Source organism: Porites lutea, chromosome 3, assembly GCF_958299795.1.
Source record: "Porites lutea chromosome 3, jaPorLute2.1, whole genome shotgun sequence".
Taxonomy (NCBI): Eukaryota; Metazoa; Cnidaria; class Anthozoa; order Scleractinia; family Poritidae; genus Porites; species Porites lutea.
This window is the reverse complement of record NC_133203.1, coordinates 48,341,778-48,485,956: the sequence shown is the minus strand read 5'-3', so window position 1 is coordinate 48,485,956 and position 144,179 is coordinate 48,341,778. Positions and strand designations below refer to the sequence as shown.

The following is a 144,179-nucleotide window of genomic DNA, read 5'->3' as shown; positions in this document are numbered from 1 at the left end:
TCACCAAGTGTCTTAAAAAATCTAGCGTACCAAATGCATGTCATTCTTCTTGTTCAACGGGCTGTCTTCTTCTTCTTCTTCTTCCTCTTCTGGGTATTCCTTCCCTCCGAGACTGTTCATCGCCGCATTGACGGTTTCCATTAAACCTCGACCTCGTTAAGTTCCTGCTTCTCTCTATCACATACAGAAAGAGAATTTGAAGAACACAGACTACAAGAGTAAACACAAGTATCAAGATACATGTGTCCATGATGGACTGCATTTTGTTCCAAAAAGCGCGAGTTTTGCACTGGGAACTCGTAAATTTGCAACTGGTTGCGGGGCTCGTTTGTTCCACTTATCAACCCAAGCCGGGGTCAATTTTTAATAGTTTGGTGGGGTAAGGAAAGGCTTATGAAAAAGGAAATGCTTTTCATTTTCAAATCATGAAATCATGAAAAAGAAATTCCATAGAACAACATCTTCAAGCCTCGGGGGGGCTTGTTCTTTCCCTAAATACCTGTACGAGTATGCGTCGCCAAATGAGCTCGTTAGTTTATTACTCACGATCTAGAACGGGTCTAACTTTCCTTATATTCAGCACGGTTCCTAGAACGGTGTAGTGTGCTGTAGAACGAGGTATTGAAAATTTGCCTGTTTCTAGGACGAGGTATCTTTCATCGAGGATCCAAAATTGGAGACCTGAGCAACATCTACCCACCCAGAACCCACTCGAGTTAACGCCCCCGGGCCTCAAGTCAACTCCCGATAAACCGTGTGTAGCTTTTGATCTCCTCATTTACCGGACCTTTGTAAGATTATCTTTTGAGGGATTACTTCTAGTACTACTTGGAGTATGGTAACATTTCCTCATGTTATCACGTTCACGGTTTGTATACTTGTTTATCGACCCTATGTGTTCCGATTCCAGGTCACGTGACACAGTACAGGTTTCTTTCAATTTTCACGCTATTCGAATGTACATGAACGCATAACCTCCCAAACGACAAAGGAAATAGTTACTCTAAATAAACAACAGTTTCTCTCAGATTTTATCCGAAAACGAATATTTTGTACTTCAGATTGGCCATCCGCCCACACCCCGAATCCGATGATAAAGGCCGCCGAAAACACAACATTTCGAGTGGACACGTTACATTATCCTGTCTCGCTGTTTCCACCTGGCTCCTCTTTTAGGCCTAATAGCACGTCTTATTTAAGTCAATTTTGCTTGTATAAAGTTAAATATTCAAGCGCATGCTTCAATTAACTCAGAAGACTACTTAGCACAATCAGCATGGTTAATTTCAGGGGAATCTAACGACTTTCTTCGGTAAACATGGTAAAATAAATGTTCGAAGGGGGAAATATTGCCTAGAAATTTCTGAAGCTCGAGAAAGGCTAGAAATTTCTGGATTACCATTCCATTCGTCCATGATATTCGCGGAATTTTTCTTCTAATTTACTAATGGATGTTGTGTTTTTCAGATTTTATTATCAAGATATTGTGATTAATATTGTAAAAAGCCTCCTTAAAATTTCGGTATTACTATTAAGACAAAACGTGCCCTAGAATATTCCGATGAAAGTACGTCTACTCCACGTCCGCGAACTCTTTTGACCGGACCGGCAACATGGTAACTGAAAGTTTTGGATGAGACGAAGGAGCCACCTAAATATCCCGGGACGACCAAGGTTGTCCTAAGACATCCGGACAGATAAATAGTTCTCATAGGGCAGCTACATATCAACCAAACAGGCTTCTAAAGCATAGAGAAAGCTAATTGAGACACTTGTGACGTATTTGGAAACATTTTGTCGTTGTGTACCCCTGTAATTTCTCTGCTGATCTCGAAAATCGGAGCAGTTAACAAGACAGCAAGTACGACCTTGGAGGTTTTGGTTAAGACTAGGACGAAAAAGTGCTCGGTGGGACTGGTTGGACAACTTTGTCTACTAGCAGTTTTTATGAGATGAGGAGAGGAAGTAGTTCGAATGATTCAAAGCTATTGTGGATAAACTGTAAAAACATCCGTTTTCGAACGGAAACGGATACATATGTGGCCGAACGAAAACGATTCAACAACACTATCTGTTACGAGAGTTTTTCTAAAATGGAGAAAAAAAAATCCTTGTCAAATAGAGTGGATTTGAGTAGTTGAGGCTTCACGTTTTTTTTAGGAGTGGACGAATGCATAATCATAAAATGATAGATGAATTAAAGTGTCGCTTTAGAACGTTGTATGACCCAGACAGGAAAACAAACAAACGAAAGTAAAATGTTGTTCTTGAGACAGGACAGCTTGAACTAAAATCTGGTAAGTTGAAGGCACCCTGAACTTTTGCTTCCTGTACACAAATTCAAACTTTTTCAATTAAATCAGGTCAAATGTTGTTTTGAAAACCCTAAAACTCGCTACAATTTCCACTTGATGCCGTGTGACCTAAATGTGCTCGTGGGAAATAATTTCTTGTTTTATTGTAGTGTTGCAAAACTAAAGCCCTCGGAGGGTTCCGGTTAGGCAACGCATTAGTTTTAAGATTCTACTATTTGTTTTTAAGGCCATCCATGGATTCGCGCCAACGTATTTAAGAGAACTTGTGTCAATTAAAAGATCAGGAAATTATAATTTAAGATCCTCGTCGGATGCTTTGTTGCTTGCTACGCCAACTTATAGAAGTAGGGTTACATTAGGAGAGAGATCATTCCAGGTCGCAGCTCCGGCACTTTAGAATGTAATACCGCGTGAGATTCGTTCTGTTACAGATCTAGGGATTTTCAAGTGCCATCCGAAAACGCACCTCTTTAGGGAAGCTTTTTATTAATTTTTATCACGATAATTACTAGTATCTTAACATGTGTTGTATATTTTAATTTTATCACAGTATATTTTAAATAATTATTAGTTAGATACCCCGTATTAAATTATTATAGATAGAAATCATGTATTACGCGCTTGATCATTTCATGGAAAGCGCGCAATATGAGAATTAAATTATTATTATTATTATTATTATTATTATTATTATTATTATTATTATTATTATTGCAATTCAACGGTATAGTGTCAGCTAAATAAAAGGTGTCCGCCTTAACAGGTTTCCTGAGAAGAACTTTTGGCGTCGAATGTTATTTGTTACTGAAACGGAGCCGATACTCCTGTATAGCCTGCAAGAGTTAACACTTTCCCCAACGTTTTTTACCCAACGATAAAGCGGCGTCAGCGATCCCGAAATGAGCGTAATCGATTTTACTGGCAGCAGATCTAAGGAAGGAGGATTAAGGGAGCGCTGGGTGGAAAAAGGAGACCCTCATAGTCGACCTGAGCAAGACATCCAACGGTACCTCCGCTACTGATATATTCTCCATTTCATGTTGTTCAGTCTACTTTAGGATGCGCCAGTTTCCGTGATTCTTAGAGCTTAAAAACTCCGGTTTGCCTTAGGCATACTAGAAACTGCCGCTTCCGCTTAATAGAAGTGTCAAGTTGATGCGATACGATTAATTTTGTACAGTAAACACGATAGACTTCAAACACGTGCGGGGAGGGGGTTGGGTGATAAGGGGAGGAGGATGGGGGCTGTTTACTCGATTTAACCTTATTTTGCATCCGTAAACCTTTTGAGGGGTTAAGTGATAAACGCATTTGTTTGTTAAATGAAAGAGGATTGCTGAAATGTGCTGGATTTTTTTTTATTGTGACTGTTGAGAGATGTAAAACATGTTTTAGCATAATCTATTAGTTTTGTTGTTCAAGTATCTGAAATGGTCGGCGGGCCCCTGCGGGCCCCGCCGTTTTAAGGGTCAAAATGCCACTTGAAGTTTACCTACGTGCATGAATCGTGACTCCATTCCGCGGCATCTTTAGTATTATAAATATACTCGCGCGGTCACGTTCGAATCGGCTTAGAAGACTTTCACTACACGATCAGCTTAGAATACTTTCTTTCTTTCCTTTTTTATTCGTCTTAAAAACTATGATATGTTTTTGTGATATATATATGTCATCGAAGCGGCCCTTAGGGCCTCCTTTTTGAATAGTTCCTTGGCTTCTTCCTTCTGCCCTTCAGGGGCGGATCTAGGGGGAGGGTGCAGGGGGTGCGCACCCCCCCCGCCACCCCTGAGATGACCTGCGGTTTTCTAATACAACTGGTATTCTGCAAAAAAAAAAACTATGTGGTTTATTGGTGTTGAAGTAGAGCAAGAGACGAGTGCACCCCCTCCTACAAAAAATCCTGGATCCGCCCCTGCCCTTGTTTGCGAAGAGTTAAACCTGTGCGAGATTCTTCACGATTCCTAATAAATCATACAAAAAACAGCGGACAAATAAAACTGAATTCATACGGACTAAAATGAATAGAAAACCTCCGCTAACTTGCTGTTGCCCTCAACATCAACAAGTTAGCGAGGGAGGATTCCACTTTTGCCTTGCGCTCAGCTTCTTCTGGAAAACCAGAATAGGTTGCACCAAGAGCCATAATAGGACCACATTATTTTCGATGAGAAGATCAGTATCCTTCATGCACACGTCAATGTACCTGGAAAAAAATCTGAGGTGAGAAGAGTACTGAAGAGAAGCTTACGTTCAAAATCAAGCACTTTAACCACATGTAAGAACGAAGTGTTGACACGTACCGCGTTGTTTCGATCCCTAAAATTATCTCTTCGACACAGAAAACAACAGTCTCGAGAAGCCAGCAGTAAACGTCGATTGCGGCCACTTTTCCGGAGAAAGATCTCAAATGAACATCGCATGTTATATCTTTTAAAAGCGGAAAAAGACCTGTAATGCCCATATCACACTATTTCTCCCGGTATTTTTATGGCGTAACGAGAGATGTGAACAGAGCGAAGGTCAGATGCAAATGAGCCGTTTTTGATTTTTTCCCCATGATGCCCTTCGGACCGTGTCCAACACCGCCTGTGCACGTGCCGACTGCGCTACCATCTTGTTGTAAAGCTTCTCATTTCATATTATCCACAACAACATACAGTTTCCGTTTCCTTTCGACTTATCCTTTCTCTCCTTGAGAATAGTTAGTATGCCCAGGGTGATTAATAAAAACCCGAATGGTTCAGGGTGAATGAATGGTGTTGTTTTTCGATCTGTATATTTTTAAAAAATCCTATGATGTGACCATTCAAATGAAACCTGGTTGGCAGCACTTTCACATGGTGCTCTTTGTTTAAAGCATTTTTACTAAATGAAATTTGGAAATTTTGTGTAATTTTTTTGTTAGGCACTCACGTCTAAGAGTGAATTAGAAGGGGTTAACACTCGCAACAACCGCGGCGCCGGTTTACACAAGTGCTACGCGGCTTTACAAATCCCTATGCTTGTCAACTTGCGGTTATCGTGACCTACCGTGAATCTATTAAAGCTGAGCTTGCAGACTAGCATTTCCGCCGCATGTGACATTACAATCAGAGTATTAAACACAGGTCACCAAATATTAGGTGACTTAAAATTTCAAATTCAGTCGTACTGAAGCAAAATCTGAGAACGCCATTGCACGCTCAGCATGCATTAGTACATGATTACACGCTGTAAGCTGCGTGCAATGAAACTTTGAGGGTTTTTTTAGCGGGATAGTGCACTCTTTTTCAGGTCAAGATTAAGGAAGTGCTAAAGCGACAGATAAGCTTATCTAATTGGGTATGAAAACTGTAATAGAATTGAGTCCGACTTTTGACACCTCGACCAAAAGTCGGACTCGTTTCAATCACTGACAACAGGAAACTGATAGATAAAACCTTTATTTGAACGTCAAATTATTTCGCCCAGATAAGACTAATTGGAGACTCTAAATAAACTATACTATTAAAATGCTAAAAACGAAACAAAGCGAGTAGACTTGCCGACAAGTCGAGTTTTCTGAGCGACGAAGTCGGGAAAACGGCGGATGACCCAGTGGTAAAACGGACTTCCTGAAAGTCTAGAAACTGGACCTGTTTGGATGTCTCTGTTGTGAACGTGCAGCCGCGTTTGTTTGATCTAGCCGCAGTTTTTTGCATGGTAACAAGAGGCTCGCCTATGACAGAGTGTTCTGAATAAGACAAGGGAATAATTCAGGGACTCAACACCTTATTTGTTTGTTTTTAATTTTTTCTGTTTTTTTTTTCTGTCATGTAGACTCGATTTCCCCCGTTTTCTCGATTTCTGGTCTTCCCTAGCTTGACTGGTAATCGAACCTACTGGAAGTGGTGTGAGAACTTACTGTGTATGAACCCAGCCATTTTTATAGGTTGGATCTGATTTGGATATGTGTCGTATCCTTGTAGAAGAGTAGTCGTGCACCAGTTCTGGAACTCACAGGTTTATTCCGTACACTGTAAACTGCTTACTGTACACTCCTGAACAATGTAGACTCCGAGAATCCAAAAAACCTGGTAACTTATTCTGCTCTATCTTGATGGTTTTAGTTTATAAACCTAGTAAAAACTAACGAAATAAAGTTCAGACGTTTCGGCGACATCATGACGCCAATATCATTAGTTTTTGCATGTATATACTTACAAAATAATGTCCTTTTTAGTTCCGAGTTTATTTACACTTCGTCGCGCTATTTTAGCGCCTTTAAGCCCAAATATTCACATATAAATTGTCCACACTGATCTCCATACATTTCTTTAAAGAATTAGTTGAGAGAGTTTCACTTTGATAACAGATCAAAGCATTTTCTCGTTAGTGATCATTTTATTAACTCTCATAACCATTCATCTTGGCAACATATGGATATTGTTAGGAGAAAGTTGATGTTGGTCACCCTTGGGGTTAACATGTCCACGCTGTAACGCTTTAACTTTAGGCGGAATGCAAAAAACGCTCATTCGAAACTTTTCAGAAATACAAGAGGTCATGACCGATGCAAGGGGTAGCACATTCCCTCCTGGAGGAGATCTCGTTTATGAAAACAAGAAGTAATAATCCCCTCATGACGATGAATGGTCATTTACGAGTATAACTACCAGTACTGACCTCGAACGAGGTTTTCATGTTCTTATATTTGTTACAGATTAGTCACCTGTTCTCAGGTCCTTTGGAGAGCTGTCGCAGCAGCTTGCTGCATGAAAATGGCAAAGGGTTACGGGTGTTGCTTCTTACTCTTGTTGGATTAAAGGTAGGCCTTATGCTCGTCAGTCAAGGATTTGAAATGTTATGTGAATATGGCTGGCTGCCCATTCTTCAGGTGTGGGGAAAATAGGCGAAGCCGGAAAAATGTGCGGAAAGTCGTCGGCAAGGAAAGTCAGTGCGCCATGTGCCTCATAACTCCACGTACACACTCTAAAACAAGGCGAACATCCCAGGCCTACTGAATTCACGAGTTAATGAATACGGAAGGGTAGGAAATAGGTTCTGCGGTTCACGTACTTGGTACTAACCAATGAACTGCATCTGCTTTATCTTGTGACGCCGCTGGACATCAGGGATTCAATTGAGCCCCAATGGATGACTTATTTTAAACAGGTACGGATCAGACAGAAATACGCAAAGAAATCAGCCGGAATGTGAAAATTACGCGTCGTGTAAAAAGGAATCCTTTAAACTTAATTTAAAAACCAGAATGTAGATGTTCCAACCAATGATTTGCTTGCGCCCTCATTGAACAATGAGGTCAATGACATCATCCTCTGTCTCTACCAATATTTGAAAGAGGAAACAAATTATCGCCTAGCCTGAATTTCAACCGATTACTTCGAGTCGTTATTACTCCCTCGAGGAGAAAGCGACTCGAAGCAATTGGATGATATTTAGGCTAATTGTCACCTGAAGTTTTTTTTTTGTTAAAAAAACTTTGACTTTAGTGGGAACGAGTTTGTCTCAGTGGGATGGTGGAATTTACGGTTAACGGTAAACATTTTGGCTTTTTACGGTCAACAGTCACTATTTCTTCCCGTTATATTAACAGACACCTGAACAAAATCAGATGGTTTTAAAATATTAAAATTAGGTTCCATATTAGTTGAAAAACCTTTTTAAGGACGGTAGTAAAGGTCTCAGGATTTTTTTGAGTGGAAAAAGAGGCAGAAATAGGGTCCATCGAACACGTGGCTACTTTTGTATCTTTGTAATGTCTTTTGTGATCATGATTGTCTCGTTCACGTCTTATATGATTTCATTACAGGTGTTGTCTTTGGGTGATTCAGAACAGCGAGTGGCTGAATTGGTTGGAGCCACAGAAAGCTTATTATCGAGAAGAGCTACAGGTCAACGGGTCAAGAAGGTACAAGACTAGTATTGCTCTTTTCTTCTCGAAAATTGCTTTCTTCTTTAGCCCCTCTAACTTGCCTAATCGTGTAGCATTCTACACAGACGTTTTTTGGGCGTGTCAAGCAATCGATGGAAAAGGATTTTGTGACGAGTCAAAAGAGAGTTTATCAAGGCGCTTGAATCTTATGTTGGTCTTTGTCATACAATCTTTTAACTTTGTCATGCTTTCTGTTTTAGTATTTTCTCTTGTCATTTAGGGAGATTGGTAGCTGGCAGGGGGTTACCAAGGGAACAAAATAACTGCCTTGGGGGCACTTAAGTAAAGAAACCAGTTATCGTGAGGTCATCGCTAAAATCCTGTCTTGCCGCTCTTTGTAGGACGACAGTGAAGAAGCTTCCGTCAAGAGGTTCTACTTAGCTCTCATCCTGTACAAACTGATGAAAGAGAACACCATCTGGGACGTTGCTAGTTTGTTTAACGTGACACGAGGATTTGTGCAGAATCTTTTAACTTCAGCCTCATCATTTGCTTCATGCATGGTGTATTTCACTCAGGTACGTCTAACCAGTATTAGTAGGATTAATCGCCCATTACGAGAATAAACCACAAACACCGGTATTTCAGTAAACTGACTAAATAATGGCCTCGTCTTGCAAACTTGCGAAAAAAGAAATAATTCAAGTCCAGCCTCACAAATTCGGTGTCTTGAATTTCGATAGTTTGAGCCCAATTCCTCCTACTTCACCTTTCAGTAAAGGAACTAAAATGGCAACTTCGCATGCTAAATGATCCTGTATGTTTAACAAAACATTAAGGCCGATGCGAACTCTACATCTACTGGACTCTTTATGCGGAATTATCGTTTTCCAAAGATTGAGAAATGGTATATCTTTGATTTTGCAAACAGAAAGTGGTGAAAGTTTGGTTAGTGGAAAATGCGAATAGAACGTTATATTTCCAGCTCTTTAGTGGGAGACTTTGTTTTTACAGTTACCGACGGGCTGAAAATTCCACGAATGCGAGTTTTAATTGAGTTTCCTAAAGCCATAACAGGTTATCACACTGCCCCGGCGGTCAGAGGTATAGGAGATTCAAACAGCCAATCAGAACTCGAAGTAAAACACGTGATCCGTGTTAAGCGCGGGAAAACGCGGGTGACTAAGTGACGTTTGGATTTGTTTTCAGTTCTGATTGGCTGAGAAAGTGGCAGGAGATTTTAAGCTAATCACAAACTGCATTAGTATACAAAACTAAACGAAATACTCATTCACGGACAGTCCTTTTGTCCCCAAAGATACAAGAATTCATACATTCCTTATCTGTATGATTCGGACAAATCCATAATTCGAACAGCTGAGTCTCTGTCCGTTTGGTTTCCATATTAATGAGGTTCAACCGTTTTTGAAAACTGTTCTACAATGATTAATGACAACAGGAACTGTATGGTTTATGACCTTGTGATGTCACTCTACAGGAGTTGCAGGAGTTTTGGGGAGTGAATTTACTACTTGAGGCCATGGTTAAGAAGTTATCCTACACTGCTACCTTGGAGCTTGTTCCGCTTATGGAGGTTCCTGGTGTCAAGCAGGTCAATAGAGATTTATTTCTTTCGCTTCCAAATAAAGGTCCTTTCCGTGAACTGTTTTTTTCTGGGAGGGTGACGCGGGGTCGGGTAAGGGGACTAGTAAAGCCGTATAGAAATGCATCTGCTTCTTTAGGTTCAACTAACAGGGGTCGTGACGGGTCAAGTTTGTCCAACAGTGGTGAAATCTGCAATCAAGTCTCCTGAATTAGTTCTTAGTTGCCCTAACATTTGAAGCACTTGATGCTAATTTTGCTTTTTTAGTACTCTTTTTGCATAGAAGAGTACTTGTTTTCAAGTCACTTGACGTAATAACGTAATATAAAATCTGTTTTTGTTACCACCACACAATATCCAAGTCGCTCAGTTATTTCAAAGCTGTTATATTATGCATTATTACATTTCGGGTTAAAAATATATTGTTGCATTTTTCGTCAAAAACTTGTTCCATTTTGCGTTAAAACGTTGGTACGTTGTGGGTCAAAAGTTGTTACATTTCGGGTTAATGTTACGTTTTGCACCAAAAGTTGTTACATCTTGTGTTATTGTTGCATTTTACGTCAATTGTTACATTCTGTTCTTACGGCTACCTGATTGATCAGTAGTGATGATTATATTTCCTTGTTCTCCGTAGGCTCGTGCACGGCAGTTATTCAAGGCAGGCTATAAAAGCCTTAACAGTCTGGCCTGGGCCGATGTTAATTCCCTTATGGCTGATATTGAGCACCTGTCAAGACGACAAGCCAATCAGATCGTCTCAGCTGCTAAGGTAAAACCGGTTGAAGTAGATGGATCTCTTGTTGTTGTTCGTGGTGTTGTGGTGTTGAGCGTACACACCTACACACTCTTTATATATTGCTTTTCTGAAAAATTTACAAGTTTTGCACACCGCAAATAGCAATGGCTAATCTAAAGCGGGACGTGCTCACGAAGCCAATTACAAGAGAGGAAGAAGAAAAAAAAATTTAAAGAGACATGTTACAGGATTTTTTTATGTGTGTAATTTCAGGAGAATCTATATGAGGCTAAGGTTAATTTAAGTTTGCTTGATTTTTCACACAAACAAGTGTGAGCCAGTTGTCCGTTAGCCTGCGTGGCAAGCGCCGGTTAATGTTTTTTGGTTAGGTTTTATATAGCGCAAAATTTCGTCCTTCACCCTGACAAATTTAACAAAACCGGCGCCTGTTACGCAGGCCAGTTGTCCGTTTGACGACAAAACAAAAACAACAGCGAAAGGGCAGGAAGAAAATGTTAATGTGAAAATAATCTTTAAGTTACCAGATTTCAAAAGCTAGAGGTGACTGACCTCGCTAATAAGAGAAAGTTTAGAACCGGGAAATGGCAGTAAAATGGTATTTATTTTGTTTTTAGATGCTCTTAGAAGAGAAAGCGGACGCTTTGCGGGAAGAAGCAGAAGAGATGACAACTGTTCCAGAGAAACCGAACACATAGGACAAGTGATTTTCATGCCTTTAGCCGAAGAAGTGAAAAGAAAAGAAAATAGTAGTTATATGTTTATTGCAGAAAATAATAATTATAAGTATATCAGGGTTTTAGAGCACAGAATCGCCTCTGATACGAACGGCTCTACATGTGTCGAATTGCTGAAAGAAAATGAATGCTTATCAAAGTTATTGTTTACTCAATTCACATAAAATTAACGCACATAAGATAAACTATTTTTCGAATTTGACTTTGTAATATGTATGAAACTATTATATGCTCTATTTATTTTTTCATATAAGACGCGGAATTATTTTTTTGTCAGGACAGGTGAAAGCTTTCACACCAACTTAGAATGTTTAGATTGAACAAAGGGGAAATCAGAGTGGATTTTAATACATAGTTATAATTCTGAGCTTGAATTCGTAGTGACATGGAGTTACGATTGAAATGACAAACATCAGTTAACTACTTCTATGAGGGGGGAGCAAGTTTTATTGAAGAGTATATCGAGAACAACAAAACCTAAGTTCAATCTGTGTTAAAGACATAAAACGATATTTACGAACCAGATTTTAACAAATACCAAAATCACTTTGCGAATGAGAAAATTAACAATCTATAAAGAATTATTTAAAACAGGCCAAACAGGGTTTGTCAAACATTGTACAGTTGTAAATACCATGCAGTTCCACAGCTTGAACTGGGATTTACAGTCAAGTGGAGAAGTGATAATTATGTTACCTTTGTCAAACATTTATTTAATCTCTCGCCCCATGTCAGGGAATCCAAGACAGTCCTCTATTCTGGATTCCACGCCGTGGATTCTAGTGCAGGTATTGGATTCTGGATGTTTGTCAGTGGAACTGGGATTCCGAATTCCAATCGTTAGTGGGATTCGCGGATTCCTTAACCCATTCGCTCCTGGAGATTTTGTCGAAAAACGCGTTTTGAAGCTAGTCGAGTGGTTTTCTGGTCACTGTCGTGCTATAAAGAGCTAAAACTTACCACAAACCGCTTTACAGGTCGTACACTTCGCGGCCTTCTGATCCAGATGCAAAATATCAGCTTGCGAAGTTCGAGCATGCGCAGAAAGCAAAATTTCGACAGTTTTTGGGTTTAAAAGTGACACAGCAGTCTTGACTTTTACTTTTCGCTTTCTCTCCTCCCCTCTTTTTTCGCTTTTTTGTCTCATTTTTTTTTCTTGCTGGGCATTTAGTAGGCTTCATTTTGGTGGGAATACTTTTTAGGAAAGCTTTTAGGATCTTAGGATTAAGTGAAAGGAAAGGTAGGTGGGCAATGGAACAAGATTTTCATGGAGATTTTCAGGTCAATGTTATATGGTTTTTTGCCTCTTTCTCCGGTTTCCTTGACTGAATTGTGCTCATTCTGGTATGGTTTGAAAGATCTCTTCACGCTGCATAAGTTAGCTGACAAAGTTGTCCTTGACCGTTAAAACTGATGACGTCACAAAGGGTAGAAAGGACGTGGATCCGCACGGGCGGTTACGGGCGGTTCAGGGGCGAATGGGTTAAGCCGTATTCCAAATTCCAAAACCAAGGATTCCAAATTTCACAGCAAAAATTTGCTAGATTCTGGAGTCCACAAAGACAATTTTCTAGTATTCCGGAATCCACATTCCCTTACATGTGGCGAAACCTCCATTTCCCCCGCCCCCTCCCACCAAGTAAAAACAGATCATTATCCGTTTCTAGGAAACTACCCACCCACCCCTTTGCCCAAAGTGAGAAGGAAGTGCTAATTTTGGCTTAGGGGAGGGGTGGGTGGGCAGTTTCCCAGAAACGTTTAATGATCTGGGGTCTTCTGAGACTTCGGATAATTCATTTGATTTACCTCTTATAATCATATTTAACAATTAATGAATGAGGCTGAGTATGGAAATCGAGGAGGTTATTATGGCCAAGGCGGTTAACACTTTCCGAGATCTCCATAATTCTTCATATGATACGAAAGCCGAATCCAGTAATTGTTTTATTATTCATTCAAAATAATTCCTAGTTTAAAAATGTAGCTAAAACATGCTTACCTCCATCGATCCATCGATGTTAAGTTCATCTTCGATAGTGTACGTTTGGGGTTGTTCAGCTCCGCAAATATTCTCCAAATAGCAGATGTCGCTCTTCGAGTTGTCTTCTTGCTATTCTTGACATGTTTTTAGCTATTTTTTCGCTTAATTCTTACTCGTAAAACGAGTGAAATGTCCGCCATTTTTGTTTTCACAACCGAAACAACTCAACGTTGTCCCCAGGTCTTCTCGGTTAACGGTGCATTAACCTGCAAGAAAGCGGCACTTTTGACGTCATCGGTTCGTAAATCGCAAAATTCTTCCAAATTTGGTCATCAGTAGCTGGCTATGGTAAATTATGCGTGTACTTTTAGCCAATCAGAATCGGGGAAAGATTTTGAATGAATAATAATAATTGATATAAACTGCGAAGTGCTTGTTTTGTTTGAATCATGAAGTTAATGAATTTATGCTAGATGTGAATACAGATGAAAGATTTGTTTTCGTTAAGTAAACGAACAAGCTAGCAAATTTCTTTTTGTTTTTCCGAATTGACATGTGAGGACCAGAAATTTTGTAAGTTATTTCTGTGTGAGATTAAGAAACCTATAGGAGAGATATGATTAAATAACTAATTGAGCAAGAATTTAATTACTAGCTGAGCCTAAACTGTGTTTAGCATTACAGAAATAAAGGCTAAATTCCCATCAGAAATCTGAAATATCGTTATTTGATGATGTCGACTTACAAATGAATGGTACACAAGAGTGTGCAATCATGTAAATCTCTTGGAGTAACAATAGATAAAAAATGGAGTTGGAAGCCATATATTAGTAATTTGTTGAAGAAGCTAGGTCATCGCCTGTCTATGCTCAACAAAATCTTTTGTATGCTTCATAATAAGACTCGATCGTTTACAAGAGTTTAAAATAGGTATGCGAAAAGAATTCTAGGTAGTAAGATCTCATCATCCGAAGCACTCAATTCCCTACAATGGATCCCTCTGGCTGGACGACGTGTTGCTCACCGATGCTCAGCGGTTCAAAATGCTATTAAAGGGGAAATACCAGAGCACCTAGAGACTTTGAAAATAACCCTAAGAGACTTGCATGGACATAACTCAAGAAACAGTTACTTACCTAGAATTCCAAACCCGAAAAAGGAAAGGGGAAAAAGAGCAACTTACTATAGGTACATTAGTGACTGGTCAACTCTTCCGAATTTTTTAAGGAAACCTATGCCTTGCAAAATTTTTAAACGGCACCTAAAAAAAATTTCAGGCTGTATATTTTGGTTTGTTTTTCTCACATATATAGAAGATTTTATTGCGTATTTACCATTGCTAAGTTTTATCCAGAATTTACTTTTGTTAGCGTATGAAAAATAACTTTCGAAGAGCTCCTGAATGTCTCTTCATTTTGAAAATTATTAGCACAGTACCAGCTAACTTGAGTCACTTTTTAAAGCCTTCTTGAATGGCTAAAGTGATAAAAGAATCGAATACCTAGCAGTTTCTACTTTGTAACTATATTTATTGTAGAAAGATTAATCATCACAACGTATTTGTCGGTTCACTTTGTTGCTGGCAAAACTAAACTGAAGAAAATTTTGTGGGGTTAATACAAGTACTGGAAATCCAGTAGTCTGGATCCTGGCCGTGAGAAAGAAGTATCAGAAACAAATATATAAAACAGGCATAACCAGAAAGAATTCTAACTGACCAGGGGCAAACCAGCTTGTTACCCAGTTTTCCACCCAGTCAACCCAGTTAAGGGTTTGAACTAAAGTTTTCAACTTGCGTGGTTAATGGTAAGTACCGTAATAATTTTTCAAGTCACGGCCAGGGGCATAAATGTCTTTGGCTTGTACGTTTCGTTTTCCTTAATATATAGAACTCGTTCAATTTTTAGTTATCTTGACCTCATGCTTGGTCAATAACACATACATGTATATCATGACCTCAAGCTTGGTCAATAACACACTGTACATGTATATCTTGACTTAATATTTTAGCTAACAGCGCTGCTCCGTTGGTACGATGTGCTGAAGACGCAAATTGTTGAGAAGCTGTTGCACAGCTTGTGCTGAGAACAAATCAAAGAGATTGAACTTTCACTTAGTGGCTTGCATAATTTAAGACTCAAACCTGCACGTTTAAGAGCCCAGTGGTATTTTTCGAATTGGTTTTTCGGCAGAAAAACTACTTCTAATGACTCTAATTTATCCCCGGCACTATCGCGCATTCATTTCATTGACGAAGTATATATGACGGAAATATCAGTAAACGTTTTGCTTGCCCTCTCAAAAAGAGGTTGTACTAAAAAAAATTATAAACAACGTTCTTCTTCAACAAGCTTTCCATCGTCCATTCTGTGATTGCAAAATCACTTTATACACGTTCCATTGGCTTTTTATTCCACTATCACTGCAAACGCTCACGTTTTTTTGTATGAGACTCTTGTAAAATCAACCAACTGGATAAATATCTCTAGATATTGTTGCCACTTGCTCTGCTGATCCTCCAAAAGCTGTCCTCTAAAACTAAAAGGCTCCTTCTTCATCCCCGGTGCTTCTTTCCTTTTGTTCCATGCAAAAACAAGACAATTACAATGAGATAAGTTTCAGAAATAATCTTACGTCCAAACGAACGCAAGGACACGCAACATTGATTGGCCTAAAGATGCATGCATGGCGCTGTTGGGAGGTGTCTGCGGCTGTCCAAACGGGTCCGAGATTGTTCGCACCCACATTTTTGTTGTAGAGGACTTTGGGAACGGGATCCATCCTTTTAGAGTACTAGTTAGCAAATTATGCCAAAATTATTTCCTTGGAACTGAAACAGAAAATAACATTTTGCCACGTGCTTTCTGACCTATACTAAACCACGGCACTTTTGAAATTTGGTTTAATGTGTGGAAGAAATTTAAAATGGCGCTTGGTCTTTTCAAACGAAATCTTTCACCAGTTTCAAACAAAAAAAAAGACCAAACCAAACAAGAAAAACGACAACACAAACCGAACCAACATTCACCAAGTGGGTATAGGTGTATAGACTCGTTGCCGATTAGCATACAAGTAAAATTTTAAATAGCAATACAGACATGGTGTTAACTGGAAATACTCTAAAAAAATTAGCATACCAAAAACATGTCGTCATTCTTCTTGTTCAACGGGCTGCCTTCTTCCTCTGGGTATTCGTTCCCTTTCAGATTGTTCATCGCCATCTTGACGGTTTCCATTTAACTTCGAGCTGGTTAAGTTTCTACTCAATCTTTCTATCACATACAGAAAGAGAATTTGAAAAACACAGACTGCAACAGTGCACACAACTATCAAGATACAGACGTCCATGATGGAGTGCATTTTGTTGCGAAACGCGCGTGTTCTGCACTGGGAAGTGAACTTAACTCGTAAATATGCAACTGGTATCTGCATGTGATCGTTTGTTCTTCCTATCAACCCAAGCGGCCCTTTTTTTTTTATAGTTTGGGGGGTAAGGAAAAGCTTAAGAAAAAGGAAATACTTATCATTGTTAAACTACCGCCAAAATCTATGATGAAAAAAAGAATTCCGTAGAATTTTATGTCGTCAAGTCAGGGGGCTGGCTCTCTCCAAAAATATCTTTTCGTGTATGCCCGGTCTCTGCTATGCGAGTTTGTTTGGTAGCCCGGCTTTCCTTATACTTAACACGGTTTATTTCAAACACACACAACAAGCATCAAATAAGTGGGCTCTGGCACTGCTCTTGAACGAGGTATTGAAAATATCTCTAGAACGAGATATCCTTGTACAGGGTCCTAATTGGGAGACCTGCGCGACACATTCCCACCCCTAAAGTACCCAAGTGAATCCCCCCCCCCCCCCCCCTCCTTCCCGGTATAAAATTAAGGCTAGGCAACCCATAATTATATGCATGGACCTTTGAAAGGTGATCTTTTGAGGGATTAGTTCTTGTACTGTTAGAAATATGATATGATAATATTTCCTGATGTTATCACGTTTTTGGTTTGTACTACATGTTTATCGACTCCCATGACTCTACTTTGTTTGTGTTCCTATTTCAGTCCACGTGATATCACTACCGCGGATAATGGGTTTCTTTCACCTTTCACACTATTTTTGGTTGTGTACGAACGCATAATCTACAAAAAGGCAAAGAAAAAATATTGCTCAAAACAATAGTGCAGTGACGGTAAAGAAATGTACAAAAAAGCGTGATGCACGTGCACGGTTGTTGTTTTGCTAATCTATTGCTCTTTTACCCCTCGTTGTCGTCGTCGTCGTCGTATCCCTATGTGACCGGTAGACGACGTTTTATGCGCCGCAGGTTTTAACCCATTTTTTTTAAATTTCTCCAAATTAACCCGAGTATGACATCCTATGGTGGCCTGCGTAGCTGACGGGATCGTTACCGCGAGCAATGTTTTGTCCGGAGTGCTGCAAAGCTGTGCGGAGAATGGAGAGGAGACGCTTTGAAATTTTCTCACGCATTTGACGCTAACGCTTCACGCGCCAAAACCGAAACTCCCACACGCCAAAAATAAATAAATAAATAAAAAATGATAGTAATAATAATAATAATAATAATAACTCCGCTACTGATATATTCTCCATTTCATGTTGTTTAGTCTTCATCAGCATGCGCCAGTTTCCGTGATTCTTGGAAACTAAGAACTTAATAGCTGGCCTTGAATACTAAAACTTCCGCTTCAGTTTAATAGAAGTGTCGGTTAATTTTATACAGTAAACACGATAGAGACAAAAATGCAGTTCAAACGCACGGAAGGGGGGGGGGGGGGGGGAGGGGGAGATTGTGTAGACTGTTGGCTGCTGTTCAGTGGATTTGCCCCGATATTTGCATCCATGAACTTACTAAGGGTTTCAGTGGTAAGCACACCTGTTTGTTTATGGTTAATTTGGAAAATTTGACTTTGGCCACTCATGTCTAGGAGTGAATTAGAAAAGGTTAACATTTGGGAGCACCATAGGCTCGATTTCCACCGTCTCCCGGGTCCGGTCTTTGATCCTCCCCGAAGAGAGACGGCTGAACGCGTGACCCGTTGACCTTGTCTGTGACGTAATTGGAAAATTGATAATTTACGCGTCTCCGATATCACTGGAAGTGAAACCGGTCTCCAATTTTCTTATTTATTTGGCTCAAAATTACATCAAGCGTTCCCTTACCCACCCAAATGACTTTCGAAATAGTTTTTTCGGTACATTTCCTTACATTTTGAAAAAGATTCTTCGCTACATTTCTGTACAGGGCGACATGTAGTTAATTTTCTTTGATCTTCGAATATTGGTACGTCTTCGGTGGGTCCGAACTGACTGATTCTTGGAAGCGGAACAAATTAAATGGAAAAGTTTCTGATTTACCAGACAAAATTTCCAGCGTATTGAATGTTCCTCTGTCAAATATAAACATGGACGGTTACACCTGTAACGAACGCAGTTATCGAGACCTGAAGCGCCTTGAAAAGATCCTTGAAGATGCAAAATCTCTCCAACCACAATCATTCACAACAAACAATCGCACAAAACGTTGTGTTCCTTCGGACTCTAGAATTTTGCCCATGTCTCCGCGCCGTCGAAATCGCCTCGCCATGCGATGGATCAAGGAAGCAGGGAAGGAAGGACTTTCTGTTTTGATGTGATAATTTCTGCGACAATCTTTGCCAGACGAAAATCTGCAGGCGGTAACATGATTGGCTTAAACCAACAAAGGAAATCGCACACGTCCAGCCGCTCTTTCGGGGGATGAGTGTGGGCTCATTTTCCCGAACAGCGGCTGGTAATCGAGCCTAGGAGCACCACGGGCTTATCTCAAGTGCTGCATCGCTTACCCAGTATGCAGTTGCTTGTCTTTCAACTTGCTGTTATCGTGACCCACAGTGAATGTAAGCTGAGCTTATGGGAAATGAAACATTTTATGGGGATGGCCTGAATAAACCACAAACACTGCATGGTAGTTCAGTAAACTTATTAAATAATGGCTTCGTCTTGCAAACTGTGAAAAAAGAAATACTATAATAATTCAAATCCAGGCTAATAAATTCGCTGTCTTGAATCTCGATAGTTTGAGAATTAACTCGTGGTGACATGGAGTTAAGATTGAAAATGAAAAACATCAGTTAACTGCTTCTCTGAATGAGGAGAAAGTTTTATTGAAGAGTACATATCGAGAACAACAAAACCTAAGCTCAATCTGTGTTAAAGGCATAAAACGATATTTACGAACCAGATTTGAAAAAAACAATATCACATTGATAATGAGAAAATTAACAATCCATAAAGAATTATTTAAAACAGGCCAAAAAGGGTTTGTCAAAAGTTGTACAGTTGTAAATACCATACTGCAGTTCCACAACTTGGACTGGGATTTAGAGTCAAGGGGAGAGGTGATAGCTATGTTACCTTTGCAAAACATCTATTTAATCTCTCGCCCCATGTCAGGAAATGGCTGAGACAGTCCTGGATTCTGGATTCTGGATTTTGGATCCCACGCCGTGGATTCTAGTCCAGGTATTGGATTCTGGATGTTTTGTCAGTGGAACTGGGATTCCGAATTCCAATCGTTAGTTGGACCCCTGGATTTCTTGAGCCGTATTCCAAATTCCAAAGTCAAGGATTCCAAATTTCACAGCAAAAATTTGCAAGATTCAGGATTCTAAAAGGAAAAATTTCGCGGGTTCCGGAATCCGCATTCCCCTAGATGTGGCGAAACCTCCATTCCCCCGCTCCCCCGCCCACCAAGTAAAAACAGATGGTTTCTAGGGAACTGCCCACCTACCCCTTTGCCGTAAGTGAGAAGTAAGTGCTAATGTTGGCTTAGGGGAGGGGTAGGTGGGCAGTTTCCCAGGAACGTATAATGATCTGGATTCTTCTGAGAGAAATTATTTTGGTTTTCTTTCACACTTCGTATAATTTATTTGATTTGCCTCTTATAATCATATTTCTGTAACTACAAAGTGCTTCTTTTGTTTGAATGAAGTTAATGAATTTATGCTATATGTAAACACAGATGAAAGATTTGTCGTTGTTAAGTAAACGAACAAGCTAGCAAGCTTCTTTTTGTTTTTCCGAATTGACATGTTTGGACCAGAAATTTTGTAAGTAATCTCTATCTGAGATTCAGAAACCTATAGAAGAGATATGATTAAATAACTAACTGAGCAAGAATTTAATTACTAGTTGAGCCTAAACTGTGTCTAGTATTGCAGAAATAAAGACTAAATTCCCATCAGAATTGTAAAGAATGCTTTATGTGTATAATAAGCTTTAGCAACTAATTACTTTAATTAATTAAAACCGGGCACCTGTTTATATCTGAGCGCAATGAAGACAATAGTCGTAGAGTGCACTTCTATAATTTGTGTGATAAGCTTATGCCGACAAATTAGTCTAATCGTCCGAAATCTTGAGTTTGGGGCAGGATTTCTCAGTTGGACGAGCAATAATAACAGCACCGTTCTAAAAGGAAAAAATGTCGAGATATCCGCATCGGATTTTAGCGGAAAAACATAAGAGGGTACAAACGCAAAACAGCATAGAGGATAAATTTCTGAAACAGAAATTGGAGTCTTTCTCGAGAGAAAAGCTCTATATTGACAGAGAACTACGACGGATTTCCTTGGCTAGAACAAGTTTGTTGGAGAGCCTTGATAGGTTTAACACAATTCCTAAATCAACACACAAGCGCTTGAGTCTACCTTGCTTAATTGACGGACAGGGAAAAGAGGCTAATCCAAGACCGATAAGCTCATTAAGGAGACATACTATTCCTTCATTCCTGGAAGGCGTGCGCGCTGTAGCAGAGTGTAAGCAATCTCTAAAGCCACGGGGAAGAGAGGATACTTCACTTCAAAGTCGTAAAGGATCCAAGCCTACATTGAGCGCAAACGGTCAAAAAGCAAATTTCGTGCAAGGACTTACTCTTAAAAGTCAACATAACGATCATGATACTCGTGGCGCAAGTCCAAACAAAATCTCCTTTACAGGACAACCGTATGAAAACAAGTTAAATCAAGAAAAAAAGCGAATTTCACGACAGGCCAGTGAGGAAAAGGAAAAGACGAGGGACCGGCTACAACTTCCTGTATTAGCTGACAGTCCCTCTAAACCCCAGCTAATTACCCCAAAGATGGGTTCAGTAAGACAGCAACACCCGCGGGACGGGATGCTTGCTACAAATCTGAAAAGCAAGTTCCGTCAGATAGGATCCGTTGTTATGGCCACCGCTATTTTACGGGTTGCAAATGAAAAGAAAGCAAAAAAACCAAATTGAGAGAAGGCAAAAACTCGTACGGGGTTTCTGTTGAAAAATGAAAGGGGAAATTGAGACTGGATAATTGTAGGGTTTTTTAGGAATAATACGAAAGAAAAGGAAGAAGGAAAAAATCGATTTTTTACTTAGCTTTGCACCCAGTTTTTCACAAAATCAACTTCATCATATCAAGGAGATTTGTGCAGGAACGTGTCCTGTTTAATATTCATTTACAAAAGAGTGAATCAAAGCAAAATATTGGGTGTCAATATTTGCGATTCGGCTCACATCTTTCGGAGCTCGACTCTGACAGATCGACATGTGTTCGCACAAAGCTATCAGTACTTCAAAAAGATATTACCAGTAGGCCGTTCCCGTAATCCTGTGAACAAAAGAGAGTTTAAAGCTTCACGTATACGGCAAACGGTAAACGTCAGATTCAAGGTGAGAATCTCAAAATAGAAAATCACCAGTAAAAACTGTTCAAAACAATTTTTACGGATAAAAAATTGCGTGAAACTACTGACTTTTGTGTAGAAATAATGAACAGTAAACGGGAAGTAAATGAGAAACTTGATCACGTGGTACAAATTCGCGTTTAGCGCTTGACGTAACGTGAAGCTTCACCTCTCTAAAGACAGCGACGCACTACAGGCTTGGGATGACAAAATACCGTTGATTAGTAAAATTATTCTCCCAAGCCTGAACTTCTATCTTGTAATTGTGTTTGCTCACTGGAGTGGACTGCAGAAGTTTTCTAAAAATAAAGGTGGATAGCGCTATCTGACTGCAGGATAAATTAGGGTTTTCGTAATACAGCTGAACCTCTCTACAACAGTCACCTTGGCCATTGTGAGAGGTGGCCGTTGTAGAGAGGTTTAAGCAAGAGTCAATGTAAGGACTGTCCGCCAGAAAAGTGGCCGTTAGTGGAGCTAAGCTCGACTTCACTTTTCCATTGGATAGTGGTGGGTAGCGCCATCCGAACCGTTGAACAACCGAGGTCTCGCGTGTTAATTGAAAAGTTTCCTCTTCTATTAAGGTTCAAGCTTCGAACTATGGAACAAGGTTCTCAAGTTGGAGCTGAAATTTCGTAGAGTGCACTCCGCTAGGAACACCTGAAGGAACATAGGCCACAAGAATAGGTGTCTTTCTAAAAGAGGGTCAAAGAAAATGGCTGTGAAAAACAACAGCGACTAACTCTTGAGTGTCCGCTTTAGGGAGGTCTCCTTTGAAAAAGACAGAGAACTAAGATTGATAGATTATGCTTTGTGAATTTACAAGTTATGTTAATTAAAAGACCGCGTGAGGCCATGTACTTATGCTCCAAAGAAAAAACAAATGAAAAATTCAAACAATACGTAGTTTACTGTTTGGTTTTAATTTGTACAATATACACAACAATACAAAACTTGTTTAGGTGAGACTTACACCAAAATTTCCCGTGCAGATTAGCTAATGGAGAATGTGGTAAAATGGATCGATACGTACACACGGCTTGCAAACAAATCACTAAAATCTCGGCATTCCACAATCAACGACTCTGAAAACTACTATCTACAATATACATTTGTCGTATGAATATGTACAAGTATGGAATACATGCTTGCCTCGCAATTTCCTTTACATGCAAGTAATCTCTATCGGTGAAATGACTCAGCTTTCAATTACTGCAACAGAGAAAAAAAAAAGCCACTGCCTTTATAACCTCCAACTTCAAAATATTCTCAGGGGCTGTAAGGAGGGAGGAAGATCCTAGAGGGCGGATCATCCTAGCGCCATATGTTTTCTGTATTCAGTTTACATGCAAAAAGGTTTTACTTGCCCCTAACGCTAGGATCTTCCTAGCTGAGAGGTTGGAAGATCCTAGTACCATGTAAACTGCTTTCACTAGGAAGATCCTAGTATTAGGGACAAACCGCACAAAGATGGCGGCGGCTCGTTCGGTGGTTCAGTGGGTAATCTTCACTCGCTTGGTACGGAACGAAATTTCTGCATGTAAACCCAACGAAAAGTTGTTCCTCGTTCTAGGATCTATATACCGCCCTTCATGTAAACAGCTCCCAACACAAAGAAAAGCCGGGGCATTTGTTTTATTTACGCGATGCGCATGCACCAAACCACAGCATTCACTAGTGTGAGTCTTACTTCACTTTACGCCCAGTGCTCGCGCGCGGGAACACCAATTTCACTTTATGATGAGAGATCGAAGACCAAACCTTCAATACTGAGGTACCTACCGTTACAACAAGCGCCTTTTTATCCTCGTCGCTTACTGTCATGTTCATGAATGCTCTGGTTATTTCAAGTGGCGTGCTTTCGATCTCTACGCGTCTACCACAGAAGGTCTAAACACAAGCATACAAATTATATTTTTTAGGAGTTGCTTTGCTTTATGACTTGATACCCGCTACTGGGCCCTTATCGTTACAATTCGTTTTTGTGCTACCAACCTCTGAGTTTGGGGAGGTATCTTTTCGTTATGCTGTAGAGTCTTTTAAGTCTGCGAAGGAACCCTCACGGGTGACCATTCAAAGGAAAACTATTGAACACTAGTTTTCTGGGTTCTGGGGTGCTGTTTATTATGCTGTTCAACGAGGTTCTAACTTTTGAGTCTGTGAATGAAATCCTGAAGTGTACCTGTTTAAATGAAACTGAGCTGCTTTGCTGTATGTTAAAGCAGTGGGCTTTTCCGCTGTTCAAGGCAGTATTTTAGCTATGTAGTATGTACAAAAACTGATACCGAACAGAGTTTTACAATACTTTGGCATCACAGAAAAATACGGACGCTGCTGAGTGGGTAGCTGTTATACGAATTGAGCTGAAAAAAGAGAATTTTTAACGAAGAGCTGAGATTTGAGAGACAGAGTAGCAAGAACTTAACGCTCGATAAAAAGATGGTCAACTATTGAACTTTTTCCAGTAATGTTTTTCCCTTGCGATTACTTACAGTCGTGTTGAGGTCTTCTTGTAATGTGTCATGTGTGATTTCTCTGAAATCAAAGAAAACGAAAAATCATTACACATGCCAAAGAGGCAAGTTTATTTAAGCCGTCGACTCTCCTGTGAATCTTTACCAAACAGCTGAAATAGTTTTTTTCAGGGAGAGAAATTTCGACGCAGAAATTTTAAGTGTTCAAGACAAAATATACTCCCAAAAATTACGCGATGCGCGTAATTTCATTTACAGGCAGAGTAGGACTCTGGACCTTCTCTTTGCCGCTTCGCCTCCAGACACTCTCTTTTTTCCTTGGACCTGCCTCTCTCCCAGGCCCCACTCCTTGCTTTTACCTGTCGTGCATGGTATCATGGGTATCATTGCATGCATTGTTTTTCATCTTCCCATGACACCCTACTTTCTTTGTCTACTGCAGGAGAGTGGAGCCTGGGGACGACACAGTTATTTCTGTCACTTCTCGGCAGGATTAGCTCAGTCGGTAGAGCGCTTGACAGCAGAGCGGGAAGTCACGGGTTCGATTCCCGGGGCAGGACCAATACCCAGGGCCTTAAAATAACTGAGTACAGTGATGCAGCTGTTTAAGGGTTCATGTTTTAGTTTGGGTGCTGCTGCAAGACATTTCTGACCTTATTTGGCTATCGTGAATGGTACAACACACTTATTTCAAAATTCATGAGTTCTGTTTCACCTGCTTCAAGTTAGAGTATATTTCAAAGTTCTTCAAATAAAAAGATAATTATTGATATTTAGATATGAACTTAAATTCAGAAGTATACGGCCTATAAATTGTGGTTTTAGAAGTTTGAAAGGCATTTTAGTATGTTTTGAAAGCTTTACCTAGTATATAAAGTAAGTCCTGTGGACAGGTCTGAATTTTTTGGGTTAGTATCTTAATAACAGTAGTTCAGGTCTCAGGTTCATTTGTCCATGGGAATTCTGCGGAAAAATGCGTTTTGAAGCTAGTCAAGCCGTTTTCTAGTCATTGCCTAGCTATAAAGAGCCAAAACTTACCACAAAGCTATTGGCAGGTCATACATTTCACGGCTTTCTGATCCACATTCTAAATATCAGCTTGCGAAGTTCGGACATGTGCAGAAATCAAAATTTCTAGTTTTTGGGTTTAAAAGTGAGACAGCAGTCTTGACTTTTTCTTTTGGCTTTCTTTCCTCCCCTTTTCTTTCGCTTTCATTGCCTCCTTTTTTTTTTCTTTTGCTGGGCATTTAGTAGGCTTCATTTTGGTTGGGAGAAGTTTTTGGGAGAGCTTTATGATCTTAGGATTAGATGAAAGGAAAGTAAGTGGGTAGTGTAACAAGATTTTCTTGGAAAATTTTTAGGTCAATGTGACATGTCTCTTTTTTTCCTTTTTCTCCGGTCTCCTTGACTGTCTCATGCTCATTCTAGTATGGTTTGAAAGATCTCTTCACCCTACCCAAGGCAGCGGGTAAAGTTGTCCTTGGCATTAAAACTGATGACGTCACAAGCGGTAGAAGGGAGCTGGATCTGCAAGGGCAGTTACGGGCAGTTGAGGGGCAAATGGGTTTTAATAAAAGACAGTCCAAATCCAAGCCCTAAGAAGTACCTCTCTAAGGGGCTTTCTTACAGCATGTTCATCAAAGTCTGTGGTTGCCATCAGCCCATTAAAAAATTTATCAATGGAAAATATAGTCTCCTTTGCAGTCATTTTAAGTGTTGTCACGCAACCTTCCTTCCTGCGGAGCGTTGTGTGATGACCCTAAAATCACTTGCGAAGGATACTATGGCTAGCGTTACTTGAAATACAATGTACTTTTTTTCTTTTACCAGGCAAACGCTTTGGTGAACAGCCTTATTGGAGAAAGCCGAATTTCAACATTAGGTCTGCTAGTCGTAGATGAGGTAATTAACAAGGCTAGCATATAATTTACCCACAGTAATAATTATGAATCATGAAACCTGATGGAAATATATCACGGTGACCTAACCTGCACCAGTTCCTCTGAGGCTCCTTATGACAACATTCAGCAAATAAGTTTATGCTCAACTGGACTTGAGGGAACGCTACAATGCTACAACTATCACTAGTTTTAAGCTTTCTTTGACCTTCAGTGTGCAATCTTAAGTGAGTAAACAGAGTGGTTTTTCAAAGTGGCTATTGTATTGTTTTGCACAAAATGTATGCCAGAAATTCATAGCCTACTTTACAGATTTTGGGATACTTAAATGCTCTCCACATTTAAGGGCACTACATTTAAAAGGGTTTCTTTGATTTTAAACCCTCACTCTGGCCAGTAGCTTGATTTGAATTTTTTTGGCAGTGCCTAAAAGTTCAACTCCTCAGCCCCACTTGATTATTTATTTGCAATCTTCTTGCTTGACAAGCCAAAAGACTTTGTTTACAAAGGGTGTGGAGACCCTTAGTGTCTTACGCAGATAATAGCTTGTAGCGCATGACCTCCCCTGTGAGTGGCAAAAAGAACTTCTGTGTAGAAGGTTAGGAATCTGCAGCCTGCTGGCTGTAGGGACAAATAAGATAATTCTGGCTGTTGTTAATGATAACAACTAGTAGCATATCCAGTGGGTCGGCTCTGGGGGTGCACACCCTTCAAACAAAACCAGGACTCATTAGAGCAGGGATTTTTGTTTATAAGCCGTGCTTAACTACTGTTCAGCTGAAATTTTCACAATAACATTCATTTGAAAGCATGAAAATAAAACTTGCTTAGCATGCACTTTGCCTTTCAACCATCTCATAACAAGATTGTTTAAATTTGTAACTTTGAAGAAAGCGAGAAACTATTACATGTAACACACCTTCATCACCCTGAGTGCAGAAGATTGGAACCCTGCCCTCCCCCACTCCTCATCCCCATAGGAAAAATCCATCAACTGTATCTCTTTTATGAGTAATCCAATTTTTCTTGGTAAAGGATATTGGGAAAAATGTATCAACAATGCTGTTGTCCCAGGTGCAAAGAAAGTCAGTTTTACAACCTGCCATTCGGGCAAGCTGTAGCTAGCATGTACTAGCCCACAAGTCATTTCAACTAGCCCCAAAACCCTTTTTGATTAGCAGGATGGATTACAATCCTTCTGTAATTTGAATTTCCCCAAAAAACAGCACTTGCCCGTCGGGCAAGTTAAGAACAAAAATCATTAGCTTGATAGCAAAATCCACTAGCCCCGGGCTATCGGACATGACTTTCTTTGCACGCTGTGACCCATTTTTGTTTCTCTGTCAAAATTGGTTACTTAAGTTTTTTTGTGGTCTAAAATCCTTTTAACATCTCTTGTACTGCACCAATTTAGCTGCACATGTTAGGTGAAGCAGGAAGAGGAGCTACGTTAGAGATGTGTTTAGCCAAGGTCCTTTTTGCTTCTTGTAAGTACAGACTTTTCTGCGTCAAAGCAGTTTGAGTTCAGAATGTAAAAATATAAAATATGGTACAGTAGAACCTCGATTTAACGAAGGGCCATGGGCGCGGCAAAATTTGTTTGCTATATTGAGGTTTCATTATAATTATTCAGGTTCTTTTTCATACATTTTACTATTACTTGGGTAAAGAAAATTGTTCATTATACTGAGGACTTTGTTACATGGAGGTTCGTTATTTTGAGGTTCCACTGTATGTAATGTTCTAGTATATACACACTCAGTGATCTTGGTAATTCAAGCAATCTGATTGGTTAGCTATCTCGGACTGTGACGTTATATTCACCGCGCTAGGCAGTGAATATAAAGCAGAACAAAATCGCTGTCGTGAACTGGGTGTTTTGCCAAAGTTTCATAGTGAAGCCTTTTTGAAAATACACGAATATCCAAGTGCTGATGACTTTGAAGGCAAGAAAAGACTTCATGGTGTTCAAACAGCATGATTTATGGTGAAGTGGTTTACTGTAGCTATTCACCTCAGGCTCAGTTAATATTGTTCAATAATCCAATTAATTATTCAACAATATTAACTTCGCCTTCGGCGAATAATTGTTAAATCTACACAGCCATAAAAGTCTTGTTTTTATTTATTTCTTCATTTTATAGCCACTACTCAGATTATTGGTATGAGTGCAACTCTGAGTAACATTGCAGACTTGAAGGAGTTTTTAAAGGCTGAGGTGTATTCAAATGATTTCAGGCCGGTATGACATTATTTTAGTTATGACATTTTTTGAACTGTCCAAAGACTGAGGGAGCTTTCCATTTCATGGCCAGAAATAGTGGACATTTCGCGCCCGTGATTAATTGTCAGCGGAATCTCGTTTCCAAAATGGCGGACAAAAACGATCGTAGTCAGGGAAAGCGTATCCCCTGCGATTTTTTAAATAATTTGAGCTCTGTGGATCTGTTTTACGAAGAAAAACGCTGGGATGAAACTTCTTGCAAGAAATTGTTAGGTTTATACTCGGCCGAGCGGCTGATAGCAACAAAACAGTACGCGGCTGTACCTTTCGTGACATTTTCGTGACATTTTCGTGACAATTTTGTTTTAAAACCAAGCCTGGTAGGCTAATCGAGGATTTTTGAATGCCTGGAACCTAGTTTATATCCCGTGAAGCATCTCTGGAGTTGTAGCAACAACCAAAATGGCGATTCGGTGATGTTTGGAGTTGTGAAGCTTTGTCCGACCGAAATAAGTCATTCGCAACTATGGCGTCCATTACTGGACTACAGATGGAAAACTGAGGGAAATAATGCGCCTTTGGAAGTATTTTCCAGTGCAAAAATCGTCCTTTTAATGACTGTTTTGGAAACATCTTCTATCGCAAAAGTGATATCGAGTCGTGCAAATTTACTTCAGTGAAGGGTTTATCCTCTAATCGACGAGTATTTCGCATGACTTCGGCAAGATTTTAAGACAATGTATGGAGAAATGGAGCGTACAACGAGAGATAAAAGTGGCCACTTCGGGAAGTAAGTAAACCTACTTCTAATGAGCTATTTTTAACCCAGATGCGAAGGTTACACAGCGCTTAACATGTTTCGAGTCGTGCACCGAACACCCGTGAGCTCACAATCGATATATTTGAAAAAGTTTCCTTTTCTCCATACATTTTCTTATACGAATTCGCAGCCATTGTGGCCTTGGTGCGCACGCGCAACCGCCATCTTGTCCCTAATTTCTGGCAATGGTCAGAACTGACCGGCCAGGACATTCCCTTCATAATGAGAATTTTAGTTTTAATGAAAGCTATCCAGTCAGATCAGTCAAATGCTAAATAGTATGCACGAACAAAATCGTTTTTCATCAAAAACTCTTTGAAAAAGCCTCTTTCATTTTCAAAATGAGTGGTGCAGCCATGGTCTGGCCGGCCAGTTCTGACTTTTGGAAAGCGCCCTGAGTAGAAAGTACAGGAGAAACACAAGAGACTTAAGGGTGATGACTTATGACTTAAGGGTAAACATTACAGAAGAATAAAATTGTCAATAAAGACAACTTTCGTATTAATTTATTATTCTCTTCCTATAATTATTTTAAAAAAATGACCACTTGACTAAATTTCCCACTTGAGAAAATGTTCTGTTTTTGTGATTTATTCATATTAAAGACAGTTCATTAACAACAGTTAAAAGGAATGCACTGTGTTCTTAGCTAGGTACAGTATGTGAATGGGTACAATTTATCAATAGAAAGAATAAGAAAGGGGCTACTTTTTCTGTCAAAAATGGTATATAGATGGGTAAGGGGTTGGACCTTGGCGTGGAACCTGCCCCCTTAAAACTTTGATGAAAAACCTTCCTGGTAACAATTTTGGTAGTCCACAAGCATTTTAGCATTTATTTTCCTTTAGTTTACATCCTTCAATGTTTCATTAATTTTTCACCAGGAAATTATCCGGTCCAGTTGTCATGATAACACCTCTATATATTCGCAGCTTTGTTAAAGCATTTATTTGTATTTTAATGGTTGGTTTTTACCACTTTCATTCAGGTGGAGTTGAAAGAGTTTGTGAAGGTGGGGTGTGATATTTATAAAGTTCCAAAAGCTTCGGAAGATGAAGAAGATAATGGCAAACCATTTAGAAGAATTAGTAATAAACAGGTAAACAAATATGGCATTTGCAAGTAGAGAATTAATAAGAGGCTATAATAAGTTTTTATTTGTCCTGTTTTTGCTTTCAGCATGCCATGTTGAACTAAATTTTTTGCAGAAATTCAATTTTGAGGATTGGAATTTTTTGTATTCTGCAAAAACTTATTTTGCAGTTGTGTAAGAATATTTTTTTGGTCTCTGAGGATTTATTTTTGCAAATTTCATCATCATTATCATCATCCTTTGGCCTCCGGAGTGCAGTCGGGACATTCGTAGAGATCTACATAACATACATACAAACATACTTTGGTTAAGGATTAACACAGCCATAGGCTAATGCGGACAAATGTTAACTAATTATTTACAGCGAAAACAAAATAATAGATTCATAAAATACATGTGAAAGTACACGTGCACAATTCCAATCAGTGAATTTTAAGTAAAAATTCAGATGGGTACTGTAATTCTAAGAATATAATATAATTATAAAATCGTCACTTTTCTTCACTTTCATAGTGGTCTTAAATGAAAATTCATAAACATCTTTAGAAAACCTACATAATATCTGTTGAAAATGGCCCTTCTTAGTTGTTTCACTAGTTTCACTACCTACTGGATGCCAGAGGATGAGAGATGAATCTCTTTATCTGCCCGATAGCAGTGACCAGCAAACTGGATTTTTGCTTTTGATAAGACCCGGCCTTGCCTCTACTGCTTGTAAACACAAATGAAGAGCTTTTTCGGCAGGCTAATTTCTGAGACATTGCTTGTTCTACAGGGCCAAAACAAGGAGCTATTACTTCGTGATCCTGATCAGTTACTAACCCTTGTGTTGGAAGTTATTCCTCGGCATTCATGTCTGGTGTTTTGTTCTACTAAGAAGAACTGCCAAAGTGTGGCCTTACTGCTGGTAAAATTTATGCCTAGGTAAAATGGATATAATTTTGCAGCCTCAAGAGATTCTATTCAATAAAGGTCAATTCTTAAGGGATATTAGATAGGTATAAAATTGTGGAGAAAGCATTTGACAGGGCTAACTTTGTAAGCCTGAAAATATCCGTATCCAACTCTGCATATACAGGTATTTTTGTATACTCCTTTCTAATCCATTTTTGCATCCCATCCCGTCGGACGTAGAGAATTCCTCTGAAGCTGGACTTCTAATAGCCTGTTCCAGGCGTCTAAGTAGTGGAGTTGCAGCGCGAAGTCAATCAGAGAGCAGGGAAAAATAAGGAGAAGAAAAGGGGAGAGGGGGAGAGAGGAGGTTCCTTTGCTCGCAACCAGCAACTCAACCCCTTCGCTGTTTTTCCTCTCACATCTGTCCGATCTCTTTGCGTCGTCCCTAAAATCTGAACGCCTGGAACAGGCTAGACTTTAAAGAACCCCTCTCTCCACTAAATCAAAGTATTTTTTTGAAGGGCTTATAGCGTTGGGGGTGGCGGGGGGGAGGGAAAGAAAAAATATTTTTCTCGCTTCCTCTCAAATCGTCAACGAAAGTAGATTTGACACTCATTCAAAATGTCCCCCCGGAACTGATAGCGCTGGATCTCGACGATCTTAGGGAAAAATAAGGGACTGTGAAATAGTCAATGTTGTCCTTGTTTTAACCTTTTAGGGTCGCTTATTTAAACGAAGTTTAACTTAGACCGCTGTTTAAGACAATCTGTGGACCACTAGATCTGCTTGTGAATGCATGGGTTATTCAAAGTAGAAACTTGGACAGAAACGGTAAATGAACAGATGTTTCCCTATGACAGTACGCTCCTTGTATACTGTTAGGATCAGGGGCAAGCGGGGGGCATGGGAGATGAATAAAAAAAGAAAGAAAGAAGGCAAACGACATAATGAGCAAGAAAACTTGTGAAATAGTGTTGTGTTTTACTTTTTGTAGTAATAATGATAATTCCATTCTTTACCATGAGGGCGCAGTTGTTCGAAGGCCGATTAGAGCTTAACCCGGCTTTCTTTTTCTTGCGTTCAAAATCATTTTCTCGAATAATTTTAGACCTCTGTTATTTTTAGAGCTTCCAGTCATCAACTTGTAGACAAAAACAATTAAAGCTGAAATGCTTTTTAAGCTTTCAAATCTGAATTCAAATCTTGCACTAACCCTGTGTTATCTTAACCCATGCAGCTTTGAACAACTCCGCCCTGTAGGAAAAATATAGCACTAATGCTAGTGGGGTCGAGCAAATGCGTGAAACAAATACTCTTATTAAAAAATAACAGGGTTAAGAATTCCAGCTGACCGGAGGATGGCTCAGGAACTACCGTGAACAAATACAGCTAGCTGTCACGGCGGGACTAGTCTCCTAGTCAAATAATAGATAAATAATTATTTCCGACGTCATCGAACTTTGTAGCTGCATGTTTCTACATTTTCAGGGAAATGTGCCAAGTAAAAGCGAAAGAGAGACATGACCTAATGAAAGCTCTTTACAATGAAGCGAGCGGCCTTTGTCCTGTTTTAAAACAGACTATTCCATTTGGTGTAGCATACCATCACAGTGGACTGACCATGGACGAACGTAAACTCATTGAAGACGGTTACAGTCAGGGTGTGCTGTCTCTTCTCACGTGTACTTCTACGCTGGCAGCTGGGGTTAATTTACCAGCAAAGAGGTTTGATTTCGAAGTTTTGATCAAGTTTTTGTGTCGGTCCGTGGTTACAATACCCTGCTAGCAGAGTCGCTTCGATCTTTCCTAGATGAGTCGAACAGAAGATCGAAGGAGACTCTGGTCGGAGGGTATTGTTACAATCCTAAAGCTTGACCATTGGGATGAAACCTGCTAATAAAATAAATATTTCCCTGTGGTACTGATTTTTATGCTGTACAAGGTGTCGATTGTAACTTCTGTTTGGGGAGTGAAATCCTTAAGGATGACCATTCAAATGAAAGGCTTCTGTACAAGGTTGTTTTAACTTTTGAGTCTGTGGATGAAGTCTTGAAGTGTGACCACTTAAATGAAAGTTACTGAGCAGTATTTCCTGTGGTACTTCTACTATGCTGTACAAGGTCGCTGGTGGTACTAATTCTATAAATTAGAAAGCCTTAATTGTGACCATTCAATCGAAAGATATTGCACAGTACTTTTTTGTCATTCTGTTTACTCTGCTGTGCTTTTTGTTTGTAGCTTTGAACACCATAGGTGAAATCAGAAAATGCACTGGCCCAAATGAACTTCGAATGGTGCCGTTGTCACATACTGAAAAACCATAATTCTCATAACTGTTTGTTATTTTCAGGGTTATCGTCCGTGCTCCTTATGTTGGAAGTGCGTTGCTGAGTCAAAGTCAATACAAACAGATGATTGGACGAGCGGGGCGAGCTGGGATTGACACGTCAGGAGAAAGTATTCTAATCATCAAAGATGCTGACAAACCCAAGGTGAGTGAATAAATGAATGAATGAAGCTTTATTTGATCTCGGGTTTGATGAGGTTGATTAGACCTCCAGCAAAAATGCCAGAGTTGAGAGGCTTTGCCCCCTTTGTAATAGATCCGAAATTGGTGATTAATTCCACTATTTGTTGAAATGTACTCACTCATCACTTTCTCATATAAGGGCTATCTTCTTGGAGACCCCATACTCGATAAACAGTAATTTTACGAATATGTCTTGCAAGGCACTATTTTTATATATCATGTCTATGTGTGATGAAAACATAATAAATCTTAGTGCCTCTTATATTGAAAATATTCTAAATTGTTATATATCCGAACTCTAATTTAACTTTCTTACCATACGAGTAGCGTAGAAGCCGTACATAGCCAAGTACTTTTTCTTTTTATGCAATATATAGTTGTTCCTTTCTTTCTTACTTAAATTTTATTTTACTTTGTTTCATTTGTATTTATATTGATTGTTTTGCTACTGAAATCTTCATGTCGAAGATAAAGTCAATAAAGTCAATATAGTTGCTAATAAGCCGAGAAAAAAAATAGTAGAGAAAGAAAGGGAAATTCAACAACTTATTTACAGTATAAAGCCTTAAATTACGTGATATACCTATTTACAATAAAAAGCCTAATTACGTAATAGAATATGGATATTATTGAGAATTAGCTAGAACTTTGGCTGGCGGACTGCTTCTTTAAAAGCTGACAATGTACTTAGGTAAACTTAACCCGGTGTCCAGTCGGTAAACATTAGGAAGCTTTACCAGCAACGACTGCGACGGCAACAGCAACGCGAACGTAAAAAAAAAAAAACTAGTGTAGTTGGCTCGATAATAATAATAGTTGTAAATAATATTTTAAGAGGAGGCCTCCAATCACCTAAGGGTGGTTTTAAGAAGGTTCCTCTAAAATGAAGGTCGAGTAACATACAGCAAAAAACTGGGACTACAACTAAGGTTTAAAACTATAACTAAGATTAAAAATACTAACTACGGTTCAACTGATTTAATAAAAACTGTTTTAGTTTGTGTTTAATAATCGTTTTTGGCATCAAAAACTAGAACGAAGATTAAAATACTTACTTCGTTTAAAAATGGTGTGATGAAAACTGTTTGATATTAAGCAAAGCAACAACTCTACATGGTCTTTTCATTTGTTTCGCCCTATGCGTGATGAGGAAGTGAAATTCTCTGATGCGACATTTCATAGAGGACGCAGATGTACGAAAATAAAAAAAAATTTTGCTCCTCTTTCTGAACTTGTCAGGGCTCCATTTAAACTAGCTCTGCTAAATTGGATGCCCCTGGATAAATATTAAATATTGAAATATTGTATGCGTCCCTAATAACTTGATTCCAAGTGAATTCACTTGATATTTGACATACATGTATCACGCGAGTTGGATATCGCTGGATATTGCGGGCCGCGTTCTCTGTTTGCAAAGCGAACTCGGACAATATTTAGTTATCTTGACCTCATGCGTGGTCAATGACATAACGGTTTCCGTGTTTGCATAGCCTGATATAAACACGAGAGGGGTTGGGAGAATTCGAGATAGTTATGCAAACCCGAGACGAAGTCGAGGGTTTGCATAACTGTCAAGAATTCTCCCAACCCCTCGGGTGTTTATATCAGGATATGCAAACACAGGAAAAAAGTTTTCTATTGCTTTTATAAGATAACTTTCCCGAGAAAAAAAGCAAAACTCTTTGTATAACACTGATTAAAAGAGAAATTCTTACCAGTCACAAAGTCTTGTCCACGAAGTCTTGCACGCGTAATCAGTTCTTGTTTTGCAAAAAGATGCTTTCCAAAATACGGCTTTTTCTCGCTTGAAATGTCAGCTTAAGCGAAGAAAAATTGACACACCTTCTTTGTAACGATTTTCCAAGTTTCAGCCGACGAAAGAATGGGTAAATAAAGTAAACTTGTTGAGTTTTGAACTCGAAAACTTTTTCAAATTCGTGCTTGCGTGATTAGCGCGCGAAAAGCAAAACATCTTGACGCCACAACCATGTTTACATACTCTTACGCAAACACTCCTCTCGGCCAATAAGAGCGCGCGTACTATCTTAGTTATTTTATAAATACATGTATATCTCGACTAGTCACTCATGGTAAGTGACGCATATATATTGTAGCTAACATCAGCGCTGCTCCGTTGGTAAATAAAAGTGCTGAATACGCAAATCGTTGACAGGCTAATGCACAGCTCGTGCTGAGAACAAAAGAGGTCGAAATAGTTAGGCTCACTTGATTTACAACCCAAACCTGCACGTTTAAGAGCACAATGGTATTTTCGAGCTGGGCTCAAAGAAAAATCAGGGGCACCCAACGAGGATATAGTTCAAAACCCACTTAACATAGCATTGTTGAACGTATTTTAGTATTCAAACGGTAGATATAGGCATATTTTTATCCCCTAAAAACTTTTCATCTGTTCGGATTTCCTAGCTGAAAGTCTAGTGATCCGAAAATTATAGGGATAAAAACTTACCTTCTCGAAAATTTCAGCCAGGAAACTGCTCCCGAAAATTCTAGGTGGCCTTTTTTAGGGTCAAAATCCGTTAAAAATGGGTAATTATACCATTTTGTAGATGTTCGAAAATCCTAGGAGAGGCAGGCAAGCAAGAAATTTTACAACAAATGCTCCGAAAATTCTAGATCTAAAATCGTCTTCCGAACAGATATTTTCCCGAAAATTGCCGTTGGATGCCCCTGAAAAATAGACTAGTTCTACTGACGCTAATCAATCTGCGACATATCGCACAGTAATTTTTTGACGAAGTATATAGGAAATGTTAGCAAACTACTTGCTTGTCCTCTCAGAAAGGTTGTACTGAGAAAAAAAAAAGGTTAGTATAGATAATGTTCTTCTGCAAGAAGCTTTCCATTGTTCATTCGATGCTTCCAAAGTCACTTTATACACGTTCCGCTGGCTTTTATTCCACTGTTACTGTAATCGCTCGTGGTCATTTTAGGAGTCTGTAAAAGCGGCCAGCTGGATGAAAATATCTCTAGATGTTGTTGCAGCTTGGTCCGCTGCTGATCCTCCTAACGCTTCTAGAACTTAAAGGCTCCTTCGTCGTCCCCGGTGCTTTTTTCGCCTCCGTCTTTCTTTTTGTTCTGTGCAAAAACAAGACAATTACAGTGGAATAAGTTTTAGAAATAGCCTCAATATGGCCGTTCCTACTTTGTAACTATATTTATTGTATAGTTTAATCAGCAGATTATATTCGTCGGCTCACTGATGTCGCTAAAATGATGATTTTATAGGGTAACATAATAACTGGTAATCCAGCCGTACTTCTTGGTTAACAAATAAGGACAGTAACAAATAATTAAGATAAGCTTAACCGGTAAGAATTCCTTCTCATGACTGGAGGCAACCCGTTTGGCTATTTACAAGCGTGGCCAAGGATTTGAACTTGGGACTACCTAGAACAAATTCGCTTAGCGATCAGTTGCTCGAAGCATGGTTAGCGTTAACCAGCGTTTAATACCTTGACAACGTATTGGTTTTGATACTGCTTAACCAATGGTTGAAGCTAACCATGTTTTGAGCAACTCAGCCCAGGGCAGGACTTGAACTCGGGGCCTTGGATTGTAAGTTCAACGCTCTAACCGCTCGGAAACGCTACCTCCTACGCGGTCAACGTAGGCGCGGCAGGCATACTGCAAACTTTTTTATGCTTCTAAATTACTGATACGTTTTGGAAATAGTCTCAAGTCCAAGCGTACCCAACGATACCCCAAATTGTCTGGTCTAAAGATGTGGAGCTTCGTTAGGTGGTGTTTGTGGTTGTGTTAAAAGGGTCGGAAATTATTTGCGTCCCCATTTATGTTGTAGAGCTCTAGGGGAACTGGATCTGTAACAATGTCTAAGCTGAATGTAGTTAGCAAATTATGTAAAGATTTCCTAGGAACTGAAACTCTTTACATTTTTTTAAAATGACAGTTTGCCACTTGCTTTCTGACCTATAGCGTAGTAAACCACGGCATTTCTGAAGTTTGGTTATGTGGAAGAAATGTAAAATGGTGCTTACTCTTCACTTAAAAACAAACTGTTTAACCATTTTCAAACAAAACAAAGCAAAGCGAACCAAGCAAACAATGGTATCAACAACAACAACAACAACAACAACAATAAAACAGCCAACATTCACCAAGTATCTTAAAAAATCTAGCGTACCAAATGCATGTCATTCTTCTTGTTCAACGGGCTGTCTTCTTCTTCTTCTTCTTCTGGGTATTCCTTCCCTCCGAGACTGTTCATCGCCGCCTTGACGATTTCCATTAAACCTCGACCTCGTTAAGTTCCTGCTTCTCTCTATCACATACAGAAAGAGAATTTGAAGAACACAGACTACAAGAGTAAACACAAGTATCAAGATACATGTGTCCATGATGGACTGCATTTTGTTCCAAAAAGCGCGAGTTTTGCACTGGGAACTCGTAAATTTGCAACTGGTTGCGGGGCTCGTTTGTTCGACTTATCAACCCAAGCCGGGGTCAATTTTTAATAGTTTGGTGGGGTAAGGAAAGGCTTATGAAAAAGGAAATGCTTTTCATTTTCAAATCATGAAATCATGAAAAAGAAATTCCATTGAATAACATCTTCAAGCCTCGGGGGGCTAGTTCTTTCCCTAAATACCTGTACGAGTATGCGTCGCCGAATGAGCTCGTTAGTTTATTACTCACGATCTAGAACGGGTCTAACTTTCCTTATATTCAGCACGGTTCCTAGAACGGTGTAGTGTGCTGTAGAACGAGGTATTGAAAATTTGCCTGTTTCTAGGACGAGGTATCTTTCATCGAGGATCCAAAATTGGAGACCTGAGCAACATCTACCCACCCAGAACCTACTCGAGTTAACGCCCCCGGGCCTCAAGTCAACTCCCGATAAACCGTGTGTAGCTTTTGATCTCCTCATTTGACGGACCTTTGTAAGATTATCTTTTGAGGGATTACTTCTAGTACTACTTGGAGTATGGTAACATTTCCTCATGTTATCACGTTCACGGTTTGTATACTTGTTTATCGACCCTATGTGTTCCGATTCCAGGTCACGTGACACAGTACAGGTTTCTTTCAATTTTCACGCTATTCGAATGTGCATGAACGCATAACCTCCCAAACGACAAACGAAATAGTTACTCTAAATAAACAACAGTTTCTCTCAGATTTTATCCGAAAACGAATATTTTGTACTTCAGATTGGCCATCCGCCCACACCCCGAATCCGATAATAAAGGCCGCCGAAAACACAACATTTCGAGTGGACACGTTACATTATCCTGTCTCGCTGTTTCCACCTGGCTCCTCTTTTAGGCCTAATAGCACGTCTTATTTAAGTCAATTTTGCTTGTATAAAGTTAAATGTTCAAGCGCATGCTTCAATTAACTCAGAAGACTACTTAGCACAATCAGCATGGTTAATTTCAGGGGAATCTAACGACTTTCCGGACAGATAAATAGTTCTCATAGGGCAGCTACATATTAACCAAACAGGCTTCTAAAGCATAGAGAAAGTTAATTGAGACACTTGTGACGTATTTGGAAACATTTTGTCGTTGTGTACCCCTGTAATTTCTCTGCTGATCTCGAAAATCGGAGCAGTTAACAAGACAGCAAGTACGACCTTGGAGGTTTTGGTTAAGACTAGGACGAAAAAGTGCTCGGTGGGACTGGTTGGACAACTTTGTCTACTAGCAGTTTTTATGAGATGAGGAGAGGAAGTAGCTAGAATGATTCAAAGCTATTGGGGATAAACTGTAAAAACAACCGTTTTCGAACGGAAACGGATACATATGTGGCCGAACGAAAACGATTCAACAACACTAACTGTTACGAGAGTTTTTCTGAAATGGAGAAAAAAAAATCCTTGTCAAATAGAGTGGATTTGAGTAGTTGAGGCCTCACGTTTTTTTAGGAGTGGACGAATGCATAATCATAAAATGATAGATGAATTAAAGTGTCGCTTTAGAACGTTGTATGACCCAGACAGGAAAACAAACAAACGAAAGTAAAATGTTGTTCTTGAGACAGGACAGCTTGAACTAAAATCTGGTAAGTTGAAGGCACCCTGAACTTTTGCTTCCTGTACACAAATTCAAACTTTTTCAATTAAATCAGGTCAAATGTTGTTTTGAAAACCCTAAAACTCGCTACAATTTCCACTTGATGCCGTGTGACCTAAATGTGCTCGTGGGAAATAATTTCTTGTTTTATTGTAGTGTTGCAAAACTGAAGCCCTCGGAGGGTTCCGGTTAGGCAACGCATTAGTTTTAAGATTCTACTATTTGTTTTTAAGGCCATCCATGGATTCGCGCCAACGTATTTAAGAGAACTTGTGTCAATTAAAACATCAGGCAGATCAGGAAATTATAATTTAAGATCCTCGTCGGATGCTTTGTTGCTTGCTACGCCAACTTACAGAAGTAGGGTTACATTAGGAGAGAGATCATTCCAGGTCGCAGCTCCGACACTTTAGAATGTAATACCGCGTGAGATTCGTTCTGTTACAGATCTAGGGATTTTCAAGTGCCATCCGAAAACGCACCTCTTTAGGGAAGCTTTTTATTAATTTTTATCACGATAATTACTAGTATCTTAACATATGTTGTATATTTTAATTTTATCACAGTATATTTTAAATAATTATTAGTTAGATACCCTGTATTAAATTATTATAGATAGAAATCATGTATTACGCGCTTGATCATTTCATGGAAAGCGCGCAATATGAGAATTAAATTATTATTATTATTATTATTATTGCAATTCAACGGTATAGTGTCAGCTAAATAAAGGGTGTCCGCCTTAACAGGTTTCCTGAGAAGAACTTTTGGCGTCGAAAGTTATTTGTTACTGAAACGAAGCCGATACTCCTGTATAGCCTGCAAGAGTTAACACTTTCCGCAACGTTTTTTACCCAACGATAAAGCGACGCCAGCGATCCCGAAATGAGCGTAATCGATTTTACTCTCAGCAGATCTAAGGAAGGAGGAATAAGGGAGCGCTGGGTGGTAAAAGGAGACCCTCCAGGCCTGGAGACCCTCATAGTCGACCTGAGCAAGACAGCCAACGGTACCTCCGCTACTGATATATTCTCCATTTCATGTTGTTCAGTCTACTTTAAGATGCGCCAGTTTCCGTGATTCTTAGAACTTAAAAACTCGGGTTTGCCTTGGGCATACTAGAAACTGCCGCTTCCGCTTAATAGAAGTGTCAAGTCGATGCGATACGATTAATGTTGTACAGTAAATACGATAGAGTTCAAACGCGTGCGGGGGGTGGATGGGTGATAAGGGGGGGGGGGGGGGGGAGGATGAGGGCTGTTCACTCGATTTAACCTTATTTTGCATCCGTAAACCTTTTAAGGGTTAAGTGATAAACACACTTGTTTGTTAATGGAAAGAGGATTGCTGAAATGTGTCGGTTTTTTTTGTGACTGTTGAGAGATGTAAAACATGTTTCTTTAGCTTCTAAACTGCAAGTCTAGGTGTAGACTCTGCCAGGCTCTCAGATAGTAATAAAACAAGCCAAGCGATCTGGGAAGGGGGAGATGGCGGGAAAAAAAGGAGACCCTCTCTCTCCCCCAGCTCCCGCGCGTTTTTCTTATCCCTTTTTACTGCACGTGCCGACTGCACTACCATCTTGTTGTAAAGCTTCTCATTTCATATTATCCACAACAACATACAGTTTCCGTTTCCTTTCGACTTATCCTTTCGTTCCCTGAGAATAGTTAGTATGCCCAGGGTGATTAAATAAAACCCGAATGGTTCAGGGTGAATGAATGGTGTTGTTTTTTGATATATATATTTTTATATGAAATATCACTTCATCAGCTATCTATGCCTATAGTATGAATCAGTTTAATATGAAATCTTGTAAAGATGGCTCCTACCTTTGAGACTGTAAAAAATCCTATGATGTGACCATTCAAATGAAACCTGTTGGGCAGCACTTTCACATGGTGCTCTTTGTTTTAACCATTTTTACTAAATGAAATTTGGAAATGTTTTGTAATTTTTTTTAGCCACTCACGTCTAAGAGTGAATTAGAAAAGGTTAACACTCGGAACAACCGCGGCGCCGGTTTACACAAGTGCTACGCGGCTTTGCAAATCCCTATGCTTGTCAACTTGCGGTTATCGGGACCCTCAGTGAATGTAAGCTGAGCTTGCAGACTAGCATTTCCGCCGCAATCAGAGTATTAAACACAGGTCACCAAACATTAGGTGACTTAAAATTACAAATTCAGTCGTACTGAAGCAAAATTTGAGAACACCGTTGCAAGCTCAGCATGCATTACTACATGATTACACGCTATAAGCTGCGTGCAATGAAACTTGAGGGTGTTTTTAGCGGAAAGAAAGTTCTAAAGCGACAGATAAGCTAATCTAACGGAGTATGAAAACTGTAATAGAAAAGCGCCCATTATGTTTCAGTCGCGTCCGACTTTTGACACCTCGACCAAAGGTCGGACTCGTTTCAATCACTGACAACAGGAAACTGATAGATAGATAGGTAGATAGATAAAACCTTTATTTGAACGTAAAATTATTTCGCCCAGATAAGGCGAATTGGGGACACTAAATAAACTATACTATTGAAATGCTAAAAACGAAACAAAGCGAGCAGACTTGCCCACAAGTCGAGTTTTCTGAGCGACGAAGTCGGGAAAACGGCCGATGACCCAGTGGTAAAACGGACTTCCTGAAAGTCTAGAAACTGAACCTGTTTGGATCTCTCTCTTGTGAACGTGCAGCCGCGTTTGTTTGATCTAGTCGCAGTTTTTTGCATGGTAGCAAGAGGCTCGCCTATGCCTTCGCCTTCCTCGTCAAAGGAAGTGTTCTAGAAGACAAGGGAATTATTCAGGGACTCAACACCTTATTTGTTTGTTTTTAATTTTTTCTGTTTTTTTTTTTCTGTTTTTTTTTCTGTCATGCAGACTCGATTTCCTCCGTTTTCTCGATTTCTCGTCTTCCCTTGACTGGTAATCGAGCCTACTGAAAGTGGTGCGAGAACTTACTGTGTATGAACCCAGCTATTTTTATAGGTTGGATCTGATTTGGATATGTGTCGTATCCTTGTAGAAGAGTAGTCATGCACCAGTTTTGAAACTCACAGGTTTATTCCGTACACTGTAAACTGCTTACTGTACACTCCTGAACACTGTAGACTCCGAGAATCCAAAAAACCTGGTAACTTATTCTGCTCTATCTTGATGGTTTTAGTTTATAAACCTAGTAAAAACTAACGAAATAAAGTTCAGACGTTTCAGCGACACCATGACGCCAATATCATTAGTTTTTGCATGTATATACTTACAAAATAATGTCCTTCCGAGTTTATTTACACTTCGTCGCGCTATTTAACCGCCTTTAAGCCCCAGTATTCACATATAAATTCTCCATACTGATCTCCATACATTTCTTAAAAGAATTAGTTGAGAGAGTTTGATAACAGATCAAAGCATTTTCTCTTTAGTGATCATTTTATTAACTCTCATAACCATTCATCTTTGCAACATATGGATATTGTTAGGAGAAAATTGATGTTGGTCACCCTTGAGACTTAAAGGGTTAACATGTCCACGCTGTAACGCTTTAACTTTGGGCGGAATGCAAAAAACGCTCATTCAAAACTTTTCAAAAATAAAAGAGGTCATCGATGCAAGGGCTAGCACATTCCCTCCTGAGGAGATCTTGTTTATGAAAACAAGAAGTAAGAATCCTCTCATGATGATGAATGGTTATTTACGAGTATAACTACCAATACTGACCTCGAACGAGGTTTTCATATTGTTATATTTGTTACAGATTAGTCACCTGTTCTCAGGTCCTTTGGAGAGCTGTCGCAGCAGCTTGCTGCATGAAAATGGCAAAGGGTTACGGGTGTTGCTTCTTACTCTTGTTGGATTAAAGGTAGGCCTAATGCTCGTCAGTCAAGGATTTGAAATGTTATGTGAATATGGCTGGCTGCCCATTCTTCAGGTGTGGGGAAAATAGGCGAAGCCGGAAAAATGTGCGGAAAGTCGTCGGCAAGGAAAGTCAGTGCGCCATGTGCCTCATAACTCCACGTACACACTAAAACAAGGCGAACATCCCAGGCCTACTGAATTCACGAGTTAATGAATACGGAAGGGTAGGAAATAGGTTCTGCGGTTCACGTATTTCTAGTTTTAATTAATTAAACGTTTAAACCTTTGAAAGGGACCACCAAAAGAAACTGTAATAGAACAGGTGATCAATTACCGGAACTGAGAGCTTAAGAGCTGTAGTAATTGAAATTTCTCACTTTGTATATATTTCCTTTCTCACTACCCTAAGCCTTGATATCTGTGTTGATAAAAATATTAGCTTTCCGTCTTTCGTTTCTTAAACAGCTTTGCTCAACTGTTGATGAACTTAAGCAGTTCATGCAGAACACTCTGCTGTTTGTACAGTCACCTGCGCAGTCAGTTGACATAGATAAAGAGCTTAAAACATCACTTGAGTCACTACAACAACTCGGACATGTCATAGTAACTAACACAGCACAGAGCAGGAATATAGAAGTCACCCATCTGGGACAGGCCACATTTAAAGGTGCGTTTCTTAGCGGCAAATACTTGCGGACGTGTCGTAGTACAGAATAATATAAGCGCTGGGGTTATACAACTTCGTAAGTGGTATGGGGTGGGGCTTATATCCGGGGGTTTTATAACCGGACTAAAAAAGCGTTTCAAAACAAGCTATAAGGTAGTGCTGATCAAAATACCTTTTAAATTAAGTCATTTTTTTAAGGTCGTAAAAAATTGAATTCACGTTGTTTTAAGCAGCTATATCACGATCTTTCGGTTTTACATCAAAATCCTAATAACATATTGGAAAGCCTGAAATAACTCTATTACTGAACCTCAACTTTAAGTGTGTGTCTTTTGCCATCAATAACCAGGATGGAAATGGATTGCAAACCGTGGAACAATTTGGGCCAGCTTTTGCAAGTTAAACCATTCTGTTGTAAAAAAATGACCAAAAAGCGATCGTGCCATTTTTTCTTTCGATAAAATGAATTGGTATCTTTTTTTTGGAGTTCCTAATTATAGAAGAGATGACTGAGTTATAATTTTAGCTCCGTTTTCACCAAAAAATGTGGAACTCGCCTTGACATGGGTACTTCAACTTTAGCGGCAGTCTTAGGGACATAAAAACATAATTTAAGCAACCACTGCTCCTTTGACACCGTTAATTGCACTTATGTGTGTGGCAACATTGCCTTTATAGGGTGCATTGATGTGGAGAGCAGTCCTGTGATCTATCGCGAGGTAACAAGAGCACTGGAGAACTTGGTACTAACCAATGAACTGCATCTGCTTTATCTTGTGACGCCGCTGGACAATAGGGATTCAGTTGAGCCCCAATGGATGACTTATTTTAAACAGGTACGGATCAGACAGAAATGCGCAAAGAAATCAGCCGGAATGTAATGAAAATTACGCGTCGCGTAGAAAGGAATCCTTTAAACTTAATTTAAAAACCAGAATGTAGATGTTCCAACCAATGATTTGCTTGCACCCTCATTGAACAATGAGGTCAATGACCTCATCCTCTGTCTCTACCAATATTTGAAAGAGGAAACAAATTATCGCCTAGCCTGAATTTCAACCGATTACTTCGAGTCGTTATTACTCCCTCGAGGAGAAAACGACTCGAAGCAATTGGATGATGTTTAGGCTAATTATCACCGGAAGTTTTTTTTTTGTTAAAAAAACTTTGACTTTAGTGGGAACGAGTTTGTCTCAATGGGATGGTAGAATTTACGGTTAACGGTAAACATTTTGGCTTTTTACGGTCAACAGTCACTATTTCTTCCCGTTATATTAACAGACACCTGAACAAAATCAGATGGTTTTAAAATATTAAAATTAGGTTTCATATTAGTTGAAAAACCTTTTTAAGGACGGTAGTAAAGGTCTCTAAGGATTTTTTTGAGTAGAAAAAGAGGCAGAAATAGGGTCCATCGAACACGTGGCTACTTTTGTGTCTTTGTAATGTCTTTTGTGATCATGATTGTCTCGTTCACGTCTTATATGATTTCATTACAGGTGTTGTCTTTGGGTGATTCAGAACAGCGAGTGGCTGAATTGGTTGGAGCCACAGAAAGCTTATTATCGAGAAGAGCTACAGGTCAACGGGTCAAGAAGGTACAAGACTAGTATTGCTCTTTTCTTCTCGAAAATTTGCTTTCTTCTTTAGCCCCTCTAACTTGCCTAATCGTGTAGCATTCTACACAGACGTTTTTTGGGCGTGTCAAGCAATCGATGGAAAAGGATTTTGTGACGAGTCAAAAGAGAGTTTATCAAGGCGCTTGAATCTTATGTTGGTCTTTGTCATACAATCTTTTAACTTTGTCATGCTTTGTGTTTTAGTATTTTCTCTTGTCATTTAGGGAGATTGGTAGCTGGCAGGGGGTTACCAAGGGAACAAAATAACTGCCTTGGGGGCACTTAAGTAAAGAAACCAGTTATCGTGAGGTCATCGCTAAAATCCTGTCTTGCCGCTCTTTGTAGGACGACAGTGAAGAAGCTTCCGTCAAGAGGTTCTACTTAACTCTCATCCTGTACAAACTGATGAAAGAGAACACCATCTGGGACGTTGCTAGTTTGTTTAACGTGACACGAGGATTTGTGCAGAATCTTTTAACTTCAGCCTCATCATTTGCTTCATGCATGGTGCATTTCACTCAGGTACGTCTAACCAGTATTAGTAGGATTAATCGCCCATTACGAGAATAAACCACAAACACCGGTATTTCAGTAAACTGACTAAATAATGGCCTCGTCTTGCAAACTTGCGAAAAAAGAAATAATTCAAGTCCAGCCTCACAAATTCGGTGTCTTGAATTTCGATAGTTTGAGCCCAATTCCTCTTACTTCACCTTTCAGTAAAGGAACTAAAATGGCACTTCGCATGCTAAATGATCCTGTATGTTTAACAAAACATTAAGGCCGATGCGAACTCTACATCTACTGGACTCTTTATGCGGAATTATCGTTTTCCAAAGATTAAGAAATGGTATATCTTTGATTTTGCAAACAGAAAGTGGTGAAAGTTTGGTTAGTGGAAAATGCGAATAGAACGTTATATTTCCAGCTCTTTAGTGGGAGACTTTGTTTTTACAGTTACCGACGGGCTGAAAATTCCACGAATGCGAGTTTTAATCGAGTTTCCTAAAGCCATAACAGGTTATCACACTGCCCCGGCGGTCAGAGGTATAGGAGATTCAAACAGCCAATCAGAACTCGAAGTAAAACACGTGATCCGTGTTAAGCGCGGGAAAACGCGGGCGACTAAGTGACGTTTGGATTTGTTTTCAGTTCTGATTGGCTGAGAAAGTGGCAGGAGATTTTAAGCTAATCACAAACTGCATTAGTATACAAAACTAAACGAAATACTCATTCACGGACAGTCCTTTTGTCTCCAAAGATACAAGAATTCATACATTCCTTATCTGTATGATTCGGACAAATCCATAATTCGAACAGCTGAGTCTCTGTCCGTTTGGTTTCCATATTAATGAGGTTCAACCGTTTTTGAAAACTGTTCTACAATGATTAATGACAACAGGAACTGTATGGTTTATGACCTTGTGATGTCACTCTACAGGAGCTGCAGGAGTTTTGGGGAGTGAATTTACTACTTGAGGCCATGGTTAAGAAGTTATCCTACACTGCTACCTTGGAGCTTGTTCCGCTTATGGAGGTTCCTGGTGTCAAGCAGGTCAATAGAGATTTATTTCTTTCGCTTCCAAAAAAAGGCCCTTTCCGTGAAGTTTTTTTTTTCTGGGAGGGTGACGCGGGGTCGGGTAAGGGGACTAGTAAAGCCGTATAGAAATGCATCTGCTTCTTTAGGTTCAACTAACAGGGGTCGTGACGGGTCAAGTTTGTCCAACAGTGGTGAAATCTGCAATCAAGTCTCCTGAATTAGTTCTTAGTTGCCCTAACATTTGAAGCACTTGATGCTAATTTTGCTTTTTTAGTACTCTTTTTGCATAGAAGAGTACTTGTTTTCAAGTCACTTGACGTAATAACGTAATAGAAAATCTGTTTTTGTTACCACCACACAATATCCAAGTCGCTCAGTTATTTCAAGGCTGTTATATTATGCATTATTACATTTCGGGTTAAAAAAATATTGTTGCATTTTTCGTCAAAAACTTGTTCCATTTTGCGTTAAAACGTTGGTACGTTGTGGGTCAAAAGTTGTTACATTTCGGGTTAATGTTACGTTTTGCGCCAAAAGTTGTTACATCTTGTGTTATTGTTGCATTTTACGTCAATTGTTACATTCTGTTCTTACGGCTACCTGATTGATCAGTAGTGACGATTATATTTCCTTGTTCTCCGTAGGCTCGTGCACGGCAGTTATTCAAGGCAGGCTATAAAAGCCTTAACAGTCTGGCCTGGGCCGATGTTAATTCCCTTACGGCTGATATTGCGCACCTGTCAAGACGACAAGCCAATCAGATCGTCTCAGCTGCTAAGGTAAAACCGGTTGAACTAGATGGATCTCTTGTTGCTGTTCGTGGTGTTGTGGTGTTGAGCGTACACACCTACACACTCTTTATATATTGCTTTTCTGAAAAATTTACAAGTTTTGCACACCGCAAATAGCAATGGCTAATCTAAAGCGGGACGTGCTCACGAAGCCAATTACAAGAGGGGAAGAAGAAAAAAAAAATTAAAGAGACATGTTACAGGATTTTTTTGTGTGTGTAATTTCAGGAGAATCTATATGAGGCTAAGGTTAATTTAAGTTTGCTTGATTTTTCACTCAAACAAGTGTGAGCCAGTTGTCCGTTAGCCTGCGTGGCAAGCGCCGGTTAATGTTTTTTGGTTAGGTTTTATATACGCAAAATTTCGTCCTTCACCCTGACAAATTTAACAAAACCGGCGCCTGTTACGCAGGCTAGTTGTCCGTTTGACGACAAAACAAAAACAACAGCGAAAGGGCAGGAAGAAAATGTTAATGTGAAAATAATCTTTAAGTTACCAGATTTCAAAAGCTAGAGGTGACTGACCTCGCTAATAAGAGAAAGTTTAGAACCGGGAAATGGCAGTAAAATGGTATTTATTTTGTTTTTAGATGCTCTTAGAAGAGAAAGCGGACGCTTTGCGGGAAGAAGCAGAAGAGATGACAACTGTTCCAGAGAAACCGAACACATAGGACAAGTGATTTTCATGCCTTTAGCCGAAGAAGTGAAAAGAAAAGAAAATAGTAATTATATGTTTATTGCAGAAAATGATAATTATAAGTATATCAGGGTTTTAGAGCACAGAATCGCCTCTGATACGAACGGCTCTACATGTGTCGAATTGCTGAAAGAAAATGAATGCTTATCAAAGTTATTGTTTACTCAATTCACATAAAATTAACGCACATAAGATAAACTATTTTTCGAATTTGACTTTGTAATATGTATGAAACTATTATATGCTCTATTTATTTTTTCATATAAGACGCGGAATTATTTTTTTGTCAGGACAGGTGAAAGCTTTCACACCAACTTAGAATGTTTAGATTGAACAAAGGGTAAATCAGAGTGGATTTTAATACATAGTTATAATTCTGAGCTTGAATTCGTAGTGACATGGAGTTACGATTGAAATGACAAACATCAGTTAACTACTTCTATGAGGGGGGAGCAAGTTTTATTGAAGAGTATATCGAGAACAACAAAACCTAAGTTCAATCTGTGTTAAAGACATAAAACGATATTTACGAACCAGATTTTAACAAATACCAAAATCACTTTGCGAATGAGAAAATTAACAATCTATAAAGAATTATTTAAAAAAGGCCAAACAGGGTTTGTCAAACATTGTAGAGTTGTAAATACCATGCAGTTCCACAGCTTGAACTGGGATTTACAGTCAAGTGGAGAAGTGATAATTATGTTACCTTTGTCAAACATTTATTTAATCTCTCGCCCCATGTCAGGGAATCCAAGACAGTCCTCTATTCTGGATTCCACGCCGTGGATTCTAGTGCAGGTATTGGATTCTGGATGTTTGTCAGTGGAACTGGGATTCCGGATTCCAATCGTTAGTGGGATTCGCGGATTCCTTAACCCATTCGCTCCTGGAGATTTTGCCGAAAAACGCGTTTTGAAGCTAGTCGAGTGGTTTTCTGGTCACTGTCGTGCTATAAAGAGCTAAAACTTACCACAAACCGCTTTACAGGTCGTACACTTCGCGGCCTTCTGATCCAGATGCAAAATATCAGCTTGCGAAGTTCGAGCATGCGCAGAAAGCAAAATTTCGACAGTTTTTGGGTTTAAAAGTGACACAGCAGTCTTGACTTTTACTTTTCGCTTTCTCTCCTCCCCTCTTTTTTCGCTTTTTTTGCCTCATTTTTTTTTCTTGCTGGGCATTTAGTAGGCTTCATTTTGGTGGGAATACTTTTTAGGAAAGCTTTTAGGATCTTAGGATTAGGTGAAAGGAAAGGTAGGTGGGCAATGGAACAAGATTTTCATGGAGATTTTCAGGTCAATGTTACATGGTTTTTTTCCTCTTTCTCCGGTTTCCTTGACTGAATTGTGCTCATTCTGGTATGGTTTGAAAGATCTCTTCACGCTGCACGAGTTAGCGGACAAAGTTGTCCTTGACCGTTAAAACTGATGACGTCACAAAGGGTAGAAAGGACGTGGATCCGCACAGGCGGTTACGGGCGGTTCAGGGGCGAATGGGTTAAGCCGTATTCCAAATTCCAAAACCAAGGATTCCAAATTTCACAGCAAAAATTTGCTAGATTCTGGAGTCCACAAAGACAATTTTCTAGTATTCCGGAATCCACATTCCCTTACATGTGGCGAAACCTCCATATCCCCCGCCCCCTCCCACCAAGTAAAAACAGATCATTATCCGTTTCTAGGAAACTACCCACCCACCCCTTTGCCCAAAGTGAGAAGGAAGTGCTAATTTTGGCTTAGGGGAGGGGTAGGTGGGCAGTTTCCCAGAAACGTTTAATGATCTAGGGTCTTCTGAGACTTCGGATAATTCATTTGATTTACCTCTTATAATCATATTTAACAATTAATGAATGAGGCTGAGTATGGAAATCGAGGAGGTTATTATGGCCAAGGCGGTTAACACTTTCCGAGATCTCCATAATTCTTCATATGATACGAAAGCCGAATCCAGTAATTGTTTTATTATTCATTCAAAATAATTCCTAGTTTAAAAATGTAGCTAAAACATGCTTACCTCCATCGATCCATCGATGTTAAGTTCATCTTCGATAGTGTACGTTTGGGGTTGTTCAGCTCCGCAAATATTCTCCAAATAGCAGATGTCGCTCTTCGAGTTGTCTTCTTGCTATTCTTGACATGTTTTTAGCTATTTTTTCGCTTAATTCTTACTCGTAAAACGAGTGAAATGTCCGCCATTTTTGTTTTCACAACCGAAACAACTCAACGTTGTCCCCAGGTCTTCTCGGTTAACGGTGCATTAACCTGCAAGAAAGCGTCATCGGTTCGTAAATCGCAAAATTCTTCCAAATTTGGTCATCAGTAGCTGGCTATGGTAAATTATGCGTGTACTTTTAGCCAATCAGAATCGGGGAAAGATTTTGAATGAATAATAATATTGATATAAACTGCGAAGTGCTTGTTTTGTTTGAATCGTGAAGTTAATGAATTTATGCTAGATGTGAATACAGATGAAAGATTTGTCGTCGTTAAGTAAACGAACAAGCTAGCAAATTTCTTTTTGTTTTTCCGAATTGACATGTTAGGACCAGAAATTTTGTAAGTTACCTCTGTGTGAGATTAAGAAACCTATAGGAGAGAGATGATTAAATAACTAATTGAGCAAGAATTTAATTACTAGCTGAGCCTAAACTGTGTTTAGCATTACAGAAATAAAGGCTAAATTCCCATCAGAAATCTGAAATATCGTTATTTGATGATGTCGACTTACAAATGAGTGGTACACAAGAGTGTGCAATCATGTAAATCTCTTGGAGTAACAATAGATAAAAAATGGAGTTGGAAGCCATATATTAGTAATTTGTTGAAGAAGCTAGGTCATCGCCTGTCTATGCTCAACAAAATCTTTTGTATGCTTCATAATAAGACTCGATCGTTTACAAGAGTTTAAAATAGATATGCGAAAAGAATTCTAGGTAGTAAGATCTCATCATCCGAAGCACTCAATTCCCTACAATGGATCCCTCTGGCTGGACGACGTGTTGCTCACCGATGCTCAGCGGTTCAAAATGCTATTAAAGGGGAAATACCAGAGCACCTAGAGACTTTGGAAATAACCCTAAGAGACTTGCATGGACATAACTCAAGAAACAGTTACTTACCTAGAATTCCAAACCCGAAAAAGGAATGGGGAAAAAGAGCAACTTACTATAGGTACATTAGTGACTGGTCAACTCTTCCGAATTTTTTAAGGAAACCTATGCCTTGCAAAATTTTTAAACGGCACCTAAAAAAAAATTTCAGGCTGTATATTTTGGTTTGTTTTTCTCACATATATAGAAGATTTTATTGCGTATTTACCATTGCTAAGTTTTATCCAGAATTTACTTTTGTTAGCGTATGAAAAATAACTTTCGAAGAGCTCCTGAATGTCTCTTCATTTTGAAAATTATTAGCACAGTACCAGCTAACTTGAGTCACTTTTTAAAGCCTTCTTGAATGGCTAAAGTGATAAAAGAATCGAATACCTAGCAGTTTCTACTTTGTAACTATATTTATTGTAGAAAGATTAATCATCACAACGTATTTGTCGGTTCACTTTGTTGCTGGCAAAACTAAACTGAAGAAAATTTTGTGGGGTTAATACAAGTACTGGAAATCCAGTAGTCTGGATCCTGGCCGTAAGAAAGAAGTATCAGAAAAAAATATATAAAACAGGCATAACCAGAAAGAATTCTAACTGACCAGGGGCAAACCAGCTTGTTACCCAGTTTTCCACCCAGTCAACCCAGTTAAGGGTTTGAACTAAAGTTTTCAACTTGCGTGGTTAATGGTAAGTACCGTAATAATTTTTCAAGTCACGGCCAGGGGCATAAATGTCTTTGGCTTGTACGTTTCGTTTTCCTTAATTTATAGAACTCGTTCAATTTTTAGTTATCTTGACCTCATGCTTGGTCAATAACACATACATGTATATCATGACCTCAAGCTTGGTCAATAACACACTGTACATGTATATCTTGACTTAATATTTTAGCTAACAGCGCTGCTCCGTTGGTACGATGTGCTGAAGACGCAAATTGTTGAGAAGCTGTTGCACAGCTTGTGCTGAGAACAAATCAAAGAGATTGAACTTTTACTTAGTGACTTGCATAATTTAAGACTCAAATCTGCACGTTTAAGAGCCCAGTGGTATTTTTCGAATTGGTTTTTCGCCGAAAAAACTACTTCTAATGACTCTAATTTATCCCCGACACTATCGCGCATTCATTTCATTGACGAAGTATATATGACGGAAATATCAGTAAACGTTTTGCTTGCCCTCTCAAAAAGAGGTTGTACTAAAAAAAATTATAAACAACGTTCTTCTTCAACAAGCTTTCCATTGTCCATTCTGTGATTGCAAAATCACTTTATACACGTTCCATTGGCTTTTTATTCCACTGTCACTGCAAACGCTCACGTTTTTTTGTATGAGACTCTTGTAAAATCAACCAACTGGATAAATATCTCTAGATATTGTTGCCACTTGCTCTGCTGATCCTCCAAAAGCTGTCCTCTAAAACTAAAAGGCTCCTTCTTCATCCCCGGTGCTTCTTTCCTTTTGTTCCATGCAAAAACAAGACAATTACAATGAGATAAGTTTCAGAAATAATCTTACGTCCAAACGAACGCAAGGACACGCAACATTGTTTGGCCTAAAGATGCATGCATGGCGCTGTTGGGAGGTGTCTGCGGCTGTCCAAACGGGTCCGAGATTGTTCGCACCCACATTTTTGTTGTAGAGGACTTTGGGAACGGGATCCATCCTTTTAGAGTACTAGTTAGCAAATTATGCCAAAATTATTTCCTTGGAACTGAAACAGAATATAACATTTTGCCACGTGCTTTCTGACCTATACTAAACCACGGCACTTTTGAAGTTTGGTTTAATGTGTGGAAGAAATTTAAAATGGCGCTTGGTCTTTTCAAACGAAATCTTTCACCAGTTTCAAACAAAAAAAAAGACCAAACCAAACAAGAAAAACGACAACACAAACCGAACCAACATTCACCAAGTGGGTATAGGTGTATAGACCCGTTGCCGATTAGCATACAAGTAAAATTTTAAATAGCAATACAGACATGGTGTTAACTGGAAATACTCTAAAAAAATTAGCATACCAAAAACATGTCGTCATTCTTCTTGTTCAACGGGCTGCCTTCTTCCTCTGGGTATTCGTTCCCTTTCAGATTGTTCATCGCCATCTTGACGGTTTCCATTTAACTTCGAGCTGGTTAAGTTTCTACTCAATCTTTCTATCACATACAGAAAGAGAATTTGAAAAACACAGACTGCAACAGTGCACACAACTATCAAGATACAGACGTCCATGATGGAGTGCATTTTGTTGCGAAACGCGCGTGTTCTGCACTGGAAAGTGAACTTAACTCGTAAATATGCAACTGGTATCTGCATGTGATCGTTTGTTCTTCCTATCAACCCAAGCGGCCCTTTTTTTTTTATAGTTTGGTGGGGGAAGGAAAAGCTTAAGAAAAAGGAAATACTTATCATTGTTAAACTACCGCCAAAATCATGAAAAAAAGAATTCCGTAGAATTTTATGTCGTCAAGTCAGGGGGCTGGCTCTCTCCAAAAATAACTTTTCGTGTATGCCCGGTCTCTGCTATGCGAGTTTGTTTGGTAGCCCGGCTTTCCTTATACTTAACACGGTTTATTTCAAACACACACAACAAGCATCAAATAAGTGTGCTCTGGCACTGCTCTTGAACGAGGTATTGAAAATATCTCTAGAACGAGATATCCTTGTACAGGGTCCTAATTGGGAGACCTGCGCGACACATTCCCACCCCCAAAGTACCCAAGTGAATTCCCCCCCCCCCCCCCCTTCCCGGTATAAAATTAAGGCTAGGCAACCCATAATTATATGCATGGACCTTTGAAAGGTGATCTTTTGAGGGATTAGTTCTTGTACTGTTAGAAATATGATATGATAATATTTCCTGATGTTATCACGTTTTTGGTTTGTATTACATGTTTATCGACTCCCATGACTCTAGTTTGTTTGTGTTCCTATTTCAGTCCACGTGATATCACTACCGCGGAGTATGGGTTTGTTTCAGCTTTCACACTATTTTTGGGTGTGTTCGAACGCATAATCAAAGAAAAATATTACTCAAAACAATAGTGCAGTGACGGTAAAGAAATGTACAAAAAAGCGTGATGCACGTGCACGGTTGTTGTTTTGCTAATCTATTGCTCTTTTGCCCCTCGTTGCCGCCGTCGCCGTCGTCTTATTCCTATGTGACCGGTAGACGACGTTTTATGCGCCGCAGGTTTTAACCCGTTTTTTTTAAAAATTCCACCAAATTAACCCGAGTATGACACCCAATGGTGGCCTGGTAGCCGGCGGGATCGTTACCGCGAGCAATGTTTTATCCGGAGTGCTGCAAAGCTTTGCGGAGAATGGAGAGGAGACGCTTTGAAATTTTCTCGCGCATTTGACGCTGACGCTTCACGCGCCAAAACCAAAAACTCCCACTCGCCAAAAATGAATAAATAAATAAAAAATGATAATAATAATGGTGATAATAATAATATATATATATTTTTTATTATAAAAATAACTTTATTCATAGATTTAAAAAAAATAGACTATTTACAGATTCAAGAATATGAATATTAAAATATATACCCTATGTACATTCTTCTTGTGTACGAAAGAGAATTGTCGTAAAATGACTATCTAAAAACTACTAATAACAATTACTGAAAAAGCATCAAAAAGTTAATAAAAAAATAAAACTATCTAAAAATAATTCAAACTGATAAAAAAGTTACTACTTAAATTCTGGCTTGCGCACTTTTTAATAATAATAATAATAATAATAATAATAATAATAGTAATAATAATAATAATAATAATAATAATAATTACTTCGCTACTGATATATTCTCCATTTCATGTTGTTTAGTCTTCATCGGCATGCAGGCAGTTTTCGTGATTCTTGGAAACTAAGAACTTAATAGCTGGCCTTGAATACTAAAACTTCCGCTTCTGTTTAATAGAAGTGTCGGTTAATTTGACACAGTAAACACGTTAGAGACAAAAATGCAGTTCAAACGCACGGAAGGTGAGGGGAGGGAGGGGGAGATAGTTGGGATTGTTGCCCGCTGTTCAGTCGATTTGCCTCGATATTTGCATCCATGAACTTACTAAGTTTCTCAGTGATAAGCACACTTGTTTCTTTTTTGTTAATTTGGAAAATTTGACTTTGGCCACTCATATCTAGGAGTGAATAAGAAAAGGTTAACATTTGGAGCACCACGGGGTTAACACAAAAGCTGCATCGCTTACCCAGTATGCAGTTGCTTGTCTTTCAACTTGCTGTTATCGTGACCCACAGTGAATGTAAGCTGAGCTTGACCAGCATTTCCACCACATGTGACATTACAATCAGAGTATTAAACACAGGTCACCAAACATTAGATTTAGGTGACTGAAAATTACGAATGCAGTCGTAATGAAACAAAATTTAGGAACGCCATTGGACGCTTATCCGCCGTGTTTACATGATAACATTACACGCTATAAGGTGCATGCAATGAAACTTTGAGGCTTTTTTAGCGGGATAGTGTACTCTTTTTCAGGTCAAGATTAAGGAAGTTCTAAAGTGACATGAGATAAGCTTATCTAACGGGGTATGACAAATGTATAGAAAAGCGCTCATTATGTTTCAGTCATCACAACACAGGGGCACCCAACGACAATTTTCTGAAAATTATCTGTTCGGAAGACGATTTGAGGTCTAGAATTTTCGGATCTTTTTCTGACAAATTTCTTGCTTGCCTTCCTCTCCTAGGATTTTCGAACTTCAAAAAAATCGTATAATTGCCCATTTTTAACGGATTTTTACCCTAAAAAGGTCACCTAGAATTTTCGGGAGCCTTTTTTTCTGGCTGAAATTTTCGAAAAGGTAAATTTTGATCCCTATAATTTTCGGATCACTATACTTTCAGCTAGGAAATCCGAATAAATGAAAAATTTTTAGGGGATAAAAATAAGCCTTTATCTACTGTTTAAATACTAAAGTACGTTCAACAATGCTATGTTTCTGTGGTTTTGAACTATACTCTCGTTGGGTGCCCCAGACAACAAGAAATTAAAAACTGAGTATAGACTTGCTGACAAGTCGCGAAAACGGCCGATGACCCTAACAAAACGAAGTTTTTGAAAGTCCGGATTTTTTTGGATGCCTCAGTTGTTACTGTGCAGCCGCTCTTGTTTGAGCTACCATTTTTTTGCTTTTTCACAGAAGGCTCGCATACGACAGAGTAAAGAAAAAATGCAAAGAAATTGGTTTGGAGAAGCCAAGGGAATTTTTACAGGATTCATCAACACCGTTACTCTGTATTTGTTTCACTTTTTTCCTTTGATGTAGTCGCGATTTCTGGTTTTCCCGTGACTGGTAATCGAGCCTACTGTTAGTGGTACGCTATAACGAGAACGTACTGTATATAAACCCAGCTATTTTCAACGGTTGGCTTATTCTTATTAGGTCATGATCAATGCAAGGGGTTGCACATATCCCAGGCCTCGTAGAGGAGGTCTTATTTATAAAAAGAAGAAGTAATAATCCCCACACGATGATTAATTGTCATTTACTTGATGACTATAACTGCCGATACTGATTAGGTTCCAACCAAGTTTTCATATTCTTATATTTGTTACAGATTACTCACTTGTTCTCAGGTCCTTTGGAGGGCTGCCGCAGCAACTTGCTACATGAAAATGGCAAAGGATTACGAGTGATGCTTTTTACTCTTGTTGGATTGAAGGTAGGCCTAATGCTCGTCATCAGTCCAGGAGTTGAAATGTTCGTGAATATGGCTGGCTGCCCATTCTTCAGGTGTGGGGAAAATATGAAGGCCGGAAAAATGCGCGAAAAAACGCCTGCAAGGAAGTCAGTGTGCCGTGTGCTTCATAACTCCACGTACACACTCTAAAACAAGGCGAGTATCCCAGGCCTAGTAACATTGATCGCCCATTACGAGAATAAACCACAAACACTGCATGGTAGTTCAGTAAACTTATTAAATAATGGCTTCGTCTTGCAAACTGTGAAAAAAGAAATACTAATAAATCAAATCCAGGCTAATAAATTCGCTGTCTTGAATCTCGATAGTTTGAGAATTAACTCGTGGTGACATGGAGTTAAGATTGAAAATGAAAAACATCAGTTAACTGCTTCTCTGAATGAGGAGAAAGTTTTATTGAAGAGTACATATCGAGACCAACAAAACCTAAGCTCAACTTGTGTTAACTGCGTAAAACAATATTTACGAACCAGATTTTGAAAAAAACAATATCACATTGATAATGAGAAAATTAACAATCCATAAAGAATTATTTAAAACAGGCCAAACAGGGTTTGTCAAAAGTTGTACAGTTGTAAATACCATACTGCAGTTCCAGAACTTGGACTGGGATTTAGAGTCAAGGGGAGAGGTGATAATTATGTTACCTTTGCAAAACATTTATTTAATCTCTCGCCCCATGTCAGGAAATCGCTGAGACAGTCCTGGATTCTGGATTCTGGATTTTGGATCCCACGCCGTGGATTCTAGTCCAGGTATTGGATTCTGGATGTTTTGTCAGTGGAACTGGGATTCCGAATTCCAATCGTTAGTTGGACTCCTGGATTTCTTGAGCCGTATTCCAAATTCCAAAGCCAAGGATTCCAAATTTCACAGCAAAAATTTGCAAGATTCAGGATTCCAAAAGGAAAAATTTCGCGGGTTCCGGAATCCGCATTCCCCTAGATGTGGCGAAACCTCCATTCCCCCGCTCCCCCGCCCACCAAGTAAAAACAGATCATTATCCGTTTCTAGGGAACTGCCCACCTACCCCTTTGCCGTAAGTGAGAAGTAAGTGCTAATGTTGGCTTAGGGGAGGGGTAGGTGGGCAGTTTCCCAGGAACGTATAATGATCTGGGGTCTTCTGAGAGAAATTATTTTGGTTTTCGTTCACACTTCGTATAATTTATTTGATTTGCCTCTTATAATCATATTTCCCTAACTACAAAGTGCTTCTTTTGTTTGAATGAAGTTAATGAATTTATGCTATATGTAAACACAGATGAAAGATTTGTCGTTGTTAAGTAAACGAACAAGCTAGCAAGCTTCTTTTTGTTTTTCCGAATTGACATGTTTGGACCAGAAATTTTGTAAGTAATCTCTATCTGAGATTCAAAAACCTGTAGAAGAGATATGATTAAATAACTAACTGAGCAAGAATTTAATTACTAGTTGAGCCTAAACTGTGTCTAGTATTGCAGAAATAAAGACTAAATTCCCATCAGAATTGTAAAGTATGCTTTATGTGTATAATAAGCTTTAGCAACTAATTACTTTAATTAATTAAAACCGGGCACCTGTTTATATCTGAGCGCAATGAAGACAATAGTCGTAGAGTGCACTTCTATAATTTGTGTGATAAGCTTATGCCGACAAATTAGTCTAATCGTCCGAAATCTTGAGCTTGGCGCAGGATTTCTCAGTTGGACGAGCAATAATAACAGCACCGTTCTAAAAGGAAAAAATGTCGAGATATCCGCATCGGATTTTAGCGGAAAAACATAAGAGGGTACAAACGCAAAACAGCATAGAGGATAAATTTCTGAAACAGAAATTGGAGTCTTTCTCGAGAGAAAAGCTCTATATTGACAGAGAACTACGACGGATTTCCTTGGCTAGAACAAGTTTGTTGGAGAGCCTTGATAGGTTTAATACAATTCCTAAATCAACACACAAGCGCTTGAGTCTACCTTGCTTAATTGACGGACAGGGAAAAGAAGCTAATCCAAGACCGATAAGCTCATTAAGGAGACATACTATTCCTTCATTCCTGGAAGGCGTGCGCGCTGTAGCAGAGTGTAAGCAATCTCTAAAGCCACGGGGAAGAGAAGATACTTCACTTCAAAGTCGTAAAGGATCCAAGCCTACATTGAGCGCAAACGGTCAAAAAGCAAATTTCGTGCAAGGACTTACTCTTAAAAGTCAACATAAAGATCATGATACTCGTGGCGCAAGTCCAAACAAAATCTCCTTTACAGGACAACCGTATGAAAACAAGTTAAATCAAGAAAAAAAGCGAATTTCACGACAGGCCAGTGAGGAAGAGGAAAAGACGAGGGACCGGCTACAACTTCCTGTATTAGCTGACAGTCCCGCTAAACCCCAGCTAATTACCCCAAAGATAGGTTCAGTAAGACAGCAACACCCCCGGGACGGGATGCTTGCTACAAATCTGAAAAGCAAGTTCCGTCAGATAGGATCCGTTGTTATGGCCACCGCTATTTTACGGGTTGCAAATGAAAAGAAAGCAAAAAAAACAAATTGAGAGAGAGCAAAAACTCGTACGGGGTTTCTGTTGAAAAAAGAAAGTGGAAATTGAGACTGGATAATTGTAGGGTTTTTTAGGAATAATACGAAAGAAAAGGAAGAAGGAAAAAATCGATTTTTTACTTAGCTTTGCACCCAGTTTTTCACAAAATCAACTTCATCATATCAAGGAGATTGGTGCAGGAACGTGTCCTGTTTAATATTCATTTACAAAAGAGAATCAAAGCAAAATATAGGGTGTCAATATTTGCGATTCGGCTCACATCTTTCGGAGCTCGGCCCTGACAGATCGACATGTGTACGCACAAAGCTAACAGTACTTCAAGCTACTTCAAAAAGATATTACCAGTAGGCCGTTCCCGCAATCCTGTGAACAAAAGAGAGTTTAAGCTTCACGTATACGGCAAACGGTAAACGTCAGATTCAAGTTGAAAATCTCAAAATGACCAGTAAAAACTGTTCAAAACAATTTTTACGGATAAAAAATTGCGTGAAACTACTGACTTTTGTGTAGAAATAATGAACAGTAAACGACAAGTAAATGAGAAACTTGATCACGTGGTACAAATTCGCGTTTGCCGCTTGACGTAACGTGAAGCTTAACGTCTCTATCTTGTAACTGTGTTTGCTCACTGGAGTGGACTGCAGAAGTTTTCTGAAAATAAAGGTGGATAGCGCTATCTGACTGCAGGATAAATTAGGGTTTTCGTAATACAGCTGAACCTCTCTACAACAGTCACCTTGGCCATTGTGAGAGGTGGGCGTTGTAGAGAGGTTTAAGCAAGAGTCAATGTAGGGACTGTCCGCCAGAAAAGTGGCCGTTAGTGGAGCTAAGCTCGACTTCACTTTTCCATTGGATAGTGGTGGGTAGCGCCATCCGAACCGTTGAACAACCGAGGTCTCGCGTGTTAATTGAAAAGTTTCCTCTTCTATTAAGGTTCAAGCTCCGAACTATGGAACAAGGTTCTCAATTTGGAGCTGAAATTTCGTAGAGTGCACTCCGCTAGGAACACCTGAAGGAACACAGGCCACAAGAATAGGTGTCTTTCTAAAAGAGGGTCAAAGAAAATGGCTGTGAAAAACAACAGCGACTAACTCTTGAGTGTCCGCTTTAGGGAGGTCTCCTTTGAAAAAGACAGAGAACTAAGATTGATAGATTATGCTTTGTGAATTTACAAGTTATGTTAATTAAAAGACCGCGTGAGGCCACGTACTTATGCTTCAAAGAAAAAACAAATGAACAATTCAAACAATACGTAGTTTACTGTTTGGTTTTAATTTGTACAATATACACAACAATACAAAACTTGTTTATGTGAGGCTTACACCAAAATTTCCCGTGCAGATTAGCTAATGGAGAATGTGGTAAAATGGATCGATACGTACACACGGCTTGCAAACAGATCACTAAAATCTCGGCATTCCACAATCATACGACTCTGAAAACTACTATCTACAATATACATTTGTCGTATGAATATGTACAAGTATGGAATACATGCTTGCCTCGCAATTTCCTTTACATGCAAGTAATCTCTATCGGTGAAATGACTCAGCTTTCAATTACTGCAACAGAGAAAAAAAAAAGCCACTGCCTTTAAAACCTCCAACTTCAAAATATTCTAAGGGGCTGTAAGGAGGGAGGAAGATCCTAGAGGGCGGATCATCCTAGCGCCATATGTTTTCTGTATTCAGTTTACATGCAAAAAGGTTTTACTTGCCCCTAACGCTAGGATCTTCCTAGCTGAGAGGTTGGAAGATCCTAGTACTATGTAAACTGCTTTCACTAGGAAGATCCTAGTATTAGGGACAAACCGCACAAAGATGGCGGCGGCTCGTTCGGTGGTTCAGTGGGTAATCTTCACTCGCTTGGTACGGAACGAAATTTCTGCATGTAAACCCAACGAAAAGTTGTTCCTCGTTCTAGGATCTATATACCGCCCTTCATGTAAACAGCTCCCAACACAAAGAAAAGCCGGGGCATTTGTTTTATTTACGCGATCCGCATGCACCAAACCACAGCATTCACTCGTGTGAGTCTTACTTCTCTTTACGCCCAGTGCTCGCGCGCGGGAACACCAATTTCACTTTATGATGAGAGATCGAAGACCAAACCTTCAATACTGAGGTACCTACCGTTACAACAAGCGCCTTTTTATCCTCGTCGCTTACTGTCATGTTCATGAATGCTCTGGTTATTTCAAGTGGCGTGCTTTCGATCTCTACGCGTCTACCACAGAAGGTCTAAACACAAGCATACAAATTATATTTTTTAGGAGTTGCTTTGCTTTATGACTTGATACCCGCTACTGGGCCCTTATCGTTACAATTCGTTTTTGTGCTACCAACCTCTGAGTTTGGGAAGGTATCTTTTCGTTATGCTGTAGAGTCTTTTAAGTCTGCGAAGGAACCCTCACGGGTGACCATTCAAAGGAAAACTATTGAACACTAGTTTTCTGGGTTCTGGGGTGCTGTTTATTATGCTGTTCAACGAGGTTCTAACTTTTGAGTCTGTGAATGAAATCCTGAAGTGTACCTGTTTAAATGAAACTGAGCTGCTTTGCTGTATGTTAAAGCAGTGGGCTTTTCCGCTGTTCAAGGCAGTATTTTAGCTATGTAGTATGTACACAAACTGATACCGAACAGAGTTTTACAATACTTTGGCATCACAGAAAAATACGGACGCTGCTGAGTGGGTAGCTGTTATACGAATTGAGCTGAAAAAAGAGAATTTTTAACGGAGAGCTGAGATTTGAGAGACAGAGTAGCAAGAACTTAACGCTCGATAAAAAGATGGTCAACTATTGAACTTTTTCCAGTAATGTTTTTCCCTTGCGATTACTTACAGTCGTGTTGAGGTCTTCTTGTAATGTGTCATGTGTGATTTCTCTGAAATCAAAGAAAACGAAAAATCATTAGACATGCCAAAGAGGCAAGTTTATTTAAGCCGTCGACTCTCCTGTGAATCTTTACCAAACAGCTGAAATAGTTTTTTTCAGGGAGAGAAATTTCGACGCAGAAATTTTAAGTGTTCAAGACAAAATATACTCCCAAAAATTACGCGATGCGCGTAATTTCATTTACAGGCAGAGTAGGACTCTGGACCTTCTCTTTGCCGCTTCGCCTCCAGACACTCTCTTTTTTCCTTGGACCTGCCTCTCTCCCAGGCCCCACTCCTTGCTTTTACCTGTCGTGCATGGTATCATGGGTATCATTGCATGCATTGTTTTTCATCTTCCCATGACACCCTACTTTCTTTGTCTACTGCAGGAGAGTGGAGCCTGGGGACGACACAGTTATTTCCGTCACTTCTCGGCAGGATTAGCTCAGTCGGTAGAGCGCCTGACAGCAGAGCGGGAAGTCACGGGTTCGATTCCCGGGGCAGGACCAATACGCAGGGCCTTAAAATAACTGAGTACAGTGATGCAGCTGTTTAAGGGTTCATGTTTTAGTTTGGGTGCTGCTGCAAGACATTTCTGACCTTATTTGGCTATCGTGAATGGTACAACACACTTATTTCAAAATTCATGAGTTCTGTTTCACCTGCTTCAAGTTAGAGTATATTTCAAAGTTCTTCAAATAAAAAGATAATTATTGATATTTAGATATGAACTTAAATTCAGAAGTATACGGCCTATAAATTGTGGTTTTAGAAGTTTGAAAGGCATTTTAGTATGTTTTGAAAGCTTTACCTAGTATATAAAGTAAGTCCTGTGGACAGGTCTGAATTTTTTGGGTTAGTATCTTAAGAACAGTAGTTCAGGTCTCAGGTTCATTTGTCCATGGGAATTTTGCGGAAAAATGCGTTTTGAAGCTAGTCAAGCCGTTTTCTAGTCATTGCCTAGCTATAAAGAGCCAAAACTTACCACAAAGCTATTGGCAGGTCATACATTTCACGGCTTTCTGATCCACATTCTAAATATCAGCTTGCGAAGTTCGGACATGTGCAGAAATCAAAATTTCGAGTTTTTGGGTTTAAAAGTGAGACAGCAGTCTTGACTTTTTCTTTTTGCTTTCTTTCCTCCCCTTTTCTTTCGCTTTCATTGCCTCCTTTTTTTTTTCTTTTGCTGGGCATTTAGTAGGCTTCATTTTGGTTGGGAGAAGTTTTTGGGAGAGCTTTATGATCTTAGGATTAGATGAAAGGAAAGTAAGTGGGTAGTGTAACAAGATTTTCTTGGAAAATTTTTAGGTCAATGTGACATGTCTCTTTTTTTCCTTTTTCTCCGGTCTCCTTGACTGTCTCATGCTCATTCTAGTATGGTTTGAAAGATCTCTTCACCCTACCCAAGGCAGCGGGTAAAGTTGTCCTTGGCATTTAAAACTGATGACGTCACAAGCGGTAGAAGGGAGCTGGATCTGCAAGGGCAGTTACGGGCAGTTGAGGGGCAAATGGGTTTTAATAAAAGACAGTCCAAATCCAAGCCCTGAGAAGTACCTCTCTAAGGGGCTTTCTTTCAGCATGTTCGTCAAAGTCTGTGGTTGCCATCAGCCCATTAAAAAATTTATCAATGGAAAATATAGTCTCCTTTGCAGTCATTTTAAGTGTTGTCACGCAACCCTCCTTCCTGCGGAGCGTTGTGTGATGACCCTAAAATCACTTGCGAAGGATACTATGGATAACATTACTTGAAATACAATGCACTTTTTTTCTTTTACCAGGCAAATGCTTTGGTGAACAGCCTTATTGGAGAAAGCCGAATTTCAACATTAGGTCTGCTAGTTGTAGATGAGGTAATTAACAAGGCTAGCATATAATTTACCCACAGTAATAATTATGAATCATGAAACCTGATGGAAATATATCACGGTGACCTAACCTGCACCAGTTCCTCTGAGGCTCCTTATGACAACATTCAGCAAATAAGTTTATGCTCAACTGGACTTGAGGGAACGCTACAATGCTACAACTATCACTAGTTTTAAGCTTTCTTTGACCTTCAGTGTGCAATCTTAAGTGAGTAAACAAAGTGGTTTTTCAAAGTGGCTATTGTATTGTTTTGCACAAAATGTATGCCAGAAATTCATAGCCTACTTTACAGATTTTGGGATACTTAGATGCTCTCCACATTTAAGGGCACTACATTTAAAAGGGTTTCTTTGATTTTAAACCCTCACTCTGGCCAGTAGCTTGATTTGAATTTTTTTGGCAGTGCCTAAAAGTTCAACTCCTCAGCCCCACTTGATTATTTATAATGCGATCTTCTTGCTTGACAAGCCAAAAGACTTTGTCTACAAAGGGTGTGGAGACCCTTAGTGTCTTACGCAGATAATAGCTTGTAGCGCATGACCTCCCCTGTGAGTGGCCAAAAGAACTTCTGTGTAGAAGGTTAGGAATCTGCAGCCTGCTGGCTGTAGGGACAAATAAGATAATTCTGGCTGTTGTTAATGATAACAACTAGTAGCATATCCAGTGGGTCGGCTCTGGGGGTGCACACCCTTCAAACAAAACCAGGACTCATTAGAGCAGGGATTTTTGTTTATAAGCCGTGCTTAACTACTGTTCAGCTGAAATTTTCACAATAACATTTATTTGAAAGCATGAAAATAAAACTTGCTTAGCATGCACTTTGCCTTTCAACCATCTCATAACAAGATTGTTCAAATTTGTAACTTTGAAGAAAGCGAGAAACTATTACATGTAACACACCTTCATCACCCTGAGTGCAGAAGATTGGAACCCTGCCCTCCCCCACTCCCCATCCCCATAGGAAAAATCCATCAACTTTATTTCTTTTATGAGTAATGCAATTTTGCTTGGTAAGGGATATTGGGAAAAATGTATCAACAATGCTGTTGTCCCAGGTGCAAAGAAAGTCAGTTTTACAACCTGCCATTCGGGCAAGCTGTAGCTAGCATGTACTAGCCCACAAGTCATTTCAACTAGCCCCATTGATTAGCAGGATGGATTACAATCCTTCTGTAATTTGAATTTCCCCAAAAAACAGCACTTGCCCGTCGGGCAAGTTAAGAACAAAAATCATTAGCTTGATAGCAAAATCCACTAGCCCCGGGCTATCGGACATGACTTTCTTTGCACGCTGTGAACCATTTTTGTTTCTCTGTCAAAATTGGTTACTTAAGTTTTTTTGTGGTCTAAAATCCTTTTAACATCTCTTGTACTGCACCAATTTAGCTGTACATGTTAGGTGAAGCAGGAAGAGGAGCTATGTTAGAGATGTGTTTAGCCAAGGTCCTTTTTGCTTCTTGTAAGTACAGACTTTTCTGCCTCAAAGCAGTTTGAGTTCAGAATATAAAAATATAAAATATGGTACAGTAGAACCTCGATTTAAGGAAGGGCCATGGGCGCGGCAAAATTTGTTTGCTATATTGAAGTTTCATTATAATTATTCAGGTTCTTTTTCATACATTTTACTATTACTTGGGTAAAGAAAATTGTTCATTATACTGAGGACTTTGTTACATGGAGGTTCGTTATTTTGAGGTTCCACTGTATGTAATGTTCTAGTATATACACACTCAGTGATCTTGGTAATTCAAGCAATCTGATTGGTTAGCTATCTCGGACTGTGACGTTATATTCACCGCGCTAGGCAGTGAATATAAAGCAGAACAAAATCGCTGTCGTGAACTGGGTGTTTTGCCAAAGTTTCATAGTGAAGCCTTTTTGAAAATACACGAATATCCAAGTGCTGATGACTTTGAAGGCAAGAAAAGACTTCATGGTGTTCAAACAGCATGATTTATGGTGAAGTGGTTTACTGTAGCTATTCACCTCAGGCTCAGTTAATATTGTTCAATAATCCAATTAATTATTCAACAATATTAACTTCGCCTTCGGCGAATAATTGTTAAATCTACACAGCCATAAAAGTCTTGTTTTTATTTATTTCTTCATTTTATAGCCACTACTCAGATTATTGGTATGAGTGCAACTCTGAGTAACATTGCAGACTTGAAGGAGTTTTTAAAGGCTGAGGTGTATTCAAATGATTTCAGGCCGGTATGACATTATTTTAGTTATGACATTTTTTGAACTGTCCAAAGACTGAGGGAGCTTTCCATTTGTCAGAACTGACCGGCCAGGACATTCCCTTCATAATGAGAATTTTAGTTTTAATGAAAGCCATCCAGTCAGATCAGTCAAATGCTAAATAGTATGCACGAACAAAATCGTTTTTCATCAAAAACTCTTTGAAAAAGCCTCTTTCATTTTCAAAATGAGTGGTGCAGCCATGGTCTGGCCGGCCAGTTCTGACTTTTGGAAAGCGCCCTGAGTAGAAAGTACAGGAGAAACACAAGAGACTTAAGGGTGATGACTTATGACTTAAGGGTAAACATTACAGAAGAATAAAATTGTAAAGAAAGACAACTTTCGTATTAATTTATTATTCTCTTCCTATAATTATTTAAAAAAAATGACCACTTGACTAAATTTCCCACTTGAGAAAATGTTCTGTTTTTGTGATTTATTCATATTAAAGACAGTTCATTAACAACAGTTAAAAGGAATGCACTGTGTTCTTAGCTAGGTACAGTATGTGAATGGGTACAATTTATCAATAGAAAGAATAAGAAAGGGGCTACTTTTTCTGTCAAAAATGGTATATAGATGGGTAAGGGGTTGGACCTTGGCGTGGAACCTGCCCCCTTAAAACTTTGATGAAAAACCTTCCTGGTAACAATTTTGGTAGTCCACAAGCATTTTAGCATTTATTTTCCTTTAGTTTACATCCTTCAATGTTTCATTAATTTTTCACCAGGAAATTATCCGGTCCAGTTGTCATGATAACACCTCTATATATTCGCAGCTTTGTTAAAGCATTTATTTGTATTTTAATGTTTGGTTTTTACCACTTTCATTCAGGTGGAGTTGAAAGAGTTTGTGAAGGTGGGGTGTGATATTTATAAAGTTCCAAAAGCTTCGGAAGATGAAGAAGATAATGGCAAACCATTTAGAAGAATTAGTAATAAACAGGTAAACAAATATGGCATTTGCAAGTAGAGAATTAATAAGAGGCTATAATAAGTTTTTATTTGTCCTGTTTTTGCTTTCAGCGTGCCATGTTGAACTAAATTTTTTGCAGAAATTCAATTTTGAGGATCGGAATTTTTTGTATTCTGCAAAAACTTATTTTGCAGTTGTGTAAGAATATTTTTTTGGTCTCTGAGGATTTATTTTTGCAAATTTCATCATCATTATCATCATCCTTTGGCCTCCGGAGTGCAGTCGGGACATTCGTAGAGATCTACATAACATACATACAAACATACTTTGGATAAGGATTAACACAGCCATAGGCTAATGCGGACAAATGTTAACTAATTATTTACAGCGAAAACAAAATAATAGATTCATAAAATACATGTGAAAGTACACGTGCACAATTCCAATCAGTGAATTTTAAGTAAAAATTCAGATGGGTACTGTAATTCTAAGAATATAATATAATTATAAAATCGTCACTTTTCTTCACTTTCATAGTGGTCTTAAATGAAAATTCATAAACATCTTTAGAAAACCTACATAATATCTGTTGAAAATGGCCCTTCTTAGTTGTTTCACTAGTTTCACTACCTACTGGATGCCAGAGGATGAGAGATGAATCTCTTTATCCGCCCGATAGCAGTGACCAGCAAACTGGATTTTTGCTTTTGATAAGACCCGGCCTTGCCTCTACTGCTTGTAAACACAAATGAAGAGCTTTTTCGGCAGGCTAATTTCTGAGACATTGCTTGTTCTACAGGGCCAAAACAAGGAGCTATTACTTCGTGATCCTGATCAGTTACTAACCCTTGTGTTGGAAGTTATTCCTCGGCATTCATGTCTGGTGTTTTGTTCTACTAAGAAGAACTGCCAAAGTGTGGCCTTACAGCTGGTAAAATTTATGCCTAGGTAAAATGGATATAATTTTGCAGCCTTAAGAGATTCAATTCAATAAAGGTCAATTCTTAAGGGATGTTAGATAGGTATAAAATTGTGGAGAAAGCATTTGACAGGGCTAACTTTGTAAGCCTGAAAATATCCGTATCCAACTCTGCATATACAGGTATTTTTGTATACTCCTTTCTAATCCATTTTTGCATCCCATCCCGTCGGACGTAGAGAATTCCTCTGAAGCTGGACTTCTAATAGCCTGTTCCAGGCGTCTAAGTAGTAGAGTTGCAGCGCGAAGTCAATCAGAGAGCAGGGAAAAATAAGGAGAAGAAAAGGGGAGAGGGGGAGAGAGGAGGTTCCTTTGCTCGCAACCAGCAACTCAACCCCTTCGCTGTTTTTCCTCTCACATCTGTCCGATCTCTTTGCGTCGTCCCTAAAATCTGAACGCCTGGAACAGGCTAGACTTTAAAGAACCCCTCTCTCCACTAAATCAAAGTATTTTTTTGAAGGGCTTATAGCGTTGGTCGGGGGTGGCGGGGGGGAGGGAAAGAAAAAATATTTTTCTCGCTTCCTCTCAAATCGTCAACGAAAGTAGATTTGACACTCATTCAAAATGTCCCCCCGGAACTGATAGCGCTGGATCTCGACGATCTTAGGGAAAAATAAGGGACTGTGAAATAGTCAATGTTGTCCTTGTTTTAACCTTTTAGGGTCGCTTATTTAAACGAAGTTTAACTTAGACCGCTGTTTAAGACAATCTGTGGACCACTAGATCTGCTTGTGAATGCATGGGTTATTCAAAGTAGAAACTTGGACAGAAACGGTAAATGAACAGATGTTTCCCTATGACAGTACGCTCCTTGTATACTGTTAGGATCAGGGGCAAGCGGGGGGCATGGGAGATGAATAAAAAAAGAAAGAAAGAAGGCAAACGACATAATGAGCAAGAAAACTTGTGAAATAGTCTTGTGTTTTACTTTTTGTAGTAATAATGATAATTCCATTCTTTACCATGAGGGCCCAGTTGTTCGAAGGCCGATTAGAGCTTAACCCGGCTTTCTTTTTCTTGCCTTCAAAATCATTTTCTCGAATAATTTTAGACCTCTGTTATTTTTAGAGCTTCCAGTCATCAACTTGTAGACAAAAACAATTAAAGCTAAAATACTTTTTAAGCTTTCAAATCTGAATTCAAATCTTGCACTAACCCTGTGTTATCTTAACCCATGCAGCTTTGAACAACTCCGCCCTGTAGGAAAAATATAGCACTAATGCTAGTGGGGTCGAGCAAATGCGTGAAACAAATACTCTTATTAAAAAATAACAGGGTTAAGAATTCCAGCTGACCGGAGGATGGCTCAGGAACTACCGTGAACAAATACAGCTAGCTGTCACGGCGGGACTAGTCTCCTAGTCAAATAATAGATAAATAATTATTTCCGACGTCATCGAACTTTGTAGCTGCATGTTTCTACATTTTCAGGGAAATGTGCCAAGTAAAAGCGAAAGAGAGACATGACCTAATGAAAGCTCTTTACAATGAAGCGAGCGGCCTTTGTCCTGTTTTAAAACAGACTATTCCATTTGGTGTAGCATACCATCACAGTGGACTGACCATGGATGAACGTAAACTCATTGAAGACGGTTACAGTCAGGGTGTGCTGTCTCTTCTCACGTGTACTTCTACGCTGGCAGCTGGGGTTAATTTACCAGCGAAGAGGTTTGATTTTGAAGTTTTGATCAAGTTTTTGTGTCGGTCCGTGGTTACAATACCCTGCTAGCAGAGTCGCTTCGATCTTTCCTAGATGGGTCGAACAGAAGATCGAAGGAGACTCTGGTCGGAGGGTATTGTTACAATCCTAAAGCTTGACCATTGGGATGAAACCTGCTAATAAAATAAATATTTCCCTGTGGTACTGATTTTTATGCTGTACAAGGTGTCGATTGTAACTTCTGTTTGGGGAGTGAAATCCTTAAGGATGACCATTCAAATGAAAGGCTTCTGTACAAGGTTGTTTTAACTTTTGAGTCTGTGGATGAAGTCTTGAAGTGTGACCACTTAAATGAAAGTTACTGAGCAGTATTTCCTGTGGTACTTCTACTATGCTGTACAAGGTCGCTGGTGGTACTAATTCTATAAATTAGAAAGCCTTAATTGTGACCATTCAATCGAAAGATATTGCACAGTACTTTTTTGTCATTCTGTTTACTCTGCTGTGCTTTTTGTTTGTAGCTTTGAACACCATAGGTGAAATCAGAAAATGCACTGGCCCAAATGAACTTCGAATGGTGCCGTTGTCACATACTGAAAAACCATAATTCTCATAACTGTTTGTTATTTTCAGGGTTATCGTCCGTGCTCCTTATGTTGGAAGTGCGTTGCTGAGTCAAAGTCAATACAAACAGATGATTGGACGAGCGGAGCGAGCTGGGATTGACACGTCAGGAGAAAGTATTCTAATCATCAAAGATGCTGACAAACCCAAGGTGAGTGAATAAATGAATGAATGAAGCTTTATTTGATCTCGGGTTTGATGAGGTTGATTAGACCTCTAGCAAAAATGGCAGAGTTAAGACGCTTTGCCCCCTTTGTAATAGATCCGAAATTGGTGATGAATTCCACTATTTGTTGAAATGTACTCACTCATCACTTTCTCATATAAGGGCTATCTTCTTGGAGAGCCTATACTCGATAAACAGTAATTTTACGAATATGTCTTGCAAGGCACTATTTTTATGTATCATGTCTATGTGCGATGAAAACATCATAAATCTTAGTGCCTCTTGTATTGAAAATTTTCTAAATTGTTATAAATCCGAACTCTAATTTAACTTTCTTACCATACGAGTAGCGTAGAAGCCGTACATAGCAAAGTACTTTTTCTTTTTATGTAATATATAGTTGTTCCTTTCTTTCTTACTTAAATTTTATTTTACTTTGTTTCATTTGTATTTATATTGATTGTTTTGGTACTGAAATCTTCATGTCGAAGATAAAGTCAATAAAGTCAATATAGTTGCTAATAAGCCGAGAAAAAAAATAGTAGAGAAAGAAAGGAAAATTCAAAAACTTATTTACAGTATAAAGCCTTAAATTACGTGATATACCTATTTACAATAAAAAGCCTAATTACGTAATAGAATATGGATATTATTGAGAATTAGCCAGAACTTTGGCTGGCGGACTGCTTCTTTAAAAGCTGACAATGTACTTAGGTAAACTTAACCCGGTGTCCAGTCGGTAAACATTAGGAAGCTTTACCAGCAACGACTGCGACGGCAACAGCAACGCGAACGTAAAAAAAAAAACTAGTGTAGTTGGCTCGATAATAATAATAGTTGTAAATAATATTTTAAGAGGGGGCCTCCAATCACCTAAGGGTGGTTTTAAGAAGGTTCCTCTAAAATGAAGGTCGAGTAACATGCAGCTAAAAACTGAGACTACAACTAAGGTTTAACACTATAACTAAGATTAAACATACTAACTACGGTTCAACTGATTTAATAAAAACTGTTTTAGTTTGTGTTTAATAATCGTTTTTGGCATCAAAAACTAGAACGAAGATTAAAATACTTACTTCGGTTAAAAATGGTGTGATGAAAACTGTTTGATATTAAGCAAAGCAACAACTCTATATGGGTTTTTCATTTGTTTCGCCCTATGCGTGATGAGGAAGTGAAATTCTATGATGCGACATCTCATAGAGGACGCAGATGTACGAAAATGAAATTTTGCTCCTCTTTCTTAACTTGTATGCGTCCCTAATAACTTGATTCCAAGAGAATTCACTTGATATTTGACATACATGTATCACGCGAGTTGGATATCGCTGGATATTGCGGGCCTCATTCTCTGTTTGCAAAACGAACTCGGACAATATTTAGTTATCTTGACCTCATGCGTGGTCAATGACATAACGTTTTCCGTGTTTGCATAGCCTGATATAAACACGAGAGGGGTTGGGAGAATTCGAGATAGTTATGCAAACCCTAGACGAAGTCGAGGGTTTGCATAACTGTCGAGAATTCTCCCAACCCCTCGAGTGTTTATATCAGGATATGCAAACACAGGAAAAAAGTTTTCTATTGCTTTTATAAGATAACTTTCCCGATAAAAAAAGCAAAACTCTTTGTATAACACTGATTAAAAGAGAAATTCTTACCAGTCACAAAGTCTTGTCCACGAAGTCTTGCACGCGTAATCAGTTCTTGTTTTGCAAAAAGATGCTTTCCAAAATACGGCTTTTTCTCGCTTGAAATGTCAGCTTAAGCGAAGAAAAATTGACACACCTTCTCGGCCAATAAGAGCGCGCGTACTATCTTAGTTATTTTATAAATACATGTATATCTCGACTAGTCACTCATGGTAAGTGACGCATATATATTGTAGCTAACATCAGCGCTGCTCCGTTGGTAAATAAAAGTGCTGAATACGCAAATCGTTGACAGGCTGATGCTGCTGACGTTTAAGAGCACAATGGTATTTTCGAGCTGGGCTCAAAGAAAAATAGACTAGTTCTACTGACGCTAATCAATCTGCGACATATCGCACAGTAATTTTTTGACGAAGTATATAGGAAATGTTAGCAAACTACTTGCTTGTCCTCTCAGAAAGGTTGTACTGAGAAAAGAAAAAAGGTTAGTATAGATAATGTTCTTCTGCAAGAAGCTTTCCATTGTTCATTCGATGCTTCCAAAGTCACTTTATACACGTTCCGCTGGATGAAAATATCTCTAGATGTTGTTGCAGCTTGGTCCGCTGCTGATCCTCCTAACGCTTCTAGAACTTAAAGGCTCCTTCGTCATCCCCGGTGCTTTTTTCGCCTCCGTCTTTCTTTTTGTTCTGTGCAAAAACAAGACAATTACAGTGAAATAAGTTTTAGAAATAGCCTCAACATGGCCGTTCCTACTTTGTAACTATATTTATTGTATAGTTTAATCAGCAGATTATATTCGTCGGCTCATTGATGTCGCTAAAATGATGATTTTATAGGGTAACGCAATAACTGGTAATTCAGCCGTACTTCTTGGTTAACAAATAAGGACAGTAACAAATAATTAAGATAAGCTTAACCGGTAAGAATTCCTTCTCATGACTGGAGGCAACCTGTTTGGCTATTTACAAGCGTGGCCAAGGATTTGAACTTGGGACTACCTAGAACAAATTCGCTTAGCGATCAGTTGCTCGAAGCATGGTTAGCGTTAACCAGCGTTTAATACCTTGACAACGTATTGGTTTTGATACTGCTTAACCAATGGTTAAAGCTAACCATGCTTTGAGCAACTCAGCCCAGGGCAGGACTTGAACTCGGGGCCTTGGATTGTAAGTTCAACGCTCTAACCGCTCGGAAACGCTACCTCCTACGTGGTCAACGTAGGCGCGGCAGGCATACTGCAAACTTTTTTATGCTTCTAGATTACTGATACGTTTTGGAAATAGTCTCAAGTCCAAGCGTACGCAACGACACCCCAAATTGTCTGGTCTAAAGATGTGGAGCTTCTTTAGATGGTGTTTGTGGTTGTGTTAAAGGGTCGGAAATTATTTGCATCCACATTTATGTTGTAGAGCTCTAGGGGAACTGGATCTATAACAATGTCTAAGCTCAATGTAGTTAGCAAATTATGTAAAGATTTCCTAGGAACTGAAACTCTTCACATTTTTTAAAATGACAGTTTGCCACTTGCTTTCTGACCTATCGCGTAGTAAACCACGGCATTTTTGAAGTTTGGTTATGTGGAAGAAATGTAAAATGGTGCTTACTCTTCACTTAAAAACAAACTGTTTAACCATTTTCAAACAAAACAAAGCAAAGCGAACCAAGCAAACAATGGTATCAACAACAACAACAACAACAACAACAACAACAATAAAACAGCCAACATTCACCAAGTGTCTTAAAAAATCTAGCGTACCAAATGCATGTCATTCTTCTTGTTCAACGGGCTGTCTTCTTCTTCTTCTTCCTCTTCTGGGTATTCCTTCCCTCCGAGACTGTTCATCGCCGCCTTGACGGTTTCCATTAAACCTTGACCTCGTTAAGTTCCTGCTTCTCTCTATCACATACAGAAAGAGAATTTGAAGAACACAGACTACAAAAGTAAACACAACTATCAAGATACATGTGTCCATGATGGACTGCATTTTGCTCCAAAAAGCGCGAGTTTTGCACTGGGAACTCGTAAATTTGCAACTGGCTGCGGGGCTCGTTTGTTCCACTCATCAACCCAAGCCGGGGTCAATTTTTAATAGTTTGGTGGGGTAAGGAAAGGCTTAATAAAAAGGAAATGCTTATCATTTTCAAATCATGAAATCGTGAAAAAGAAATTCCATAGAATAACATGTTCAAGCCTCGGGGGGGCTAGTTCTTCCCCTAAATACCTGTACGAGTATGCGTCGCCAAATGAGCTCGTTAGTTTATTACTCACGATCTAGAACGGGTCTAACTTTCCCAGCATTCAGCAGGGTTCTTAGAACGGTGTAGTGTGCTGTAGAACGAGGTATTGAAAATTTGCCTGTTTCTAGGACGAGGTATCTTTCATCGAGGATCCAAAATTGGAGACCTGAGCAACATCTACCCACCCAGAACCTACTCGAGTTAACGCCCCCGGGTCTCAAGTCAACTCCCGATAAACCGTGTGTAGCTTTTGATCTCCTCATTTACCGGACCTTTGTAAGATTATCTTTTGAGGGATTACTTCTAGTACTACTTGGAGTATGGTAACATTTCCTCATGTTATCACGTTCACGGTTTGTATACTTGTTTATCGACCATATGTGTTCCGATTCCAGGTCACGTGATAAAGTACAGGTTTCTTTCAATTTTCACGCTATTCGAATGTGCATGAACGCATAACCTCCCAAACGACAAAGGAAATAGTTTCTCTAAATAAACAACAGTTTCTCTCAGATTTTATCCGAAAACGAATATTTTGTACTTCAGATTGGCCATCCGCCCACACCCCGAATCCGATGATAAAGGCCGCCGAAAACACAATATTTCGAGTGGACACGTGACATTATCCTGTCTCGCTGTTTCCACCTGGCTCCTCTTTTAGGCCTAATAGCACGTCTTATTTAAGTGAATTTTGCTTGTATAAAGTTAAATGTTCAAGCGCATGCTTCAATTAACTCAGAAGACTACTTAGCACAATCAGAATGGTTAATTTCAGGGGAATCTAACGACTTTCTTCGGTAAACATGGTAAAATAAATGTTCGAAGGGGCAAATATTGCCTAGAAATTTCTGAAGCTCGAGAAAGGCTAGAAATTTCTGGATTACCATTCCATTCGTCCATGATATTCGCGGAATTTTTCTTCTAATTTACGAATGGATATTGTGGTTTTCAGATTTTATTATCAAGATATTGTGGTTAATATTGTAAAAAGCCTCCTTAAAATTTCGGTATTAAGACAAAACGTGCCCTAGAATATTCCAATGAAAGTACGTCTACTCCACGTCCGCGAACTCCTTTGACCGGACCGGCAACATGGTAACTGAAAGTTTTGGATGAGACGAAAGAGCCACCTAAAACTCCCGGGACGACCAAGGTTGTCCTAAGACATCCGGACAGAGAAATAGTTCTCATAGGGCAGCTACAAACAGGCTTCTAAAGCATAGAGAAAGCTAATTGAGACACTTGTGACGTATTTGCAAACATTTTGTCGTTGTGTACCCCTGTAATTTCTCTGCTGATCTCGAAAATCGGAGCAGTTAACAAGTCAGCAAGTACGACCTTGGAGGTTTTGGTTTAGACTAGAAAAACGGCTTGATGGGACTGGTTGGACAACTTTGTCTACTAGTAGTTTTTATGAGATGAGGAGAGGATGTAGTTAGAGTGATTCAAAGCTATTGTGGATAAACTGAAAAAAACATCCGTTTTCGAACGGAAACGGATACATATGTGGCCGAACGAAACGATTCAGCAACACTATCTGTTATGAGAGTTTTTCTGAAAATGGAGAAAAAAAAGCCTTGTCAATAGAGTGGATGTGTGTAGTTGAGGCTTCACGTTTTTAGGAGTGGACGAATGCATAATCATAAAATGATAGATGAATTTATGTGTCGCTTGAGAACGTTGTATGACCCAGACAGGAAAACAAACAAACGAAAGTAAAATGATGTTCCTGAGAAAGGACAACTTGAACTAAAGTCTGGTTAGTTGGGGGCAGCCTGAACTTTTGCTTCCTGTACACAAATTCAAACTTTTTCAACTAAATCAGGTCAAATGTTGTTTTGAAAACCCTAAAACTCGCTACAATTTCCACTTGATGCCGTGTGACTTAAATGTGCTCGTGGGAAATAATTTCTAGTGTTATGGTAGTGTTGCAAAACTAAAGCCCTCGTGCATGCGTTTGCTACCTCGCGCGTAGATTATTGTAATAGTCTTTTATATGGCTTACAAGCTTCTTACCTGAATAAGGTTCAGCGCGTTTTAAATGCCGCAGCAAGACTATTTTGTCGCGCGCCACGCTACTGTCGCATAACGCCGTTGCTGTACAAGCTGCACTGGCTACTGGTTAGGCAACGCATTAGTTTTAAGACTCTACTATTTGTTTTTAAGGCCATCCATTGATTCGCGCCAACGTATTTAAGAGAACTTGTGTCAATTAAAAGATCAGGAAATTATAATTTAAGATCCTACTCTGATGGTTTGTTGCTTGCAACGCCAACTTATAGAATTAGGGTTACATTAGAAGACATCATTCCAGGTCGCAGCTCCAGCACTTTAGAATGTACTACCGCGTGAGATTCGTTCTGTTACAGATCTAGGGATTTTCAAGTGCCATCCGAAAACGCACCTCTTTAGGGAAGCTTTTTATTAATTTTTATCACGATAATTAGTAGTATCTTAACATATGTTGTATATTTTAATTTTATCATAGTATATTTTAAATAATTATTAGTTAGATACCCTGTATTAATTTTTTGTGACTGTTGAGAGATGTAAAACATGTTTCTTTAGCTTCTAAACTGCAAGTCTAGGTGTAGACTCTGCCAGGCTCTTAGATAGTAATAAAACAATGCAAGCGATCTGGGAAGGGGGAGATGGCGGGAAAAAATAGGAGACCCTCGCTCTCCCCCAGCTCCCGCGCGTTTTTCTTATCCCTTTTAAAAAGGGATAAGAAAAACGCGCGGGAGCTGTACTGCACGTGCTGCACGTGCTGCACGCTGTACTGCATGCACGTGCTGCACGTGTACTGCACGTGCCGACTGCGCTACCATCTTGTTGTAAAGCTTCTCATTTCATATTATCCACAACAACATACAGTTTCCGTTTCCTTTCGACTTATCCTTTCGTTCCCTGAGAATAGTTAGTTGCCCAGGGTGATTAATAAAAACCCGAATGGCTCAGGGTGAGTGAATGGTGTTGTTTTTTGATGTATATATTTTTATATGAAATATCACTTCATCAGCTATCTATGCCTGTAGGATGAATCAGTTTAATATGAAGTCATGTAAAGATGGCACCTACTTTTGAGACTGTAAAAAATCCTATGATGTGACCATTCAAATGAAACCTGTTGGGCAGCACTTTCACATGGTGCTCTTGGTTTTAAGCATTTTTACTAAATGAAATTTGGAAATTTTGTGTAATTTTTTTTTTAGGCACTCACGTCTAAGAGTGAATTAGAAAAGGTTAACACTCGGAACAACCGCGGCGCCGGTTTACACAAGTGCTACGCGGCTTTACAAATAGCTATGCTTGTCCACTTGCGGTTATCGGTACCCACAGTGAATCTAAGCTGAGCTTGCAGACTAGCATTTCCGCCGCAATCAGAGTATTAAACACAGGTCACCAAACATTAGGTGACTGAAAATTACAAATTCAGTCGTACTGAAACAAAATTTGAGAACGCCATTGCAAGTTCAGCATGCATTACTACATGATTACACGCTATAAGCTGCGTGCAATGAAACTTTGAGGGTGTTTTTAGCGTGATAGTGCACTCTTTTTCAGGTCAAGATTAAGGAAGTTCTAAAGCGACAGATAAGCTAATCTAATAGAGTATGAAAACTGTAATAGAAAAGCGCCCATTATGTTTCAGTCGCGTCCGACTTTTGACACCTCGACCAAAGGTCGGACTCGTTTCAATCACTGACAACAGGAAACTGATAGATAGATAGATAGATAGATAGATAAAACCTTTATTTGAACGTAAAATTATTTCGACCAGATAAGGCGAATTGGGGACACTAAATAAACTATACTATTGAAATGCTAAAAACGAAACAAAGCGAGTAGACTTGCCCACAAGTCGAGTTTTCTGAGCGACGAAGTCGGGAAAACGGCCGATGACCCAGTGGTAAAACGGACTTCCTGAAAGTCTAGAAACTGAACCTGTTTGGATCTCTCTCTTGTGAACGTGCAGCCGCGTTTGTTTGATCTAGCCGCAGTTTTTTACATGGTAGCAAGAGGCTCGCCTATGCCTTCGCCTTCCTCGTCAAAGGAAGTGTTCTGAAGAAGACAAGGGAATTATTCAGGGACTCAACACCTTAAATGTGTGTTTATAATTTTTTCTGTTTTTTTCTTTTTTTTCTGTCATGTAGACTCGATTTCCCCCGTTTTCTCGATTTCTGGTCTTCCCTAGCTTGACTGGTAATCGAGCCTACAGAAAGTGGTGCGAGAACTTACTGTGTATAAACCCAGCTATTTTTATAGGTTGGATCTGATTTGGATATGTGTCGTATCCTTGTAGAAGAGTAGTCATGCACCAGTTCTGGAACTCACAGGTTTATTCCGTACACTGTAAACTGCTCAATTTACACTCTTGAACACTGTAGACTCCGAGAATCCAAAACACCTGATAACTTATTCTGCTCTATCTTGATGGTTTTAGTTTATAAACCTAGTAAAAACTAACGAAATAAAGTTCAGACGTTTCGGCGACATCATGACGCCAATATCATTAGTTTTTGCATGTATACCTGTATACTTACAAAATAATGTCCTTCCGAGTTTATTTACACTTCGTTGCGCTATTTGAGCGCCTTTAAGCCCCAATATTCACATATAAATTCCCCATACTAATCTCCATACATTTCTTTAAAGAATTAGATGAGAGAGTTTGATAACAGATCAAAACATTTTCTCTTTAGCGATCATTTTATTAACTCTCATAACCATTCATCTTTGCAACATATGGATATTGTTAGGAGAAAGTTGATGTTGGTCACCCTTGAGACTTGAGGCCTGTTTACATGGAGTGGGGGACCCCGGTCTAGTGGGGTTGGTTTCTTTTGTTTTCACGCTCTGGGGGACACAAAACAAAAGAAACCTACCCCACTAGACCGGGGTCCCCCACTCCATGTAAACAGGGTCTTAAAGGGTTAACATGTCCACGCTGTAACGCTTTAACTTTGGGCGGAATGCAAAAAACGCTCATTCAAAACTTTTCAAAAATAAAAGAGGTCATTATCGATGCAAGGACTAGCACATTCCCTCCTGAGGAGATCTTGTTTATGAAAACAAGAAGTAATAATCCTCTCATGATGATGGATGGTCATTTACGAGTATAACTACCAATACTGACCTCGAACGAGGTTTTCATGTTCTTATATTTCTTACAGATTAGTCACCTGTTCTCAGGTCCTTTGGAGAGCTGTCGCAGCAGCTTGCTGCATGGAAATGGCAAAGGGTTACGGGTGTTGCTTCTTACTCTTGTTGGATTAAAGGTAGGCCTAATGCTCGTCAGTCAAGGATTTGAAATGTTATATGAATATGGCTGGCTGCCCATTCTTCAGGTGTGGGGAAAATAGGCGAAGCCGGAAAAATGTGCGGAAAGTCGTCTGCAAGGAAAGTCAGTGCGCCGTGTGCCTCATAACTCCACGTACACACTCTAAAACAAGGCGAACATCCCAGGCCTACTTAATTCACGAGTTAATGAATATGGAAGGATAGGAAATAGGTTCTGCGGTTTACGTATTTCTAGTTTTAATTATTAAACGTTTAAACCTTTGAAAGGGACCTCCAAAAGAAACTGTAATAGAACAGGTGATCAATTACGGGAACTGAGAGCTTAAGAGCTGTAGTAATTGAAATTTCTTTGTATATATTTCCTTTCTCACTACCCTAAGCCTTGATATCTGTGTTGATAAAAATATTAGCTTTCCGTCTTTCGTTTCTTAAACAGCTTTGCTCGACGGTTGATGAACTTAAGCAGTTCATGCAGAACACTCTGCTGTTTGTACAGTCACCTGCGCAGTCAGTTGAGATAGAAAAAGAGCTTGAAACATCACTTGAGTCACTACAACAACTCGGACATGTCATAATAATTAACACAGCACAGAGCAGGAATATAGAAGTCACCCATCTGGGACAGGCCACATTTAAAGGTGCGTTTCTTAGCGGCAAATACTTGCGGACGTGTCCTAGTACAGAAATATACCTTAAACTTCCGCTGATAAGCGCTGGGATTATACAACTTCGTAAGTGGTATGGGGGAGGAGGGGAGTGGCTTATATCCGGGGGTTTTATAACCGGACTAAAAATGCGTTTCAAAACAAGCTATAAAGCAGTGCTGATCAAAATACCTTGTAAATTAAGTCATTTTTTTAAGGTTCAAAACGTCGTAAAAAATTGAATTCATGTTGTTTTAAGCAGCTATATCACGATCTTTCGGTTTTACATCAAATCCTAATAACATATTGGAAAGCCTGAAATAACTCTATTACTGTACCTCAACTTTAAGTGTGTGTCTTTTGCCATCAATAACCAGGATGGAAATGGATTGCAAACCGTGGAACAATTTGGGCCAGCTTTTGCAAGTTAAACCATTGTGTTGTAAAAAAAAAATGACCAAAAAGCGATCATGCCATTTTTTCTTTCGATAAAATGATTTGACATTTTTTTTTTGGAGTTCCTAATTTAAGAAGAGATGACTGAGTTATAATTTTAGCTCCGTTTTCAACAAAAAATGTGGAACTCGCCTTGACATGGGTCCTTCAACTTTAGCGGGCAGTCTCAGGGACATAAAAACATAATTTAAGCAACCACTGCTCCTTTGACACCGTTAATTGCACTTATGTGTGTGGCAACATTGCCTTTACAGGGTGCATCGATGTGGAGAGCAGTCCTGTGATCTATCGCGAGGTAACAAGAGCACTGGAGAACTTGGTACTAACCAATGAACTGCATCTGCTTTATCTTGTGACGCCGCTGGACAATAGGGATTCAGTTGAGCCCCAATGGATGACTTATTTTAAACAGGTACGGATCAGACAGAAATACGTAAAGAAATCAGCCGGAATGTGAAAATTACGCGTCGCGTAGAAAGGAATCCTTTAAACTTAATTTAAAAACCAGAATGTAGATGTTCCAACCAATGATTTGCTTGCGCCCTCATTGAACAATGAGGTCAATGACATCATCCTCTGTCTCTACCAATATTTGAAAGAGGAAACAAATTATCGCCTAGCCTGAATTTCAACCGATTACTTCGAGTCGTTATTACTCCCTCGAGGAGAAAACGACTCGAAGCAATCGGATGATATTTAGGCTAATTGTCACCGGAAGTTTTTTTTTTGTTAAAAAAAACTTTGACTTTAGTGTGAACGAGTTTGTCTCAATGGGATGGTGGAATTTTACGGTTAACGGTAAACATTTTGGCTTTTTACGGTCAACAGTCACTATTTCTTCCCGTTATGTTAACAGACACCTGAACAAAATCAGATGGTTTTAAAATATTAAAATTAGGTTCCATATTAGTTGAAAAACCTTTTTAAGGACGGTAGTAAAGGTCTCTAAGGATTTTTTTGAGTGGAAAAAGAGGCAGAAATAGGGTCCATCGAACACGTGGCTACTTTTGTATCTTTGTAATGTCTTTTGTGATCATGATTGTCTCGTTCACGTCTTATATGATTTCATTACAGGTGTTGTCTTTGGGTGATTCAGAACAGCGAGTGGCTGAATTGGTTGGAGCCACAGAAAGCTTATTATCGAGAAGAGCTACAGGTCAACGGGTCAAGAAGGTACAAGACTAGTATTGCTCTTTTCTTTTCGAAAATTTGCTTTCTTCTTTAGCCCCTCTAACTTGCCTAATCGTGTAGCATTCTACACAGACGTTTTTTGGGCGTGTCAAGCAATCGATGGAAAAGGATTTTGTGACAAGTCAAAAGAGAGTTTATCAAGGCGCTTGAATCTTATGTTGGTCTTTGTCATACAATCTTTTAACTTTGTCATGCTTTGTGTTTTAGTATTTTCTCTTGTCATTTAGGGAGATGGGTAGCTGGCAGGGGGTTACCAAGGGAACAAAATAACTGCCTTGGGGGCACTTAAGTAAAGAAACCAGTTATCGTGAGGTCATCGCTAAAATCCTGTCTTGCCGCTCTTTGTAGGACGACAGTGAAGAAGCTTCCGTCAAGAGGTTCTACTTAACTCTCATCCTGTACAAACTGATGAAAGAGAACACCATCTGGGACGTTGCTAGTTTGTTTAACGTGACACGAGGATTTGTGCAGAATCTTTTAACTTCAGCCTCATCATTTGCTTCATGTATGGTACATTTCACTCAGGTACGTCTAACCAGTATTAGTAGGATTAATCGCCCATTACGAGAATAAACCACAAACACCGGTACTTCAGTAAACTGACTAAATAATGGCCTCGTCTTGCAAACTTGCGAAAAAAGAAATAATTCAAGTCCAGCCTCACAAATTCGGTGTCTTGAATTTCGATAGTTTGAGCCCAATTCCTCCTACTTCACCTTTCAGTAAACGAACTAAAATGGCAACTTCGCATGCTAAATGATCCTGTATGTTTAACAAAACATTAAGGCCGATGCGAACTCTACATCTACTGGACTCTTTATGCGGAATTATCGTTTTCCAAAGATTAAGAAATGGTATATCTTTGATTTTGCAAACAGAAAGTGGTGAAAGTTTGGTTAGTGGAAAATGCGAATAGAACGTTATATTTCCAGCTCTTTAGTGGGAGACTTTGTTTTTACAGTTACCGACGGGCTGAAAATTCCACGAATGCGAGTTTTAATTGAGTTTCCTAAAGCCATAACAGGTTATCACACTGCCCCGGCGGTCAGAGGTATAGGAGATTCAAACAGCCAATCAGAACTCAAAGTAAAACACATGATCCGTGTTAAGCGCGGGAAAACGCGGGCGACTAAGTAATGTTTGGATTTGTTTTCAATTCTGATTGGCTGAGAAAGTGGCGGGAGATTTTAAGCTAATCACAAACTGCATTAGTATACAAAACTAAACGAAATACTCATTCACGGACAGTCCTTTTGTCTCCAAAGATACAAGACTTCGTACATTCCTTATCTGTATGATTCGGACAAATCCGTAATTCGAACAGCTGGGTCTGTCCGTTTGGTTTCCATATTAATGAGGTTCAACCGTTTTTGAAAACTGTTCTACAATGATTAATGACAACAGGAACTGTATGGTTTATGACCTTGTGATGTCACTCTACAGGAGCTGCAGGAGTTTTGGGGAGTGAATTTACTACTTGAGGCCATGGTTAAGAAGTTATCCTACACTGCTACCTTGGAGCTTGTTCCTCTTATGGAGGTCCCTGGTGTGAAGCAGGTCAATAGAGATTTATTTCTTTCGCTTCCGAATAAAGGCCCTTTCCGTGAACGGTTTTTTTTTTCTGGGAGGGGGACAAGGGGGGTGGGTAAGGGGACTAGTAAAGCCGTATAGAAATGCATCTGCTTCTTTAGGTTCAACCAACAGGGGTCGTGACGGGTCAAGTTTGTCCAACAGTGGTGAAATCTGCAATCAAGTGTCCTGAATTAGTTCTTAGTTGCCCTGACCTTAGAAGAACTCGATGCTGATTTTGACTGTTTAGTACTTTTTTGCATTGAAGAGTACTTGTGTTCATGTCTTTTGACGTATAACGTAACATAAAACCTGCTTTTGCTACCACCAGACAATTTAAAGGGCTTATATCCAAGTCTCTCAGTTTTTTCAAGGCTGTTACATTTTGCATTATTACATTTCGGTTTTTAAAAAGCTATTTTCATTTTTCGTCAAACTAGTTTCATTTCGCGTTAAAACGTTGTTACGTTGTGGGTCAAAAGTTGTTACATTTCGAGTTAATGTTACATTTTGCACCAAAAGTTGTTACATCTTGTGTTATTGTAAAAGATTTGAACCCAGGAGTCATTTCATAAGTAGGTTGAGTATGATCATCCGGGTGAACGTAGTCCTTAATAGGACTGTTGTTGCTGACAGTGACTGATGTTTTGACAACCTGTGCGGTAGTCATCTTCAGAGTCAAAGTGAGTTGTATCACGTCAGTTGATGGTATTAAACTCTGGTTATTGACCTGATTGGTTAATTAAGTCGCGACGTTATTGGTCGTCTGTCAGTTTAGTATTGATGTTATTAGCTATGAAGGCTCGTAATGTCATTGGTGCGTTTCGATCCGTCTATTGTCACAGATAAACTGTCGTTTATAGTTAGCCAAATTTTCAGTTGTCCAGTCGTTCTGTCGTAGTTAGTCTTGTGTTATTGTTGCATTTTACGTCAATTGTACTTTCTGTGGTGTACCACTACCTGATTGGTCAGTGGTGATGATTATATTTCTTTGTTCTCTGCAGGCTCGTGCACGCCAGTTATTCAAAGCAGGCTATAAAAGCCTTACCAGTCTGGCCTGGGCCGATGTTAATTCCCTTATGACTGATATTGAGCACATGTCAAGACGACAAGCCAATCAGATCGTGTCAGCTGCTAAGGTAAAACCGGTAAAACTGATTAAACTGGATGGATCTCTTGTTGCTGTTCGTGGGGTTGGGGTGTTGAGCGTACACACCTACGCACACTTTCTGTATTGCTTTTCAGAAAAATTTACAAGTTTTGCACACCCGCAAATAGCAATGGCTAATCTAAAGCGGGACATGCTTACGGAGCTAATTACAAGAGAGAAAGAAGAAAAAACAAATACAAAGAGACATGTTGCAGGATTTTTTGGCATAATTTCAGGAGAATCTATATGAGGCTAAGGTTAACTTAAGTTTGCTTGATTTTTCACTCAAACAAGTGTGAGCCAGTTGTCCGTTAGCCTGCGTGGCCAGCGCCGGTTAATGTTTTTTGGTTACCTTTTTTATACGCAAAATTTCGTCCTTCACCCTGACAAATTTAACAAAACCGGCGCCTGTTACGCAGGCTAGTTGTCCGTTTGACGACAAAACAAAAACAACAGCGAAAGGGCAGGAAGAAAGTGATAATGTGAAAATAATCTTTAAGTTGCCAGATTTCAAAAGCTAGAGGTGACTGACCTCGCTAATAAGAGAAAGTTTAGAGCCGGGAAATGGCAGTAAAATGGTATTTATTTTGTTTTTAGATGCTCTTAGAAGAGAAAGCGGACGCTTTGCGGGAAGAAGCAGAAGAGATGACAACTGTTCCAGAGAAACCGAACACATAGGACAAGTGATTTTCATGCCTTTAACTGAAGAAGTGAAAAGAAAAGAAAATAGTAATTATATGTTTATTGCAGAAAATGATAATTATAAGTATATCAGGGTTTTAGAGCACAGAATCGCCTCTGATACGAACGGCTCTACATGTGTCGAATTGCTGAAAGAAAATGAATACTTATCAAAGTTATTGTTTACTCAATTCACATAAAATTAACGCACATAAGATAAAATATTTTTCGAATTTGGCTTTGTAATGTGTATGAAACTATTATATGCTCTATTTATTTTTTCATATAAGACGCGGAATTATGTTTTTGTCAGGACAGGTGAAAGCTTTCACACCAACTTAGAATGTTTAGATTGAACAAAGGGTAAATCAGTGAGTGGATTTTAATACATAGTTATAATTCTGAGCTTGAATTCGTAGTGACATGGAGTTAAGATTGAAATGACAAACGTAAGTTAACTACTTCTATGAATGAGAAGAAAGTTTATTGAAGAGTATATCGAGAACAACAAAACCTAAGCTCAGCCTGTGTTAACGGCATAAAACGATATTTACGAACCAGATTTTAAAAAATACCAAAATCACTTTGAGAATGAGAAAATTAACAATCTATAAAGAATTATTTAAAACGGGCCAAACAGGGTTTGTCAAAAGTTGTACAGTTGTAAATACCATATAGTTCCACAACTTGAACTGGGATTTAGAGTCAAGTGGAGAAGTGATAATTATGTTACCTTTGTAAAACATTTATTTAATCTCTCGACCCATGTCAGGGAATCCAAGACAGTCCTGGATTCTGGATTCCACGCCGTGGATTCTAGTCCAGGTATTGGATTCTGGATGTTTTGTCAGTGGAACTGGGAATCCGGATTCCAATCGTTAGTGGGATTCCTGGATTCCTTTAGCCGTATTCCAAATCCCAAAGCCAAGGATTCCAAATTTCAAAGCAAAAATTTGGTAAATTCTGGATTCCACAAGGAAAATTTTCTCGAGTTCCGGAATCCGCATTCCCTTACATGTGGCGAAACCTCCATCCCCCCCCCCCCCCCCCGACCAAGTAAAAACGGACCATTATACGTTTCTCGGAAACTTCCACCTACCCCTCCCCTAAGGCAATATTTTGCCCTGAGTGGGAAGTAAGTGTTATGTCGGCTTAGGGGAGGGGTAGGTGGGCAGTTTCCCAGAAACGCATATTGATCTGAGAGAAGTTATTTTGGTTTTCGTTCACACTTCGTATAATTTATTTGACTTAATGAATGAGGCTGAGTATCTTATGAAGAATTATGGAGATCGAGGAGGGTATTATCCGTCGACGCCATAGGCCGAGGTGGATAACACTCTCCGAGATCTCCATAATTCTTCATATTATACGAAAGCCGAATTCAATAATTGTTTTATCATTCATTCAAAACAATTCCTAGTTCAAAAACATAGCTAAAACATGTTGTTAACTTCATCTCCGATAGTGCATGTTTAGGGTCGTTCAGCTCCGCAAATATTCTCCAAATAGCAGATGTCGCCCTTTGAGTTGTCTTCTTGCTGTTCTTGACATGTTTTTAGCTATTTTTTCGCTTAGTTCTTACTCTTGAAACGATTGAAATGTCCGCCATTTTTGTTTTCACAACCAAAACAACTCAACCTTGTCCCCAGGTCTTCTCGGTTGACGGTGCATTAACCTGCAAGAAAGCGGCACTTTTGACGTCATCGGTCCATTAACCGCAGAATTCTTCCAAATTTGGTCATCAGTAGCTGGTTATGGTAAACTATGCGTGTGCTTTTAGCCAATCAGAATCGGGGAAATATTTTCAACGAATAATAATAATTCCTATAAACTACGAAGTGCTTGTTTTGTTTGAATGAAGTTAATGAATTTATGCTAAATGTAAACACAGATGAAAGATTTTTCGTCGTTAAGTAAACGAACAAGCTAGCAAGTTTCTTTTTGTTTTTCCGAATTGACATGTTAGGACCAGAAATTTTGTAAGTTATCTCTATGTTAGATTAAGAAACCTATAGAAGAGATATGATTAAATAACTAATTAAGCAAGAATTTAATTACTAGTTGAGTGTAAACTGTGTTTAGCATTACAGAAATAAAGGCTTAATTCCCATCAGAATTCTGAAGTATCGTTATTCGACTTACAAATGAATGGTACACAAGTTAAGCGTGTGCAATCATGTAAATATCTTGGAGTAACAATGAATGAAAAATGGAGTTGGACGCCACATATTACTTATCGGTTCAAGAAGCTATAGGTCATCGCCTGTCTGTGTTTAACACAATCTTTTGTATGCTTGATAATGAGACTCGCATTGCGTATTTTAACGGCTTAGTTTTACCCCATTTTGACTATGGTGCCATTGAATGGCGAGATTAGCCTGGTTTGAAATCTGAAATGGATCGTTTACAAGAGTTTAAAATAAGATAAGAAAAGATAAAAAATAAGATCTCATCATCCGAAGCACTCAATTCCCTACAATGGATCCCTGTGGCTGGACGACGTTTTGCTCACCGATGCTCAGCGGTTCAAAATGCTATTAAATTGAAATACCAGAGCACCTAGAGACTTTTAAAATAACCTTTAGAGACTTGCATGGACATAACGCAAGGAACAGTTACCTACCTAGAATTCCAAACCCGAAAACGGAATGGGGAAAAAGAACAACTTACTATAGGTACATTAGTGACTGGTCAACTCTTCCGAATTTTTTAAGGAAACCTATTATTTGCAAAATTTTTCAACGGGACCCCAAAAAAAGTTTTTTAGGGCCAAATATTGTAGTTTGTAAATTTTCATTTTACCCTTCTAGTCGTTAGCCTTTCTTTTTTCGATAGTTAAATCTTTTAGTCTGATAGTATTTTTATTACTTTATTTGCCTTTTTAGTCGTCTAGCCTTTTAGCCTTTCAACTTTATAACCACTAGTTTTTTAGATTTGATTGTTATTAGTAGTTTAATCTTCATCAGAGGTCGACCTCCCTGAAAACCACTTTATGTGATGGGAGTTTCCTCTTAACTGTATATTTTTGTTTGTTTTTCTTACATATATAGAAGATTTTATCGCGTGTTTACCATTGCTCTTTTTCAGCCAGAATGTACTTTCGTTAGCGTATGAAAAATAACTTTCGAAGAGCTGCTGATTTTCTCTTCATTTTGAAAATTATTGGGACAGTACCAGCTAACTTGAGCCACTTTTTCAGTTTCTACTGTAACTATATTTATTGTACATAGATTAATCATCAGAACGTATTTGTCGGTTCACTTTGTTGCTGGCAAAAAACTGAAGAGAATTTTGTGGGGTTAATACAAGTACTGGAAATCTAGTAGTTTGGATCCTGGTCGTAAGAAAGAAGTATCAGAAACAAATATATAAAACAGGCATAACCAGTAAGAATTCTAACTGGCCAGGGGCAAACCAGTTTGCTACCGTTTTCCACCCAGTCAACCCAGTTAAGGGTTTGAACTGAGGTTTTCAACTTGCGTTGTTAATGGAAAGTACCGTAATAATTTTTCATGTGCAAGGTCAGGGGCATAAAGGCCTTTTGCTTCTACGTTTTGTTTTCCTTAATATGTAGAACTCGTCCAATTTTTAGTTATCTTGACCTCATGCTTGGTCAATAACACATACATGTATCTCATGACCTCAAGCTTGGTCAATAACACACTGTACATGCATATCATGACTTAATATTTTAGCTAACAGCGCTTCTCCGTTGGTACGATGTGCTGAAGACGCAAATTGTTGAGAAGCTGTTGCACAGCTTGTGCTGAGAACAAATTAAAGAGATTAAACTTGCAATTAGCGGCTTGTATGATTTAAGACCCAAACCTTCACGTTAAAGAGCCCAATGGTATTTTTCAAATTGGTTTTTCGGCGAAAAAACTACTTCTAATGACTCTAATTTATCCCCGACACATCGCGCATTAATTTCATTGACGAAGTTTATATGACGGAAATATCAGTAAACGTTTTGCTTGCCCTCTCAAAAAGAGGTTGTACTAAAAAAAATTATAAACAACGTTCCTCTGCAAGAAGCTTTCCATTTCCATTAGGTGATTGCAAAATCACTTTATACACGTTCCACTGGCTTTTTATTCCACTGTCACTGCAAACGCTCACATTTTTTTGTATGAGACTCTTGTAAAATTAACCAACTGGATAAAAATATCTCTAGATATTGTTGCCAATTGCTCTGCTGATCCTCCAAAAGCTTTCCTCTAAAACTAAAAGGCTCCTTCTTCATTCCTGGTGCTTCTTTCCTTTTGTTCCATGCAAAAACAAGACAATTACAATGAGATAAGTTTCAGAAATAATCTTACGTCCAAACGAACGCAAGGACACACAACATTGTTTGGCCTAAAGATGCATGGCGAAATTCTGAGTTATCTGCGGCTGTCCAAACGGGTCCGAGATTGTTCGCACCCACATTTTTGTTGCAGAGGACTTTGGGAAAGGGATCCATCCTTTTAGAGTTAGCAAATTATGTCAAAATTATTTCCTAGGAGCTGAAACAGAAAATGACATTTTGCTACGTGCTTTCTGACTTATACTAAACCACGGCACTTTTGAAGTTTGCTTATGTGGAAGAAATTTAAAATGGCGCTTGGTCTTTTAAAACGAAATCTTTCACCAGTTCCAAACAAAACAAAAAAGACCAAACCAAACAAGAAAAACGACAAAACAAACCGAACCAACATTCACCAAGTGGTTATAGGTGTATAGACCCGTAGCTGATTAGCATACAAGTAAAGTTTTAAATAGCAATACAGACACGGTGTTAACTGGAAATACTCTAAAAAAACTAGCATACCAAAAACATGTCATTCTTCTTGTTTAACGGGCTGCCTTCTTCCTCTGGGTATTCGTTCCCTTTCAGATTGTTCATCGCCATCTTGACGGTTTCCATTTAACTTCGAGCTGGTTAAGTTTCTACTCAATCTTTCTGTCACATACAGAAAGAGAATTTGAAGAGCACAGACTGCAACAGTGCACACAATTATCAAGATACAGACGTCCATGATGGAGTGCATTTTCTTGCGAAACGCGCGTGTTCTGCACTGGGAACTTGTAAATATGCAACTGGTATCTGCATGTGATCGTTTGCACGTGTATCTGCACGTGATCCTCCTATCAACCCAAGCGGCCCTTTTTTTATAGTTTGGTGGGGGAAGGAAAAGATTAAGAAAAAGGAAATAGTTATCATTGTTAAACTACCGCCAAAATCGTGAAAAAAGGAATTCCGTAGAATTTTATGTCCTCAAGTCAGGGGGCTGGCTCTCTCCAAAAATAACTTTTCGTGAATGTCCGGTCTCTGCCATACGAGTTTGCTTGGTGGCCCGGCTTTTCTTATCCTTAACACGGTTTATTTCAACACACACAACAAGCGTCAGATAAGTGCGCTCTGGCACTGCTCTTGAGGGAGTATTGAAAATATCTCTACAACAAGATATCCTTGTACAGGGTCCAAATTAGGAGACCTGCGCGACACAGTCCCCAAAACGTACCATAGTTAATTCCCTCCCCCCCTCCCGGCATAAAATTAATGTTAGGCAACCCTTAATTTATCGGCCCCTTGTAAGGTGATCTTTTGAGGGATTAGTTCTTGTACTATTAGAAGTATGATAATATAATAACATTTCCTGATGTTATCACGTTTTTGGTTTGTATACATGTTTATCGACCACCATGACTCTAGTTTGTTTGTGTTCCTATTTCAGTCCACGTGATATCACTACCGCGGAGTATGGGTTTGTTTCAGCTTTCACACTATTTTTGGGTGTGTTCGAACGCATGATCAAAGAAAAATATTACTCAAAACAATAGTGCAGTGACGGTAAAGAAATGTACAAAAAAGCGTGATGCACGTGCACGGTTGTTGTTTTGCTAATCTATTGCTCTTTTGCCCTTCTCGTTGCCGTCGCCGTCGTCGTATCCCTATGTGACCGGTAGACGACGTTCTATGCGCCGCAGGTTTTAACCCGTTTTTTTTTTTTAAATTCCACCAAATTAACCCGAGTATGACATCCAATGGTGGCCTGGTAGCCGGCGGAATCGTTACCGCGAGCAATGTTTTATCCGGAGTGCTGCAAAGCTTTGGGGAGAATGGAGAGGAGACGCTTTGAAATTTTCTCGCGCATTTGACGCTGACGCTTCACGCGCCAAAACCAAAAACTCCCACACGCCAAAAATGAATAAATAAATAAAAAATGATAATAATAATAGTGATAATAATATATATATATTTTTTTATTATAAAAATAACTTTATTCATAGATTTAAAAAAAATAGACTATTTACAGATTCAAGAATATGAATATTAAAATATATACCCTATGTACATTCTTCTTGTGTACGAAAGAGAATTGTCGTAAAATGACTATCTAAAAACTACTAATAACAATTATAAAAAGCATCAAAAAGTTAATAAAAAAATAAAACTATCTAAAAATAATTCAAACTGATAAAAAAGTTACTACTTAAATTCTGGCCTGCGCACTTTTTAATAATAATAATAATAATAATAATAATAATAATAGTAATAATAATAATAATAATAATAATAATTACTTCGCTACTGATATATTCTCCATTTCATGTTGTTTAGTCTTCATCGGCATGCAGGCAGTTTCCGTGATTCTTGGAAACTAAGAACTTAATGGTTGGCCTTGAATACTAAAACTTCCGCTTCTGTTTAATAGAAGTGTCGGTTAATTTGACACAGCTAGCACAGTAAACACGTTAGAGACAAAAATGCAGTTCAAACGCACGGAAGGTGAGGGGAGGGAGGGGGAGATAGTGGGGACTGTTGCCCGCTGTTCAGTCGATTTGCCTCGATATTTGTATCCATGAACTTACTAAGTTTCTCAGTGATAAGCACACTTGTTTCTTTTTTGTTAATTTGGAAAATTTGACTTTGGCCACTCATATCTAGGAGTGAATAAGAAAAGGTTAACATTTGGAGCACCACGGGGTTAACACAAAAGCTGCATCGCTTACCCAGTATGCAGTTGCTTGTCTTTCAACTTGCTGTTATCGTGACGCACAGTGAATGTAAGCTGAGCTTGACCAGCATTTCCGCCACATGTGACATTACAATCAGAGTATTAAACACAGGTCACCAAACATTAGATTTAGGTGACTGAAAATTACGAATGCAGTCGTAATGAAACAAAATTTAGGAACGCCATTGGACGCTTATCCGCCGTGTTTACATGATAACATTACACGCTATAAGGTGCATGCAATGAAACTTTGAGGCTTTTTTAGCGGGATAGTGTACTCTTTTTCAGGTCAAGATTAAGGAAGTTCTAAAGTGACATGAGATAAGCTTATCTAACGGGGTATGACAAATGTATAAAAAAGCGCTCATTATGTTTCAGTCATCACAACACAGAGGCACCCAACGACAATTTTCTGAAAATTATCTGTTCGGAAGACGATTTGAGGTCTAGAATTTTCGGATCTTTTTCTGACAAATTTCTTGCTTGCCTTCCTCTCCTAGGATTTTCGAACTTCAAAAAAATCGTATAATTGCCCATTTTTAACGGATTTTTACCCTAAAAAGGTCACCTAGAATTTTCGGGAGCCTTTTTTTCTGGCTGAAATTCTCGAAAAGGTAAATTTTGATCCCTATAATTTTCGGATCACTATACTTTCAGCTAGGAAATCCGAATAAATGAAAAATTTTTAGGGGATAAAAATAAGCCTTTATCTACTGTTTAAATACTAAAGTACGTTCAACAATGCTATGTTTATGTGGTTTTGAACTATACTCTCGTTGGGTGCCCCAGACAACAAGAAATTAAAAACTGAGTATAGACTTGCTGACAAGTCGCGAAAACGGCCGATGACCCTACCAAAACGAAGTTTTTGAAAGTCCGGATTTTTTTGGATGCCTCAGTTGTTACTGTGCAGCCGCTCTTGTTTGAGCTACCATTTTTTTGCTTTTTCACAGAAGGCTCGCATACGACAGAGTAAAGAAAAAATGCAAAGAAATTGGTTTGGAGAAGCCAAGGGAATTTTTACAGGATTCATCAACACCGTTACTCTGTATTTGTTTCACTTTTTTCCTTTGATGTAGTCGCGATTTCTGGTTTTCCCGTGACTGGTAATCGAGCCTACTGTTAGTGGTACGCTATAACGAGAACGTACTGTATATAAACCCAGCTATTTTCAACGGTTGGCTTATTCTTATTGGGTCATGATCAATGCAAGGGGTTGCACATATCCCAGGCCTCGTAGAGGAGGTCTTATTTATAAAAAGAAGAAGTAATAATCCCCACACGATGATTAATTGTCATTTACTTGATGACTATAACTGCCGATACTGATTAGGTTCCAACCAAGTTTTCACATTCTTATATTTGTTACAGATTACTCACTTGTTCTCAGGTCCTTTGGAGGGCTGCCGCAGCAACTTGCTACATGAAAATGGCAAAGGATTACGAGTGATGCTTTTTACTCTTGTTGGATTGAAGGTAGGCCTAATGCTCGTCATCAGTCCAGGAGTTGAAATGTTCGTGAATATGGCTGGCTGCCCATTCTTCAGGTGTGGGGAAAATATGAAGGCCGGAAAAATGCGCGAAAAAACGCCTGCAAGGAAGTCAGTGTGCCGTGTGCTTCATAACTCCACGTACACACTCTAAAACAAGGCGAGTATCCCAGGCCTAGTAACATTGATCGCCCATTACGAGAATAAACCACAAACACTGCATGGTAGTTCAGTAAACTTATTAAATAATGGCTTCGTCTTGCAAACTGTGAAAAAAGAAATACTAATAAATCAAATCCAGGCTAATAAATTCGCTGTCTTGAATCTCGATAGTTTGAGAATTAACTCGTGGTGACATGGAGTTAAGATTGAAAATGAAAAACATCAGTTAACTGCTTCTCTGAATGAGGAGAAAGTTTTATTGAAGAGTACATATCGAGACCAACAAAACCTAAGCTCAACTTGTGTTAACTGCGTAAAACAATATTTACGAACCAGATTTTGAAAAAAACAATATCACATTGATAATGAGAAAATTAACAATCCATAAAGAATTATTTAAAACAGGCCAAACAGGGTTTGTCAAAAGTTGTACAGTTGTAAATACCATACTGCAGTTCCAGAACTTGGACTGGGATTTAGAGTCAAGGGGAGAGGTGATAATTATGTTACCTTTGCAAAACATTTATTTAATCTCTCGCCCCATGTCAGGAAGTCGCTGAGACAGTCGTGGATTCTGGATTCTGGATTTTGGATCCCACGCCGTGGATTCTAGTCCAGGTATTGGATTCTGGATGTTTTGTCAGTGGAACTGGGATTCCGAATTCCAATCGTTAGTTGGACTCCTGGATTTCTTGAGCCGTATTCCAAATACCAAAGCCAAGGATTCCAAATTTCACAGAAAAAATTTGCAAGATTCAGGATTCCAAAAGGAAAAATTTCCCGGGTTCCGGAATCCGCATTCCCCTAGATGTGGCGAAACCTCCATTCCCCCGCTCCCCCGCCCACCAAGTAAAAACAGATCATTATCCGTTTCTAGGGAACTGCCCACCTACCCCTTTGCCGTAAGTGAGAAGTAAGTGCTAATGTTGGCTTAGGGGAGGGGTAGGTGGGCAGTTTCCCAGGAACGTATAATGATCTGGGGTCTTCTGAGAGAAATTATTTTGGTTTTCGTTCACACTTCGTATAATTTATTTGATTTGCCTCTTATAATCATATTTCCCTAACTACAAAGTGCTTCTTTTGTTTGAATGAAGTTAATGAATTTATGCTATATGTAAACACAGATGAAAGATTTGTCGTTGTTAAGTAAACGAACAAGCTAGCAAGCTTCTTTTTGTTTTTCCGAATTGACATGTTTGGACCAGAAATTTTGTAAGTAATCTCTATCTGAGATTCAGAAACCTGTAGAAGAGATATGATTAAATAACTAACTGAGCAAGAATTTAATTACTAGTTGAGCCTAAACTGTGTCTAGTATTGCAGAAATAAAGACTAAATTCCCATCAGAATTGTAAAGTATGCTTTATGTGTATAATAAGCTTTAGCAACTAATTACTTTAATTAATTAAAACCGGGCACCTGTTTATATCTGAGCGCAATGAAGACAATAGTCGTAGAGTGCACTTCTATAATTTGTGTGATAAGCTTATGCCGACAAATTAGTCTAATCGTCCGAAATCTTGAGCTTGGCGCAGGATTTCTCAGTTGGACGAGCAATAATAACAGCACCGTTCTAAAAGGAAAAAATGTCGAGATATCCGCATCGGATTTTAGCGGAAAAACATAAGAGGGTACAAACGCAAAACAGCATAGAGGATAAATTTCTGAAACAGAAATTGGAGTCTTTCTCGAGAGAAAAGCTCTATATTGACAGAGAACTACGACGGATTTCCTTGGCTAGAACAAGTTTGTTGGAGAGCCTTGATAGGTTTAATACAATTCCTAAATCAACACACAAGCGCTTGAGTCTACCTTGCTTAATTGACGGACAGGGAAAAGAAGCTAATCCAAGACCGATAAGCTCATTAAGGAGACATACTATTCCTTCATTCCTGGAAGGCGTGCGCGCTGTAGCAGAGTGTAAGCAATCTCTAAAGCCACGGGGAAGAGAAGATACTTCACTTCAAAGTCGTAAAGGATCCAAGCCTACATTGAGCGCAAACGGTCAAAAAGCAAATTTCGTGCAAGGACTTACTCTTAAAAGTCAACATAAAGATCATGATACTCGTGGCGCAAGTCCAAACAAAATCTCCTTTACAGGACAACCGTATGAAAACAAGTTAAATCAAGAAAAAAAGCGAATTTCACGACAGGCCAGTGAGGAAGAGGAAAAGACGAGGGACCGGCTACAACTTCCTGTATTAGCTGACAGTCCCGCTAAACCCCAGCTAATTACCCCAAAGATAGGTTCAGTAAGACAGCAACACCCCCGGGACGGGATGCTTGCTACAAACCTGAAAAGCAAGTTCCGTCAGATAGGATCCGTTGTTATGGCCACCGCTATTTTACGGGTTGCAAATGAAAAGAAAGCAAAAAAAACAAATTGAGAGAGAGCAAAAACTCGTACGGAGTTTCTGTTGAAAAAAGAAAGTGGAAATTGAGACTGGATAATTGTAGGGTTTTTTAGGAATAATACGAAAGAAAAGGAAGAAGGAAAAAATCGATTTTTTACTTAGCTTTGCACCCAGTTTTTCACAAAATCAACTTCATCATATCAAGGAGATTGGTGCAGGAACGTGTCCTGTTTAATATTCATTTACAAAAGAGAATCAAAGCAAAATATAGGGTGTCAATATTTGCGATTCGGCTCACATTTTTCGGAGCTCGGCTCTGACAGATCGACATGTGTACGCACAAAGCTAACAGTACTTCAAGCTACTTCAAAAAGATATTACCAGTAGGCCGTTCCCGCAATCCTGTGAACAAAAGAGAGTTTAAGCTTCACGTATACGGCAAACGGTAAACGTCAGATTCAAGTTGAAAATCTCAAAATGACCAGTAAAAACTGTTCAAAACAATTTTTACGGATAAAAAATTGCGTGAAACTACTGACTTTTGTGTAGAAATAATGAACAGTAAACGACAAGTAAATGAGAAACTTGATCACGTGGTACAAATTCGCGTTTGCCGCTTGACGTAACGTGAAGCTTAACCTCTCTATCTTGTAACTGTGTTTGCTCACTGGAGTGGACTGCAGAAGTTTTCTGAAAATAAAGGTGGATAGCGCTATCTGACTGCAGGATAAATTAGGGTTTTCGTAATACAGCTGAACCTCTCTACAACAGTCACCTTGGCCATTGTGAGAGGTGGGCGTTGTAGAGAGGTTTAAGCAAGAGTCAATGTAGGGACTGTCCGCCAGAAAAGTGGCCGTTAGTGGAGCTAAGCTCGACTTCACTTTTCCATTGGATAGTGGTGGGTAGCGCCATCCGAACCGTTGAACAACCGAGGTCTCGCGTGTTAATTGAAAAGTTTCCTCTTCTATTAAGGTTCAAGCTCCGAACTATGGAACAAGGTTCTCAATTTGGAGCTGAAATTTCGTAGAGTGCACTCCGCTAGGAACACCTGAAGGAACACAGGCCACAAGAATAGGTGTCTTTCTAAAAGAGGGTCAAAGAAAATGGCTGTGAAAAACAACAGCGACTAACTCTTGAGTGTCCGCTTTAGGGAGGTCTCCTTTGAAAAAGACAGAGAACTAAGATTGATAGATTATGCTTTGTGAATTTACAAGTTATGTTAATTAAAAGACCGCGTGAGGCCACGTACTTATGCTTCAAAGAAAAAACAAATGAACAATTCAAACAATACGTAGTTTACTGTTTGGTTTTAATTTGTACAATATACACAACAATACAAAACTTGTTTATGTGAGGCTTACACCAAAATTTCCCGTGCAGATTAGCTAATGGAGAATGTGGTAAAATGGATCGATACGTACACACGGCTTGCAAACAGATCACTAAAATCTCGGCATTCCACAATCATACGACTCTGAAAACTACTATCTACAATATACATTTGTCGTATGAATATGTACAAGTATGGAATACATGCTTGCCTCGCAATTTCCTTTACATGCAAGTAATCTCTATCGGTGAAATGACTCAGCTTTCAATTACTGCAACAGAGAAAAAAAAAAGCCACTGCCTTTAAAACCTCCAACTTCAAAACATTCTAAGGGGCTGTAAGGAGGGAGGAAGATCCTAGAGGGCGGATCATCCTAGCGCCATATGTTTTCTGTATTCAGTTTACATGCAAAAAGGTTTTACTTGCCCCTAACGCTAGGATCTTCCTAGCTGAGAGGTTGGAAGATCCTAGTACCATGTAAACTGCTTTCACTAGGAAGATCCTAGTATTAGGGACAAACCGCACAAAGATGGCGGCGGCTCGTTCGGTGGTTCAGTGGGTAATCTTCACTCGCTTGGTACGGAACGAAATTTCTGCATGTAAACCCAACGAAAAGTTGTTCCTCGTTCTAGGATCTATATACCGCCCTTCATGTAAACAGCTCCCAACACAAAGAAAAGCCGGGGCATTTGTTTTATTTACGCGATGCGCATGCACCAAACCACAGCATTCACTCGTGTGAGTCTTACTTCACTTTACGCCCAGTGCTCGCGCGCGGGAACACCAATTTCACTTTATGATGAGAGATCGAAGACCAAACCTTCAATACTGAGGTACCTACCGTTACAACAAGCGCCTTTTTATCCTCGTCGCTTACTGTCATGTTCATGAATGCTCTGGTTATTTCAAGTGGCGTGCTTTCGATCGCTACGCGTCTACCACAGAAGGTCTAAACACAAGCATACAAATTATATTTTTTAGGAGTTGCTTTGCTTTATGACTTGATACCCGCTACTGGGCCCTTATCGTTACAATTCGTTTTTGTGCTACCAACCTCTGAGTTTGGGGAGGTATCTTTTCGTTATGCTGTAGAGTCTTTTAAGTCTGCGAAGGAACCCTCACGGGTGACCATTCAAAGGAAAACTATTGAACACTAGTTTTCTGGGTTCTGGGGTGCTGTTTATTATGCTGTTCAACGAGGTTCTAACTTTTGAGTCTGTGAATGAAATCCTGAAGTGTACCTGTTTAAATGAAACTGAGCTGCTTTGCTGTATGTTAAAGCAGTGGGCTTTTCCTCTGTTCAAGGCAGTATTTTAGCTATGTAGTATGTACACAAACTGATACCGAACAGAGTTTTACAATACTTTGGCATCACAGAAAAATACGGACGCTGCTGAGTGGGTAGCTGTTATACGAATTGAGCTGAAAAAAGAGAATTTTTAACGGAGAGCTGAGATTTGAGAGACAGAGTAGCAAGAACTTAACGCTCGATAAAAAGATGGTCAACTATTGAACTTTTTCCAGTAATGTTTTTCCCTTGCGATTACTTACAGTCGTGTTGAGGTCTTCTTGTAATGTGTCATGTGTGATTTCTCTGAAATCAAAGAAAACGAAAAATCATTAGACATGCCAAAGAGGCAAGTTTATTTAAGCCGTCGACTCTCCTGTGAATCTTTACCAAACAGCTGAAATAGTTTTTTTCAGGGAGAGAAATTTCGACGCAGAAATTTTAAGTGTTCAAGACAAAATATACTCCCAAAAATTACGCGATGCGCGTAATTTCATTTACAGGCAGAGTAGGACTCTGGACCTTCTCTTTGCCGCTTCGCCTCCAGACACTCTCTTTTTTCCTTGGGCCTGCCTCTCTCCCAGGCCCCACTCCTTGCTTTTACCTGTCGTGCATGGTATCATGGGTATCATTGCATGCATTGTTTTTCATCTTCCCATGACACCCTACTTTCTTTGTCTACTGCAGGAGAGTGGAGCCTGGGGACGACACAGTTATTTCCGTCACTTCTCGGCAGGATTAGCTCAGTCGGTAGAGCGCTTGACAGCAGAGCGGGAAGTCACGGGTTCGATTCCCGGGGCAGGACCAATACCCAGGGCCTTAAAATAACTGAGTACAGTGATGCAGCTGTTTAAGGGTTCATGTTTTAGTTTGGGTGCTGCTGCAAGACATTTCTGACCTTATTTGGCTATCGTGAATGGTACAACACACTTATTTCAAAATTCATGAGTTCTGTTTCACCTGCTTCAAGTTAGAGTATATTTCAAAGTTCTTCAAATAAAAAGATAATTATTGATATTTAGATATGAACTTAAAATCAGAAGTATACGGCCTATAAATTGTGGATTTAGAAGTTTGAAAGGCATTTTAGTATGTTTTGAAAGCTTTACCTAGTATATAAAGTAAGTCCTGTGGACAGGTCTGAATTTTTTGGGTTAGTATCTTAAGAACAGTAGTTCAGGTCTCAGGTTCATTTGTCCATGGGAATTTTGCGGAAAAATGCGTTTTGAAGCTAGTCAAGCCGTTTTCTAGTCATTGCCTAGCTATAAAGAGCCAAAACTTACCACAAAGCTATTGGCAGGTCATACATTTCACGGCTTTCTGATCCACATTCTAAATATCAGCTTGCGAAGTTCGGACATGTGCAGAAATCAAAATTTCGAGTTTTTGGGTTTAAAAGTGAGACAGCAGTCTTGACTTTTTCTTTTTGCTTTCTTTCCTCCCCTTTTCTTTCGCTTTCATTGCCTCCTTTTTTTTTCTTTTGCTGGGCATTTAGTAGGCTTCATTTTGGTTGGGAGAAGTTTTTGGGAGAGCTTTATGATCTTAGGATTAGATGAAAGGAAAGTAAGTGGGTAGTGTAACAAGATTTTCTTGGAAAATTTTTAGGTCAATGTGACATGTCTCTTTTTTTCCTTTTTCTCCGGTCTCCTTGACTGTCTCATGCTCATTCTAGTATGGTTTGAAAGATCTCTTCACCCTACCCAAGGCAGCGGGTAAAGTTGTCCTTGGCATTTAAAACTGATGACGTCACAAGCGGTAGAAGGGAGCTGGATCTGCAAGGGCAGTTACGGGCAGTTGAGGGGCAAATGGGTTTTAATAAAAGACAGTCCAAATCCAAGCCCTAAGAAGTACCTCTCTAAGGGGCTTTCTTACAGCATGTTCATCAAAGTCTGTGGTTGCCATCAGCCCATTAAAAAATTTATCAATGGAAAATATAGTCTCCTTTGCAGTCATTTTAAGTGTTGTCACGCAACCCTCCTTCCTGCGGAGCGTTGTGTGATGACCCTAAAATCACTTGCGAAGGATACTATGGATAACATTACTTGAAATACAATGTACTTTTTTTCTTTTACCAGGCAAACGCTTTGGTGAACAGCCTTATTGGAGAAAGCCGAATTTCAACATTAGGTCTGCTAGTTGTAGATGAGGTAATTAACAAGGCTAGCATATAATTTACCCACAGTAATAATTATGAATCATGAAACCTGATGGAAATATATCACGGTGACCTAACCTGCACCAGTTCCTCTGAGGCTCCTTATGACAACATTCAGCAAATAAGTTTATGCTCAACTGGACTTGAGGGAACGCTACAATGCTACAACTATCACTAGTTTTAAGCTTTCTTTGACCTTCAGTGTGCAATCTTAAGTGAGTAAACAGAGTGGTTTTTCAAAGTGGCTATTGTATTGTTTTGCACAAAATGTATGCCAGAAATTCATAGCCTACTTTACAGATTTTGGGATACTTAGATGCTCTCCACATTTAAGGGCACTACATTTAAAAGGGTTTCTTTGATTTTAAACCCTCACTCTGGCCAGTAGCTTGATTTGAATTTTTTTGGCAGTGCCTAAAAGTTCAACTCCTCGGCCCCACTTGATTATTTATTTGCGATTTTCGTGCTTGACAAGCCAAAAGACTTTGTCTACAAAGGGGTGTGGAGACCCTTAGCTTCCTATGCAGATAATAGCTTATAGCACATGACCTCCCCTGTGAGTGGCCAAAAGAACTTCTGTGTAGAAGGTTAGGAATCTGCAGCCTGCTGGCTGTAGGGACAAATAAGATAATTCTGGCTGTTGTTAATGATAACAACTAGTAGCATATCCAGTGGGTCGGCTCTGGGGGTGCACACCCTTCAAACAAAACCAGGACTCATTAGAGCAGGGATTTTTGTTTATAAGCCGTGCTTAACTACTGTTCAGCTGAAATTTTCACAATAACATTCATTTGAAAGCATGAAAATAAAACTTGCTTAGCATGCACTTTGCCTTTCAACCATCTCATAACAAGATTGTTCAAATTTGTAACTTTGAAGAAAGCGAGAAACTATTACATGTAACACACCTTCATCACCCTGAGTGCAGAAGATTGGAACCCTGCCCTCCCCCACTCCTCATCCCCATAGGAAAAATCCATCAACTGTATCTCTTTTATGAGTAATCCAATTTTGCTTGGTAAAGGATATTGGGAAAAATGTATCAACAATGCTGTTGTCCCAGGTGCAAAGAAAGTCAGTTTTACAACCTGCCATTCGGGCAAGCTGTAGCTAGCATGTACTAGCCCACAAGTCATTTCAACTAGCCCCAAAACCCTTTTTGATTAGCAGGATGGATTACAATCCTTCTGTAATTTGAATTTCCCCAAAAAACAGCACTTGCCCGTCGGGCAAGTTAAGAACAAAAATCATTAGCTTGATAGCAAAATCCACTAGCCCCGGGCTATCGGACATGACTTTCTTTGCACGCTGTGACCCATTTTTGTTTCTCTGTCAAAATTGGTTACTTAAGTTTTTTTGTGGTCTAAAATCCTTTTAACATCTCTTGTACTGCACCAATTTAGCTGCACATGTTAGGTGAAGCAGGAAGAGGAGCTACGTTAGAGATGTGTTTAGCCAAGGTCCTTTTTGCTTCTTGTAAGTACAGACTTTTCTGCCTCAAAGCAGTTTGAGTTCAGAATGTAAAAATATAAAATATGGTACAGTAGAACCTCGATTTAACGAAGGGCCATGGGCGCGGCAAAATTTGTTTGCTATATTGAGGTTTCATTATAATTATTCAGGTTCTTTTTCATACATTTTACTATTACTTGGGTAAAGAAAATTGTTCATTATACTGAGGACTTTGTTACATGGAGGTTCGTTATTTTGAGGTTCCACTGTATGTAATGTTCTAGTATATACACACTCAGTGATCTTGGTAATTCAAGCAATCTGATTGGTTAGCTATCTCGGACTGTGACGTTATATTCACCGCGCTAGGCAGTGAATATAAAGCAGAACAAAATCGCTGTCGTGAACTGGGTGTTTTGCCAAAGTTTCATAGTGAAGCCTTTTTGAAAATACACGAATATCCAAGTGCTGATGACTTTGAAGGCAAGAAAAGACTTCATGGTGTTCAAACAGCACGATTTATGGTGAAGTGGTTTACTGTAGCTATTCACCTCAGGCTCAGTTAATATTGTTCAATAATCCAATTAATTATTCAACAATATTAACTTCGCCTTCGGCGAATAATTGTTAAATCTACACAGCCATAAAAGTCTTGTTTTTATTTATTTCTTCATTTTATAGCCACTACTCAGATTATTGGTATGAGTGCAACTCTGAGTAACATTGCAGACTTGAAGGAGTTTTTAAAGGCTGAGGTGTATTCAAATGATTTCAGGCCGGTATGACATTATTTTAGTTATGACATTTTTTGAACTGTCCAAAGACTGAGGGAGCTTTCCATTTGTCAGAACTGACCGGCCAGGACATTCCCTTCATAATGAGAATTTTAGTTTTAATGAAAGCTATCCAGTCAGATCAGTCAAATGCTAAATAGTATGCACGAACAAAATCGTTTTTCATCAAAAACTCTTTGAAAAAGCCTCTTTCATTTTCAAAATGAGTGGTGCAGCCATGGTCTGGCCGGCCAGTTCTGACTTTTGGAAAGCGCCCTGAGTAGAAAGTACAGGAGAAACACAAGAGACTTAAGGGTGATGACTTATGACTTAAGGGTAAACATTACAGAAGAATAAAATTGTCAATAAAGACAACTTTCGTATTAATTTATTATTCTCTTCCTATAATTATTTTAAAAAAATGACCACTTGACTAAATTTCCCACTTGAGAAAATGTTCTGTTTTTGTGATTTATTCATATTAAAGACAGTTCATTAACAACAGTTAAAAGGAATGCACTGTGTTCTTAGCTAGGTACAGTATGTGAATGGGTACAATTTATCAATAGAAAGAATAAGAAAGGGGCTACTTTTTCTGTCAAAAATGGTATATAGATGGGTAAGGGGTTGGACCTTGGCGTGGAACCTGCCCCCTTAAAACTTTGATGAAAAACCTTCCTGGTAACAATTTTGGTAGTCCACAAGCATTTTAGCATTTATTTTCCTTTAGTTTACATCCTTCAATGTTTCATTAATTTTTCACCAGGAAATTATCCGGTCCAGTTGTCATGATAACACCTCTATATATTCGCAGCTTTGTTAAAGCATTTATTTGTATTTTAATGTTTGGTTTTTACCACTTTCATTCAGGTGGAGTTGAAAGAGTTTGTGAAGGTGGGGTGTGATATTTATAAAGTTCCAAAAGCTTCGGAAGATGAAGAAGATAATGGCAAACCATTTAGAAGAATTAGTAATAAACAGGTAAACAAATATGGCATTTGCAAGTAGAGAATTAATAAGAGGCTATAATAAGTTTTTATTTGTCCTGTTTTTGCTTTCAGCATGCCATGTTGAACTAAATTTTTTGCAGAAATTCAATTTTGAGGATTGGAATTTTTTGTATTCTGCAAAAACTTATTTTGCAGTTGTGTAAGAATATTTTTTTGGTCTCTGAGGATTTATTTTTGCAAATTTCATCATCATTATCATCATCCTTTGGCCTCCGGAGTGCAGTCGGGACATTCGTAGAGATCTACATAACATACATACAAACATACTTTGGTTAAGGATTTACACAGCCATAGGCTAATGCGGACAAATGTTAACTAATTATTTACAGCGAAAACAAAATAATAGATTCATAAAATACATGTGAAAGTACACGTGCACAATTCCAATCAGTGAATTTTAAGTAAAAATTCAGATGGGTACTGTAATTCTAAGAATATAATATAATTATAAAATCGTCACTTTTCTTCACTTTCATAGTGGTCTTAAATGAAAATTCATAAACATCTTTAGAAAACCTACATAATATCTGTTGAAAATGGCCCTTCTTAGTTGTTTCACTAGTTTCACTACCTACTGGATGCCAGAGGATGAGAGATGAATCTCTTTATCTGCCCGATAGCAGTGACCAGCAAACAGCTGGATTTTTGCTTTTGATAAGACCCGGCCTTGCCTCTACTGCTTGTAAACACAAATGAAGAGCTTTTTCGGCAGGCTAATTTCTGAGACATTGCTTGTTCTACAGGGCCAAAACAAGGAGCTATTACTTCGTGATCCTGATCAGTTACTAACCCTTGTGTTGGAAGTTATTCCTCGGCATTCATGTCTGGTGTTTTGTTCTACTAAGAAGAACTGCCAAAGTGTGGCCTTACTGCTGGTAAAATTTATGCCTAGGTAAAATGGATATAATTTTGCAGCCTCAAGAGATTCTATTCAATAAACGTCAATTCTTAAGGGTTATTAGATAGGTATAAAATTGTGGAGAAAGCATTTGACAGGGCTAACTTTGTAAGCCTGAAAATATCCGTATCCAACTCTGCATATACAGGTATTTTTGTATACTCCTTTCTAATCCATTTTTGCATCCCATCCCGTCGGACGTAGAGAATTCCTCTGAAGCTGGACTTCTAATAGCCTGTTCCAGGCGTCTAAGTAGTGGAGTTGCAGCCCGAAGTCAATCAGAGAGCAGGGAAAAATAAGGAGAAGAAAAGGGGAGAGGGGGAGAGAGGAGGTTCCTTTGCTCGCAACCAGCAACTCAACCCCTTCGCTGTTTTTCCTCTCACATCTGTCCGATCTCTTTGCGTCGTCCCTAAAATCTGAACGCCTGGAACAGGCTAGACTTTAAAGAACCCCTCTCTCCACTAAATCAAAGTATTTTTTTGAAGGGCTTATAGCGTTGGTCGGGGGTGGCGGGGGGGAGGGAAAGAAAAAATATTTTTCTCGCTTCCTCTCAAATCGTCAACGAAAGTAGATTTGACACTCATTCAAAATGTCCCCCCGAAACTGATAGCGCTGGATCTCGACAATCTGAGGGAAAAATAAGGGACTGTGAAATAGTCAATGTTGTCCTTGTTTTAACCTTTTAGGGTCGCTTATTTAAACGAAGTTTATCTTAGACCGCTGTTTAAGACAATCTGTGGACCACTAGATCTGCTTGTGAATGCATGGGTTATTCAAAGTAGAAACTTGGACAGAAACGGTAAATGAACAGATGTTTCCCTATGACAGTACGCTCCTTGTATACTGTTAGGATCAGGGGCAAGCGGGGGGCATGGGAGATGAATAAAAAAAGAAAGAAAGAAGGCAAACGACATAATGAGCAAGAAAACTTGTGAAATAGTCTTGTGTTTTACTTTTTGTAGTAATAATGATAATTCCATTCTTTACCATGAGGGCCCAGTTGTTCGAAGGCCGATTAGAGCTTAACCCGGCTTTCTTTTTCTTGTGTTCAAAATCATTTTCTCGAATAATTTTAGCCCTCTGTTATTTTTAGAGCTTCCAGTCATCAACTTGTAGACAAAAACAATTAAAGCTGAAATGCTTTTTAAGCTTTCAAATCTGAATTCAAATCTTGCACTAACCCTGTGTTATCTTAACCCAGCTTTGAACAACTCCGCCCTGTAGGAAAAATATAGCACTAATGCTAGTGGGGTCGAGCAAATGCGTGAAACAAATACTCTAAAAAATAACAGGGTTAAGAATTCCAGCTGACCGGAGCATGGCTCAGGAACTACCGTGAACAAATACAGCTAGCTGTCACGGCGGGACTAGTCTCCTAGTCAAATAATAGATAAATAATTATTTCCGACATCATCGAACTTTGTAGCTGCATGTTTCTACATTTTCAGGGAAATGTGCCAAGTAAAAGCGAAAGAGAGACATGACCTAATGAAAGCTCTTTACAATGAAGCGAGCGGCCTTTGTCCTGTTTTAAAACAGACTATTCCATTTGGTGTAGCATACCATCACAGTGGACTGACCATGGATGAACGTAAACTCATTGAAGACGGTTATAGTCAGGGTGTGCTGTCTCTTCTCACGTGTACTTCTACGCTGGCAGCTGGGGTTAATTTACCAGCGAAGAGGTTTGATTTCGAAGTTTTGATGAAGTTTCTGTGTGGGTCCGTGGTTACAATACCCTGCTAGCAGAGTCGCTTCGATCTTTCCTAGATGAGTCGAACGGAAGATCGAGGGAGACTCTGTTCGGAGGGTATTGTTACAATCCTAAAGCTTGACCATTGGAATGAAACCTGCTAATAAAATGTAATATTTCCCTGTGGTACTGATTTTTATGCTGTACAAGGTGTCGATTGTAACTTCTGTTTGGGGAATGAAATCCTTAAGGATGACCATTTAAATGAAAGGCTTCTGTACAAGGTTGTCAGTTTTAACTTTTGAGTCTGTGGATGAAGTCTTGAAGTGTGACCACTTAAATGAAAGTTACTGAGCAGTATTTCCTGTGGTACTTCTACTATGCTGTACAAGGTGGTACTAATTCTATGAATTAGAAAGCCTTAATTGTGACCATTCAATCGAAAGATATTGCACAGTACTTTTTTTTCATTCTGTTCACTCTGCTGTGCGTTTTGTTTGTAGCTTTGAACACCATAGGTGAAATCAGAAAATGCACTGGCCCAAATGAATTTGGTATGGTGCCGTTGTCACATACTGGAAAACCATAATTCTCATAACTGTTTGTTATTTTCAGGGTTATCGTCCGTGCTCCTTATGTTGGAAGTGCGTTGCTGAGTCAAAGTCAATACAAACAGATGATTGGACGAGCGGGGCGAGCTGGGATTGACACGTCAGGAGAAAGTATTCTAATCATCAAAGATGCTGACAAACCCAAGGTGAGTGAATGAATGAATGAATGAAGCTTTATTTGATCTCGGGTTTGATGAGGTTGATTAGATCTCTAGCAAAAATGCCAGAGTTGAGAGGCTTTGCCCCCTTTGTAATAGATCCGAAATTGGTGATGAATTCCACTATTTGTTGAAATGTACTCACTCATCACTTTCTCATATAAGGGCTATCTTCTTGGAGAGCCCATACTCGATAAATAGTAATTTTACGAATATGTCTTGCAAGGCACTATTTTTATATATCATGTCTATGTGTGATGAAAACATCATAAATCTTAGTGCCTCTTATATTGAAAATATTCTAAATTGTTATATATCCGAACTCTAATTTAACTTTCTTACCATACGAGTAGCGTAGAAGCTGTACATAGCCAAGTACTTTTTCTTTTTATGTTAATATTCAATCTATAGTTGTGGCTCCTTTCTTTCTTACTTAACTTTTACTTTACTTTGTTTCATTTGTAATTATATTGATTGTTTTGGTACTGTGAAGATTTCAGTACCAAAACAATCAACATAATTGTCGAAAGTCAATATAGTTGCTAATAAACCGAGAAAAAAAAATAATAATAGAGAAAGAAAGGGAAATCCAAAAACTTGTTTACAGTATAAAGCCTTAAATTACGTGATATATCTATTTACAATAAAAAGCCTAATTACATAATAGAATATGGATATTATTGAGAATTAGCCAGAACTTTGGCTGGCGGACTGCTTCTTTAAAAGCTGACAATGTACTTAGGTAAACTTAACCCGGTGTCCAGTCGGTAAACATTAGGAAGCTTTGGCAGCAACGGCGACGGAAACGAGAACGTAACTATTTTCAAGGTCAATTGCATTCTTACTAAGATAATCACTGACAAAAAAATCACTAAAAAGGGGGAAAATTAAATAGCGTTCACAATGTGTTAATGACGAATATTTGTATAATAGTTGAATAATAGTTGTAAATAATAATAGTTCTAAATAATATCAGTTGTAAATAATATTTTAAGAGGAGGCCTCCAATCACCTAAGGGTGGTTTTATTTAATAGTTGCCTCAATAGTTGTAAATAATATTTTAAGAGGAGGCCTCCAATCACCTAAGGGTGGTTTTACGGAGATTCCTCTAAAATGAAGGTCAAAACCTCAAAATACATTAAATAACATACAGCTAAAAACTGAGACTACAACTAAGGTTTAACACTATAACTAAGATTAAACATACTAACTACGGTTCAACTGATTTAATAAAAACTGTTTTAGTTTGTGTTTAATAATCGTTTTTGGCATCAAAAGCTAGAACGAAGATTAAAATACTTACTTCGGTTAAAAATGGTGTGATGAAAACTGTTTGATATTAAGCAAAGCAACAACTCTGCATGTTCTTTTCACTTGATTCGCCCTGTGCGTGATGAGGAAGTGAAATTCTGTAATGTGACATCTCATAGGGGACGCAGATGTACGAAAATGAAATTTTGCTCCTCTTTCTGAACTTGTATGCGTCCGTAATAACTTGATTCCAAGAGAATTCACTTGATATTTGATATACATGTATCACGCGAGTTGGATATCGCTGGATATTGCGGGCCTCGTTCTCTGTTTGCAAAAAGAACTCATAATATTTAGTTATATTGACCTCATGCGTGGTCAATAACACATACGTGTATATCTTGACTAGTCACTCGTGGTAAGTGACGCATGTATATTTTAGCTAACATCAGCGCTGCTCCGTTGGTAAATAAAAGTGCTGAATACGCAAATCGTTGACAGGTTGATGCACAGCTCGTGATGAGAACAAAAGAGATCGAAACAGTTAGGATGTACAACCCAAACCTGCACATTAAAGAGCACAATGGTATTTTCGAGCTGGCCTCAAAGAAAAAATGACTACTTCTACTGACGCTAATCTATCTGCGACATACCCCACAGTAATTTTTTGACGAATTATATGGCAAATGTTAGCAAACTATTTTCTTGTCCTCTCAAAAGGTTGTACTGAAAAAAAAAAGGTTATAGATAATGTTCTTCTGCAAGAAGCTTTCCATTGTTCATTCGATGCTTCCAAAGTCACTTTATACAAGTTCCGCTGGCTTTTATTCCACTGTTACTGTAAACGCTCGTGGTCATTTTAGGAATCTGTGAAGGCAGCCAGCTGGATGAAAATATCTCTAGATGTTGTTGCAACTTGGTCCGCTGCTGATCCTCCTAACGCTTCTAGAACTTGAAGGTTCCTTCGTCATTCCCGGTGCTTCGTTCGCCTCCGTCTTTCTTTTTGTTCCGTGCAAAAACAAGACAATTACAGTGAAATAAGTTTTAGAAATAGCCTCAACATGGCCGTTTCTACTTTGTAACTATATTTAAATTTTATAGTTTAATCAGCAGATTATATTCGTCGATTCATTGATGTCGCTAAAAAGATGATAGTTTATAGGGTAACACAATAACTGGTAATCCAGCCGTACTTCTTGGTTAACAAATAAGGACAGTAACAAATGATTAAGATAAGCTTAACCGGTAAGAATTCCAACTCATGACTGGAGGCAACCCATTTGGCTATTTACAAGCGTGGCTAAGGATTTGAACTTGGGACTACCTAGAACAAATTCAGCTAGCGGTCAGGGCAGGAATAGAAATCGGGGCCTTGGATTGCAAGTTTAACTCTCTAACCGCTCGGAAACGCTACCTCCTACGTGGTCAACATAGGCGCGGCAGGCATACTGCAAACTTTTTTATGCTTCTAGATTACTGATACGTTTTAGAAATAGTCTCAAGTCCAAGCGTACGCAACGACACCCCAAATTAGTTAGTTTATTCTGGTCTAAATGATGTGGAGCTTTGTTAGGTTGTGTTTGTGGTTGTGTTAAAAGGGTCGGAAATTATTTGCATCCACATTTATGTTGTAGAGCTCTAGGGGAACTGGATCTGTAACAATGTTTAAGCTCAATGTAAGAGCCCTTTTAGAGTTAGCAAATTATGTGAAAATTTCCTAGGAACTGAAACTCTTTACATTTTTTTAAAATGACATTTTGCCACTTGCTTTCTGACCTATAGCGTAGTAAACCACGGCATTTTTGAAGTTTGGTTATGTGGAAGAAATGTAAAATGGTGCTTACTCTTCACTTAAAAACAAACTGTTTAACCATTTTCAAACAAAACAAAGCAAAGCGAACCAAGCAAACAATGGTATCAACAACAACAACAACAACAACAACAACAATAAAACAGCTAACATTCACCAAGTGACTTAAAAAATCTAGCGTACCAAATGCATATCATTCTTCTTGTTCAACGGGCTGTCTTCTTCTTCTTCTTCTTCTTCCTCCTCTGGGTATTCCTTCCCTCCGAGACTGTTCATCGCCGCCTTGACGGTTTCCATTAAACCTCGACCTCGTTAAGTTCCTGCTTTTCTCTATCACGTACAAAAAGAGAATTTGAAGAACACAGACTACAAAAGTAAACACAACTATCAAGATACATGTGTCCATGATGGACTGCATTTTGCTCCAAAAAGCGCGAGTTTTGCACTGGGGACTCGTAAATTTGCAACTGGTTGCGGGGCTCGTTTGTTCCACTCATCAACCCAAGCCGGGGTCAATTTTTAATAGTTTGGTGGGGTAAGGAAAGGCTTAATAAAAAGGAAATGCTTATCATTTTCAAATCATGAAATCATGAAAAAGAAATTCCATAGAATAACATGTTCAAGCCTCGGGGGGGCTAGTTCTTCCCCTAAATACCTGTACGAGTATGCGTCGCCAAATGAGCTCGTTAGTTTATTACTCACGATCTAGAACGGGTCTAACTTTCCCAGCATTCAGCAGGGTTCTTAGAACGGTGTAGTGTGCTGTAGAACGAGGTATTGAAAATTTGCCTGTTTCTAGGACGAGGTATCTTTCATCGAGGATCCAAAATTGGAGACCTGAGCAACATTTACCCACCCAGAACCTACTCGAGTTAATACCCCCGGGCCTCAAGTCAACTCCCGATAAACCGTGTGTAGCTTTTGATCTTCTCATTTACCGGACCTTTGTAAGATTATCTTTTGAGGGATTACTTCTAGTACTACTTGGAGTATGGTAACATTTCCTCATGTTATCACGTTCACGGTTTGTATACTTGTTTATCGACCATATGTGTTCCGATTCCAGTCACGTGATAAAGTACAGGTTTCTTTCAATTTTCACGCTATTCGAATGTGCATGAACGCATAACCTCCCAAACGACAAAGGAAATAGTTTCTCTAAATAAACAACAGTTTCTCTCAGATTTTATCCGAAAACGAATATTTTTTACTTCAGATTGGCCATCCGCCCACACCCCGAATCCGATGATAAAGGCCGCCGAAAACACAACATTTCGAGTGGACACGTGACATTATCCTGTCGCGCTGTTTCCACCTGACTCCTCTTTTAGGCCTAATAGCACGTCTCTAATAGCAAGTCAATTTTGCTTGTATAAAGTTAAATGTTCAAGCGCATGCTTCAATTAACTCAGAAGACTACTTAGCACAATCAGAATGGTTAATTTCAGGGGAATCTAACGACTTTCTTCGGTAAACATGGTAAAATAAATGTTCGAAGGGGCAAATATTAGGGACCTTTAGCATCAGGTTTTTCGTGGGAAACGGCAAACCGCAAACCGCAAACCGCAAAATGTCACGTGACCAAGGCCTTGCGGTCACGTTTGCAGTTTGCAGTTCACGTTTGAACCGCAGGAAGGGCTTCCAGCGGTAAGTGATTTACGGCAAGGTTTTTTGCCACAAAAAATTGTACAGCCTCGCGTTTAAAGGTATGAACGAGCTTTTTGTATCCGTCTGCGATGTGTTTGTCGGATTTTTGATCTCGAATCAATGAATCATTGCTGAGTTTTGGGCGATTAAAGTGATGCACTTTCGACTTGATGAAAACAACATGGCGGCCGTAATCAATGCCGGAACGCGTAGTTCAAATCAATTTTATATTCCTTTCTGCCGTACTAACAAAGGAAAGTATTCTGTTCCAATCCAGAGTTAAATTTTTTTTTCTATCTTGTTTCTGAATTCATAACTTAACTCAGTCTCTGTTTGGTTCCTATTTTTAACGTATCACTCCGAGAATATCATTTTATTTTACTTATCTCTTTTAGACTGGGGAGCCCAGGCTTCATAAAGCCTTCTGGTTTCCTCTGGGCTCCCTTGCAACCTTACAATTCCTATATGTATTCTTGCATTGTACTGTATTTTGGCTAAATAAAAATGAACTGAACTGAACTGAACTGAACTGAACGCCTTGCTAAAGTTTGAAATCTCGGCAACGCGAAACTGCAAGCCTAGAAATTTCTGAAGCTCGAGAAAGGCTAGAAATTTCTGGATTACCATTCCATTCGTCCATGATATTCGCGGAATTTTTCTTCTAATTTACGAATGGATATTGTGGTTTTCAGATTTTATTATCAAGATATTGTGATTAATATTGTAAAAGGCCTCCTTAAAATTTCGGTATTAAGACAAAACGTGCCCTAGAATATTCCAATGAAAGTACGTCTACTACACGTCCGCGAACTCTTTTGACCGGACCGGCAACATGGTAACTGAAAGTTTTGGATGAGACGAAAGAGCCACCTAAAAATCCCGGGACGACCAAGGTTGTCCTAAGACATCCGGAGAGAAGGATAAGATAAAAAGGGATAAGAAAAACGCGCGGGAGCTGTACTGCACGTGCTGCACGTGCTGCACGTGCTGCACGTGTACTGCACGTGCCGACTGCGCTACCATCTTGTTGTAAAGCTTCTCATTTCATATTATCCACAAGAACATACAGTTTCCGTTTCCTTTCGACTTATCCTTTCGTTCCCTGAGAATAGTTAGTATGCCCAGGGTGATTAATAAAAACCCGAATGGTTCAGGGTGAGTGAATGGTGTTGTTTTTTGATGTATATATTTTTATATGAAATATCACTTCATCAGCTATCTATGCCTGTAGGAAGATGGCACCTACTTTTGAGACTGTAAAAAATCCTATGATGTGACCATTCAAATGAAACCTGTTGGGCAGCACTTTCACATGGTGCTCTTGGTTTTAAGCATTTTTACTAAATGAAATTTGGAAATTTTGTGTAATTTTTTTTTTAGGCACTCACGTCTAAGAGTGAATTAGAAAAGGTTAACACTCGGAACAACCGCGGCGCCGGTTTACCCAAGTGCTACGCGGCTTTACAAATAGCTATGCTTGTCAACTTGCGGTTATCGGTACCCACAGTGAATCTAAGCTGAGCTTGCAGACTAGCATTTCCGCCGCAATCAGAGTATTAAACACAGGTCACCAAACATTAGGTGACTGAAAATTACAAATTCAGTCGTACTGAAGCAAAATTTGAGAACGCCATTGCAAGTTCAGCATGCATTACTACATGATTACACGCTATAAGCTGCGTGCAATGAAACTTTGAGGGTGTTTTTAGCGTGATAGTGCACTCTTTTTCAGGTTAAGATTAAGGAAGTTCTAAAGCGACAGATAAGCTAATCTAATAGAGTATGAAAACTGTAATAGAAAAGCGCCCATTATGTTTCAGTCGCGTCCGACTTTTGACACCTCGACCAAAGGTCGGACTCGTTTCAATCACTGACAACAGGAAACTGATAGATAGATAGATAGATAAAACCTTTATTTGAACGTAAAATTATTTCGACCAGATAAGGCGAATTGGGGACACTAAATAAACTATACTATTGAAATGCTAAAAACGAAACAAAGCGAGTAGACTTGCCCACAAGTCGAGTTTTCTGAGCGACGAAGTCGGGAAAACGGCCGATGACCCAGTGGTAGAACGGACTTCCTGAAAGTCTAGAAACTGAACCTGTTTGGATCTCTCTCTTGTGAACGTGCAGCCGCGTTTGTTTGATCTAGCCGCAGTTTTTTGCATGGTAACAAGAGGCTCGCCTATGCCTTCGCCTTCCTCGTCAAAGGAAGTGTTCTGAAGAAGACAAGGGAATTATTCAGGGACTCAACACCTTATTTGTTTGTTTTTAATTTTTTCTGTTTGTTTTTTTTTTTTTTCTGTCATGTAGACTCGATTTCCTCCGTTTTCTCGATTTCTCGTCTTCCCTTGACTGGTAATCGAGCCTACTGAAAGTGGTGCGAGAACTTACTGTGTATGAACCCAGCTATTTTTATAGGTTGGATCTGAGTGTGTCGTATCCTTGTAGAAGAGTAGTCATGCACCAGTTTTGAAACTCACAGGTTTATTCCGTACACTGTAAACTGCTTACTGTACACTCCTGAACACTGTAGACTCCGAGAATCCAAAAAACCTGGTAACTTATTCTGCTCTATCTTGATGGTTTTAGTTTATAAACCTAGTAAAAACTAACGAAATAAAGTTCAGACGTTTCAGCGACACCATGACGCCAATATCATTAGTTTTTGCATGTATATACTTACAAAATAATGTCCTTCCGAGTTTATTTACACTTCGTCGCGCTATTTAACCGCCTTTAAGCCCCAGTATTCACATATAAATTCTCCATACTGATCTCCATACATTTCTTAAAAGAATTAGTTGAGAGAGTTTGATAACAGATCAAAGCATTTTCTCTTTAGTGATCATTTTATTAACTCTCATAACCATTCATCTTTGCAACATATGGATATTGTTAGGAGAAAATTGATGTTGGTCACCCTTGAGACTTAAAGGGTTAACATGTCCACGCTGTAACGCTTTAACTTTGGGCGGAATGCAAAAAACGCTCATTCAAAACTTTTCAAAAATAAAAGAGGTCATTATCGATGCAAGGGCTAGCACATTCTCTCCTGAGGAGATCTTGTTTATGAAAACAAGAAGTAAGAATCCTCTCATGATGATGAATGGTCATTTACGAGTATAACTACCAATACTGACCTCGAACGAGGTTTTCATAGTATTTGTTACAGATTAGTCACCTGTTCTCAGGTCCTTTGGAGAGCTGTCGCAGCAGCTTGCTGCATCAAAATGGCAAAGGGTTACGGGTGTTGCTTCTTACCCTTGTTGGATTAAAGGTAGGCCTAATGCTCGTCAGTCAAGGATTTGAAATGTTATGTGAATATGGCTGGCTGCCCATTCTTCAGGTGTCGGGAAAATAGGCCAAGCCGGAAAAATGTGCGGAAAGTCGTCGGCAAGGAAAGTCAGTGCGCCATGTGCCTCATAACTCCACGTACACACTCTAAAACAAGGCGAACATCCCAGGCCTACTGAATTCACGAGTTAATGAATACGGAAGGGTAGGAAATAGGCTCTGCGGTTCACGTATTTCTAGTTTTAATTAATTAAACGTTTAAACCTTTGAAAGGGACCACCAAAAGAAACTGTAATAGAACAGGTGATCAATTACCGGAACTGAGAGCTTAAGAGCTGTAGTAATTGAAATTTCTCACTTTGTATATATTTCCTTTCTCACTACCCTAAGCCTTGATATCTGTGTTGATAAAAATATTAGCTTTCCGTCTTTCGTTTCTTAAACAGCTTTGCTCAACTGTTGATGAACTTAAGCAGTTCATGCAGAAAACTCTGCTGTTTGTACAGTCACCTGCGCAGTCAGTTGACATAGAAAAAGAGCTTGAAACATCACTTGAGTCACTACAACAACTCGGACATGTTATAATAACTAACACAGCACAGAGCAGGAATATAGAAGTCACCCATCTGGGACAGGCCACATTTAAAGGTGAGTTTCTTAGCGGCAAATACTTGCGGACGTGCCCTAGTACAGAAATATACCTTAAACTTCCGCTGATAAGCGCTGGGATTATACAACTTCGTAAGTGGTATGGGGGAGGGGGGGGGGGGGGTGGCTTATATCCGGGGGTTTTATAACCGGACTAAAAATGCGTTTCAAAACAAGCTATAAAGCAGTGCTGATCAAAATACCTTGTAAATTCAGTCATTTTTTTAAGGTTCAAAACGTCGTAAAAAAATGAATTCATGTTGTTTTAAGCAGCTATATCACGATCTTTCGGTTTTACATCAAAATCCTAGTAACATATTGGAAAGCCTGAAATAACTCTATTACTGTACCTCAACTTTAAGCGTGTGTCTTTTGCCATCAATAACCAGGATGGAAATGGATTGCAAACCGTGGAACAATTTGGGCCAGCTTTTGCAAGTTAAACCATTCTGTTGTAAAAAAATGACCAAAAAGCGATCATGCCATATTTCCTTTCGATAAAATGATTTGATATCTTTTGTTTGGAGTTCCTAATTTAAGAAGAGATGACTGAGTTATAATTTTAGGTCCGTTTTCACCAAAAAATGTGGAACTCGCCTTGACATGGGTCCTTCAACTTTAGCGGGCAGTCTCAGAGACATAAAAACACAATTTAAGCAACCGCTGCTCCTTGACATCGTTAATTGCACTTATGTGTGTGGCAACATTGCCTTTACAGGGTGCATCGATGTGGAGAGCAGTCCTGTGATCTATCGCGAGGTAACAAGAGCATTGGTACTAACCAATGAACTGCATCTGCTTTATCTTGTGACGCCGCTGGACAATAGGGATTCAGTTGAGCCCCAATGGATGACTTATTTTAAACAGGTACGGATCAGACAGAAATGCGCAAAGAAATCAGCCGGAATGTAATGAAAATTACGCGTCGCGTAGAAAGGAATCCTTTAAACTTAATTTAAAAACCAGAATGTAGATGTTCCAACCAATGATTTGCTTGCACCCTCATTGAACAATGAGGTCAATGACGTCATCCTCTGTCTCTACCAATATTTGAAAGAGGAAACAAATTATCGCCTAGCCTGAATTTCAACCGATTACTTCGAGTCGTTATTACTCCCTCGAGGAGAAAACGACTCGAAGCAATTGGATGATGTTTAGGCTAATTGTCACCGGAAGTTTTTTTTTTGTTAAAAAAACTTTGACTTTAGTGGGAACGAGTTTGTCTCAATGGGATGGTGGAATTTACGGTTAACGGTAAACATTTTGGCTTTTTACGGTCAACAGTCACTATTTCTTCCCGTTATATTAACAGACACCTGAACAAAATCAGATGGTTTTAAAATATTAAAATTAGGTTCCATATTAGTTGAAAAACCTTTTTAAGGACGGTAGTATAGGTCTCTAAGGATTTTTTTGAGTGGAAAAAGAGGCAGAAATAGGGTCCATCGAACACGTGGCTACTTTTGTATCTTTGTAATGTCTTTTGTGATCATGATTGTCTCGTTCACGTCTTATATGATTTCATTACAGGTGTTGTCTTTGGGTGATTCAGAACAGCGAGTGGCTGAATTGGTTGGAGCCACAGAAAGCTTATTATCGAGAAGAGCTACAGGTCAACGGGTCAAGAAGGTACAAGACTAGTATTGCTCTTTTCTTCTCGAAAATTTGCTTTCTTCTTTAGCCCCTCTAACTTGCCTAATCGTGTAGCATTCTACACAGACGTTTTTTGGGCGTGTCAAGCAATCGATGGAAAAGGATTTTGTGACGAGTCAAAAGAGAGTTTATCAAGGCGCTTGAATCTTATGTTGGTCTTTGTCATACAATCTTTTAACTTTGTCATGCTTTCTGTTTTAGTATTTTCTCTTGTCATTTAGGGAGATTGGTAGCTGGCAGGGGGTTACCAAGGGAACAAAATAACTGCCTTGGGGGCACTTAAGTAAAGAAACCAGTTATCGTGAGGTCATCGCTAAAATCCTGTCTTGCCGCTCTTTGTAGGACGACAGTGAAGAAGCTTCCGTCAAGAGGTTCTACTTAACTCTCATCCTGTACAAACTGATGAAAGAGAACACCATCTGGGACGTTGCTAGTTTGTTTAACGTGACACGAGGATTTGTGCAGAATCTTTTAACTTCAGCCTCATCATTTGCTTCATGCATGGTGCATTTCACTCAGGTACGTCTAACCAGTATTAGTAGGATTAATCGCCCATTACGAGAATAAACCACAAACACCGGTATTTCAGTAAACTGACTAAATAATGGCCTCGTCTTGCAAACTTGCGAAAAAAGAAATAATTCAAGTCCAGCCTCACAAATTCGGTTTTTTGAATTTCGATAGTTTGAGCCCAATTCTTCCTACTTCACCTTTCAGTAAACGAACTAAAATGGCAACTTCGCATGCTAAATGATCCTGTATGTTTAACAAAACATTAAGGCCGATGCGAACTCTACATCTACTGGACTCTTTATGCGGAATTATCGTTTTCCAAAGATTGAGAAATGGTATATCTTTGATTTTGCAAACAGAAAGTGGTGAAAGTTTGGTTAGTGGAAAATGCGAATAGAACGTTATATTTCCAGCTCTTTAGTGGGAGACTTTGTTTTTACAGTTACCGACGGGCTGAAAATTCCACGAATGCGAGTTTTAATCGAGTTTCCTAAAGCCATAACAGGTTATCACACTGCCCCGGCGGTCAGAGGTATAGGAGATTCAAACAGCCAATCAGAACTCGAAGTAAAACACGTGATCCGTGTTAAGCGCGGGAAAACGCGGGCGACTAAGTGACGTTTGGATTTGTTTTCAGTTCTGATTGGCTGAGAAAGTGGCAGGAGATTTTAAGCTAATCACAAACTGCATTAGTATACAAAACTAAACGAAATACTCATTCACGGACAGTCCTTTTGTCTCCAAAGATACAAGAATTCATACATTCCTTATCTGTATGATTCGGACAAATCCATTATTCGAACAGCTGAGTCTCTGTCCGTTTGGTTTCCATATTAATGAGGTTCAACCGTTTTTGAAAACTGTTCTACAATGATTAATGACAACAGGAACTGTATGATTTATGACCTTGTGATGTCACTCTACAGGAGCTGCAGGAGTTTTGGGGAGTGAATTTACTACTTGAGGCCATGGTTAAGAAGTTATCCTACACTGCTGCCTTGGAGCTTGTTCCGCTTATGGAGGTTCCTGGTGTCAAGCAGGTCAATAGAGATTTATTTCTTTCGCTTCCAAATAAAGGTCCTTTCCGTGAACTGTTTTTTTCTGGGAGGGTGACGCGGGGTCGGGTAAGGGGACTAGTAAAGCCGTATAGAAATGCATCTGCTTCTTTAGGTTCAACTAACAGGGGTCGTGACGGGTCAAGTTTGTCCAACAGTGGTGAAATCTGCAATCAAGTCTCCTGAATTAGTTCTTAGTTGCCCTAACATTTGAAGCACTTGATGCTAATTTTGCTTTTTTAGTACTCTTTTTGCATAGAAGAGTACTTGTTTTCAAGTCACTTGACGTAATAACGTAATATAAAATCTGTTTTTGTTACCACCACACAATATCCAAGTCGCTCAGTTATTTCAAGGCTGTTATATTATGCATTATTACATTTCGGGTTAAAAAAATATTGTTGCATTTTTCGTCAAAAACTTGTTCCATTTTGCGTTAAAACGTTGGTACGTTGTGGGTCAAAAGTTGTTACATTTCGGGTTAATGTTACGTTTTGCGCCAAAAGTTGTTACATCTTGTGTTATTGTTGCATTTTACGTCAATTGTTACATTCTGTTCTTACGGCTACCTGATTGATCAGTAGTGATGATTATATTTCCTTGTTCTCCGTAGGCTCGTGCACGGCAGTTATTCAAGGCAGGCTATAAAAGCCTTAACAGTCTGGCCTGGGCCGATGTTAATTCCCTTATGGCTGATATTGCGCACCTGTCAAGACGACAAGCCAATCAGATCGTCTCAGCTGCTAAGGTAAAACCGGTTGAACTAGATGGATCTCTTGTTGCTGTTCGTGGTGTTGTGGTGTTGAGCGTACACACCTACACACTCTTTATATATTGCTTTTCTGAAAAATTTACAAGTTTTGCACACCGCAAATAGCAATGGCTAATCTAAAGCGGGACGTGCTCACGAAGCCAATTACAAGAGAGGAAGAATAAAAAAAAATTTAAAGAGACATGTTACAGGATTTTTTTGTGTGTGTAATTTCAGGAGAATCTATATGAGGCTAAGGTTAATTTAAGTTTGCTTGATTTTTCACTCAAACAAGTGTGAGCCAGTTGTCCGTTAGCCTGCGTGGCAAGCGCCGGTTAATGTTTTTTGGTTAGGTTTTATATACGCAAAATTTCGTCCTTCACCCTGACAAATTTAACAAAACCGGCGCCTGTTACGCAGGCTAGTTGTCCGTTTGACGACAAAACAAAAACAACAGCGAAAGGGCAGGAAGAAAATGTTAATGTGAAAATAATCTTTAAGTTACCAGATTTCAAAAGCTAGAGGTGATTGACCTCGCTAATAAGAGAAAGTTTAGAACCGGGAAATGGCAGTAAAATGGTATTTATTTTGTTTTTAGATGCTCTTAGAAGAGAAAGCTGACGCTTTGCGGGAAGAAGCAGAAGAGATGACAACTGTTCCAGAGAAACCGAACACATAGGACAAGTGATTTTCATGCCTTTAACTGAAGAAGTGAAAAGAAAAGAAAATAGTAATTATATGTTTATTGCAGAAAATGATAATTATAAGTATATCAGGGTTTTAGAGCACAGAATCGCCTCTGATACGAACGGCTCTACATGTGTCGAATTGCTGAAAGAAAATGAATGCTTATCAAAGTTATTGTTTACTCAATTCACATAAAATTAACGCACATAAGATAAACTATTTTTCGAATTTGACTTTGTAATATGTATGAAACTATTATATGCTCTATTTATTTTTTCATATAAGACGCGGAATTATTTTTTTGTCAGGACAGTTGAAAGCTTTCACACCAACTTAGAATGTTTAGATTGAACAAAGGGTAAATCAGAGTGGATTTTAATACATAGTTATAATTCTGAGCTTGAATTCGTAGTGACATGGAGTTACGATTGAAATGACAAACATCAGTTAACTACTTCTATGAGGGGGGAGCAAGTTTATTGAAGAGTATATCGAGAACAACAAAACCTAAGTTCAATCTGTGTTAAAGACATAAAACGATATTTACGAACCAGATTTTAACAAATACCAAAATCACTTTGCGAATGAGAAAATTAACAATCTATAAAGAATTATTTAAAAGGGGCCAAACAGGGTTTGTCAAACATTGTACAGTTGTAAATACCATGCAGTTCCACAGCTTGAACTGGGATTTACAGTCAAGTGGAGAAGTGATAATTATGTTACCTTTGTCAAACATTTATTTAATCTCTCGCCCCATGTCAGGGAATCCAAGACAGTCCTCTATTCTGGATTCCACGCCGTGGATTCTAGTGCAGGCATTGGATTCTGGATGTTTGTCAGTGGAACTGGGATTCCGAATTCCAATCGTTAGTGGGATTCACGGATTCCTTAACCCATTCGCTCCTGGAGATTTTGCCGAAAAACGCGTTTTGAAGCTAGTCGAGTGGTTTTCTGGTCACTGTCGTGCTATAAAGAGCTAAAACTTACCACAAACCGCTTTACAGGTCGTACACTTCGCGGCCTTCTGATCCAGATGCAAAATATCAGCTTGCGAAGTTCGAGCATGCGCAGAAAGCAAAATTTCGACAGTTTTTGGGTTTAAAAGTGACACAGCAGTCTTGACTTTTACTTTTCGCTTTCTCTCCTCCCCTCTTTTTTCGCTTTTTTTGCCTCATTTTTTTTTCTTGCTGGGCATTTAGTAGGCTTCATTTTGGTGGGAATACTTTTTAGGAAAGCTTTTAGGATCTTAGGATTAGGTGAAAGGAAAGGTAGGTGGGCAATGGAACAAGATTTTCATGGAGATTTTCAGGTCAATGTTACATGGTTTTTTGCCTCTTTCTCCGGTTTCCTTGACTGAATTGTACTCATTCTGGTATGGTTTGAAAGATCTCTTCACGCTGCACAAGTTAGCTGACAAAGTTGTCCTTGACCGTTAAAACTGATGACGTCACAAAGGGTAGAAAGGACGTGGATCCGCACGGGCGGTTACGGGCGGTTCAGGGGCGAATGGGTTAAGCCGTATTCCAAATTCCAAAACCAAGGATTCCAAATTTCACAGCAAAAATTTGCTAGATTCTGGAGTCCACAAAGACAATTTTCTAGTATTCCGGAATCCACATTCCCTTACATGTGGCGAAACCTCCATATCCCCCGCCCCCTCCCACCAAGTAAAAACAGATCATTATCCGTTTCTAGGAAACTACCCACCCACCCCTTTGCCCAAAGTGAGAAGGAAGTGCTAATTTTGGCTTAGGGGAGGGGTAGGTGGGCAGTTTCCCAGAAACGTTTAATGATCTGGGGTCTTCTGAGACTTCGGATAATTCATTTGATTTACCTCTTACAATCATATTTAACAGTTAATGAATGAGGCTGAGTATGGAAATCGAGGAGGTTATTATGGCCAAGGCGGTTAACACTTTCCGAGATCTCCATAATTCTTCATATGATACGAAAGCCGAATCCAGTAATTGTTTTATTATTCATTCAAAATAATTCCTAGTTTAAAAATGTAGCTAAAACATGCTTACCTCCATCGATCCATCGATGTTAAGTTCATCTTCGATAGTGTACGTGTGGGGTTGTTCAGCTCCGCAAATATTCTCCAATTAGCAGATGTCGCTCTTCGAGTTGTCTTCTTGCTATTCTTGACATGTTTTTAGCTATTTTTTCGCTTAATTCTTACTCGTAAAACGAGTGAAATGTCCGCCATTTTTGTTTTCACAACCGAAACAACTCAACGTTGTCCCCAGGTCTTCTCGGTTAACGGTGCATTAACCTGCAAGAAAGCGGCACTTTTGACGTCATCGGTTCGTAAATCGCAAAATTCTTCCAAATTTGGTCATCAGTAGCTGGCTTTGGTAAATTATGCGTGTACTTTTAGCCAATCAGAACCGGGGAAAGATTTTGAATGAATAATAATAATTGATATGAACTGCGAAGTGCTTGTTTTGTTTGAATCATGAAGTTAATGAATTTATGCTAGATGTGAATACAGATGAAAGATTTGTCGTCGTTAAGTAAACGAACAAGCTAGCAAATTTCTTTTTGTTTTTCCGAATTGACATGTTAGGACCAGAAATTTTGTAAGTTACCTCTGTGTGAGATTAAGAAACCTATAGGAGCGATATGATTAAATAACTAATTGAGCAAGAATTTAATTACTAGCTGAGCCTAAACTGTGTTTAGCATTACAGAAATAAAGGCTAAATTCCCATCAGAAATCTGAAATATCGTTATTTGATGATGTCGACTTACAAATGAGTGGTACACAAGAGTGTGCAATCATGTAAATCTCTTGGAGTAACAATAGATAAAAAATGGAGTTGGAAGCCATATATTAGTAATTTGTTGAAGAAGCTAGGTCATCGCCTGTCTATGCTCAACAAAATCTTTTGTATGCTTCATAATAAGACTCGATCGTTTACAAGAGTTTAAAATAGATATGCGAAAAGAATTCTAGGTAGTAAGATCTCATCATCCGAAGCACTCAATTCCCTACAATGGATCCCTCTGGCTGGACGACGTGTTGCTCACCGATGCTCAGCGGTTCAAAATGCTATTAAAGGGGAAATACCAGAGCACCTAGAGACTTTGAAAATAACCCTAAGAGACTTGCATGGACATAACTCAAGAAACAGTTACTTACCTAGAATTCCAAACCCGAAAAAGGAATGGGGAAAAAGAGCAACTTACTATAGGTACATTAGTGACTGGTCAACTCTTCCGAATTTTTTAAGGAAACCTATGCCTTGCAAAATTTTTAAACGGCACCTAAAAAAAAATTTCAGGCTGTATATTTTGGTTTGTTTTTCTCACATATATAGAAGATTTTATTGCGTATTTACCATTGCTAAGTTTTATCCAGAATTTACTTTTGTTAGCGTATGAAAAATAACTTTCGAAGAGCTCCTGAATGTCTCTTCATTTTGAAAATTATTAGCACAGTACCAGCTAACTTGAGTCACTTTTTAAAGCCTTCTTGAATGGCTAAAGTGATAAAAGAATCGAATACCTAGCAGTTTCTACTTTGTAACTATATTTATTGTAGAAAGATTAATCATCACAACGTATTTGTCGGTTCACTTTGTTGCTGGCAAAACTAAACTGAAGAAAATTTTGTGGGGTTAATACAAGTACTGGAAATCCAGTAGTCTGGATCCTGGCCGTAAGAAAGAAGTATCAGAAAGAAATATATAAAACAGGCATAACCAGAAAGAATTCTAACTGACCAGGGGCAACTGAACCAGCTTGTTACCCAGTTTTCCACCCAGTCAACCCAGTTAAGGGTTTGAACTAAAGTTTTCAACTTGCGTGGTTAATGGTAAGTACCGTAATAATTTTTCAAGTCACGGCCAGGGGCATAAATGTCTTTGGCTTGTACGTTTCGTTTTCCTTAATATATAGAACTCGTTCAATTTTTAGTTATCTTGACCTCATGCTTGGTCAATAACACATACATGTATATCATGACCTCAAGCTTGGTCAATAACACACTGTTCATGTATATCTTGACTTAATATTTTAGCTAACAGCGCTGCTCCGTTGGTACGATGTGCTGAAGACGCAAATTGTTGAGAAGCTGTTGCACAGCTTGTGCTGAGAACAAATCAAAGAGATTGAACTTTCACTTAGTGGCTTGCATAATTTAAGACGCAAACCTGCACGTTTAAGAGCCCAGTGGTATTTTTCGAATTGGTTTTTCGGCGAAAAAACTACTTCTAATGACTCTAATTTATCCCCGACACTATCGCGCATTCATTTCATTGACGAAGTATATATGACGGAAATATCAGTAAACGTTTTGCTTGCCCTCTCAAAAAGAGGTTGTACTAAAAAAAATTATAAACAACGTTCTTCTTCAACAAGCTTTCCATTGTCCATTCTGTGATTGCAAAATCACTTTATACACGTTCCATTGGCTTTTTATTCCACTGTCACTGCAAACGCTCACGTTTTTTTGTATGAGACTCTTGTAAAATCAACCAACTGGATAAATATCTCTAGATATTGTTGCCACTTGCTCTGCTGATCCTCCAAAAGCTGTCCTCTAAAAGTAAAAGCCTCCTTCTTCATCCCCGGTGCTTCTTTCCTTTTGTTCCATGCAAAAACAAGACAATTACAATGAGATAAGTTTCAGAAATAATCTTACGTCCAAACGAACGCAAGGACACGCAACATTGTTTGGCCTAAAGATGCATGCATGGCGCTGTTGGGAGGTGTCTGCGGCTGTCCAAACGGGTCCGATCGAGATTGTTCGCACCCACATTTTTGTTGTAGAGGACTTTGGGAACGGGATCCATCCTTTTAGAGTGCTAGTTAGCAAATTATGCCAAAATTATTTCCTTGGAACTGAAACAGAAAATAACATTTTGCCACGTGCTTTCTGACCTATACTAAACCACGGCACTTTTGAAGTTTGGTTTAATGTGTGGAAGAAATTTAAAATGGCGCTTGGTCTTTTCAAACGAAATCTTTCACCAGTTTCAAACAAAAAAAAAGACCAAACCAAACAAGAAAAACGACAACACAAACCGAACCAACATTCACCAAGTGGGTATAGGTGTATAGACCCGTTGCCGATTAGCATACAAGTAAAATTTTAGATAGCAATACAGACATGGTGTTAACTGGAAATACTCTAAAAAAATTAGCATACCAAAAACATGTCGTCATTCTTCTTGTTCAACGGGTTGCCTTCTTCCTCTGGGTATTCGTTCCCTTTCAGATTGTTCATCGCCATCTTGACGGTTTCCATTTAACTTCGAGCTGGTTAAGTTTCTACTCAATCTTTCTATCACATACAGAAAGAGAATCTGAAAAACACAGACTGCAACAGTGCACACAACTATCAAGATACAGACGTCCATGATGGAGTGCATTTTGTTGCGAAACGCGCGTGTTCTGCACTGGGAAGTGAACTTAACTCGTAAATATGCAACTGGTATCTGCATGTGATCGTTTGTTCTTCCTATCAACCCAAGCGGCCCTTTTTTTTATAGTTTGGTGGGGGAAGGAAAAGCTTAAGAAAAAGGAAATACTTATCATTGTTAAACTACCGCCAAAATCATGAAAAAAAGAATTCCGTAGAATTTTATGTCGTCAAGTCAGGGGGCTGGCTCTCTCCAAAAATAACTTTTCGTGTATGCCCGGTCTCTGCTATGCGAGTTTGTTTGGTAGCCCGGCTTTCCTTATACTTAACACGGTTTATTTCAAACACACACAACAAGCATCAAATAAGTGGGCTCTGGCACTGCTCTTGAACGAGGTATTGAAAATATCTCTAGAACGAGATATCCTTGTACAGGGTCCTAATTGGGAGACCTGCGCGACACATTCCCACCCCCAAAGTACCCAAGTGAATCCCTCCCCCCCCTTCCCGGTATAAAATTAAGGCTAGGCAACCCATAATTATATGCATGGACCTTTGAAAGGTGATCTTTTGAGGGATTAGTTCTTGTACTGTTAGAAATATGATATGATAATATTTCCTGATGTTATCACGTTTTTGGTTTGTACTACATGTTTATCGACTCCCATGACTCTAGTTTGTTTGTGTTCCTATTTCAGTCCACGTGATATCACTACCGCGGAGTATGGGTTTCTTTCAGCTTTCATACTATTTTTGGTTGTGTACGAACGCATAATCTACAAAAAGGCAAAGAAAAAATATTACTCAAAACAATAGTGCAGTGACGGTAAAGAAATGTACAAAAAAGCGTGATGCACGTGCACGGTTGTTGTTTTGCTAATCTATTGCTCTTTTGCCCTTCTCGTTGCCGCCGTCGCCGTCGTCTTATCCCTATGTGACCGATAGACGACGTTTTATGCGCCGCAGGTTTTAACCCGTTTTTTTTTAAAATTCCACCAAATTAACCCGAGTATGACATCCAATGGTGGCCTGGTAGCCGGCGGGATCGTTACCGCGAGCAATGTTTTATCCGGAGTGCTGCAAAGCTGTGCGGAGAATGGAGAGGAGACGCTTTGAAATTTTCTCGCGCATTTGACGCTGACGCTTCACGCGCCAAAACCAAAAACTCCCACACGCCAAAAATGAATAAATAAATAAATAATGATAATAATAATAGTGATAATAATAATATATATATATTTTTTATTATAAAAATAACTTTATTCATAGATTAAAAAAAAATAGACTATTTACAGATTAAAGAATATGAATATTAAAATATATACCCTATGTACATTCTTCTTGTGTACGAAAGAGAATTGTCGTAAAATGACTATCTAAAAACTACTAATAACAATTATAAAAAGCATCAAAAAGTTAATAAAAAAATAAAACTATCTAAAAATAATTCAAACTGATAAAAAAGTTACTACTTAAATTCTGGCTTGCGCACTTTTTAATAATAATAATAATAATAATAATAATAATAATAATAATAGTAATAATAATAATAATAATAATAATTACTTCGCTACTGATATATTCTCCATTTCATGTTGTTTAGTCTTCATCGGCATGCAGGCAGTTTCCGTGATTCTTGGAAACTAAGAACTTAATGGTTGGCCTTGAATACTAAAACTTCCGCTTCTGTTTAATAGAAGTGTCGGTTAATTTGACACAGTAAACACGTTAGAGACAAAAATGCAGTTCAAACGCACGGAAGGTGAGGGAAGGGAGGGGGAGATAGTTGGGATTGTTGCCCGCTGTTCAGTCGATTTGCCTCGATATTTGCATCCATGAACTTACTAAGTTTCTCAGTGATAAGCACACTTGTTTCTTTTTTGTTAATTTGGAAAATTTGACTTTGGCCACTCATATCTAGGAGTGAATAAGAAAAGGTTAACATTTGGAGCACCACGGGGTTAACACAAAAGCTGCATCGCTTACCCAGTATGCAGTTGCTTGTCTTTCAACTTGCTGTTATCGTGACCCACAGTGAATGTAAGCTGAGCTTGACCAGCATTTCCGCCACATGTGACATTACAATCAGAGTATTAAACACAGGTCACCAAACATTAGATTTAGATGACTGAAAATTACGAATGCAGTCGTAATGAAACAAAATTTAGGAACGCCATTGGACGCTTATCCGCCGTGTTTACATGATAACATTACACGCTATAAGGTGCATGCAATGAAACTTTGAGGCTTTTTTAGCGGGATAGTGTACTCTTTTTCAGATCAAGATTAAGGAAGTTCTAAAGTGACATGAGATAAGCTTATCTAACGGGGTATGACAAATGTATAGAAAAGCGCTCATTATGTTTCAGTCATCACAACACAGGGGCACCCAACGACAATTTTCTGAAAATTATCTGTTCGGAAGACGATTTGAGGTCTAGAATTTTCAGATCTTTTTCTGACAAATTTCTTGCTTGCCTTCCTCTCCTAGGATTTTCGAACTTCAAAAAAATCGTATAATTGCCCATTTTTAACAGATTTTTACCCTAAAAAGGTCACCTAGAATTTTCGGGAGCCTTTTTTTCTGGCTGAAATTTTCGAAAAGGTAAATTTTGATCCCTATAATTTTCGGATCACTATACTTTCAGCTACGAAATCCGAATAAATGAAAAATTTTTAGGGGATAAAAATAAGCCTTTATCTACTGTTTAAATACTAAAGTACGTTCAACAATGCTATGTTTATGTGGTTTTGAACTATACTCTCGTTGGGTGCCCCAGACAACAAGAAATTAAAAACTGAGTATAGACTTGCTGACAAGTCGCGAAAACGGCCGATGACCCTACCAAAACGAAGTTTTTGAAAGTCCGGATTTTTTTGGATGCCTCAGTTGTTACTGTGCAGCCGCTCTTGTTTGAGCTACCATTTTTTTGCTTTTTCACAGAAGGCACACTTCGTATAATTTATTTGATTTGCCTCTTATAATCATATTTTCCTAACTACAAAGTGCTTCTTTTGTTTGAATGAAGTTAATGAATTTATGCTATATGTAAACACAGATGAAAGATTTGTCGTTGTTAAGTAAACGAACAAGCTAGCAAGCTTCTTTTTGTTTTTCCGAATTGACATGTTTGGACCAGAAATTTTGTAAGTAATCTCTATCTGAGATTCAGAAACCTATAGAAGAGATATGATTAAATAACTAACTGAGCAAGAATTTAATTACTAGTTGAGCCTAAACTGTGTCTAGTATTGCAGAAATAAAGACTAAATTCCCATCAGAATTGTAAAGTATGCTTTATGTGTATAATAAGCTTTAGCAACTAATTACTTTAATTAATTAAAACCGGGCACCTGTTTATATCTGAGCGCAATGAAGACAATAGTCGTAGAGTGCACTTCTATAATTTGTGTGATAAGCTTATGCTAACAGCACCGTTCTAAAAGGAAAAAATGTCGAGATATCCGCATCGGATTTTAGCGGAAAAACATAAGAGGGTACAAACGCAAAACAGCATAGAGGATAAATTTCTGAAACAGAAATTGGAGTCTTTCTCGAGAGAAAAGCTCTATATTGACAGACAACTACGACGGATTTCCTTGGCTAGAACAAGTTTGTTGGAGAGCCTTGATAGGTTTAATAAAATTCCTAAATCAACACACAAGCGCTTGAGTCTACCTTGCTTAATTGACGGACAGGGAAAAGAAGCTAATCCAAGACCGATAAGCTCATTAAGGAGACATACTATTCCTTCATTCCTGGAAGGCGTGCGCGCTGTAGCAGAGTGTAAGCAATCTCTAAAGCCACGGGGAAGAGAAGATACTTCACTTCAAAGTCGTACAGGATCCAAGCCTATATTGAGCGCAACCGGTCAAAAAGCAAATTTCGTGCAAGGACTTACTCTTAAAAGTCAACATAAAGATCATGATACTCGTGGCGCAAGTCCAAACAAAATCTCCTTTACAGGACAACCGTATGAAAACAAGTTAAATCAAGAAAAAAAGCGAATTTCACGACAGGCCAGTGAGGAAGAGGAAAAGACGAGGGACCGGCTACAACTTCCTGTATTAGCTGACAGTCCCGCTAAACCCCAGCTAATTACCCCAAAGATGGGTTCAGTAAGACAGCAACACCCGCGGGACGGGATGCTTGCTACAAATCTGAAAAGCAAGTTCCGTCAGATAGGATCCGTTGTTATGGCCACCGCTATTTTACGGGTTGCAAATGAAAAGAAAGCAAAAAAAACAAATTGAGAGAGAGCAAAAACTCGTACGGGGTTTCTGTTGAAAAAAGAAAGTGGAAATTGAGACTGGATAATTGTAGGGTTTTTTAGGAATAATACGAAAGAAAAGGAAGAAGGAAAAAATCGATTTTTTACTTAGCTTTGCACCCAGTTTTTCACAAAATCAACTTCATCATATCAAGGAGATTTGTGCAGGAACGTGTCCTGTTTAATATTCATTTACAAAAGAGAATCAAAGCAAAATATAGGGTGTCAATATTTGCGATTCGGCTCACATCTTTCGGAGCTCGGCTCTGACAGATCGACATGTGTACGCACAAAGCTAACAGTACTTCAAAAAGATATTACCAGTAGGCCGTTCCCGCAATCCTGTGAACAAAAGAGAGTTTAAGCTTCACGTATACGGCAAACGGTAAACGTCAGATTCAAGTTGAGAATCTCAAAATGACCAGTAAAAACTGTTCAAAACAATTTTTACGGATAAAAAATTGCGTGAAACTACTGACTTTTGTGTAGAAATAATGAACAGTAAACGACAAGTAAATGAGAAACTTGATCACGTGGTACAAATTCGCGTTTGCCGCTTGACGTAACGTGAAGCTTAACCTCTCTATCTTGTAACTGTGTTTGCTCACTGGAGTGGACTGCAGAAGTTTTCTAAAAATAAAGGTGGATAGAGCTATCTGACTGCAGGATAAATTAGGGTTTTCGTAATACAGCTGAACCTCTCTTCAACAGTCACCTTGGCCATTGTGAGAGGTGGGCGTTGTAGAGAGGTTTAAGCAAGAGTCAATGTAGGGACTGTCCGCCAGAAAAGTGGCCGTTAGTGGAGCTAAGCTCGACTTCACTTTTCCATTGGATAGTGGTGGGTAGCGCCATCCGAACCGTTGAACAACCGAGGTCTCGCGTGTTAATTGAAAAGTTTCCTCTTCTATTAAGGTTCAAGCTCCGAACTATGGAACAAGGTTCTCAATTTGGAGCTGAAATTTCGTAGAGTGCACTCCGCTAGGAACACCTGAAGGAACACAGGCCACAAGAATAGGTGTCTTTCTAAAAGAGGGTCAAAGAAAATGGCTGTGAAAAACAACAGCGACTAACTCTTGAATGTCCGCTTTAGGGAGGTCTCCTTTGAAAAAGACAGAGAACTAAGATTGATAGATTATGCTTTGTGAATTTACAAGTTATGTTAATTAAAAGACCGCGTGAGGCCATGTACTTATGCTTCAAAGAAAAAACAAATGAACAATTCAAACAATACGTAGTTTACTGTTTGGTTTTAATTTGTACACTATACACAACAATACAAAACTTGTTTATGTGAGGCTTACACCAAAATTTCCCGTGCAGATTAGCTAATGGAGAATGTGGTAAAATGGATCGATACGTACACTCGGCTTGCAAACAAATCACTAAAATCTCGGCATTCCACAATCAACGACTCTGAAAACTACTATTTACAATATACATTTGTCGTATGAATATGTACAAGTATGGAATACATGCTTGCCTCGCAATTTCCTTTTCATGCAAGTAATCTCTATCGGTGAAATGACTCAGCTTTCAATTACTGCAACAGAGAAAAAAAAAAGCCACTGCCTTTAAAACCTCCAACTTCAAAATATTCTAAGGGGCTGTAAGGAGGGAGGAAGATCCTAGAGGGCGGATCATCCTAGCGCCATATGTTTTCTGTATTCAGTTTACCATGCAAAAAGGTTTTACTTGCCCCTAACGCTAGGATCTTCCTAGCTGAGAGGTTGGAAGATCCTAGTACCATGTAAACTGCTTTCACTAGGAAGATCCTAGTATTAGGGACAAACCGCACAAAGATGGCGGCGGCTCGTTCGGTGGTTCAGTGGGTAATCTTCACTCGCTTGGTACGGAACGAAATTTCTGCATGTAAACCCAACGAAAAGTTGTTCCTCGTTCTAGGATCTATATACCGCCCTTCATGTAAACAGCTCCCAACACAAAGAAAAGCCGGGGCATTTGTTTTATTTACGCGATGCGCATGCACCAAACCACAGCATTCACTCGTGTGAGTCTTACTTCACTTTACGCCCAGTGCTCGCGCGCGGGAACACCAATTTCACTTTATGATGAGAGATCGAAGAGCAAACCTTCAATACTGAGGTACCTACCGTTACAACAAGCGCCTTTTTATCCTCGTCGCTTACTGTCATGTTCATGAATGCTCTAGTTATTTCAAGTGGCGTGCTTTCGATCTCTACGCGTCTACCACAGAAGGTCTAAACACAAGCATACAAATTATATTTTTTAGGAGTTGCTTTGCTTTATGACTTGATACCCGCTACTGTGCCCTTATCGTTACAATTCGTTTTTGTGCTACCAACCTCTGAGTTTGGGGAGGTATCTTTTCGTTATGCTGTAGAGTCTTTTAAGTCTGCGAAGGAACCCTCACGTGTGACCATTCAAAGGAAAACTATTGAACACTAGTTTTCTGGGTTCTGGGGTGCTGTTTATTATGCTGTTCAACGAGGTTCTAACTTTTGAGTCTGTGAATGAAATCCTGAAGTGTACCTGTTTAAATGAAACTGAGCTGCTTTGCTGTATGTTAAAGCAGTGGGCTTTTCCGCTGTTCAAGGCAGTATTTTAGCTATGTAGTATGTACACAAACTGATACCGAACAGAGTTTTACAATACTTTGGCATCACAGAAAAATACGGACGCTGCTGAGTGGGTAGCTGTTATACGAATTGAGCTGAAAAAAGAGAATTTTTAACGGAGAGCTGAGATTTGAGAGACAGAGTAGCAAGAACTTAACGCTCGATAAAAAGATGGTCAACTATTGAACTTTTTCCAGTAATGTTTTTCCCTTGCGATTACTTACAGTCGTGTTGAGGTCTTCTTGTAATGTGTCATGTGTGATTTCTCTGAAATCAAAGAAAACGAAAAATCATTAGACATGCCAAAGAGGCAAGTTTATTTAAGCCGTCGACTCTTCTGTGAATCTTTACCAAACAGCTGAAATAGTTTTTTTCAGGGAGAGAAATTTCGACGCAGAAATTTTACGTGTTCATGATCAAGACAAAATATACTCCCAAAAATTAAGCGATGCGCGTAATTTCATTTACAGGCAGAGTAGGACTCTGGACCTTCTCTTTGCCGCTTCGCCTCCAGACACTCTCTTTTTTCCTTGGACCTGCCTCTCTCCCAGGCCCCACTCCTTGCTTTTACCTGTCGTGCATGGTATCATGGGTATCATTGCAAACCCTAGACGAAGTCGAGGGTTTGCATAACTGTCGAGAATTCTCCCAACCCCTCGAGTGTTTATATCAGGATATGCAAACACAGGAAAAAAGTTTTCTATTGCTTTTATAAGATAACTTTCCCGATAAAAAAAGCAAAACTCTTTGTATAACACTGATTAAAAGAGAAATTCTTACCAGTCACAAAGTCTTGTCCACGAAGTCTTGCACGCGTAATCAGTTCTTGTTTTGCAAAAAGATGCTTTCCAAAATACGGCTTTTTCTCGCTTGAAATGTCAGCTTAAGCGAAGAAAAATTGACACACCTTCTCGGCCAATAAGAGCGCGCGTACTATCTTAGTTATTTTATAAATACATGTATATCTCGACTAGTCACTCATGGTAAGTGACGCATATATATTGTAGCTAACATCAGCGCTGCTCCGTTGGTAAATAAAAGTGCTGAATACGCAAATCGTTGACAGGCTGATGCTGCTGACGTTTAAGAGCACAATGGTATTTTCGAGCTGGGCTCAAAGAAAAATAGACTAGTTCTACTGACGCTAATCAATCTGCGACATATCGCACAGTAATTTTTTGACGAAGTATATAGGAAATGTTAGCAAACTACTGGCTTGTCCTCTCAGAAAGGTTTTACTGAGAAAAGAAAAAAGGTTAGTATAGATAATGTTCTTCTGCAAGAAGCTTCCATTGTTCATTCGATGCTTCCAAAGTCACTTTATACACGTTCCGTTGGCTTTTATTCCACTGTTACTGTAATCGCTCGTGGTCATTTTAAGAGTCTGTAAAAGCGGCCAGCTGGATGAAAATATCTCTAGATGTTGTTGCAGCTTGGTCCGCTGCTGATCCTCCTAACGCTTCTAGAACTTAAAGGCTCCTTCGTCATCCCCGGTGCTTTTTTCGCCTCCGTCTTTCTTTTTGTTCTGTGCAAAAACAAAACAATTACAGTGAAATAAGTTTTAGAAATAGCCTCAACATGGCCGTTCCTACTTTGTAACTATATTTATTGTATAGTTTAATCAGCAGATTATATTCGTCGGCTCATTGATGTCGCTAAAATGATGATTTTATAGGGTAACACAATAACTGGTAATCCAGCCGTACTTCTTGGTTAACAAATAAGGACAGTAACAAATAATTAAGATAAGCTTAACCGGTAAGAATTCCTTCTCATGACTGGAGGCAACCTGTTTGGCTATTTACAAGCGTGGCCAAGGATTTGAACTTGGGACTACCTAGAACAAATTCGCTTAGCGATCAGTTGCTCGAAGCATGGTTAGCGTTAACCAGCGTTTAATACCTTGACAACGTATTGGTTTTGATACTGCTTAACCAATGGTTAAAGCTAACCATGCTTTGAGCAACTCAGCCCAGGGCAGGACTTGAACTCGGGGCCTTGGATTGTAAGTTCAACGCTCTAACCGCTCGGAAACGCTACCTCCTACGTGGTCAACGTAGGCGCGGCAGGCATACTGCAAACTTTTTTATGCTTCTAGATTACTGATACGTTTTGGAAATAGTCTCAAGTCCAAGCGTACGCAACGACACCCCAAATTGTCTGGTCTAAAGATGTGGAGCTTCTTTAGATGGTGTTTGTGGTTGTGTTAAAGGGTCGGAAATTATTTGCATCCACATTTATGTTGTAGAGCTCTAGGGGAACTGGATCTGTAACAATGTCTAAGCTCAATGTAGCTAGCAAATTATGTAAAAATTTCCTAGGAACTGAAACTCTTTACATTTTTTTAAAATGACATTTTGCCACTTGCTTTCTGACCTATAGCGTAGTAAACCACGGCATTTCTGAAGTTTGGTTATGTGGAAGAAATGTAAAATGGCGCTTACTCTTAAGTTAAAAACAAACTGTTTAACCATTTTCAAACAAAACAAAGCAAAGCGAACCAAGCAAACAATGGTATCAACAACAACAACAACAACAACAACAACAACAATTATAAAACAGCCAACATTCACCAAGTGTCTTAAAAAATCTAGCGTACCAAATGCATGTCATTCTTCTTGTTCAACGGACTGTCTTCTTCTTCTTCTTCTTCTTCTTCTTCTTCTTCTTCTTCTTCTTCTTCTTCTTCTTCTTCTTCCTCTTCTGGGTATTCCTTCCCTCCGAGACTGTTCATCGCCGCATTGACGGTTTCCATTAAACCTCGACCTCGTTAAGTTCCTGCTTCTCTCTATCACATACAGAAAGAGAATTTGAAGAACACAGACTACAAGAGTAAACACAAGTATCAAGATACATGTGTCCATGATGGACTGCATTTTGTTCCAAAAAGCGCGAGTTTTGCACTGGGAACTCGTAAATTTGCAACTGGTTGCGGGGCTCGTTTGTTCCACTTATCAACCCAAGCCGGGGTCAATTTTTAATAGTTTGGTGGGGTAAGGAAAGGCTTATGAAAAAGGAAATGCTTTTCATTTTCAAATCATGAAATCATGAAAAAGAAATTCCATAGAACAACATCTTCAAGCCTCGGGGGGGCTTGTTCTTTCCCTAAATACCTGTACGAGTATGCGTCGCCAAATGAGCTCGTTAGTTTATTACTCACGATCTAGAACGGGTCTAACTTTCCTTATATTCAGCACGGTTCCTAGAACGGTGTAGTGTGCTGTAGAACGAGGTATTGAAAATTTGCCTGTTTCTAGGACGAGGTATCTTTCATCGAGGATCCAAAATTGGAGACCTGAGCAACATCTACCCACCCAGAACCCACTCGAGTTAACGCCCCCGGGCCTCAAGTCAACTCCCGATAAACCGTGTGTAGCTTTTGATCTCCTCATTTACCGGACCTTTGTAAGATTATCTTTTGAGGGATTACTTCTAGTACTACTTGGAGTATGGTAACATTTCCTCATGTTATCACGTTCACGGTTTGTATACTTGTTTATCGACCCTATGTGTTCCGATTCCAGGTCACGTGACACAGTACAGGTTTCTTTCAATTTTCACGCTATTCGAATGTGCATGAACGCATAACCTCCCAAACGACAAAGGAAATAGTTACTCTAAATAAACAACAGTTTCTCTCAGATTTTATCCGAAAACGAATATTTTGTACTTCAGATTGGCCATCCGCCCACACCCCGAATCCGATGATAAAGGCCGCCGAAAACACAACATTTCGAGTGGACACGTTACATTATCCTCTCTCGCTGTTTCCACCTGGCTCCTCTTTTAGGCCTAATAGCACGTCTTATTTAAGTCAATTTTGCTTGTATAAAGTTAAATGTTCAAGCGCATGCTTCAATTAACTCAGAAGACTACTTAGCACAATCAGCATGGTTAATTTCAGGGGAATCTAACGACTTTCTTCGGTAAACATGGTAAAATAAATGTTCGAAGGGGCAAATATTGCCTAGAAATTTCTGAAGCTCGAGAAAGGCTAGAAATTTCTGGATTACCATTCCATTCGTCCATGATATTCGCGGAATTTTTCTTCTAATTTACTAATGGATGTTGTGTTTTTCAGATTTTATTATCAAGATATTGTGATTAATATTGTAAAAAGCCTCCTTAAAATTTCGGTATTACTATTAAGACAAAACGTGCCCTAGAATATTCCGATGAAAGTACGTCTACTCCACGTCCGCGAACTCTTTTGACCGGACCGGCAACATGGTAACTGAAAGTTTTGGATGAGACGAAGGAGCCACCTAAATATCCCGGGACGACCAAGGTTGTCCTAAGACATCCGGACAGATAAATAGTTCTCATAGGGCAGCTACATATCAACCAAACAGGCTTCTAAAGCATAGAGAAAGCTAATTGAGACACTTGTGACGTATTTGGAAACATTTTGTCGTTGTGTACCCCTGTAATTTCTCTGCTGATCTCGAAAATCGGAGCAGTTAACAAGACAGCAAGTACGACCTTGGAGGTTTTGGTTAAGACTAGGACGAAAAAGTGCTCGGTGGGACTGGTTGGACAACTTTGTCTACTAGCAGTTTTTATGAGATGAGGAGAGGAAGTAGTTCGAATGATTCAAAGCTATTGTGGATAAACTGTAAAAACATCCATTTTCGAACGGAAACGGATACATATGTGGCCGAACGAAAACGATTCAACGACACTATCTGTTACGAGAGTTTTTCTAAAATGGAGAAAAAAAAATCCTTGTCAAATAGAGTGGATTTGAGTAGTTGAGGCTTCACGTTTTTTTAGGAGTGGACGAATGCATAATCATAAAATGATAGATGAATTAAAGTGTCGCTTTAGAACGTTGTAAGACCCAGACAGGAAAACAAACAAACGAAAGTAAAATGTTGTTCTTGAGACAGGACAGCTTGAACTAAAATCTGGTAAGTTGAAGGCAGCCTGAACTTTTGCTTCCTGTACACAAATTCAAACTTTTTCAATTAAATCAGGTCAAATGTTGTTTTGAAAACCCTAAAACTCGCTACAATTTCCACTTGATGCCGTGTGACCTAAATGTGCTCGTGGGAATAATTTCTTGTTTTATTGTAGTGTTGCAAAACTAAAGCCCTCGGAGGGTTCCGGTTAGGCAACGCATTAGTTTTAAGATTCTACTATTTGTTTTTAAGGCCATCCATGGATTCGCGCCAACGTATTTAAGAGAACTTGTGTCAATTAAAAGATCAGGAAATTATAATTTAAGATCCTCGTCGGATGCTTTGTTGCTTGCTACGCCAACTTATAGAAGTAGGGTTACATTAGGAGAGAGATCATTCCAGGTCGCAGCTCCGGCACTTTAGAATGTAATACCGCGTGAGATTCGTTCTGTTACAGATCTAGGGATTTTCAAGTGCCATCCGAAAACGCACCTCTTTAGGGAAGCTTTTTATTAATTTTTATCACGATAATTACTAGTATCTTAACATGTGTTGTATATTTTAATTTTATCACAGTATATTTTAAATAATTATTAGTTAGATACCCCGTATTAAATTATTATAGATAGAAATCATGTATTACGCACTTGATCATTTCATGGAAAGCGCGCAATATGAGAATTAAATTATTATTATTATTATTATTATTATTATTATTATTATTATTATTATTGCAATTCAACGGTATAGTGTCAGCTAAATAAAAGGTGCCCGCCTTAACAGGTTTCCTGAGAAGAACTTTTGGCGTCGAATGTTATTTGTTACTGAAACGGAGCCGATACTCCTGTATAGCCTGCAAGAGTTAACACTTTCCCCAACGTTTTTTACCCAACGATAAAGCGGCGTCAGCGATCCCGAAATGAGCGTATTCGATTTTACTGGTAGCAGATCTAAGGAAGGAGGATTAAGGGAGCGCTGGGTGGAAAAAGGAGACCCTCATAGTCGACCTGAGCAAGACATCCAACGGTACCTCCGCTACTGATATATTCTCCATTTCATGTTGTTCAGTCTACTTTAGGATGCGCCAGTTTCCGTGATTCTTAGAGCTTAAAAACTCCGGTTTGCCTTAGGCATACTAGAAACTGCCGCTTCCGCTTGACAGAAGTGTCAAGTTGATGCGATACGATTAATTTTGTACAGTAAACACGATAGACTTCAAACACGTGCGGGGAGGGGGTTGGGTGATAAGGGGAGGAGGATGGGGGCTGTTTACTCGATTTAACCTTATTTTGCATCCGTAAACCTTTTGAGGGGTTAAGTGATAAACGCATTTGTTTGTTAAATGAAAGAGGATTGCTGAAATGTGCTGGATTTTTTTTTATTGTGACTGTTGAGAGATGTAAAACATGTTTTAGCATAATCTATTAGTTTTGTTGTTCAAGTATCTGAAATGGTCGGCGGGCCCCTGCGGGCCCCGCAGTTTTAAGGGTCAAAATGCCACTTGAAGTTTACCTACGTGCATGAATCGTGACTCCATTCCGCGGCATCTTTAGTATTATAAATATACTCGCGCGGTCACGTTCGAATCGGCTTAGAAGACTTTCACTACACGATCAGCTTAGAATACTTTCTTTCTTTCCTTTTTTATTCGTCTTAAAAACTATGATATGTTTTTGTGATATATATATGTCATCGAAGCGGCCCTTAGGGCCTCCTTTTTGAATAGTTCCTTGGCTTCTTCCTTCTGCCCTTCAGGGGCGGATCTAGGGGGAGGGTGCAGGGGGTGCGCACCCCCCCCCCCCACCCCTGAGATGACCTGCGGTTTTCTAATACAACTGGTATTCTGCAAAAAAAAACTATGTGGTTTATTGGTGTTGAAGTAGAGCAAGAGACGAGTGCACCCCCTCCTACAAAAAATCCTGGATCCGCCCCTGCCCTTGTTTGCGAAGAGTTAAACCTGTGCGAGATTCTTCACGATTCCTAATAAATCATACAAAAAACAGCGGACAAATAAAACTGAATTCATACGGACTAAAATGAATAGAAAACCTCCGCTAACTTGCTGTTGCCCTCAACATCAACAATTCAGCGAGGGAGGATTCCACTTTTGCCTTGCGCTCAGCTTCTTCTGGAAAACCAGAATAGGTTGCACATTATTTTCGATGAGAAGATCAGTATCCTTCATGCACACGTCAATGTACCTGGAAAAAAATCTGAGGTGAGAAGAGTACTGAAGAGAAGCTTACGTTCAAAATCAAGCACTTTAACCACATGTAAGAACGAAGTGTTGATACGTACCGCGTTGTTTCGATCCCTAAAATTATCTCTTCGACACAGAAAACAACAGTCTCGAGAAGCCAGCAGTAAACGTCGATTGCGGCCATTTTCCGGAGAAAGATCTCAAATGAACATCGCATGTTATATCTTTTAAAAGCGGAAAAAGACCTGTAATGCCCATATCACACTATTTCTCCCGGTATTTTTATGGCGTAACGAGAGATGTGAACAGAGCGAAGGTCAGATGCAAATGAGCCGTTTTTGATTTTTTCCCCATGATGCCCTTCGGACCGTGTCCAACACCGCCTGTGCACGTGCCGACTGCGCTACCATCTTGTTGTAAAGCTTCTCATTTCATATTATCCACAACAACATACAGTTTCCGTTTCCTTTCGACTTATCCTTTCTCTCCTTGAGAATAGTTAGTATGCCCAGGGTGATTAATAAAAACCCGAATGGTTCAGGGTGAATGAATGGTGTTGTTTTTCGATCTGTATATTTTTAAAAAATCCTATGATGTGACCATTCAAATGAAACCTGGTTGGCAGCACTTTCACATGGTGCTCTTTGTTTAAAGCATTTTTACTAAATGAAATTTGGAAATTTTGTGTAATTTTTTTGTTAGGCACTCACGTCTAAGAGTGAATTAGAAGGGGTTAACACTCGCAACAACCGCGGCGCCGGTTTACACAAGTGCTACGCGGCTTTACAAATCCCTATGCTTGTCAACTTGCGGTTATCGTGACCCACCGTGAATCTATTAAAGCTGAGCTTGCAGACTAGCATTTCCGCCACATGTGACATTACAATCAGAGTATTAAACACAGGTCACCAAATATTAGGTGACTTAAAATTTCAAATTCAGTCGTACTGAAGCAAAATCTGAGAACGCCATTGCACGCTCAGCATGCATTAGTACATGATTACACGCTGTAAGCTGCGTGCAATGAAACTTTGAGGGTTTTTTTAGCGGGATAGTGCACTCTTTTTCAGGTCAAGATTAAGGAAGTGCTAAAGCGACAGATAAGCTTATCTAATGGGGTATGAAAACTGTAATAGAATTGAGTCCGACTTTTGACACCTCGACCAAAAGTCGGACTCGTTTCAATCACTGACAACAGGAAACTGATAGATAAAACCTTTATTTGAACGTCAAATTATTTCGCCCAGATAAGACTAATTGGAGACTCTAAATAAACTATACTATTAAAATGCTAAAAACGAAACAAAGCGAGTAGACTTGCCGACAAGTCGAGTTTTCTGAGCGACGAAGTCGGGAAAACGGCGGATGACCCAGTGGTAAAACGGACTTCCTGAAAGTCTAGAAACTGGACCTGTTTGGATGTCTCTGTTGTGAACGTGCAGCCGCGTTTGTTTGATCTAGCCGCAGTTTTTTGCATGGTAACAAGAGGCTCGCCTATGACAGAGTGTTCTGAATAAGACAAGGGAATAATTCAGGGACTCAACACCTTATTTGTTTGTTTTTAATTTTTTCTGTTTTTTTTTTCTGTCATGTAGACTCGATTTCCCCCGTTTTCTCGATTTCTGGTCTTCCCTAGCTTGACTGGTAATCGAACCTACTGGAAGTGGTGTGAGAACTTACTGTGTATGAACCCAGCCATTTTTATAGGTTGGATCTGATTTGGATATGTGTCGTATCCTTGTAGAAGAGTAGTCGTGCACCAGTTCTGGAACTCACAGGTTTATTCCGTACACTGTAAACTGCTTACTGTACACTCCTGAACAATGTAGACTCCGAGAATCCAAAAAACCTGGTAACTTATTCTGCTCTATCTTGATGGTTTTAGTTTATAAACCTAGTAAAAACTAACGAAATAAAGTTCAGACGTTTCGGCGACATCATGACGCCAATATCATTAGTTTTTGCATGTATATACTTACAAAATAATGTCCTTTTTAGTTCCGAGTTTATTTACACTTCGTCGCGCTATTTTAGCGCCTTTAAGCCCAAATATTCACATATAAATTGTCCACACTGATCTCCATACATTTCTTTAAAGAATTAGTTGAGAGAGTTTCACTTTGATAACAGATCAAAGCATTTTCTCGTTAGTGATCATTTTATTAACTCTCATAACCATTCATCTTGGCAACATATGGATATTGTTAGGAGAAAGTTGATGTTGGTCACCCTTGGGGTTAACATGTCCACGCTGTAACGCTTTAACTTTAGGCGGAATGCAAAAAACGCTCATTCGAAACTTTTCAGAAATACAAGAGGTCATGACCGATGCAAGGGGTAGCACATTCCCTCCTGGAGGAGATCTCGTTTATGAAAACAAGAAGTAATAATCCCCTCATGACGATGAATGGTCATTTACGAGTATAACTACCAGTACTGACCTCGAACGAGGTTTTC

General features: G+C 39.1%; 3 protein-coding genes and 1 pseudogene across 3 annotated transcripts; all 4 read left to right on the top strand.

Annotated features, from left to right (window-relative positions):
* LOC140932421 (helicase POLQ-like) overlaps nt 1–11,227 on the top strand; it is a 30,396-nt pseudogene extending 19,169 nt beyond the window's left edge.
* A 12,208-nt stretch (nt 11,228–23,435) lies between these two features.
* On the top strand, nt 23,436–49,418 carry LOC140932420 (helicase POLQ-like). Its single transcript, XM_073382033.1, has 16 exons — nt 23,436–23,483; nt 26,270–26,341; nt 27,752–27,824; nt 28,482–28,579; nt 30,370–30,480; nt 31,250–31,398; nt 32,857–33,093; nt 33,719–33,860; nt 43,698–43,802; nt 44,264–44,465; nt 45,144–45,301; nt 45,965–46,063; nt 46,430–46,606; nt 47,526–47,639; nt 48,269–48,403; nt 49,005–49,418. Exons 1-16 carry the CDS (start codon nt 23,436–23,438, stop codon nt 49,083–49,085), a joined length of 2,001 nt encoding a protein of 666 aa, XP_073238134.1. The 3' UTR covers nt 49,086–49,418.
* Nucleotides 49,419–59,668: 10,250 nt separating this feature from the next.
* On the top strand, nt 59,669–86,688 carry LOC140932419 (helicase POLQ-like). The gene is made up of 16 exons (XM_073382032.1): nt 59,669–60,334; nt 65,131–65,202; nt 66,605–66,677; nt 67,335–67,432; nt 68,297–68,407; nt 69,177–69,325; nt 70,788–71,024; nt 71,650–71,791; nt 80,874–80,978; nt 81,437–81,638; nt 82,355–82,512; nt 83,175–83,273; nt 83,640–83,816; nt 84,735–84,848; nt 85,865–85,999; nt 86,608–86,688. Exons 1-16 carry the CDS (start codon nt 59,669–59,671, stop codon nt 86,686–86,688), a joined length of 2,619 nt encoding a protein of 872 aa, XP_073238133.1.
* Nucleotides 86,689–96,930: 10,242 nt separating this feature from the next.
* On the top strand, nt 96,931–122,374 carry LOC140932418 (helicase POLQ-like). Its single transcript, XM_073382031.1, has 16 exons — nt 96,931–97,596; nt 102,392–102,463; nt 103,875–103,947; nt 104,605–104,702; nt 105,567–105,677; nt 106,450–106,598; nt 108,053–108,289; nt 108,913–109,054; nt 116,954–117,058; nt 117,522–117,723; nt 118,442–118,590; nt 119,254–119,352; nt 119,719–119,895; nt 120,816–120,929; nt 121,558–121,692; nt 122,294–122,374. The coding sequence occupies exons 1-16, from the start codon at nt 96,931–96,933 to the stop codon at nt 122,372–122,374; spliced, it is 2,610 nt and encodes an 869-aa protein (XP_073238132.1).
* The last annotated feature ends 21,805 nt before the right edge of the window (nt 122,375–144,179 follow it).

What these genes read in the sequence shown, in the direction of transcription:
- LOC140932420 (XM_073382033.1), top strand. Translation starts at nt 23,436, where the DNA reads ATGGCGGCGGCTCGTTCGGTGGTTCAGTGGGTAATCTTCACTCGCTTG. An exon ending in GAAGAATTAGTAATAAACAG is followed by an intron (nt 30,481 to 31,249) that starts GTAAACAAATAT and finishes CTTGTTCTACAG; the next exon opens with GGCCAAAACAAGGAGCTATT. An exon ending in TTACTCTTGTTGGATTAAAG is followed by an intron (nt 43,803 to 44,263) that starts GTAGGCCTAATG and finishes TTTCTTAAACAG; the next exon opens with CTTTGCTCAACTGTTGATGA.
- LOC140932418 (XM_073382031.1), top strand. Translation starts at nt 96,931, where the DNA reads ATGTCGAGATATCCGCATCGGATTTTAGCGGAAAAACATAAGAGGGTA. An exon ending in GCATGGTGCATTTCACTCAG is followed by an intron (nt 119,896 to 120,815) that starts GTACGTCTAACC and finishes GTCACTCTACAG; the next exon opens with GAGCTGCAGGAGTTTTGGGG. An exon ending in AGATCGTCTCAGCTGCTAAG is followed by an intron (nt 121,693 to 122,293) that starts GTAAAACCGGTT and finishes TTTTGTTTTTAG; the next exon opens with ATGCTCTTAGAAGAGAAAGC.
- LOC140932419 (XM_073382032.1), top strand. Translation starts at nt 59,669, where the DNA reads ATGTCGAGATATCCGCATCGGATTTTAGCGGAAAAACATAAGAGGGTA. An exon ending in ATTCAAATGATTTCAGGCCG is followed by an intron (nt 67,433 to 68,296) that starts GTATGACATTAT and finishes ACTTTCATTCAG; the next exon opens with GTGGAGTTGAAAGAGTTTGT. An exon ending in AAGATGCTGACAAACCCAAG is followed by an intron (nt 71,792 to 80,873) that starts GTGAGTGAATAA and finishes TATTTCTTACAG; the next exon opens with ATTAGTCACCTGTTCTCAGG.